Consider the following 116,390-nt stretch of genomic DNA (forward strand, 5'->3'; position numbering starts at 1 on the left):
TGAGAAACAATTGATGACAGTTTGCTGTGCCGCGCGGCTGCCCTACCTCGGATCCAAATATCTTCTAACAAAATCAATACGCATGGACCATACAGAAATGCTGGCATCGTGGACCTCCTAGCTATAACTGCAGTATACTGCCGTCATTACAGAAATCTCCATGGTGATCTTGCTTACTGCCATGCAGACGTCGGCTTCCATCTTACAAGTAGCTTCCTTTCCAAATCTAAATTGACATGCATAGCGGAATGCGAATCGCTGTCTTTCCCTGACTAGTAACAAGGTTTATTAAGCCGGTTGCAATTGCCTCTCTAAATCTCTTGCATTCATAAAACACGCTACATCACGTTCTATCCCATCCCTGTAGGTAATTATGATGCCATATACATTTAAGGCACGAAAAGTCAATTACATAAAACACTAGGACTACAAATAATAACTGACATACTTTGAATTGAAACAATCTTTAACAGTTCTCAGCTAAGAGGGGCACTGCTTCATGAAATTACCCGGGACAGCTGTTGTGGACAAGACTCACGCGAACTTACTGCCACCAGCATACGTATTTGTTTCCATGGCGTTAGCCTACCAAGTGCAAGGAATGATAATGGGTTCACATCAAGATCGATAGTTTATGAACATGTTTTTGTCACTTGTTATTTCCCATTCAAACAAACCCACACGTGATGGTAATATGATTAAACAGTTGTAGGCAGAAAGCGGCGTAAACCATATGCATATAGAGTGCGAACAATCACACCTGTTTATCATTGTTCTCGTTGGGATCTCTGTACTTTCAGGTCAACCCTAGGTGCATTCTCGGTGCTCTACCGGCGCCATTGACAGGTCCGTTGTACTTTACTTGTCTGAAATGACGAAAACCCGTCTTGAGACGTAGATAATAAAAAGGAGGCCCAAAGGTTCCCATAGTGGTAGTATCGTGGTTATAGTATAATGGTATATTCTTGGTGTGCCCCATCGGGTCATGGTTGGAATAGTCATAAAAGCTGAGTACAAAACTATTCACAAAGGTCTACTATCACTAACTGCAAGGATCTAAAAGACAATTCGAGATATCAGAGGTTCGAGATATGAAGAGATTGTGTTAAACGTGTGCTTAGACTAGTCAGTTCCTGGTAAACGTCCTGTCATCGTATCCTAATTGCGTGGATCAATGCTCATGGTGTTCATCACTGGATTGTCTGGTCACGACTCGATTATGTACAGACCACCGTCATATAGCTGGAATATTGCTGAGTGCAGCGTTAAACAACAAACAAACAAACAAATATCAAATACATCCGACTTCGGCATTCGAGATAAACATGTTCACAGATGTGATACGTTCAGGGAAACTGTCTAGCCAACGTCTAGAAGAAGGAACGGAAATACTGGACGCAAAAAAGCGCCTCAGTATACTGTTAATGACACGACACAATGGTACAAGTCAACATAAGGAATTGCATGGGACTTTAGTCTGGTCATTGAGGGTCAAAACGTTTTCAAAACTTTGCTAACGCCTTGAATGCCGTTACCCTGATAAAAAGGTTTTGAGCATGAATCGTATGGCGCTCTTTGAAATCTTCGGAGCTGTTCGGTTGCACGTCAAAAGTTGCGAAAAGTTAAGACATATAAACAGGTCTTGTGTCATCGATAAATATTTACGATGGATGTTAACACTATTTATATTAATAAATGAAACGTGCATTAATTGAAAATGAAACTGGCTGGCTCGGAGTCATGGTATATCAGTGGGCTGTAATATACAACCGGCATAATTCCGGAATAGCATTTCAGCTCACACATAAAAAAACAACAACTAACTAACAAATAATCAAAACATTTTAATTTTATGTTGTCTGTTTTCATCAGTAAAGGCTTACATTAACAGCGGTTGCCATATTCACGTATTCAGGTATTCCGGAAATGACGTCATCACCAGAATGGAGTTACCTCCCTTTGTTAATGGACCCTTCCTTTCGCTGCCACCATGTCAGACGATTATGGTTTTGTGCCGCCTCCCGCCCCAAACCAAACATGAGACAAATCATAAAAATGAAACGGTTAACTAATTCTAAACAGCACCTGTTGTATACGAAACTATTACAATTCGATAGGGACATGCATATTCATCATAAGCTATCAACACGAATTACTGATTGTGTCGGGAATACAAAAAACACACACCGTAAAGAAATATCCAATAATGAACGAAAGCTGCATACATCTATATAAAATGAGCTCTGCTTCTATTTCAAATCTTCATTGCAGTGTAAGGCATGAAAGTTATAAATATTTTCGTTCTTAGTCGAAGACGTTTATTTCACATTACACTTAATATATGGCATGTGACGTTAAATGAAGTTCTTTGATGTTAGATGAAAGAAAGACGTCTTCAGATTGGGTGATATAAAGCCCAGTTAAGACACAGTCAAGCAGGCACAAGACACATTTAAGCAGACACAAGTCATTCTGGCGGTTTTGCAAGACACTTAGTATGATTATCCTTGTTATGTTCGACATATCTTTGACACGTTAAAGATAAAAACATACTTCTTATTGTTATAATTATGCCGTCCATCTTCAAGATTCTGAAGTCTATTCTATTTAAAATATGATAAATCTAAAAACACCGGTTTGTCAAAATTAAGACGTTTCTGTGTTTAAATGTTTCAAAATGAAACGAAAAAGATATATTAAAAATTTTTTTTAAAAAAGAAACATTCTTCACACATGTTTTATTAATGCATGTTAGATAGGATTAGGGCAGGAAAACGCTCTTTAAATTAGATACGACATTGTATCATGTATATGTGAAATGAGTGAATGAGTGAGTGGATGTTGTTTGTTGCCGCTGTCAGATATCACGGATTGTAAATGATGGATCAGGCAAACCATAACTGAAAACATGAACAACTATCCACGTCATCGGCGCAGGGGGCACCGAACCTGACCACCCGATCCCCTATATATGTCTCTTGTGACAAGGTCGGTCGGGTAGCCTAGTGGTTAAAGCGTTCGCTCGTCACGCCGAAGACCCGGGTTCGATTCCCGATATGGGTACAATGTGTGAAGCCCATTTCTGGTGTCCCCCTATCGTGATATTGCTGGAATATTGCTAAAAGCGGCGTAAAACCATACTCACTCACACACTCACTCTTGTGACAAGCATCGGGGACTGTGGGCCTATTCGTTCCCGGACTTCCCATGCGGTTGTAAAATATAAACTGTTTGTTTTATGGGTACCCGTACATTTCTCAACATGTTAAGAGGGTAAGATATTAACGTGACTGATTTATGAACGCCCGGCTACAGAATGGACAAAAAAATATCAAATATCCTGGTAAGGTGAGCTTTCAAATATTTTCGTTGGTGTCTGATAAGGGTAAAAGGACAGATCCTATTATCGGCAACCTAACTACCCTCGAAAGATAACCCTATTTATTGTACAAATCTGCACACAAAGAAATAAACGTTGTTGCTTGATAATTTCTGTTTTATCAACCAGGTGCTGGAATGACTCAGGGTTCCGTGTGATGGAGAATACGCGTGTTATCCGAAAGTAAACAGTTGCCATGGTAACCAGACTGTGTTTCGGAAGCAATTCATCTCCTCCCGGGACACGAGAGTAGCCAGCGACGTCGGCACAATCGCCCGCTCCATCTGGCGGTCAACAAACACACTACAAGCTTTGGTTTCTGAATTATAAGGGTAGTTGAGATGCCGGTTTGGTAACATGTAGTACTTAAAGGGCAGTGGCTCTTTGAACTGATTGTGTATGGTCCTCAATAGTATATTTTTAGTGTTTAGATATGATGCAGAATAGACTCTGTTTCCGAAGTACAATCTCTGCTTTGATTTAGATTATATATATAGCTATATCCTTGTCGTATTTATCGACCACCCTTAAACTCCACCTTCCTCTCAATACTCACTGTAAAAGATATTTTGTAGAAAGTTATGACGCTCAAATGTATAACTATATCAGATATGTCAGAAGCATTTATTGCGAAAACACATCAATCCGGACATTTTCGAACCTTTCAAGTTTGGAACGATATATTCATTTACCCTCTTAAAACGGACGCACTGTGGAATGTGAGGTGTTTGGTTTAACGGGGTTCCATCTGACATCCGTGTGAAGAAAGCTGTTGTTAGGGGTTGATTGTAAAACATCGTTACATGAAATTTAAAAGTTACAAAAATGAAATGAAAGTTTTTTTCGTCACATATCGCATGAAATTGGGTGACACAACACGATAACATATGGTACCCGTGCAGATCCGGGTTGGAATAGGTCTTCAGCATCCCATGCTTGTCGTAAGAGGAGACTAACGGGTGGTCATGCTCCCTGACTAGGTAAATGCATGTCATCGCATCCCAATTGCGTGGATTAATGTTGATGAGGCTAATCACTGGATTGTCTGGTCCACACTTATTTACAGACCGCCGTCACATAGCTGGAATATTGTTGAGTACGGCTTTAAACAACGAACAAACAAACAAACAAACAAAAATATATGAAAGTTTTCAATGAGGACTTTGCAGTGTGACTGAGCAAAATATTAACAACGGTTCAGGAAATACTCACTACTTTGAAAAAGGGTTTAAAATTATGAAAATTTGATGTTGAGCTTGACAACAGATTTGCAAGTGCTTTTAAACATTGTAAACAAACCCCTAGACCTAAGTGTTACAAAGAGCGTGAGAGGAAAGGTGTAAGGATAAGGTAACTGCTATTAACGTAAACCGTTACGGAGGCAAACAGGTGAGATACAGGTGAGATACAGGTGAGATACAATGGAAACTGTTTTGATTAATTTATTGTTTGTGTTTTGTAGGTGCGGGGTGAAATGATATTCCGGAATTATGCCGGTTGTATGTCACAGCCAGCTGAGATACCATGCCGTAGTTTACTGACTCCGAGCCAATCAGTCCTTGTTTCATTTTCAATTAATGCACTTTTCATTTCACAGTGAAAATAGTGTTTACATGTATAGTAATCCATCGTCCATATTTGACAGATTAATTTTACTGGATAATGCATGACCTGGTTATATGGCAGACAGAAGGTACTCGGAATCAGACACCTGTGGCCCACCCACTATCGCCTTGTCAAGAGTGAGTGAGTGGGTGAGTATGGTTTTACGCCGCTTTTAGCAATATTCCAGCAATATAACGGCGGGGGACACCTGAAATGGGCTTCACGCATTGTACCCATGTCGGGATTCGAACCCGGGTCTTCGGCGTGACGAGTGAACGCTTTAACCACTAGGCTACCCGGCCGCCCCCTCCTTGTCAGGAGGTGATACAACAGTATGTAAGTCAACCTGTTGTAAATATGTGTGGGCACGGCCGGCTCCGTTGTCTGAGACGCATCGATTCGCTGTGCAGAGTTACGTCCCTTTGGGCGTATCAGGAACCTATGATCGAGGTTTTCATTCTGATTATGTTTCATGTTTATAAGCACCACACCCTGTTCTTAGGTGTCACTAAAGTGAATACGTCTACGATTTGCACACATCAGGCTTTCATCCAACATTAAACCAAATATAATAAATAACCAAATACATAACCAAAATACTGCTTAAAGCTGCTTCAAACGAACTCCTGAAGGATTGAATAAACCAAATCACAGACATTGCTAATTTAGAAAATAACTTTCATCCTAAAGAAAATCACATTCAGTAAAGCCATTCATAAATCGTTGTAGTGGGTGTCTTTCCGAACCTCTGGAGACGGTTTGACCTTTCAGTACCAGAAATCACATGGCGTCTGGAGGCGTCAGTGTGTCGGTCAGTCGCCTCTAACCTCAATGGAGGTCGGGGGAATACGGCAGGTTGAGCATAATCTGAAGAGTTACATGAGGCTTTGAGATTCAAGTCTTGCTGTTTGCCTATTTGTTGTCATGGCTACATTGTATGAATGGTATAGATAAGAATGAATAATAAGTTCAACTTGAGACGACGGGAAGACGCTAGAAGTGTCAGAGTGTGATATCAACAATGCTACCGAGAAAGTATCAATGTGGGCAAGGATCTCATGCTGTCATGTTGGCTACTTGAGGTCAGAGAATCATTTTTAAATCATGACTTACTTCCACGTGACCACGGTGTCCCGAAAAGTTGGATTTTATATTTTGTATTTTTGCAGACAGGCGATTCGCGGTGCATTTTGATGTCTTATGTTGTATTCAATAAAAACATATCCAGTAATCTAAGACGACCATGTGATGACACAGGACTACTGATTGTTAGCTGTGTTAATTCTGTGAAAAAGTGTCCGTTCAGAGAAACGATCGTGTATACGTTAATATCATATTTTAGTGTCAAATAACTAGAATTGTTGTCTCATTTAGTATTTGACTTCACTGTCATCATCTTTTTCTAAAACTTATTTTGACGACAGCCATCTCATCTTGTCACTTGGCCTTCAACAAACGACCAGCTCTACAGAACTAAATTGATACATTGTGAACAAATGGACCTGGATTTTAACACACACACTTTTAGCATTTCGACCTCGTCTGGAAGCTGTGTCGTACATTTAACCCTGTAAAGACAATGCGACACCTCCGTGCATGTCGGGTTGTCACTGTAGGTGTATGTGTTAGTTAGAGTGCTTCTGTATGTGCGTCTGTATGTATCTGTGTTTGTGTGTGTGTGTGTGTGTGTGTGTGTGTGTGGAGAGAGAGAGAGAGAGAGAGAGAGAGAGAGAGAGAGAGAGAGAGAGAGAGAGAGAGAGAGTCTTTCAGTTAAATCGTGGCATGTCAGGCTGAAGATAACCATGACGAATATGGGATTCGAACCCACGATCATGTAATGCACTGCACTATTTTAATACTAGGCCACAATCGTGTGACAATAGCATCCCAAAATAGAAGTATACAGAAAGCTTAGGTATGCTTTTATCCAAGAGTGAAATGTGTATGAAACGCGTTGACCATGTTCAGAGGAAACAGGGCATTTTGTATGTAATTGATTTGCGTAAGGTCCCTGGTTACCCGGTGTCCAAGTGTAGTTACATTCACTGACAATGTAACTTACTTTTGATCATATACTCGCTATTGCATTTAGAAATAACAACCTTCTCATTATAATTCATATGTAAAGTAACTTGTTATATATACCAAAGGAGAAAAAAAGGATTTACATGTTTTGTGGACACTGTAACTTACGCAAGTTTACAATATATCGGCCTGTCCAGCTCATAAACCAAAAGGGTAAGAAATGTTATTCCTTTCTGTTTAAAGTTATTTTGTAGAAAAGCAGTTATTAAAACTAAAGATATGGCAAGAGTGATAAGGTGCACATACTTTTTTGGTGTAAGTGTGTAAGTTATATGGAAACTATGGCCCAGTATTGAAACACCCCACTCAGGTTACCCGGCTCGCCTAAGGGACGCAACTCTGTTCATCGTCCCTTAGACGACGGACTGACGTCTCCCCTTACTTGAATGCATACAGCTACACTTAACACTCTCTTTGTGTAAAAAATAAATATTACCTCAACGGAAACGAGTACAATTTCCGGGGTTCTTTTTGCTCATTTATCCACCCGTTTTGACAATCGCGCTCTTAATCTTCCAATAAGAACCTAATCTATTGCTATATCTCATATCAAAGACATCCCACAAATCTTTTACCCCCACACGTAGTCGGTTATTGAATGGTTGTTAGCGCTACAATACTTTTACATTAAACATTTCATGCTTTTTTATGTTATCAGTGTTGTTTCCGGGTGTGTTACATGCTTATCTCGACTTACATATTTCACTGATGCACTTTCATACATAGAAGGAAATTCCCTTGCGGGTAGTAAACTATTGTCATTATTGTCAAACGACCAAGGGGCCTTTTCTCCGAGCACGTCAACGTTTAAAAATATATTTTTGTAAACAACACTTCAAAACTCGTTTCGGCTTTCTTCTTGAATATTATAAGTTAATTGGGGAGCACGGGTGGTCCAGCTGTCTATGGTGTGTCCTTAAGCACCCCGTGAGTCTATGGTTTAAGGTTCGAATACAAGATTCGTCCTCATTGTGATGACTGGTTTGTCAGTACTATACCTATCCTCATGGGTTCCACTGAAGGACATAGAGGTTATTCCATGTGTCTCGTAATAAAATCATGTTTCTCTCATCGAGTGACGGTGGCCACTCGTGAAAGTATCTCTTTTTCCCCCGTCACGAGTAGTTTGTGTACGGGCCAGTTACGATAAAGGGAGACCATTTGCGGGGAGGTAACTCTTGTATGACAATAGTTCCGTCGAAGTGTTATGTTCACTGCAGTGATATGTCAAGTGTTATGTTCACTGCAGTGGTATATCAAGTGTTATGTTCACTGCAGTGAAAAATCAAGTGTTATGTTCACTGCAGTGACACATCAAGTGTTATGTTCACTGCAGTGAAATATCAAGTGTTATGTTCACTGCAGTGAAATATCAAGTGTTATGTTCACTGCAGTGAAATATCAAATGCCATGTTCACTGCGATGAAAATATAACTTTTCTTAACTTCAGAAAACTCATTCTTTCACACTGAAGTATATTATAAATACATTACTCCGGCCAGCCTAATAGTTACTTGTCATACTGAAGTTACTAAAGCGCTGCTTAAAGCGGCGTAAACATAACTCACTCACTCACTTGTTATTTGATTAAAACAAAGAATACGGTTTTACTTGGCTGAAACAACACAATAATCATTTCGCGTGCCAGCATGATTGTAAGCTCACATTAAATACATTCATGCTTTACAATGCCATACATTCACTGCCAGTCTACCGTTCACTGTTTTGCAATGTTGGTGGGAAGTAGAAATCACACACGTCTCAGTATTGATTTCTGTCGTCCTCGATCCAACATGAACTATCCCACGTTACTTAATTACTGTACCTTTGTCAATTACAGAAGCATGCCGGTGGCTAACTATTTATCATTTATACAACAGATGTGATGCGCCTCGGTCATAATTACATTTAATAGGAGACGTATATCTCCCGGCCGCCATTGGGCTGACTTTGAAGGCTGGAGATATGATAGTCTCCGACTACAACTCTGCAAATACATTCTGGAAAACGCAGCCATCATTGTTTAATCTGGGGTATTTTTAGCCGACAGGGCCAATTTTAGGATTTAGATTTTCGATTTTGGGATTACAATTTCTGAAATCAAGAAGCGTCAGTTTCCCTGCACCTGTTATAATAATTAGGTTTCTGCAGTAATGTCGAGTTTTATGTTGAAAATATGCAAAGAGAACAATAAGTGTTCGGATTCAGATGTTTCTGTTAGGTGTTTTGATTTATGTTAAGTATATAAGGTGATAATTTTCCTTCGTATACAGTGAAATCTCGTTAGTCTGGATGCAAGAATAGGAGCGTGCTTGCCGTAAAAGGCGTCTATGATTGTCGTAAGTGGCGACTAACGGGTTCGGTGGCCAGGCTGTGTGTCTGTACATTGGAACTAGACAAGCTATTAAGTAGACAGGTTGATTAGTGTGTATGCATGTTGAATAGAAGACAAGCTATTCACTAGACAGGTTGATTAGTGTGTATGCATGTTGAATAGTAGATAAGCTATTCACCAGATAGGTTGATTAGTGTGTATGCATGTTGAATAGTAGATAAGCTAATCAATATACGGGTTGATTAGTGTGTATGCATGTTGAATAGAAGACAAGCTATTCACTAGACAGGGTTATTGGTGTGTGTGCATGTTGAGTAGTAGACAAGCTATTAAGTAGACAGGTTGATTAGTGTGTATGCATGTTGAATAGAAGACAAGCTATTAAGTAGACAGGTTGATTAGTGTGTATGCATGTTGAATAGTAGACAAGCTATTCACTAGACAGGTTGCTTAATGTGTATGTATGTTGAACAGTAGACAAGCTATTAATGAGAGACAGGTTGAATGGTGTGTAGGCATATTTAATAGTAGACAAGTTATTCAGTAGAAGGTTGATTAGTGTGTATGTATGTTGAATAGTAGTAGACACGCAATTCAGTAGACAGGTTGAATGGTGTATACGCATGTTGAATAGCAGACAAGTTATTCAATAGACAGGTTGATTAGTGTGTATGTTGAATAGTAGTAGACACGCTATTCAGTAGACAGGTTGATAAATGTGTATGTATGTTGAATAGTAGTAGACACGCTATTCAGTAGACAGGTTGATTATAGTGTACGCATGTTGAATAGAAGACAAGATATTCAGTAGACAGGTTTATTGGTGTGTCTGTATGATGAATAGTAGGCCAACTAATTAATAGACAGGTTTATTGGTGTTTCTGTATGTAGAATAGCAGACAAGTTATTCAATAGACAGGTTGAATGGTGTGTACGCAAGTTGAATAGTAGACAAGCTTTTCAGTAGACAAGTTTATTGGTGTGTATGTATGTTGAAACTTATACTACAAAAATAATGCGTCTTGTTTCTCTAACGGTAGCAAGGTATTCTATAATTGTAGTAAGTTATAATAGTTTTATAAAAGAGTCGTTACATATAGTCGTTATAATGCGTTATGTATATAGATATCAAGTTGTTTGTGTGTACCCACAGCCTTCTCCATGGTCTTGACGTTAATATAATTTATATTTTTTTTATTTCCCCCCTTTATTCACCTCAGCAGGTACAGCATTTATATATACATGTCATGTCAATACAATTGTAGTACATGGTTTTCAAATCATGTACATCTTTCCATAAAATAAGTTCTTGCCTGTAAAGTCCACGTACTGTATCAGTGTATCACTGTTTGGTGTTTAACAAAGTGTGGAAGGAAGAGCAAAAACTAACAAAAGCTTGCATAGTTACAATTTGTGAATGATATTACCTTTGTAGCATTGTAATAAGTTTTTATCTCATGATGTATGTGTTCAAAATGTGGCCTTAATCCTTTCCTACATTGTCTGTATATTACTTGTTTTGGTATTAAAAATGCAATATTCAATGGGTTGTTGTGTTTGCCTTGAAATCCAAATAAATCATTTTCTCTGTTTAAATCAATGGTTCCTTCCACAACGGATTGTAACCAGATATACAGTCTCTCCCAAATCTGTCTTACATGTTCACAATCATACAACACATGGATTATAGTTTCAGGTTGATTTGTACAGAAAGTACACATAGGAGAATCAACATATCCAATTTTATATAAATACATGTATTTGTTAGTTGTAAGAATGTAGTGAATAATCTTAAACACAAACCATCTAATAAAAGTTATAATAGTTTTATATAGTCGTAATAATGCAGTATGGGACCTTTAATCGCCAAGTGTATATAAATATCAAGTTGTTTGTGTGTACCGACAGCCTTCTCCATGGTCTTGACATCAATATAATGCTGGAAGTATGGTTGGGAGAGAGTTAGCGCCGCTCCATTACATTCAACAGATGCTAGCAGATCAACATCATCGGGTGAATGGTTTCTGTGAAGTTTGAAAGCTCGACTTGGTTTAATGTCCGCGAGATGAAGGGCTGATAAAGCCATCGTTAAAGTTTACGCAATATGGCCATTAACACGGACCAGAGAGGCGACTAGGGGTGGGCACTGAAGGGGAATCCGTATCCTTGGCAAGCGAGGATAAAGCTTTTTGGAAAAAAGTGAGTGAGTGAGTTGGGTTTAACGCCGCTTTTAACAGTATTCCTGTTATATAATGGCATGTCAGCTTAATGTGGGAGGAAAGCCCGAAGTGATGCAGGTTTCAGACGTTTACCACTTCTGTGAAACCCACGAGCACGGGTATGGTGCTGACAAACCTACAAACATAATCGGGGCGAACCGGGATTCGAACCCACAATCATAGGTTTCTTGCGTGCCCAAGGGACGCAACTCTGCACAGCGAATCGCGGCGCCTTAGACGACTGGGCCACCCCTGCCCCGTTTTGGAAAAAAAGGTTTGTCTCAAGCTTTGGCCAATGGCCTAGTCCTTCTGGTCTTCGTAGGTTACGGTTTCAAATAAACTGGCCTAAACTGTTGACCCGACATTCGACAGTCGCAGAAACGATGCAAAGTTAAGGTCCAAAACACAAGAATGGTACCACTACCCAAATACATCACCATCGAATAACCATTTGTTTCAGTTTTATAATGAGCCACTACCAAACATGGATGTATACTTTGTTTTGCCCGGCTGGTTAAAGCTTTCGCTCTTCACGCCGAAGGCCCGGGTTCGATTCCCCACATGGGTATAACGTGTGAAGCCCATTTTTGGTGTCCCCCGCCGGGATATTCCTGGAATAATGCTAAAAGCGGCGTAAAAACATACTCAATCCATCAATTATTTTGCCCGGCAGTTAAGTTGTACTGGTATCTACCCTTACCTTAAGTTTGTAAAGACATCTCATTCTTTGTATACAAGAAGATGGCGGTGGTGATGATACATACATAAATGCCGTCTGCACATAATCTATATTCTTTAAAATGGGGACTTTCATGAGGATTGAGAATGATATTGTGTTGACGAGAGCTGGTTATAAAACAACGATATTGCTGCATAGACAAATGTTCTTTGGCCAAAGATTATGCTCGTAAACCTCTGCTGGATAAGGGGTCTTTGATCGGAGGGAGTTGTCGTTCCCTGCTGGGTTGATTCAAAGATACACCCATGAAGATCCAGTGTAGAATAGGTCTTCAGCATCCAATGTTTGCCGTAGAAGGGGACTATGCTTGTCGTAAGAGGCAACTAACGGGATCGGTTGGTTGGGCTGAACTTGTTGATGCATATCATCGTATCCCAATTGCGCTGATCGACAAGTCCAGTGATGTGAGCTACACAATATAAATAAAAGATACAAAACCCTTTCAATATTCATAAGAAATCTCTGCCAAACACAGAGTCGATTGTACGATTCAAGCTTTACCATGAGTATTTGTTTATGAATCACTATCGAACAGTGATAAGACCGGGTGTTCACGAAAAGATGAGCGTATCCTGCTCCACCGGTTGCACCTGTCACAAACACATGCAAAGGCAACAACCACAGCTGTTTATCAACGACTTGAAAGTTCCAGAATTTCCACTAGCGCGGGTTTCCTATGTCATCTCAGGTCTAAATGAGGCGTGTGCGATCTGGGACAGCCCCAAGCACCATATGCTGGATGTAAGACAAACACAAATGAGGATCGGGTGGTCAGGTTCTGTTGGCTGATTGCGTGTCATTATGACCCTATTATTAATCGTTGCTCACGATTTCAAACACTGGTTTGCCAGACACAGACTCAACTATGTACAGGCCGTCAGGAAATAGATGGAATATTGATGACTGTGGCGTTAAGCAACATTCACCCTGGCTGATGTGTCCTCAGCTCAAACGGTGAACTGCTCTATAATCGCTGATAAGTTAGCGGAAAGTGTGATGTTGCTGTCTGCGGAGTAAAACAACATTCTTTCATCAGGAGTCCACATGTTCACGATGCAGGTGTACCCAACGTACAATAGGATCCATTGTGTGAGGCCCATGCAAGATTGCTTGGGAGCATATATCCCGCCAAAAACAACAAAAGCCTTTTGTTACGTTTATGCCCAGACAAACGTCCAGACAATTAACTTCAATGACACCAGGCTGTCTGGTGGAAATACGGCATGTCCACAAGAAACGATTCCACAACACGCGGCCATCATTAGACTAGGTAACCTGAGACCCGGGCCAAGCCGGATAGAGAGCATCGACGACCTCTCGTGTGTAATGCACAGCAATTGCTTTGAAGGCCAATTAAAACGTATTTATTTTCTTCTTTATTTGTGTATCTGGGCAAAATAGAACCGATGACGAGACTAAACATGTTTTGATGAACATCGTTTATAAAATGCATAACTTCCGCTTGTCATGAAAAATACATGTCGACATGCTATTTAATGGAAAGAAAAGACTTACAAATTGGTGTTTTCAATCTGGGTTCTGATTAAATTGGGTACACATATCACGATACGATACACATATCAAGATATGGGGTCTATCATATAACACCCAACTCATAAAGGCAACGCATCTCAAAGGCTGTTTTGAACCAGTCTAACTGAATAACGCTCCATTGCAGTGCTGTGCAGAGCTCTAGAAAGCCTGGTTAAACGTCAAGTAATGCCATAAGGTAAGAGCCTAAGTGATAATATCAAACTGAATTTTCAGGAAGACGGGAGATTTTAGGATGAACAGCGTGTACCAGAATGAATAGCGAAATACGTTCAGCAAGCGTATAACCTCTATTATCAAGTCCTTACATTTCGACCAAACTGTCCGGATTAAAGAGGTTTTCCTTAAACCCAACCCTCACAATACTTTCTTTTCGAAATGCAGTTGATGAAAAACTCTTTGATCGGAACATACATGTATCAAAAGCACCTAAAATGTACATTTATAAAAATGCAAAATCATTATATGTTTTCAAATAAGAGATGATACTAATTCGATTGTCGAATATGTTAAAGGGCAGCATCTTTGATTTTTTTTTACAACGATTTAGTGTTCTACAGGTCATTGATGAGGCTGCAAGGTGGCCACGCTTATACACAATCCGGGGTAAGCCTGGCAGAGCCTTGTTACCGGGTTTTGACAAAAACTTGATAGTCTATGGCTGACGTCCAGACGTGCAGTGCGTATGAGATACCTTCCATTCGATTTTTATGAGACAAAAAAACAAATTAAATGAGTGTTTTTTAAAGAAAACAATCGCATTCTTACTGCATGCACTATGCGAAGATTTGCATTTGATCGATCGGAAATAATTAAGGTCTAGAAAATAGATTTCAAAGATAACAAACTCATACGGATTTAGAGCAGAAGGTGTATAAACTCTATTATCAAGTCATTAGATGTCGATTAACTGACCAGATTAACGAGTTGAACACACACCGCCTCCTTGTTGATGCGCGTAGAGATTCTGTCCGGAGAGGGAAGGTCGGTGGTTCGAATCCCCTGTCGCTTAATACCATAAGACGTAAGAGGTGCTTGTTGTTACCCTGTCTGGCGCTCGGCATTAAGGGGCTAAAACAAGGACTGACCGCCTCAGAGTCAATATACTGTGTCTGCGTGGGGTATTCACGTTAAACTGCGGCACAGTTTCTCAGTGAGCTAGCACAATAAATCTGCATCAGTCGGACTAGTACAAGCAGTCACACACACACTCGTGCATACTCACTATGTAAGTAAAACAACCTTGAACACGACGTTAAACCCTATTTCACCCCACCTCCTTTAAACACATGCTTCACAACAATGCATACGAACTAAACGCAGAACCTCCTTATTCCGGACATGCATTTAAATCCAAAACCATTTATGGTCTGTTTAGATCAACTGTCCGGATAAACGAGGTTCTCCTGAAACACAGTTGCCAATCACAAAAGAAAGACGCAGAGTGATAACACTTTATAGTCACTTGGAAGTGGGCGGTACGAGACTTAAGATCGTCAGGCCCAGACATCTTTGTATTCGATCTGGTGTTATAGACGTCCAATAAATTCAGCCAGTAAAGCCTTATAATAAAGCATAATAGACCGTAGAAATAAATTCGCCCTGCATAATCTAATTAGGCCATCGCTGTATATTTCCGATAAGAGCTGTAACTGTAGTCGTGCTGATGCACTCCCATCGTTATTTAGTTTACTCTGGGACTCTTGTGAGATACAATTGAAAATGACTCTGTTTTTATTCCACAGCGGAACAGCCAATATCAATTCTAATCACGTGATCTCGTTTCGTATAATTTCCGGGTAGAACATCGACCGTTCAACCGGACGGGTCCAGTAAACGGGTTTTGTGTTCAAAGAATGGGAGTTTGAGAAACAGAGCGCGAACAAAGGGAGGTAATATAATAAACTGGTTTTGATTATATGGTCTTCATAAATAAAATAGCAAATAATCACTATTACGTTTTGCGTGGAAACGAATATAACTGATCCAATCATACGTTAATCCCTTTCTCTGAGTTATTATACCCGCCCGGTTCCTGGTTTCTGTGGCAGGCATGAGTGCAGATTATATAAGGCAGTAAGCCAAGTAATTCGTTTCTAAGTTAAAACGTCCTGCCATTTGTGTTTGTGCTAAACAATCCGGTCATTTTGTTTTCTGAGTGTGGTATGGGTACGAGACGGTGAAGGGTGACAAGTTTTGAGAGGTGATGTTTAAAATGCTCAATTATCACTTTACGTATAGAACGTGCGCGTTTGTGTAAACGAATGTTGATATGTACACGCATTTACATTTACTTAACACTTACATTACATTTACTTAACACTCACATTACATTTACATTTACTTAACACTCACATTACATTTACATTTAATTAACACTCACATTACAATTACCTAACACTCACATTACATTTACTTAACACTTACATTACATTTACTTAACACTTACATTACATTTACTTAACACTTACATTACATTTACTTAACACTCACATTACATTTACTTAACACTCACATTACATTTACTTAACACTCACATTACATTTACTTAACACTTACATTACATTTACTTAACACTCACATTACATTTACATTTAATTAACACTCACATTACAATTACCTAACACTCACATTACATTTACTTAACACTTACATTACATTTACTTAACACTTACATTACATTTACTTAACACTCACATTACATTTACTTAACACTTACATTACATTTACATTTACTTAACACTTACATTACATTTACTTAACACTCACATTACATTTACTTAACACTTACATTACATTTACATTTACTTAACACTCACATTACATTACAATTACCTAACACTTACATTACATTTACTTAACACTTACATTACATTTACAATTACCTAACACTCACATTACATTTACTTAACACTTACATTACATTTACATTTACTTAACACTCACATTACATTACAATTACCTAACACTCACATTACATTTACTTAACACTTACATTACATTTATATTTACTTAACACTCACATTACATTTACTTAACACTTACATTACATTTACATTTACTTAACACTCACATTACATTACATTTACCTAACACTCACATTACATTTACTTAACACTTACATTACATTTACATTTACTTAACACTTACATTACATTTACATTTACTTAACACTCACATTACATTTTCATTTACTTAACACTTACATTACATTACAATTACCTAACACTCACATTACATTTACTTAACACTTACATTACATTTACTTAACACTTACATTTACATTTACTTAACACTCACATTACATTTACATTTACTTAACACTCACATTACATTTACATTTACTTAACACCCACATAGCATTTACATGTACTTAACACTCACATGACATTTACATTTACTTAACACCTAATTATATTTACATTTACTTAACACCCACATAACATTTACATTTACTTAACACTCACTTTACACTTACATTTACTTAACACTCACATTATATTTACATTTACTTAACACCCATATTACATTTACATTTACTTAACACTCACTTTACACTTACATTTACCTAACACTCACATTACATTTACTTAACACTCATATTACATTTACTTAACACCCACATTACATTTACTTAACACCCACATTACATTTACATTTCCTTAACACTCACGGTGCAATTAAATATACTTAACATTTACATTACATTCACTTAACACTCACATTACATTTACATTTACTTAACACTCACGTTACATTTACCTAACACTCACATTACATTTACATTTACTTAACACTCACATTACATTCACGTAACACTCACAGTACATTTATATTTACTTAACACTCATAGTACATTTACATTTACTTAACACTCACATTACATTTAGTTAACAATCACATTGATTTACATTCCCCATGCATCTGCATTCACACAATCTAACATTCTTTGTATTTACAGAAATTTTACATTCACACTTCATTTGACTACTTTACCCTTTAAACTAACTCTATATATACCTACTTTAACATTCACACGTTTGACACGTGTACACACATCCACTATTACCAGGGTGGGGGGTGGGGGGTGGGGGGTGGAGGGTGTATTTTCTTTCCCTATTGCTTTTTTATAACGAGTCGTTAACATAATTATTTCAAATGGAAACATTATTTTTGTGTGCTTCATATGATTAAGGCGACTGCGAGTATATTTGTATATTGGTACCGTTGTAACGTTCAGTCCATAGATGTATCTTCCAAATTGATTCATAAACCACCACTCCCTTATTGAGAAAATACATTATTTTTTCTGACTTAAGTCTACAATACACTGCCTCTTAAAACTTAAAGTTATAATCCTTCAAAACTGCCCCACACACTTTAATATTTATTTTAATTGTACGCACGTGTGTTTTAGTTCAATCAGAAAAGGCGTGACAGTCTCGTGGTTAAAGTGTTCGACCCTTCCGCCTAACACCTGTTTTTGATTCTCCACAGAGGTACAATGTGTGAGTTCCCCGTCATGGAATACCTGATATATGGGCAACTATTTGAACAAGTATCACTTTTCCCCAACTTGATTCAAATAAAACTGTTTTCTATAAATAAAAAATCTAGGGAAAAAATACCCCAACCCCCCTCCGGCTGACCAGTGTTTACAAAGGATCACACAGCGCAGTACCAGTATATAAAACGCATGAAATGCAACCTTTTATATACATTCGAACCTCGTTATCTCAAATGTACCGATATCTCAAACCTATTCTCCGGTCCCAACTGCCTCACTTTATAAATTTCCCCGGTTATCTCGAATTCGAGATAACAAAATAGGTAGCCCAATCTCGAACCTTGAACTTGGTCCCAACTGTGACTTTACTGTGGAAATTTGTACCTTTATCTTGAAGTTGTCATTTGTCCACATATCTAAAAAAGTACAGTGCAATATGAACCATTTTTAAACCAACCATGTATTTAATATTTAATCCAACTGAAATGATAATCCTTATTGACAAATAAATCATCGTGAGTAGATTGGATAAAAAAAACATGGCGGCACATCCTGGTTTCATCAAAATGTGCAAATCAAAGTCGGACTGAAGGCATCAAAGCCGCGTGACACAATATCCAAGCTATGAATTAACAAACTTGAGATGAGAATGGCACTTTGTTGTGTAAAATAGTGAAATGCTGATGTGCCTAAGATAAACGGTACATAATCTGTCAGAATTGTTATTGATTATTGACAACGAAATACACTTCCCTAATTCCTTGTGTATGCAATCTTATTGCTATGTATCTATAATACTGTTACTTGGTCGAATGTCCGGATATCTCGAAGTTACAACACGGTCCCGTTGGGTTAGAGATACGGGGTTCGAATGTAATACAAAATGGCTATAGGAGAAAGCAAAAAAGCTACGTGTATGGCTAAGACACACAACTATGAAAGGTTAAAATGAGATTCACTGCTTGTCATCAAACAGACGTAAAACATATAAGTTGCATTATTGATTCTAAAATATTTATATCAACAATCGATATTGCATTTCCTTGCCGCATGTCATCATACGTATACACTATCATTCCCTACTTAATTATATTCATTAAAATGTTTTTATTAAAGATTGAATCAATAAATGAAACTAACTACAGAAGTTTTAACGATGACGTCACCTTGAGGCTTCTTATCTGAATGCTGCATACAGAGGTTTCGCTACGTGCGTCCGATTAACATACTTTGTATGACCCGAGACAACCGAGGTGTCCACATTTCTGCCAGCCAGGGTGAGCTGGATTCAACCTGTGTTAACCAGTGGTAATGAAGGATAACTAAGTGCAGTATCCATAACAAAACGCATAAAATGCAACCCAAGATATAAAGATGGCTGCCAGGAGACGGAGATACATATGAGCCATTTATAACACACAACTATGAGATGTTTTCATTCTTTGACAAAGTTACCATTGTACCTTTTCTATTTAATGCATGTAACATGACAAGAAACTTCAAAATAACGCCAAAAGCATCAAACGACATGCGATTTAATCAAATTTGCATATTAATTTTGAAATATTTTTTTCAACGATCTATAGTTAATTTTCCCTGACACAGATGAGAATAAACATATACTATCAATACCTAGTTTATTATATTCATTACAACACTTGTATTCATAATTGAATCAATCAACTAAAATAAGTATCTGACCAGAGTACCTCACCCCCGGGGTTCAGTAGGTATGGGCAACTTGGGTCAACCAAAGTGTGACGTAAATGGGCTGACTTGTGCTAACATTGGTCAACCAGGGTTAATTTGGGTTATACCCAGATCAACACGGGTCACCTGGGACATCCGAGGTTTTGAAATCTTTAATAGTTCCAAATTTAATAGTAGTAGTAATAGTTTTTTTCGATAATAGCAGAGCATTGCCTGACCCGTTAGTCGCCTCTTACGACAAGCATAGTCGCCTCTTACTGCAAGCATGAGTTGCTGAAGACCTATTCTACCCCGGATCTTCACGGGTCAGTGGTAGTAGTAGTAGTAGTAGTAGTAGTAGTAGTAGTAGTAGTAGTAGTAGTAGTAGTAGTAATGGCAGCAGCAACAGTAGTAGCAGCAGTAGACGTAGTAGACGACGACGTAGTAGACGTAGTAGTAATAGGCGTAGTAGTAGTAGTAGTAGTAGTAGTAGTAGTAGTAGTAGTAGTAGTAGTAGTAGTAGTAGGAATAATAATAACAGCGATAGATGAAAATTCACCTATGACCGATGTGATATATAAAATGATAATCTGGTGACCAAAAACAGCGTCCATGTTTAAGAGAATCGTTCTTTGTCTAATCTGACACCTTGGTATTTGCGTCATACACTCAACATTGACATCTCGCGATTCCTCGCAACACACAACGCTGCTCGAGTTATCTCCCTTTAATAGGTTTGCTGGTATTATACGTACGCATGTGGTAATACGTTTGTTATGTACATGGTCGTATTTTCCCTCTGAAAACACTGCCAGACTCAGGTAAACACGAAAGATGTATTTCTCCGCTTCTGTATCGTATGTATTAACTCTCAGATAAACGTTGAGATTCATAATGTATTTATTAAGCTTGGACAATAACATTAATTTGCAAGCGATCGTCGGTAAAAATATACTTTAAAAAGACTTACCAAATAGAACATCTTAAAATCCTACAACTATTCTAATTGTTTCTGTTAACCTTTGTATAATTTAAAGTGCAAACTTAATTAGCCCAAACCCGTTATTTCCAATAACTTGCCGTCCTTTGAGGTAAGTGAAAGACACGTCAAGTAGAAATATTATTGATAATATTAATTGTTATCATTCAATTCAAATATAAAAGTGTGTCTACATATACACTATCACCACAAGGCTACCGCTCTGTCCCTATCAGATCGAACTATTACGCACGTGAGTCAACATCGACCAAACTTCAAAGAGTTCAAAACTGTGCTGCCAGGCTTGTTACTAAATCCAAAAAGTTTGACCATATCACACCGATTCTACGGACACCTCCACTGGCTCAAAATCAATGAGAGAATCCAGTATAAAGTGATGCTGATTGTGTTCAATGCGAGACACAATAAAAACATCAACTTATATCAGCGAGCTTCTTGAAGAGTACGTGCCTGGGAGATCTCCCAGATCAAGTTGCCAGTCCCTACTCTCTGTGCCTGGTGTTAGAACGGCGACTCTTGGAGGTCGGAGTTTCGCCAAAGTTACCCCTGAGCTATGGAATAGGCTGCCATTGGATATCAGGAACATTGACAGTCCTACTTTGTTCCGATCAAGACTCAAAACCTATCTTTTCACCAAATCTTTCTTGGAGTATTGAGGCTTTGTGTTTTCCTAGCTGTGCAATGTCTCTTTTTTGTGTAGACTCAAATGAAGCGCTTTTGAGCAGTTCTTCGAACTGGATACCAGCGCTATATAAATCTGTAGTTATTATTATTAAATTTGAAAAATACATATATCGTTAGACACTTTCCTGTGACATTCTTTCGAATATGTATTTACTTGCAGTGTCCTAAATTGGACAAGCACAACGCAGAACGTTTCCATTTGAAATATTTGTGTTAACGGCTCTTATAACAAAAGAAGGATACCAGACGATCGGTGCCCAACGAGGTTCCCTCCCATCAGTCAGTCTGGCCATTACTTACTTATATTGGAGATTTTACGTGCGCTTTCCGACTGCAAGCGTATGTCGCACACGGGCCCGGCTAGGTCATTTAATGTTTTTCCGAAAAGGGGAAAAGTGAGTTTGTGCAACTCAGGAGGGGGGCTTAAGGGGTTGCTTATAAAGTAATTTTGAAATTTTGAGATTTGGAATGAATGCCAAGAGTGGGTGGAGGACGAACTAAGTCAGGCCATTTGTCATACACCTTGTTATTGCCAATCGTCATACAGTTGAGTAGGGGGGTAATTAGAGCACTCGCCTTAAGCTGTAATGGTATGACCCCACTCTCTCAGTTAAGGCCTTTGTTACAACAACAATGTTAAATTCATAAAGGCTGAGTTGTTGTGAGCTGGTTATCTTGTGAGAAGAGGGTATTAAAATGATCAAAGTCACTGTAAGTTCTTTTACTAACAAATATTTAATATGTTGTTTTAATAAATACTTTGCCCTTGGAGCTTAATAAATGTAATTCATGTAATCCTATGAAAGGAGACTAGAGATTTTTGAGATGAGAAACTGTTTAACTGATGAGATGTATTTTGTGATCACACACATATGTATAAATACTGTATCAATTGCAAGAAAATAGCAATCTGAATCCAAATCTATTCAACCCAATGAGGTCGAAAAAACCCAAGCGACTACTGATCATTCTACTGAGCAAACAATCGAATCTGTGAGCACTGAGCAAACAATCGAATCTGTGAGCACTGATCCGCCTGCTCACAGGCACAAAGCCACTGCTAAACGAAAGGGGAAAAAGACCCAAGCTCCCCAATCAAACCCCATGCCTTCTAATACTCAAACTGAGGAACACAGCAAACGAATCGGTCAGGCAAAGAAAACACCAGCTCATGGTAAACAAAAGGCTCAGAACACAAACAAAGTTGTAGAGTTCATTGCAACGGCATTGATCCAAATTACAAGCAGAAAAATGAGTGTCAAAGCCAAAGCCACCTGCATCCTCAAACTGGCTTCCAAAATAATGAAATACAAAGGAACAAAGAAACAGTTCCTAAATAGGGTATGCCCTAAAACTCAATAAGCGCTCATCTATAAATTATCATGGACTTGCTTTTACTAAAGCTAACTCATATAGACCAATATCCCTAACTTCAAACTTATGTAAAGTAATGGAATCAATGGCTAAAAATAGATTACAACATTACTTAACCCAAAATAACATCATAAACCCAGATCAAAGCGGTTTCACTCCTGGCCGCTCAACCCTAGATAACCTCACCCGACTAGAACAAGATATTAAGACAGGACAACTAAATAAACAATATACCACAGGCATCTTCTTAGACTTCTCTAAAGCTTTCGACATGGTATGGCACGATGGGCTAATACAAAAACTTAAAAAAATAGGACTCAAAGGTCAGATAATAAACTACATCCAGGACTTCCTAAACAATCGTAAAATAACCGTGGGTATAGACCAAACTCTATCGGACCAATGTCCCCTAGAAAATGGTACTCCACAGGGCAGTATCCTCAGCCCCACCCTCTTCAATATAATGATAAACGATCTATTCGAGGGCCTATCCCCTAAAGTAAACACATCAAAATTCGCGGATGATGGAGCCATCTGGATCCGCACTAAAAGCATGAACATGGTCCAAAATTTACTCCAAAAATCTCTTAATAAAATACAACAATGGGCTGACAAATGGGGCTTCTCCCTTAACTCAGAAAAAACAACAGGAATAGTATTCAAACATAAAAACATGAAACCCGCCTCCCCAATCCTCCAGCTAAACAATCAAACAATCAAATTTCAAAAACAAACCAAATTCTTAGGACTTATTTTCGATGAACATCTCACCTGGGATGCTCACATTCAAAACCTAACAACTAAATGCAGTAAAGACCTAAACACCCTAAGATGCCTAACTGGCTCTAACTGGGGAGCATCCAAAGATACCCTCCTCTCTCTCTACATATCACTAATTAGATCAAAACTAGACTACGGCTGCGCCATATACAACACCCTAAACAACTCTCTATCTAAAAAACTTGACTCAATACAATATCAGGCTCTCAAACTAATTACACGCACCCAACATGGCACCTCCTACACCTCACTTCAGGCCTTAACAGGAGAAATGCCACTAAGTCTACGCAGGGAACAGCTAAGCTTAAATTTCTGGGCCGCGTCCCAATCAAACCCTCTCATCCAAAACTTAATAAACCAAAACATCAGCCCCAAAAACCAAGCTCTAGCTCGTAAACACCCCTTACTTACCCCAATATCCCAAAGAATAACAAACTACCTAAATGAACACCAAATTAAAAATCTTAAACAAAACTGCAAACAATCAAATATCTTCACCCCTAAACTTAAAATACCCAAAATAGACACAACACTAGCTAGCCAAATAAATAAACAAACCGACCCAAACATAGCTAAAACTACCACACTAGCATACATACACGAAAATTGGCCAAATTGGTGTCACATTTACACGGACGGATCCTCAAATCCGACCTCCAAACACACAGGTTTCGGAGTCCATACCACACAACCAACTAAAACCACACAATCCTTCCGACTCCCAAACAACCAATCAATATTCACGGCAGAACTAATGGGCATGGCCTCAGCCCTCCATAATCAAGAATCCAAAAAACACAAAAAAATCCTAATACTTACCGACTCCCTAAGTGGACTGCAAGCCCTCCAAAACAAAAATACCAAAAACCGACCTAAATTAATAAATCAAATACTTAAAAGCTCCAACGACCTAACTAAGGCAGGCAAACAAATAACCTTCTTGTGGATACCCGCCCACGTAGGAATATACGGTAATGAAAACGCCGATAAAGCAGCTAAACTATCCCTCAAAATCCCAGAAATAAGCTTAAACTTACCCATCTCAAAATCAGAAATTAAAAGTGTAAACAAGCAAAAAATCACAAAAAAATGGCATAACCTATATCTAAACTCAAATAGCCAAATCAAAAAAGTGCTCAGCAAACCACTAACCAAACCAAAAATTCTCCATCCATCCAAAAAAATCGACAGAGTAATCACTAAACTCCAAACAGGACACACCAACCTAAATAACCACCTAAAAAAATTTAAAAAACACACTACAGGTAACTGCCCACACTGCAAACAACCAGAAACCCCAGAACACGCACTCATCCACTGCACACACTACCTAACACATCGAACCGCATTACAAACCACCCTTAATCTAAACAAGGCTCTAACTCTAGAAGAAATACTAAACCCACAAAATAAACTAGAAAACTTCAAGGCCTTAGGCGTATTCTTAATAAAAACGGAACTAATAAAACGCATCTAAAAACACAATAACCTACCAAATCAAAATCACATAAACAAACAAACATCCACCATACCCAGCTCCCTTAGTTCTCCTCCCCAATCCCATCGGCATCTATTCCAAATCTCAAAATTCCCAAATTCTATATAAGCAACCCCTAAAACCCCCCTCTTGGGTTGCACAGACCACCTTCGCCCCTTTCGGAAACACATTAAATGGCCTGGCCGGGCCCGTGTGCGAAATACGCATCAGTCGGAAAGCGCACGTTAAATCTCCAAAGTAAGTAAGTAAGTTTTACTACAGTGGAACGCAAATGGCCTTAAGAGCCACGGCAATGAACTGACTGCACTCGTCAAAAAAAAGGTGATCAAGCCTCATGTCATTTTAATACAGGAGACTAAACTCAGTGAAAAAGCCAAATTCACACTACCTGGGTACACCCAACATAGAAAAGACAGAAAAAGACTTATGCCTGGCAACAAGGGAGGAGGACTAATCACCCTTGTCCACGACAGCTGTACCTCCAAGAATATTGAAGCAAACGTAGGAAACCTTGAAACCCAAGTAATCTCCCTAAAACTGGCAAATGGCAACGAATTACGCATAGCTAACATATATCACAGGGTTACCCATGAAACGAACATGGAAGAGCTAACAAGACTAGCTCAAATAGTAGGCAAAAATGGGATAATCCTTGGTGACTTTAATGCCCACAGCCCTCTTTGGGAAGACAGGAATGATTCATGCAAATACGGCAAAATGGTAGAGAAATGGGTTGAGGACGACAATCTCATAACTCTGAACAACGGCAGTCACACACGTTATGACCAAGTCCACAACACGTGGAGTTCAATTGATCTTACAATTACCACCAAACACCTCGCCTCACATTGCCAATGGCAAGTCCATGACGACACTTGGGGAAGCGATCACCTTCCTATACTCACCTACATAGGTAGCCCACCACAATTAGAGGAACAGCCCGATCCTCAGCCCACATGGGACTATGCAAAGGCTGACTGGCCTTAATTCAGGAAGGAATGTATATCATTCAAGTCCTCAGAAATTGCCTCGGATGATCCTGATCTTTTTTGCCAAAATCTCACCTCAGCAATTATTGCCGCAGCTGAAAAATCAATTCCAAAAAAAAGACCACAAAACTGGCAAAACGCCGGTACCATGGTGGAACAGGGAAATAGCAAAAGCTAGGAGAGTGAGAAAGAAAGCCCTAAATAGGTCAAAAAGGGATAAATCAGCCTTTGCCCAAGTCCGAGCAGCCAGGACGAAAGTAAGACAACTCATAGACGATTCTAAAAAAGAGTCATGGCAGACCTTCTGCAAATCCCTTAATGAGAAAACAAATGCTAAAACAGTCTGGAGCAAAATACACGCAATCAGGGGTAAGCGGAAACCTACAAAAATTCACTTCTCATCTGTCAGCAGCAACACAAATTGCAGCAAAGAATTCAAACAGGAAAAAATGCTTATGCCTAAGATCTCAAAACGGCCGCAAAGCAAGCATCTGGTATACAATATACCATTTACTGTGACAGAGTTTGATGATGCGATACAACATAGAAAAGGCACAGCACCTGGTCTTGACACAACCAGTTACGAGATATTGAAAAACCTACCTGATCAAACCAAAGGCTTACTCACTGAGTTGTATAACACGATATGGTCCAAAGGAGAAGTCCCAAAAGCATGGAAACATGCTGCGGTTATCCCGCTGCTCAAGCAAGGGAAAAAAGAAGCCCTACCAAACTCTTATCGACCGATCTCACTCACCTCAAACATGTGCAAAGCCATGGAAGCCATGGTTACAAAAAGGCTCATGCATCATCTTGAAACTGGCAATCACATAAAACCTGACCAAAGTGGCTTCAGGAAGGGACACTCGTGTCTAGATCATATTCTAAGACTGAAAAATGAAATTAAAAAAGCCCAATTAAACAGACAATACTTAGCCGCAGTATTTCTGGACTTCAGCAAAGCCTTCGATATGGTATGGCATGACGGACTCCTCTCAAAACTATCACAAAATGGAGTTGAAGGGAACATGGCAAACTTCATAGACAGCTTCCTGCAAGACAGGTCGCTATCAGTTAAACTAGGGAACAATCGATCGGATCCTATGGCACTGGACAATGGCACGCCACAAGGCAGCATCATAAGCCCAACCCTGTTTAATATCATGATCAATGATCTTTTTGACCATGTCAGCTCTCCTACCCAAACTTCTAAGTTCGCTGATGACGGAGCAATATGGGTAAAGCACAGAGATATCTCACAGATCAGAAAAAAACTCCAGTCAGCCCTGGACGGAGTAGATCAATGGTGCAATAAATGGGGATTCACCCTTTCAAGTGAAAAAACGGTTGGAGTTCTATTCAAACGCCGGGGGAAAGATGCTATGATACCCCGTGTCTCCATAAAAGGCAAACCTATCAAATTCGAAAAATCTGCAATATTTCTTGGAGTTATCCTTGATCAACACCTCACTTGGCGCAAGCATATAGAATATGTGGATAACAGATGTCAAAAAGACCTGAACGTATTACGGGCAATCTCAGGCACATCTTGGGGCACATCGAGGGACACTCAGCTGGACCTCTACAAAGCTCTTATCAGATCAAAAATTGACTATGGTTGTGAGGCTTTTCACTCAGCATCAAATACTGTCTTGAGGCGCCTAGACAGAATACAATACAAAGCCCTAATGCTGGCCACAGGCGCAGCGACAGGCACCTCACTAGAAGCACTACAAGTAGAAACGGGAGAACTCCCATTGAAACTAAGAAGAGAGCAGGCAATATTATCGTTCTGGGGACGAACATCAAACCCTTTGGTTAAAAAGATATGGCAAGACAAAAACGCTCGAGATGAAGCCCTAGCTCGAAAAAATCCCTCACTAAAGCCATCTGGGATATTAGTACGTGAACTCATTCGAAGTCACAATTGCGATGACATTCAGCCTCCAGAAAGTCACTACAAAGGGTTACACCCTCCCTGGACTTTACAAACTCCCAAAGTTGACACTGCTTTAACATCAGAAGTCACTAAAAGAGAAAACCCAACCCTACTACGATCAGTAGCTATCACTAAAATTCAAACTACCTGGGACAGCTGGGCCCATATATACACTGATGGATCCAAGAATCCTATCAACAACAGTGCTGGTTACGGGATCCATATCCACAGCTCCAAACCCCAAGCACATTCAGTTTGCTTGCCTGATGGTCAGTCAGTATTCACGGCTGAATTGGAGGCAATTCATCATGCACTCAAACTCATACCGGAACTCCCGGAAGCAAAGGCAGTCGTCCTATCAGACTCGCTAAGTGCACTTCAGGCCATCAGTGGGAGAAACTCAAACTCCAGGCCAAACACAGTCAACAATATTCTATACGAATATACAAAACTATCGGACCAAGGGCAACAGGTGGAGCTGTGTTGGATCCCCTCTCACATAGATATTCATGGAAATGAAAAAGCAGACTCACTGGCGAAGCTAGCTCTAGACAAAGCGGATATACAGCCTATTCCCTTTAGTAAACTAGAGATAAAAAGCAAAATCAAAGCCTCCATAGCAAAAAGATGGCAAGCCCAATGGGACGCAAGTAAGATCGGCAGATGGCTATACAAAATTCAACCCAAGGTCCAACAAAAGCCAAACTCATACTCAAATGAAAGGAAAATTGAAACTGCTATCTCACGCCTCAGACTTGGTCACAAAAAGCACTATGACAAGGTTTGTTCATCTTGCAATCAGGCTGAAACCATTGACCACCTGTTACTAGAATGTCAAGACCATGCCCCAGCCCGGGCTAGGTTAAAACAAGAATTGCAGTTAGATCCGCTATCTGTCATAGATCTCCTAAAGCCAAGAGATGCAATAGCGAAGGCCAAACTAACTCTATTTCTGAGAGATGGACAGCTGCTCGAACGTATATAAACAGAGCAGCCAAGGATAAAAATGAAATCATATCAATATAAGAAAATAGAAATCATATCAATGCAAAAACAGAAATTATGTGAACACCGAAATCACAATAGATATGTGAACCCTTCTCACACACAGGAGTCCCAAAGAGGGACAGGTCAGCCGAAATTGCCTAGGCAGAAGGCGACCTCTTAAACACCTAATGCAACAACAAAGAAAATAGAAATCATATCAATGCAAAAACAGAAATTATGTGAACACCGAACTCACAATAGATATGTGAACCCTTCTCACACACTGGAGTCCCAAAGAGGGACAGGTCAGCCGAAATTGCCTAGGCAGAAGGCGACCTCTTAAACACCTAATGCAACAACAACAACAACAACAACAACAACAACAACAACAACAAGAATTACAGTTAGATCCGCTATCTGTCATAGATCTCCTAAAGCCAAGAGATGCAATAGCGATGGTCAAACTAACTTTATTTCTTAGAGATGGACAGCTGCTCGAACGTATATAAACAGAGCAAGTGCACTACTGTTGGTGATTTTGTGAGGAATGTGTCAGAGCACAACCACCCCCCGGGGAATTCAAACCGTTTTGTCAGCAACATGAGGAAGAGAGCAAGAGAGGAAACAACCCCAATACAGCAGCTCTACAACCAACAGATCGCTGAAGAAGATGATGACCAAGCCCAAGCCCTCCCTGCCTTCCCCAGCATGAGCAGTGCCCTTTGCCGCCACAGAAGGAAGACCATACCCGTCCTGCCCCAAACCAGAGCCCAAGTGGACCTAGATGATGCCTGGAGCCATACATCAGATGGGAACCGCTTCCTCCTGTTCAGCGACGGAGAAGAAAAATAAGATCCTTGCCTTTGCCACAGGTGAGCAGCTACAGATCCTACAAGGTGCTGAGACGATATACATGGGTGGTACCTTTACCCCCTGCCCTGACCTTTGGGATCGAGTGTACATAGTTCACGTCAGAAGTGGGTCTGCCAGCCGTCCTGTAGTTTCTGCTTTGCTACCCGACCACCAGATGACAACGTACAGAAGACTGTTCAGCCTTTTGAAGACCCATGTAGCAGACACCCTGAACAGAACTTGCCCCCACTCGCCTGCAGACAGATTTTGAACAAGCAGCAATCCGTGCCATCCAGTTGGAGTTCCCCAACGCTGAAGTCAAGGGCTGCTTCTTCCACTACAGCCAAGCCATATGGAGGAAGACACAAGACCTAGGGTTGGCTGTAGTCTATAAAGAAGATCCAGCAGTGCAACAGTGGATTAGACGGGCAGCAGGTCTAGCGCTTCTCCCTGCAGATCATGTCCAAGACGCCTGGCTAGAAGCGATGCAGCACACACCTGATCTACCCAGAGCTGACACCTTCAACGACTACGTGGTATTGACTTGGGTAGATTATGATGCTCGCTTTCCGATTCTCCTATGGAATCACCATGACACCACTGGCCCGAGGACCAACAACAACCTGGAAGGCTTCCACAACAAGCTGAATAGAAGTCTTCCTCACCAACACCCCAACATCTACCGTCTGATAGAAGTCTATGATATGATGCAATATGTTATGTGTATTATAGAAATTGTGTAAATACTGTTTTTTTAGTGTACATATTATATGGCTTGCGGTCTTCCAGTGTTGAATAAATATTGATTGATTGATATGAAATAAATTGGCATGGAATGACATGGCATTATATGGTATGATATGATAAGATAAGATGGGACAAGCTATGACATTGCTAATGTGTTTTGTGATATGACATGTTGAAATGTGATACAATATAGTTGTGATATATGGTACGATGGTATGTATAGTATGTTATGATAATGTTATATGAAATAATACTATATAATATGATCTTATAATAATGATACAATATGATATGATGTTATAGAATATGTTGTATGATATAACAAGATGTGATATGGTAATATAGAAATTATGAAATTACAGGGCATGGTATTGTACTGAATGTGCGAAATTATGTGACTGCGTTGAAATGCGAGGTGGAATGACGTGAGGTGATCTGGTGAGATATGTACATAAATTGTATAAAACTGTATATTCTTCAACTTGTACTATAGGCCTGTGGCCTCTTCAGTATGTGAAATAAAGAAATTCGATATACAATTAGAAGTCTTCCGATTGACTGAGAAAGCTGACAAGGGGAAATTGGCGCAGATCAACCTCGGTGCACCTGAACCAAGTAGAAAGCGGGTCTACCGTGAGGTTGACAATAGACTCCAGAGACTGAAAGATCAACTGACCCAAGGAAGGAAAGTCCAGTCCAGTTTCTTGATGCTGCAGGTCACCTATTGAAGCTTGGATAGCCATTATCCGCCATTTAGATGCTTTGAATATTGAATTATGTTATTAATTCTTTGGTTCATATTTATGATATTATGTTGAATAAACCATACTTATTTATTAATTACTTTTCTGCTTTACAAGTTGTTTTCTTACAATCTGCAAATGAATTAGCACAAGATCATTCATGATTATAATCCTGGTGTTCCCTATAATTCAAACTTAAACATAAACACAGTTAATGATCTGTGTGGAACAGTACATATTGATAGGTACGCATATCCTATGTTGTTATAAGCTGTATGACAAATGGCCTGTATGACTGATGGGAGGATACCCCCAACGATTATGGCTGACCCGTAACATTCTCGTCAAACTGGTACCCGTACCCAGATTTGGATGACTCGTATCCATTATTTTGTAAATAGTTTGCAAGATGTCAGAAACGGGAATGCCTTAACCGGTACAGACCGGGATAACGAAAAAAATATAGGTTTCTAATAATTTATTCAGCCCTAAATTCTCATATATTTTGACCTGCACTTTCATAGCAATTTATTCATGGCACTGTTACATTTCCAAAATTTCATTCAATTCACATTTCCAACATTTGTTCATTAGACATTTCCATAATTCATTCAATTCGTATTTCAAACATTCATTCATTATTTGGTGAATGAACAATTTATCAATCAACTCATGAATGCGAAGTGACTGAATGGGTGATTACTATAAGAAGTCATTTATATTTTCATTGGGTATTTTCATTCGCGTTTTGGGGGTATGTGTATTCCAGTTGATTAGGTACAAGTGGGTACCGGTTATCCAAACTTTGGGTAGGAGTGCGCTAAATTCGTTTGGGTAATGATCTCCGTGGGTAGGGATTGTTGTTTAGTTCACCCAATGAACCCCCATTTATCGTCACATGATCATGAGTTTATCACATGACACGTGGTCATGTGACATTTGACAAGATGGCGGAACAACACCACACTGAATCTCATTTCCACTGTCCGATATGTAAAAACGTTTTCGAACGTCCGAAAGCCATACCATGTCTCCACACGTTCTGTCAAGAATGCCTCGAAAGCCACGTTACCAGGAACGGCAACGGCGGGCGTTTTCCCTGTCCAGTTTGTCGACAGACCATATATGTTCCATCAGGGGGCGTGTGGAGCTTCCCCGATAATTATCTTATTCTTCATCTTCGAGAAGTAACGTCTGTGTCTGAGAGTACTGGAGAGATGGCAACACTTCCCGTCGACCAACCCCCGACATACCAGACTCTGTACGGAGACAAGGCATTTGACTGGGAGAACAGTGACGTGTTTGTTGTCAACAATCAACACTCGATGGCAGTATTTATCAACAAATTCGCTGGGCACGGCACCGGTGAAGGGGATTTTACGCACGTTTCAGGACTCGCCGTGAATCCGTTGAACGACAACATCATCGTCACCGATTGTAGCTTGAATAAGGTTGCAATATTCAGCGTCAGGGGCGATTTCCTGTCAAGTTTCTATACTGACTGCTCAATTCGGGACGTGTGTGTGACAAGTTTTAACACTGTGCTGTTATCAGTGAGTCGTTCTGGAGCGGCTTTACTTAGGGAGTATGCTATGGATGGTCACCTAATAGCAGCATTTGGGAGTTTCTACAAGTACGATAATCCATGTGGAATTTCACTGGACAACACTCAGAAGGTTGTAGTGACCAGTCTTGAAAAGAACACAGTGCATGTGTTGACCGATCAAAAGAAGCCATGCACCAACTTCGGCTCCAAAGGTTCCGGCCACAATCATTTCATTCAACCCTCGTATGTCACAGTTAACAACAGAAATGAAATTGTTGTGTCTGACACTGGCAACCACAGAATCAAGATTCATGAAATGAATGGTCAGTTTATTCGTCAGATGGGGTCACAGGGCCATGTGTACGGACAGTTGTTCTATCCCATGGGGCTCTGTGTTGACCAATGTGACAACATCTATGTCGCAGATGCCAACAACTACAGAGTTCAAGTCTTTACAGCGGAGGGTGATTTTCTCGCATGTCCGGTTCGTCGCACTTTTGAAGTTGGAGTCGATGTGAAACCAACCAATGTGGTTATCTCACGAAATCGACTTGTGGTTGCATTGAGAGGCTCCAGGCAGTCAGAGGTTCGCTTGTATAAGTGGGATGTTCCTCTACTCAATGTGAAACCGTCTAGCTACCGATTGGGATCTGCATGTTGTCTTATCACATGCTGTGTTAAGTCTGATTATGAAGAAATATGAGGACCAGTTTGCAACTTAAATTGCAGAATCTATTGAAGTATTTGTTAAAAAATTTTGTTGCCAAATCAAAATATTTTATGACTGCTTAGCTGTGGATTTAATGCCAAAATATTGTACTTGCTGCGGAATTATGATTCTAGGACATAGTTCACTTGTAATAGTTAGCTTGTTTGGAAAACTGGACTTTTCCTGGGAAATTAGATAGTGATAAAAGGTGAGGGAACACAGTTAGAAGGTAAAGGATACAGAGTTACACACAGGTAGCATGATTAATTAAGCTTTCTATTGTCTATAGCATGTATAGAGTGGTGTTTTTAACAACTGGTGTGTGAGTGAGTTGTGTTTAACGCCGCTTTTAACAGTATTCCAGTTATATCATGGCATGTCAGCTTAATGTGGGAGGAAAGCCCGGAGTGATGCAGGTCTCAGACGTTTACCAGTTCGTTGAAACCCATGAGCACGGGTATGATGCTGACAAACCTAGAAACATAATCGGGTCGAACCGGGATTCGAACCCACAATCATAGGTTTCTGGCGTGCCCAAGGGACGCAACAGCGAATCGCTGCGCCTTAGACGACTGGGCCACCTTTCAATTGTCTATAGCATGTATAGAGTGGTGCTTTTAACAACTGGTCTGAAATGAATGGTATACAAGATGAGTTTAGCTCACTGTTTCTGTGTATGCAGCACATACACTATCCTGTAAACATAGCAGCACATACACTATCCTGTAAACATAGCTGGTCATTGCTAGTAAATGATGTACAGGGACAATTTGTTGTAAAAATGCTATTGGTCACTGGTTTAGTGACAATAATTTGCAAATTATTATGTACTCAACATTCTGAACATATGAAAATTGAGTGAAGAGATGAAACACTATGTGGAGAAATATAAATTTGGCATATGGAACAGATTACTGTACATGTAGAAGTTCTGTTTGACATTTGTAATAATGTAATTGCTAATTTTCCTGTGCTACATGCAAAACCCTCTGTAAACTAACTTAAAGCAAAGTGTTTGATTAACTGATTATGATTATTTTTTTCTCAACTGTATTATTTCTTTTGAACAATACAGCATGTACAAACAGGGATTTGTCTGCATAATGTCTGCCATCTTCCTGAGGCAAGGGAGTTAACTGACTATAAAAGTCCAGTTTCAACCCTTGCCAAACTAGACTGGAATTATGGAGTTATATATTCTCTGGACTAACGAGTATATGCATAGTGTAATCAAATTGCGTAGCAAAATAGGCATCCAGTTCTAAAACTGCCATGCAGATTTCGGTCGATTGTAGGATTTGCTAAGTATGTGTACTGTATCTGTCAACAGATATTTTCCAAATCTTTTCATGTTTGTAAACAAGGTACTAACATTATTTGATGCATTATGCAAAGTAAGACCCGTTTTTTTACAGTATAGATCTTGATTATCGATCAGATCGTCTTGACTGGTCGACACCATTTTATTTGAAGCAGATGCAAGTGATATGAGAGGTGGAATCTGATTGGTCAATAGGAGGGACATATCTCGTAATATGGCGCTCCGAGCGAGCCCAAATATTGTGCGTATCATCAAAATATTGTGAAGTAACCCTGCGTATTCGATTAGCAAATCAGCAACTTATTTTGAAATTATAAACGGGCATTCCATGACAGTTACATCATGATCATTTGCCATCACACTTTCTTGTGGAAGTACCTGGTATTTTTTAGTCCTATAAAGCTCTCAAACCCACATGACACCAGTTTGCAGGGACTAGATGTTTTTATTTAGAATAGTGTTTTTAAATATTTAACTTAAATACCCACATGTGTAAAAATTAGTGGGTAACAGAAATTTGAATACCCAGATAGAATTACTGATACCCAATGATTTTAAAATGCATGGGTAAAATACCCACAACACCAAAAGCTTATCTGGAGCTCTGATGATGTGATGGTCCTGATGACAAGATGTTGAGACGAGGAGGCTCATTCAGATGGACAATATTGTTTTGTATATATTCCCCTCTGAGCTCAGATAGAATTATGTGATAGATTGGTACACAACATGGATTGTTTACTGTGGAGCACTATGACATTGTTATTGTTGCAACTTGCTCAGAGATTATGACTATTAAGCACTTGTATATAACAAGGTGTATATTGTATAGCATTGTATAGTATTTTATCTGGAAAAGCAGTGAACTATTTTCCCTGTTATTTGTGTATGGTACTTATTGAACATTCTTGTTAATGATTGTGTAAATATTGCTTAATGCCAAATCAGCACATGCTATGAATAAGGCTTCAGTTTACTTCAAGATATGCATTGATGTAGAGAACTTTATGCCTTGAAATATAGGACTCAGATCTTATGGTACCTTTAGCTTTAATGATGAAAACATTCTCAGATGCCTTAATGTCCTGAATATCGTCACGGATACATAATGACATCCTAAATCTGATCTGAATATAATTAGAGCAAGGGCAGATCCAGCATTTTTAAAAGGGAGGGTCCAAAATGTCAAAAGTCTCTCTCGGATCTGGACCCCCTGGACCGCCCCCTCTGGATTTGCCTATGAATAGAAAGAACCTACTTTTGCTGTGTGGGTGAGCTAGTGAGTAGTTTTCTACAACTGGTAAATAATCCAATCTACACTCTATAAACATGATAAACCAGTCAATAGCATAAGCAGACTATCAATGTATCACAATAATCCAGTGACCACACTCCTCACTTCCGTCGTGCTGGGGACCTAATTGGCCTCCTAATCCCCACATCGTCCATACTTCCTGCGTTTGTATACACTGTGAGCCTCCATCACCTGTGCATGCCATCGCTATATATATGCAATAATCTTGGACGGGACCTTAAACCCCAATTCACCTTGCCTCCTTCCCCTGTAAATATCTGGAACTGCAGTTCAGGGTGACAGTGAGGTGTGTCTATTCTTTATTAGGCAATGAAATGAGGCTGTGTATCACAGCAGTCAAAGCAGCCCTACTCCAAGCATGGTTTTTGTGCAAACCCTACCACTGGCTGATACTGAAGCAGTGTGCAGAGGGCACAAGGTCATAGCTCGTCAAACGAGACATTGGTCTGATCTCTCAGATCTGATCTTCTTCAGGCAAGGAGTTTACTGACTATAAAAGTCCAGTTTCCAAGCTTGCTAATCTAACCTGGAATATGGAGTTATATTTTGGCTGGACTAATGAGTCTCTGCGTAGTCCAATCAAAATTGTGTAACAAAATCTACATCCGTTCGTAAACTGCTGTGCAGATTTCGGTCGATAGCAGGATTTCCAGAGCATGTGTACGGCCAACTTGGCGTCAACAGATATTTTTCAATTCCTTTCATGTTTTTAATCAAGGTGTTCACGTGATTTGATGCACTTCCGAAGTAAGACCAGTTTTTCTAAAATATAGATCTTGATTATTGATCAGATCGTCTTGACTTGCTGCCACCATTTTGTTTGAAGCAAATGCAAGTGATATGAGAGGTGGAATCTGATTGGTCAATAGGAGGAATAAAGATGGAACATAACTCATAGCCACTGGTGGGCTATGATCGAGCCCAGAAATTCCAGTCAAGTTCAGCAAGGGTGGAAACTGGATTTTTATAGTCAGTTAACTCCCTTGCTTCAGGAAGATGGATCACTCACTGGTTTCCCTCTTACTGGAGTGAGACCCTGACTTGATTCATTGGTTAAAGAGACTACATTGCAAAGCATCTGAATGTAGAAACATAGCGTACAAACCTTTGAAGTTTTGACTCGCCTTCTCTGCTATGATAGATCTGATCACTGTCATGATCGCCTTCTTATAGGATGAGTTTTGAGTTTATTCACTGATGGCCTACAACATGTATAGTCTTGCCAAGTCTGGTGTTAACAGCTTCCATGTCTTGTCTTCCTTGATATACTTGAGCTTAATGTACTTTCACCACGTACAAACCCACATGTGATACTGTATATACACAGATCTGTGACATGTCTCTGTCATTATACCTTGACATTCTTCTTTTACTGGGGGCACATTTTTGTCCCCTCAGTTTATTTACTGTACATCGTGTATTTATAAATAAATTCCATTGAAATCTTCAGCTTGTGTTTTTTATGAGCTTTTTGTTACCTTCTATTCTGGCCTGTTTGTCCGGCGTCCAGCACAAATCATAAATTATGCATTTATCTGAGTATCCTGTATTGGGAATAAAAATTATGTATTAATCTGGCAAATACATTTAGTTTATTCCTAATACAATCGGTACCTTAACCCTGCCAGTTTCTTGGATTTGTTATGTCAAAAGGTCAATGCTAGAGGCAGTATACATGCAGGTCCAACTGAAACCTGTTTTTAAGACACTGATTTTGGTACCTGGACTAGTATTTGAATATTGATATGAAAGACATGGAATGACATAAGAGATGCGTTGATGATCATTTGAAAAATAAATACCAAGGTATTTTTTGTTCAGATTTCTGCATGTGATCTTTACGGGTTATCCGTTCGGTGTCGACACGTCCCCGGTCACAAGTTTCCTGGTTACTGCATGTGAAAGTTCCTTGCAGCTGTTGGTACTTTCACAGTGGTGAGCTTCCTGCTCGGGAATATGTTCACAGTAATGTTTACCCCATGACCCCCGAACACAGTGACTTGATTGTAGACAGACAAGGGTAAACACTGAAAGTTGTACCCACCGGATCCTTTTATTATCCCCCGTCATGAAGTAGGGCAGGGGCTATATGAAGGGAGTCGTCCATCCCTTCATCCATCCGCTTCTCAAAGGGGACATATTTTCTCAAAACTATTTCAGTCAGAGAAATTAAATCTTTTACACTTGTGCTACTGGTCATGATCACAAATGAGTTTGAAATTAGTATCGTAAATTCATTTTTTTCAGAGTTACTGCTCTTGATGAGTTGATCCATGTCATGTGACTTAGTACAGTGTGTGTGCAATGGGAACACGTTTTCTCAGAAACTACTGAAGCTACTTGAATGAAAGTTAGCATGCTTATCTAAGAGGTACTGGTCAAGACTGAGTTCCAATATTGGTTCTGTAAATGATTTTTCACAGAGTTACGGCCCTTGATCCATTAACGTTACCTTGTGCATAGTGAGCAATGGGGGCAAGTTTTTTCAGAAACTACTGAAGGAAGATTATCAAAAAATACTTATCAAGACTGATTTACTTTTTCAGAGAGGGGCCTTTATTTGATTAATTTCACATCTAATCATTTTTTTTCTGATGACATGAAGCGTCCCGAGTGCCTATCTCTTCTGAAGGCTTTACAGGACACTTTTTTATAGTTTATATTCACAACTATATGAACAAACAAAATTCTATGCCCCATGGCGGCGGATAGTGATAACACTGGTTTCCTTTTTGCGCATTTATCTGTAAAAATCACCTGAACACATGACATTTACTTCAATTGGCTTTATCCTTCCCGAGAACCCTACCCATTTTTGTATGATAAAATTTGGTACACATTTATTTCATAGTGTAGCACCTCACTGATAGGCTTCTGGGGAAGTATTCAAATCCTCATGGTAGAAACCCACATCATAGTAATTGTGATGACGGACAAAGGAACGTAATGGGGTAAATAAACACATGATCCTGGCATAGTCAAGTAACACAACCTTGCTTGGTAAGGCACCTGAGCTTGCCTTCTTTCATAAAGTCATAAAGACAGTCAATCGGTAAATATTTCTGACATCTAAATATAACCTGTTAAGATATGAATTGGTGTTCTTTGGTGAAGAAATCACATTACAGTATGATAAATTATTTATTATTTCATCAAAAATACAAAAATCATAACATACACTGTTTATATGGAATAATAAAAAAGACAATATAAAAACTTGATAACAACAAAAGGTTTATCATCTATGAGCCATAGCCAAGTGTAAACAACGTAAATGCCACTAGGTACAATGTATCTAGGATATATAACATGCGTACAAATATAAGAATAGATTATTCACAACAAATGGGATTTAAAAACAATAAAATTCCTCCAAAGTAAAACTAACAGTAATGTTATTAGGAAATGTAAATGCACTAACTTATATTCTTTAAGTATTGCACAATACCTGTGTAACATTGTAGGGCTAAAAAGACCAAATTCCTTACCAGGTACACCACAACTATCTACCTGCTCAGGTACATTTGCAATCATACCACTAGCAACCCTCTTAAAACATCCTACTGGATCTCAGTGACCTTAAAATACCATTGTATTATGGAAATACACATGTATGTTCAAACTTCAAGCATTCTAAAACAGACAACCATAGAAGAAACTCTTAAATAAACCCTGGCTTGTGTCTGCTACAACTGATATCAACAGCTAACAAGGAAGTTAAGGATGAAAGTCATGGTGTCCTTGACTATTACAACATTACAAACCTGGGGCCCCTGATTTACATACTACTGCAGCATAACACAAGGACCTCCCCCCCCCCCCCCCCCCACCAGCTCCCTAAATTCAAACCCTCAAAGTTACATGGCCAGGGGAAAAGGGTAGCAGCAAGATCGTAGCAATGTACAGCTTTGTTTTTACTATCCAATATCCGCTGTTGCTAATACATACTGGTTGCTATGCATAGCTAATTCTTGCCTTAACACCTTTCTACTAACGTCTGATGCTGACTTTGGATTGGTCTTCACATGATCCATCAGAGTGCAGATTACAGAATATTGTGGGGACAAATTTACTTCCTCCAATGCTGTAGCTATTTAGACACTACGTCCGAGGCAGTGAACTTGACCAACAATGTTTCTTAACTCAACTCTCACAATAATACATTTCTGAAGGAAATTTGGCTGTATTTATTTTGGTAAATGGTTTGGGAACAAGGGGGAATAAAATGTTCATGATATTTGGTAACGTGCAACACATCAGACAGAACTTGTGATGACCAGTGCAAAATCAGCATCAGATTTGAGTAGATTGTTATGAGTGAGTGAGTGAGTGAGTTGGGTTTACCGCCGCTTTTAACAATATTCCAGTTATATCACGACGTGTCAGCTTACTGTGGGAGGAAAGCACGAAGTGATGCAGGTCTCAGACGTTTACCACTTCGGTGAAACCCACGAGCACGGGTATGGTGCTGACAAACCTAGAAACATAATCGGGGCGAACCGGGATTCGAACCAAAAATCATAGGTTTCTGGCGATCTCAAGGGACGCAACTCTGCACAGCGAATCACGGCGCCTTAGACGACTGAGCCACCCGTGCCCCCAGATTGTTATGAAGGTGTGAATCGTTACTGTGTATTAGTGACCAGTGGAGGATGGAGAGTGACAGCAGAGCAGTACATACAATGTCCATCTACAAAATGTTGCTTACTGGACGAGAAAACTCAGGTACACAATCCTTGGTGTCCTCAGAACCAAACTTGTCTAAACAGATCTCAAGAATGAAAAGATTGGTAAATTACAGACAAACAAAGAATTCAAATAACCTGCATATTAAAAAATAATTTTGGCTTCTACATATGAAATGTTGAAAGGTAGTGGTAGTATTAAGTCCTAGTCCTGAGTCCTATACTATAGACAATCACAATCTTAAATCCTGTGTATGTAAACTGTGTGGAATGGAATAAGTATTCTTTGGCATGGCCTGCTTAAAACTAGAAAAAGTTAATACATCTGAATGGAACTGTTTCAACATAAAATATAATTTTGGTATCAGAAAATATCAAATTGTAAAAATATGTTAAAAATATAATTTAAACTAAGTTTGATTTAATGTGTTAGATATTAAACATCTGACTGACATAAATGAGCTCAAGAGCTATTTCATTGCTGGAAATGTATGACATCCCTTATATAACTACTTGCCAATAATCAATGCAAACTACAACTTAATTTTCAGTTTAAACATTTAAACAAATGTATTGACACTTTAAAAATATTTAAAAAAATGCAGCTTAACTAACTTAACACAAGCAGAATTGGTAGTTCTGAATAACTGCCCCTCCCGTGACCCTCAATATGTGCCCTTGACCTTTATCATGTTGAATATAGAATGATAAATACAATACATGCTCCATGTATACACTTGAGGCAATGACACGGCACAAACAGCCGGAGATATAATACGGACCAGTACAATATAACAATACAACAATATAACACAAAAACAGCAACATGTCCTTGTAACCATGGTAACAGGACTCCGATTATAATCAGAACAAGCAATTTCCAGCTTAAGTATAATAATGTAAGGCCATACTATAATTGGGTAAAAATCTCAAAACCGACAAATTTTCTGATTATTAACTTGCAAAAATAAAAGTGTCCCTAATATAATTTTTCTCTTGATATTAGAGACTATGATACTTGAGAAGTACTTTCTAGTTCAATGCAGTGCAGTGATGTGTTTAATTAATTAGAAAATAATTAATGAATTAGCCTAATCTGCTAGGACATTCAACTCCGTTACGGATCACAAATGGAAAGTAATTTTAATAGCGCTAGGTTGCTTTGAAATATAAAATCATATTCAGCAATTAACATTAAGTGTGAATACAATTCAGTGTTAAAGAAATGGAAACTGGCTAAATAAAATGTATGATTGGACATTTGTAAGTGCTCGCTCCATATTTCAAAAGTTTGCCTAGACAACAAAGTCATTTACATGAAAGACGGTATCCAAAATATAGTATTTTTCATCTTTTGTCACAACATATATTATCATTAATCCTAATCTAAAGTTAAAACTCATAAAAACAACAAAGTTTTTCGTCAGTTGTCAAAAGAAGTCATCTATTAAAAAAATTCTGACGTAACAGAGTTGAGTTTGTTGTAACGGAGTTGTAACTCATATATTTTGTTATTGCTCTCTAGCATAAAATAACAACCTTTTCATCCCTTTTGAGATAAAATGTGAAAATACATGCACTGTGTTGTGTTACTTGTCAGGACTTTGGTACTCATGGTTTATGAGCCAGTTTCTGCAGTAATGGCATACAAAAGTGGGTCTACTAAATAACTAATGTTCAACCCTTTGTATAGACGTTGAAATAAATAAGCACAAAGTTGCTTAAAATGCTATTTTAGATCACTATAATATAGTTACAAAACTTCAAGATCAAATCTCAGATCAATCATATCATCAACACTGTCAGAAAATATGTTGTTTATACATGCATAATGAAATTGGTTTCTGCAGCCAAAAGACAATAGCCAGGCACTCCCATCAATGTAAAAGACAACAGTTCTGTCTTCAAAAATTAGTTCACTGTCTGAAAGAATTATCAATAGTATCAAATCCACATTTTGCACAGGTCCTAACATCTTGTTCATCCGAAACATCAGAGCAGTCTGAGTGACTATTTTAAAAAAAAGTTCTTACTACAGACTGTGGGAAATTATTTGTCAGGTATAGGGTTAAAATTAAATAAAATATTCTTGAAGAACAAAGCTATGTACAGACAATAACTATCGAAATTGTGCAGATGCACAAATTTTTCCTCTCCGTTACGCTGTACAGCATTACAGAGTTGAGTATAACGGGGTTGAGAAACCTTACTATAAATGGCTCATATCCCAGCATGCTTTGCTTTTTATGGAAATTAAAATACTCTTGCTAACCAATTTCTCTTGGAAAAGTGAAGGAAATAAGAATGAGATATAGATCTATAGACAGTGTAACAGAGTTGAGGCTCAGAAAACATACTGTACTTAACAGACATATCTTGATGTCATTGGCTTGAACATTGTACATAAATGTGGCATCTATCTATCACCAGCAGATGAACTTCATACACATGTTGCCAAAAGAGGAAGCGTATGAGAGTTATCTCCCATAGCACAGTTATTTTTTTAGTATTGGTACGTTGTAACGGAGTTGAGTGCCTTTTGAGGGACATCTTTTTTTTCCTAATTTATTTTTTTTCAATTAGGTTTTAGATAATAATGATAGGATACGTGTAATTAATGTTCATTTGAGAGTGTGAAAAACAAAATTTGCTACATTTTTAGAATATTTAGATACAGATAAGGTATTATTTTTTATTCTGGTCCAGCTGAGGGACAGCCATGTTTTTAGTAAATCCAGAAAATATTTGCTTATAAACAAACAAATATTAACTTGAAAGTACATTTTTTTAGCATTTTACATTTGAAGAAAGGTAATCTACTTGTGAATAGTCTTGAAAAGGAAATCAAATATTTTAAAATACATTTCTGCAAACAAACTACTGATGTACAGGTCAAGTGGGAAATTGTTACGGTGTTGAGATTTTCACCCAATTATCATATTTTCATGCCTGACTGTTTCCCTAACAACCAACCTGCTGCACATCACTGTACTGTTGTTCTCAAGTACCTATAGACAAAATCACTGTGTCTTGTGTTTTATCTTCATTGATGAAATACACCATTTTCAAAGGCCAACCAGACAGATATGCTTCGTGTGGATAACATCAGTTGACGCATGTACACAGAACAGTTTGTTTATAGATGCCTTGAACAGTTTGTTTATAGAATACCTTGAACAGTTTGTTTATAGATGCCTTGAACAGTTTGTTTATAGAATACCTTGAACAGTTTGTTTATAGATGCCTTGAACAGTTTGTTTATAGATGCATTGAACAGTTTGTTTATAGATGCCTTGAACAGTTTGTTTATAGAATACCTTGAACAGTTTGTTTATAGATGCCTTGAACAGTTTGTTTATAGATGCCTTGAACAGTTTGTTTATAAAATACCTTGAGCAGTTTGTTTATAGATGCCTTGAACAGTTTGTTTATAGATGCCTTGAACAGTTTGTTTATAGATGCCTTGAACAGTTTGTTTATAAAATACCTTGAACAGTTTGTTTATAGATGCCTAGAACAGTTTGTTTATAGATGCCTTGAACAGTTTGTTTATAGAATACCTTGAACAGTTTGTTTATAGATGCCTTGAACAGTTTGTTTATAGAATACCTTGAACAGTTTGTTTATGAGGCCTTGAACAGTTTGTTTATAGATGCCTTGAACAGATTGTTTATATAAAATCAGTTTTTGACAAAATTGGATGACAATCTACTAATGAGTCAATTGTGGGTCATGAATGCTTCCACATGGTCAATGTTTTTTGCAGTACTTGCAAGTAAACATAACATGTCAGGAAGAGTGTCTATTCTCCATTAGAACTGTCTAATCAACAGTATCATATACCGAGGTATCTCCGAGATATCTCTTCAGCACCCTCAATGGAATAAAATTGTAATGTGAACATAACAGTTTTACATACTATCAGTAATATATTTGTAGTTATCACAAAATCTTCTCAAGACACAGGGACTTAACAGAATCTCATTTATCGTGGAAGAAAGTATCAGGCTGCAAGAACAAACTAAATAGTTCTAAACTTAAATCTAATTTTTCTTTAAGCAACACAGTTTCCATAGTTACAGAATGGATGTGAATCACCATGGTTACGCTATGCATGCAGTTGGCACTGGTGTGATAGGCTAGGCGTCAGAATGTGTTCCCCTCAGAAGAGGCAGGCTTCAGTGAGTAGGTTGTCTCTGGAGAGATGTTTGGAACATTCTGAAATTCAGGAATACATATTAAAGTGCATACTCATACAAATAATATCATGTTTGCTGTAATATGTGCCCCAGACACTTAGAAGATTGACAAAAGGAGGCGCTTATTAAAACTGTTCATGAGTTATATTTGTTTTCAGACATCCATTGGTAGGGAATAAACTTTGTTCAAACGGCGATTAAACTAAAGAATTTTTGATGATAGATATGCTGCTGTTTTCTGCACGAAACCTGTACAATATACAAAAAATATGGAAATGTGGGTTTCCCCACTAACATGGTCAGGATAAATCATGTAACCTTAGTAGGGCGTCTTAAAGACTTACAGATTGGTCCATAAGTTTGTCAGGGGTGCATTTTGGAGCAGGGTGCTTGATATGGAAAATTTGGTACATACATTTGTTACTGTTAATAATGAAGAAACTAATCTATTAAAATCTGAAAATGTCAATATTTCAAATCTTATAAGCTTAAAATTAAATAAATTTATCATATAATGGGTTGTTTACAAACAAACATGGCATCGCCCTTGTCATTGGGCGATTGAGTCAGAGTCAAGCACAATGTTTATCCCTAATACAGGATATATACAATCATCAAAAACACTCAAATTATAACCTCGATTGATTTAATAGTTCCTTTTTATTTACAACAATTCAAAATTGACCTAAAAAAGGATGGGTTATGTCCCTTTGAATGTGATGTTGTTAGACCCTACCAGTCGGAAAGACATTGCTATGTGTCAAAAGTATTCTTCATATTTGACTAATGACACTATCAATACATTGACAACTAATATCACTTCACTTTAGTCATAACTAAACACTATGCAAATTGACAATCATCTCAATGTTCCAAGTCTCGTCATTTCTGGGGGACAATCTCATTAAAATCAGACCTCAGTTCTCGATACAGCTAAACAAAGCTGTGAGGACATCCCATTAGGGGTCACATCAGAGCGACCTTTCATCCGACCAATCAGAGCATTGCTTACCAGATTATGAAAGTGACAGTCGGAATTTGATTTCTAATCATACAACCTCGAAAACTTTAACTCCGAAAGATAGTTACGGGTTTAACGACTGAATCCATACAATCTAGACAATCTATGAGCCATTCCAGAATGTTCTTTTGTTCATGTTTCAAATTTGTAATCAAGAATTTGGCAAAATATATTTCGAAGTGTAGTCGCCAATTTGAAATTAGTGCCACAAAGTATGAGAAAGCTGCCTTCTGATTGGTTATTCTATTGGTCAGTCAAAGATCGTGCAAGGTTGGTCTGACGTGACCCATAATGGGATGTCCTCAGATCTTTGTTTAGCGATAGCGAGAACTAAGATATGATTTTAATGAGATTGTTCTGGGGGACAGATTTCAAATTTATTTTCAAACAACAATGTCAGTCCATCATGGTTAGTTTGACTATGTGACTGACCCCATTTATAATACCCAACTCAAATAATGAAATATGAAACGACCTGTTCATGCCAAAGTTGTTCATAACGGATGTGGTTGACATATGATGGGGAACATGCAATAGCCTACAATGCTGAAGTATACTCAGAGTATAGCACAGTTATAGTCTTTATCAAATTTTCAGAAGCAGCCTGATGATGGTATATCAACTACCAGGTAATAGCAGATGCTGATCATCTTGTCGCCCATCAAGCATAAATTGATCAGTCAAAAACTTAAGTTACTTCTGCCTAGTCACTCTGTCTTGATATATTGTTGGAATATTGCTAACCATACTCACTCATTCATTCTTACTTTTGAACACTTCCTTGTTAGTTGTCATCTATAGAGACAACTCTATACTCATGTGTACAGAGACCACTTGTTTGTATATCTGTCAATAATGGTTTCCTCTCTAACAGGGTGAGGACCAATAGGGTTTCCTCTCTAACAGAGTGAGGACCAATGGGGTTTCCTTTCTAACAGGGTGAGGACCAATAGGGTTTCTCTACTAACAGGGTGGGGACTAATGGGGTTTCCCCTATAACAGGGTGGGGACTAATGTGGTTTCCCCTCTAACAGGGTGGGGACTAATGGGGTTTCTTCTATCACAGGGTGGGGACTAATGGGGTTTCCCCACTGACAGGGTTGGGACTAATGGGGTTTCCCCTCTAACAGGGTGGGGACTAATGGGGTTTCCCCTTGACAGGGTGAGGACCAATAGGGTTTCCCCACTGACAGTGTCAGGACCAACAGGGTTTCCTTTCTAACAGGGTCAGGACCAACAGGGTTTCCTCTCTAACAGGGTGAGGACCAATATGGTTTCCTTTCTAACAGGGTGAGGACCAACAGGGTTTCCTCTCTAACAGGGTGAGGACCAATAGGGTTTCCTCTCTAACAGGGTGGGGACCAATAGGGTTTCCTTTCTAACAGGGTGAGGACCAATAGGGTTTCTCTACTAACAGGGTGAGGACTAATGGTGTTTCCTCTCTAACAGGGTGGGGACCAATAGGGTTTCCTCTCTAACAGGGTGAGGACCAATAGGGTTTCCTTTCTAACAGGGTGAGGACAAATAGGGTTTCTCTACTAACAGGGTGAGGACTAATGGGGTTTCTCTACTAACAGGGTGAGGACCAACAGGGTTTCCTCTCTAACAGGGTGAGGACCAATAGGGTTTCTCTACTAACAGGGTGAGGACCTATAGGGTTTCCTCTCTAACAGGGTGAGGACTAATGGAGTTTCCTCTCTAACAGGGTGAGGACCAATAGGGTTTCTTTTCTAACAGGGTGAGGACCAATAGGGTTTCCTTTCTAACAGGGTCACACCAACAGTGTTTCCTCTCTAACAGGGTGAGGACCAATAGGGTTTCCTTTCTAACAGGGTCAGGACCAACAGGGTTTCCTCTCTAACAGGGTGAGGACCAATAGGGTTTCCTCTCTAACAGGGTGAGGACCAATAGGGTTTCCTCTCTAACAGGGTGAGGACCAATAGGGTTTCCTCTCTAACAGGGTGAGGACCAATAGGGTTTCCTCTCTAACATGGTTGGACTAATGGAGTTTTACTAAGGATGCCTATGTGAGGTCAGATACTCACTGTGTTCACATCGGTGTCCATAGAAGCCTGTACCATGGCAGTCACACTTGTAGCCACGCTGGCGCTGGTTGTCACTATCCATGCTTTGCACCTGGAGACACTCTCCATCATTTTCACAGGGCTGCAGGTTTTCACAGATGTTCAAACGACCTGGGAACATGAGTATTAATCAAAAAATAATATAACAGTTTAAAAAAACTACTTTTGGGTTATTTTTAAGGGTGAAACATTGTTTTGATTATCGAGAAGATTGTTTTGACTGGGTGCCACCATTTTGTTTGAAGCAAATGCAAGTGATATGAGAGGTTGAATATGATTTGTCAATAGGAAGGACATAGAAGAGACAAAATAGCCATCCAGTTCATAAACTGCCATGCAGATTTCGGTCGATTGTAGGATTTTCAAAGCATGTGTACTGACAACTTAGTGTCAACAGATATTTTCCAAATCTTTTCATGTTTGTAAACAAGGTACTAACATGATTTGATGCACTATGCAAAGTAAGACCCGTTTCTTTAACAGTATAGATCTTGAGTATTGATCAGATCTTCTTGACAGTTCGACACTATTTTGTTTGAAGCAAATGCAAGTGATATGAGAGGTCGAATATGATTTGTCAATAGGAAGGACATAGAAGAGTCATAACTCTAAATAACTACTGCATGGTGGCACTACGATCAAGCCAAGGAATTCTAGCCTAGCACAGCAGCAACCGATTCTTGATCCTTGTTAAATCTTTGACCATTCTAGAGTGTTTTCTTCAAATTTGAAAACGGATAGTAGTCAAAAGGGGTTGGTAGTCACTAGGGGCTGGTTGTCACGAGGGGTGGTCATTACAAGGGGTTGGTAGTCACTAGGGGTTGGTCGTCACTAGGGGTTGGTCATCACTAGGGGCTGGTCGTTACGAGGGGTTGGTAGTCACTAGGGGCTGGTCATCACTAGGGGGTGGTCGTCACTAGGGGATGGTCATCACTAGGGGGTGGTCATCACTAGGGGCTGGTCATCACTAGGGGCTGGTCGTCACTAGGGGCTGGTCGTCAAGAGGGACTGGTCATCACTAGGGGCTGGTCGTTACGAGTGGTTGGAAATCACTAGGGGCTGGTCGTCACTACGGGTTGGTCGTCACTAGGGGCTGGTCATCACTAGAGGCTGGTAGTCACTAGGGGCTGGTTGTCACTAGGGGCTGGTTGTCACTAGGGGCTGGTCGTCACTAGGGGTTGGTGGTCACTAGGGGCTGGTCGTTACGAGGGGCTGATCGTCACTAGGGGCAAGTTGTTATGAGGGGTTGGTAGTCACTAGGGGCTGGTCGTTACGAGGGGTTGGTAGTCACTAGGGGCTGGTCGTCACTAGGGGCTGGTCGTCACTAGGGGCTGGTCGTCAAGAGGGACTGGTCATCACTAGGGGCTGGTCGTTACGAGTGGTTGGAAATCACTAGGGGCTGGTCGTCACTACGGGTTGGTCGTCACTAGGGGCTGGTCGTCACTAGGGGCTGGTCGTCAAGAGGGGTTGGTCGTCAATAGGGGCTGGTAGTCACGAGGGACTGGTCATCACTAGGGGCTGGTCGTTACGAGTGGTTGGAAGTCACTAGGGGCTGGTCGTCACTAGGGCCTGGTCGTCACTAGGGGTTGGTCGTCACTAGGGGCTGGTCATAGCTAGAGGCTGGTGGTCAAGAGGGGTTGGTCGTCAATAGGGGCTGGTAGTCACGAGGGACTGGTCATCACTAGGGGCTGGTCGTTACGAGTGGTTGGAAGTCACTAGGGGCTGGTCGTCACTTGGGGTTGGTCGTCACTAGGGGCTGGTCATCACTAGAGGCTGGTAGTCACTAGGGGTTGGAAGTCACTAGGGGCTGGTTGTCACTAGGGGCTGGTCGTCACGAGGGGCTGGTTGTCACTAGGGGCTGGTCGTCACTAGGGGCTGGTCGTTACGAGGGGTTGGTAGTCACTAGGGGCTGGTCGTCACTTGGGGTTGGTCGTCACTAGGGGCAGGTCGTCACGAGGGGCTGGTTGTCACTAGGGGCTGGTCATCATGAGGGGCTGGTTGTCACGAGGGGCTAGTTGTCATGAGGGGCCAGATCTGGTGAATAAGGTGGATGAGGCAAAAGCATGTATCTACATTCCTGTACAGCAGCCATGGCAACATGACAGGTGTGAACTAGAGCATTGTCTTGAAGGGGGAGAACACCACGATGAAGTTTGCTTCTTTGCAGTCTTTTCAAGAAGTAGGCATAATATTCACAATTCATAGTTGTTTTCTGTGGTAAATAAATTATCTGTGTTTTGCCCTCTTTGTTGTGAAAGAATGTGGCCATTCTTCAGCCTTCCCATAGACAACATGCAGCCATTCTTCATTACTCTTTGGTGATTGACCCTCGAGGGACAAAAATGCTCTACACCTAATTTTTTTCCATTTCAGTGATAGGGAGCAGGGTACCCCTGAGTCGAAGTCAGTCATCACCAAGTCACTGGACTGAAGCATGCCAACTTGTGACAGTTGACTTAGCAAACACACATCAATACTAACACATGTCACACGTCTGGATACCAAGAACCGAGATATACCAGGCTCAAACGTTTCTGATATCCCCTCGTAGTCCTAATGACATTAAACATATTCATTATCTGCAAAGTGCCAGAGGTACAGAAGCTAACCTTGTATTAATAATGGAAATCTAGAGGTGAAAAAGCTGCAAAGTGTCACGACAAAAGTCATTAAGTCTGATTCTGTGGTGGCCTGTTTGAAATGTTCAAAGATGAAAACCTTACCATATCAAAAATAGAAATGTCAGGAACATGTGATGTAGATATACAGTCTCATGACAGTTGAGTGGAAAGGAGATTTAAGTGTAAAGTTTACAAATGGATAAATAGATGGTTATATGGAAGGAAACCCAGAAATCAACTTTTGTTTGTTTGTTGCTAAAACATTACATGGCATAATGTTAACACGAGGCATTCAAGTTTGGCTGAAACAAACCAGTGGTTGATATCAAGAGCAAATATCCCAACTAGGCTATGACAACACACAAACCTGCAGCTCGTTCACCTTGACAACACTGCAGGAAAACAGCAAACATGGCTGCCTACAATAAGATACACCATCCACCGTTTTAACATGTTCAACTCTCTCACAGGGACTGACCATTGAAGTCCTTCTGACACTCCTCCAGGGTGCTGTAGGGGAAGGGGTTCTTGCAGCCCACTGCCTCCCCGCTCAGGCACTCCCTCTGGCTGTAGTCGATCTTACACCCCCGGAACTTCTGGTTGCAGTCCTTGCCCAGGGACACACACACCAACACTGTTACACAAAGTAGAGGTCAATAGGAAATATACATGTTCATGAGGATGTCAGACAATGATGGTGAAGTCAGATAATGTTGGGTAATGATGATGATGATGATGATGATGATGATGATACAACCCAAGCTACCTGTTTGAAGGACATCTTCCCTAGGCAAGGGAGTTAACTGACCATAAAAGTCCAGTTTCCATCTTTGTCGAACTAGGCTGGAATAATGGAGTTATATTTGGCTGGTCTAACAAGTCTATGCATAGTCCAATCAGTCAAAATTGCATAATGAAATCGACATCCGTTAAGTAAAATGCCGTAATGTATTCGGTCGATTGCAGGATATACAAAGTATGTGTACTGCCAAATAGGCATCAACAAATATTTTCCAAATATTTTCATGTCTTAAATCAAGGTGCTTGCGTGATTTCATGCACTTCACGAAGTGAGACCCGTTTTATCACAATATAGATTCTGATTATCGATCAGATCATTTTGACTGACCGCCGCCACTTTTTTATAAGCCAATGCAAGTGATATGAGAGGTCTGATTGGTCAATCGGAGGGACATAGAAGAGACTTAACTTGAATAGCCACTGATGGCGCTACGACCGAGCCCAGAAATTCCAGCCTAGTTCGGCAAGGGTGGAAACTGGACTTTTAAAGTGAGTTAACTCCCTTGCCTCAGGAGGATGTTTGAAGGATTGCATCCACAATACAATTATATGCATAAAATAATAATTAACACAGGTTTATCCCACAAGACAAGAAAAAACATTACTTCCCATAAGTGAATTCCTTTTAAATCAGAACATCATCGCATACAAATATTTCACTAGGACATCAAAAAGGAAACAAAGTTAAACACATGCTTATATATATATATATATATATATATATATATATATATATATATATATATATATATATATATATAGAAGTAACAACAAACAAAACATTACAATTTAACATTTAGGAGCCACCATAGAATATGTTCATGTTTCATTCAAGGATCCAAGGGCTAAAGTTTTTGTTTGTTTTGTTTGTTTGTTTGTTTAACGCTGCACTCAGAAATGTTCCAGCTATATGATGGCGGTCTGTAAATAATCGAGTCTGGACCACACAACCCATTGATTGATGTCATGAGCATCAATCCACTCAATTGGGGACCCCAAGTCAGCGAGCCTGACCACCCATCCTGTTAGTCACCTCTTACGACAAGCATAGTTGCCTTTTATGGCAAGCATGGGTTGCGGAAGACCTATTCTAACCCGGATCTTCACGGGTCCCAAGGGCTAAGGATAGAGTTTGGGGTAACTTACCCTATCCCTAACGCAACTCACCCCATTGGGTTTTAAGAGGCACATGCAAATATCTATTTTCTGGTACCAAATTACTTTTCGTGAGATATATCTCATTTTAATGATACTATTGGGTGGTGAATAGATTATATAATTGCACCACCATTTTTTTTAAATAGTTATACTTTGTAGGATTTACTGGATTAAAAGTGGTCTCATATCTTTTTAAATTGACATTTCGGACAAGGTATCTTTTCCTGGTAGCAGAACAGAGGAAAATGGGTATAAAACATGGGAAGAGTCTTCTAAAATTTTAGAATAATCCCAAGTTTATCAGATTATCAGATTATATGGTCATCTGGGGCTTCACCGCTGGATTAACACAAACACAATTAAAACAAAGTTCTTTGCCTTAGGAGACACAGTATGTTTCATAGTGAGTGAGTGGGTTGGGATAAGCACCACTTTGAAAAGCATTTCTGTCATATCACAACGTGTCAGGTAAATGTGGGAGGAATGCAGGTCTTTGATGTTTTTGACTTTGGAGAAACCCAGGAGCAAGGGTATGGTGCTGACAAACCTAGAAACAATCAAGGTGTAGCTAGGATTTGAACCCAGGACAACAGGTTTGAGTCATACATAAGGATAGTTACAAACTGTGACTCAGTGAGGAACAAAACACCAAAATCTATAAAACTACTTAAAGTTAAAATTAGACATAAGAAATTAATTAATCTAAAAAACTTATATAAACTAATTACGGTAACAATTCTGAACCCCATTTGTATTAAGTTTCGGGCTTGATCGTAACCACAGAATGCTATATGTGGTTCTTGATATCTGCCGGTAAGGTATGCGTAAATATTTATATATTATAATGAGTGTAGACTCCAGTCTATGCGTAAGGGAGGTAATCTGGTATCCGTCTGGCAATCGGAATACTTTACTCTTACACCATAAAGTGAGGTGACGTTGTTGTGATGATCAAAGCATACTTACGAAATAAGGAAATGACAGTAGCTTGATACATTGCAGTGATGCAGATTGAAGAAGAAAATCGAAAAAAGTCGAGCGACAGATAAACTTTTCTGAGATGCTTGAACTTTTCTCTGACCCAGCCCACGGAAATGGAATATGTGCAACTTATAGTGGTTACCTCCCCTTTAATTTTATTCGTTAGCCCGTCAACAGGGACGAGATTTTTCAGGTTTGTCCCGAGTGGCCGGATCGTTTTACGGAGATTGTCGATGTCTACCGAGTAATGAGGCATTGGAAGTCATGTGATCTGGTGATTGTCACATGAGTAAATCGAAACGAAAGGTATTACTTTATCTTTGGGGAGTGCAACGACAGATAGCGCTACACACATGTAAGTATTGTAACAGACTAATGTTATGAATCAAGCTGGCGTCATAGAAACAGATCTATACCCCTAGATTTAATTATTTATTTCAATTTCCACTGAGGGCATGGAACGCCGGTCGATTTAGACTGTACGTATTTACCTGTCTGTGCTTGCTACCCTATGAAAGATACAGCCGAGAGACGCGATGGGATCCTACTGTCAAGACATGACCCTACATCACGATGCGGTCCTACAGTCAAGACAGTGATGTAGGGTTTCGTCTTGACCGTAGCACACAATCGTGATGTAGGGTATGAATGTCTTACAGCACGGACGTATATACATCTTTGCTTACAGTTACACCCCACCGCGGCTCTCGGCTATGAAAGATAATGACGTTCTATTGTCAGTCGTTTCTCACTCAAGATGTCAAAAGCAGATATATATATATATATTTATATATATATATATATATATATATATATATATATATATATATATGCCTAGTTTGTGCACTGAGCTGACATTTAGAATTGAATGCCACCCTCCATATAATTCTCTTCGCTTTACTTCGCTGAGCACAGCCGAAGCATGTCTTTTGGCGCTAACATAAACCAGAGACCATATACCGATCTCTGCATAAACAGACCCTTACGTGTCAGTGATCAGGTGTTCAATTTATGATGATACATTCAAAACAATATTTTTTTATCCTTGATGTTAGAATTCCGCCCATAACACCCCTCAATTATAGATAGACAGGTGGAAGAAACAATCTATATGTAATATATTTAACTGTTGGAAGGGGGATACAGCCGAAGTCTTTCCGGGAAATCTTCAGAATCAAAACTCCTCCTGTCCCATCTATACCCCATGGACATATATGGCCTCTATATTTGCAAATCCTGGGGACTCTCAGTACAAGTTGTGCAGTAAATGGATGACGAATGTACGACCCGTGAAGATTCCGGGGTAGAATAGGTCTTCAGCAACCCATGCTTGCCGTAAAAGGTGACCATGCTTGTCGTAAAAGGCGACTAACGGGATCGGATGGTCAGGCTCGCTGATTTGGTTGATGCATGTCATCGATCTCAATTGCGTGGATCGATGCTCATGATGTAAATCACTGAATTGTCCGGTCCAGACTCAATTATTTACAGACCGCCGTCATATAGCTGGAATATTGCTGAGTGCGGCGTTAAACAACAAACTAACCAACCAACAGCAAATGAGATACACAAACATGTATGTGTGATGCATTATCCTGACTTATGCAGTTTAGATGGTAATTTCCTTGCTTGAATTGAAACTGAGTGTGAAGAAGCTGACATTGATTATATTTTTTATAACAGAATATCAGATAATTCATACTTACTTGCTTTAGTTTAATCAATCCTGCTCATTTCCAGACTTATATTTGCATTAAGTGAGACTTGCAGTGGATATTATTTGCATCCTTTCTTAATTTTCATGAGTATTTGGATGCGCTATTTTGTATCCAGTAAAACCCTGATAGCCTTTTTACAGTGTATAAGTATATTAGGTGTTCTTGGATTCTTGTGGTCAGATGCTGTGATGAAGCCTACATGTTCTGCTTTGTCACAGTGTTTATTATAGATTTCCTTGTCAGCTGATTTGCACAGCTGGTAACCTTAGTTGTAAAGTGTTGCCTCTCAGTTAGTCCTGATGCTTACTCACCGTCTTCAACTTTGTAATTATTGTGGAAACTGTTGAAGTGAGTTTTCCAGTTTTTGTAGTGAAAGGTAGAAACTTGGCCTGCCAGGTGCCTCAATCTGACGGTGTGGGTTCCAATCCCGGATGAGAATCAACCCCCCAAATGTTCTAGAAATCTGTACTTTACTGAGAAAGTGTTGTCCAAAATATAACATTTGTTATATTTGACCACTTTCTAAATGGCATTGTGTGCATTTACTAGGAAAATTGGTTACAGTTTGATTCAAATTCTTAACCAGTTCATTAAAGCAGATACAGAATCTTGAAAAATGGGGATGCACATAGTACCTAAGTAACAGATCTAGAGTGCACAGTTATCATGTCAGGCTTCTGAATTGAGGGGGGACCTGCACCCCCCTCCGGATCTGCCAGTGTCAAAAATGTTTTTGGTATTCATTATACCATGTATACCAGTGTAGTATTATTACCGGGTAATAATCATTTGCAGTTATGTTTATGAAGCTTATCAATATTGCAGCAGCCAATCAATGGTGTAATCTGCATGCACTGTATGACAGAGAATCTATGCATGGTCATGGCTGTCAACCATTGTGGAACATAATTCAGTATTGCTCTGTAGATGTTTGTAATATTTTGATAAAGCTACATTTGGGGTCCAAATAATTGATGAGCGTTATAGATGATCAGCGGTTTAAGGAAGGTCGAGTGGCAGGTGGTAGATGACCAACAAAACAGTATACCGGGTACATGCCCTGCCTACCTAACACGATCTACATTGCATGTTTCAGAGTTTAAAAAAAAATTAGAATAGAAGTTGTTTATGATTCATAGTGTAAAATAAGATTTATCAAGTATTAATATGCGCTTTAAAAAAACACATTGTATCCCTTCAGCAAATTCAGGTGAATAAACAGGCATAACAAACTTGGTCATTAAAGTATGAAATTTGATATAGAACATCACTAGACATTATGTTTTACCATTTAAGATGTATTTCCTGCTCTCCAAGGCATTGTTTTATCATGAACACAGATAATTGGATGCAATACAGTTTCATTAAGGCAAGTAGTGGGTTCAAGATTTTGCCATGATGCCCTCAGTAAAAGCTTAATATATTGTTTGGGAATAGAAGTTTCAAGTAACAGCTTTTCATACCAATAATAAGACCATGACTCGGCAAGGATAAAAGCCTGTTACCATGGATGCAGTGAGTAACTTAATCATGTTAATCACAACAAACCATTTTGAAAGTTGATGGTTATTGCATGTCATACATTGTTAATTTCCAATGCTGATCTTGGTCATGTTTGGTAGCAGTCAAAGACAGTGTCAGTTAATAACCATATTCAAACTCTTGAAGAATGACCTTATCAAACTCATTCATAGAAAATGGTCTATTTGTACTGTGAGATAAAAGTTTATATCCTCCTGATCACATGTGCACAATCAGTATTACCATGTTTCTAACCTGTCATTGCTGATACAGTGTTGAATATGGAAAAGTTTCATTGTCTCTATCATGGCTTATATTTACATAGTTCATTGAATGTTGCAAATTGTTGATGGAATGTTACACATCATAAATGGAATGTTAAACATTTTGAATCATCGTTGATTTGTTCATAGTTTTGTTATTTTTAAGCAATGTTAACATGGTTCAAGAAATGTCTAGGATTCCAAACTTGGTAAGAAAAATCAGTATTTTGGTTAACGGGTTCAAACAAGATTTGAGATTTATTTTAGTTTGAATTTTAACTGACACTACTGCAGACTTGGGGCCATGGCATCAGCTAAATTTTGTTTTGTTTGTTTGTTGTTTAACGCCGCACTCAGCAATATTCCAGCTCTGTGACGGTGGTCTGTAAATAATCCAGTCTGGTCCAGACAATCCTGTGGTTGACATCATGAACATCAATCCACACAATTGGGATCGATGACATGCATCTACCAAGTCAGCGGGCCTGATCACCCATCCCGTTAGTCACCTCTTATGACAAGCACAGTTGCCTTTTATGGGAAGCATGGGTTGCTGAAGACCTATTCTACCCTGAATCTTTAGGCATCAGCAAACTACTTCATGTACTTCTTAACATATTAACAGTGCTTACAATGGAACAAATATAAGTAGTAGTAGTACTAGTAGTACAATATAAGTAGTAGTAGTAGTAGTAGTAGTGGTAGTATTGATATTGATATAAAATCCACTCAAATAGCCAATAAAACCATGGTGTTTCCCCGTTTCCAGCTGACATCGACCATGGAAATGTACCTGTGCCTGCTACTGCTGTGTGGGGTCGTGCATGGACTTAACAATGGCCTCGCCCGCACACCACCCATGGGATTCTTGTCCTGGGAGCGATTCCGGTGTAACTTGGATTGCAAGAACGACCCTGAGAACTGTGTCAGGTAATGCCAGTCGTCTGTTTGAGTATATCTGTCCCCAGTGTTCAATGCTGGTAAGGACCACTTCCAAGGTTGAGTGGATAGTGCATGTCTGATGTCTGTCTGTACTGCTCATTGCTTGATCTGATTGACCCACAGTTACTAAGATGTTATTTGTGATCAGCAAACTTTGTATGTAATATGTATGATAATCTGTTATAAATTGTCTATCCCTCAGGAATTCATTCATGTATAGGTCTTTGCCAAGTCTTGACCTGAACAAATTAATTCACTAGGACAGATATCATCATGGCTATGTAATGCCTCATAGCTCTGAATAATCCACCTTGGCTGCTTAGGGAACTCCATGCAGTTGTTTTGAAATGGGTGTAATCAACATGGTAGATAACTGTGTGGTCAACAGTAACAGTCTTGACAGTTTCAACATGTCAGACAACAGTCATATCGCGTGCATGCATAGCTCATAATAAGGTGTAGTTGTTCACAGTTCCACCACTGACCTTAGTTCAGGTATTAGGCTAAGTTGTGACAGTGTTGCATTGCAGGGAGTCCTGCAGGGAGTTATCTAGGCCTGCTCAGAGGCCAATAATCAGACCAAAGTCTGTTGGGTTAATGTTGCTTTTGTTTAAAATTGAATTTGGAAACTCTCCACCACTTTGTTCTTTTTATGTTAATTCATTGTTGATTAGAATGATTAGGATACTGTCCCAGATGCTTCGTGCTCGACCATGTTGATTAGCAAAGGTGTGCTGGAAACCAGTGATTGTGGGTTCGAGACCCGTGAAGATCCGAATTAGAATAGGTCTTCAGCAACCCATGTTTGCCGTAAAGGGTGACAAAACTTGTGGTAAGAGGTGACTAATGGGACCAGGTGGTCAGACTCACTGACTTGGTTAATGCATGTCAACGTATTGGGTTGATCGATGCTCTTGTTGCCAATCACTGGATTGTCTGGTCCAGGCTCGATTATTTAGAAATCACTGTTGTATAGCTGGAATATTGCTAAATGCAACAACAAACAATCTAATTTCAGATGGCACAGTTGGCACTCCCATTAATGTTGTAAAGTAGGCCAATTTTCAATCAGCATCTGACCTTTCTGCCGCATATCACACACCACAGAGATTGTGGGTTCAAATCCCAGATTTACACCAATTGTTTCTAATTTTGTCAGCACCTTACCTGGCTTGTGAGTTTCACCAAAGTGGTATGTTTATATCTAAGACCTGCATAAATTCTGACTTTCCTCCCAAATCAAACTATTCAAAGTGACTTACAGTTACACTCAACATGCTAACTAGCTTCATCATTAGTGTGCAATACTCTTATTATGCCTATAACTGATAAGGGGGAGGTCGAGTAGCCTAGTGGTTAAAGCGTTCGCTCATCACGCCAAAGACCCGGGTTCGATTCCCGACATGGGTACAATGTGTGAAGCCCATTTCTGGTGTCCCCTGCTGTGATATTGCTGGAATATTGCTAAAAGCAGTGTAAAACCATACTCACTCACACACTATAACTGATAAAAACTTTTCATCACACAGTTTTCTCATGTTCATTTATTTATCTCCTACCTGTCCCCAGTGAACATCTCTACAAGTCCATTGCTGACGTGATTGTGGCTGAAGGTTACCGCGACCTGGGGTATGAGTATGTGAACATTGATGACTGTTGGCCCGCCAAGACCCGTGATGCTGCTGGCCGTCTCCAGCCCGACCCCGACCGGTTCCCAAGCGGCATGCATAACCTGTCTCAGTATGTAAGTACTACATGTAGGGAACCTCAGAAGAAGGGGCAGTAGGGTAGCCTTGTGGCTAAAGCAATTGCTCATCACACTGACCACTGAGTTTGATTCTCCACATGGGTAAAATGTTTGAAGCCCATTTTTTTGCCTACCCGCCATGACATTTCTGGAATATTACAAACAATGGCATAAAACAGGACTCACTCACTCAAAACACCAAACTGAATTTTTGTGAGAGTAGATAGCAGAACAATTTAAGGGTATGTTTGTTCCAAGTGAGGGGTGTTTGCTACTAGTAATAACTAATGGCTCATTGCTTTTTTCAAAGTAGTGAACATCTTAATTTTGGACTTTCCACCCACATCAAGCTGACACTCATACAAATGACTCATATTCAGTGGTTTACTAACACAGATATGACCATGATGACATACTGACAGTTACAACTAACTACGTCAAGAGTCCTGACTGTTACTATATATTACAACATAAATTGTATGCATGTAGTATCTCTTATTTTCTTATGTGAGTTACGAAGTGGTCTGATTCAGAATCAGCAACCATACCCGGTGAATCTAACCATGTATTCGTTCCGTCATCACTACTCTACCCTCACAATGTTCCGGTCGGGTAGCCTAATGGTTAAAGCATTCGCTCATTATGCCGAAGACCTGGGTTAGATTCCGACATGGGTACAATGTGTGAAGCCCATTTCTGGTGTGTCCCCCGCCGTGATATTGTTGGAATATTGCTTAAAGCGGCATAAAACCATACTCACTCACTCACTACACTCACAAACAAGGTGAACCTATATCAGTGCCAATCAACACTTCAGTGTCAAATTATTTCATCTACATCAATGAGGAGACCTCAGAAATATGCAGGTGAACTGCAGAGCCAAGGCTATTCCCATCTTATGTCATGTGATGATTCCAGGACCCACTTGCACAAAGTCAACTTAGAGCTAAGATGATCATAACTCCCATACTTTAACATAGGCTTACAATAGTCTTAGCACTAAGACGGTTTTGTGCAAGTGGGCCGAGGTCAGAGTCTATCTGTCCCCAGCAAAGTATACTGGTCATTAAGGGTGAAACGATACACCGATATTCCGATGCATCGCGATACTTGACCCACGATACGATATACGATACACGTGGGCCCATTTATCGATACGCCACGATACGGAACGCAAATCTCAAGTAAAGCGTTTCCTCGCTATTGTGCCTTTCAATAAACCGCTAACTTGGTTATAGCGCGTGGTAACGCATGGCTCCCAAAACGTACTTACATTTTTAATAAGCTCAGGTTTTACACCGACATATGTTTTTCCCCATCTCAAAAAAACATTATCAGCTGATACCCGCAAGCACATAACACCGGAAATACCTGTCAGCAAATCCGAACTGAAGTACGCAATTAAATACCATTACTATACTATCTTGTTATTAAAACGTGTTCATTATATATCTGGACTTGTGTTTGTAATATATTTTATTAATTTTATTCAAAATTTCATTTAATATTGTTTTCATTAAGTTATGTGAAATCGTGTGTGAAGAGATACTGCAACCACGGTCAGATTACCGCTTTTGACGTATTGAAACGAACTTTAGTTGCTAGAGAATGGATACAAATATTAAAAATGCCATACTTTGACTCGTTAAAAGTCATGTGTGTGGCAATTTGGCGAATATATGTCAACATAACGTTTTCGCAATCGAAATACATGTAGCACGGGAAGTCCCTGGGGTAACTGATCAAATTGTTCCATACGTAAAAATATCCTGCAACAGCAATCACCAGTACCAAAATGCTACACTTGTGGTTCTTATAATTTGAAATATATATATAGTAAAAGCTGCAACTAAGGTAACACGATATTGGAATATATTATTCCTGATAAAAGTCTTTGAAGTTGTATCACCGGTGGAGTACATTAATTATTTTCTGGTGTTTGAACTTTGAATTGTTTTTAAAGGAAAGTTAGAGAAAGTTCCAACTTCAGTAGTCTTGTTATTATAAAATAATTTTGACTGTTCCAAAATCATGAAAGGTTCAATCTTGACATGCTTTAAGTCTTGTTTTATTTATCATTGCGTATCGAGATACGTATCGTATCGTGACCAGAATATCGAGATGCGTATCGTATCGTGACCTTCCTGTATCGTTGCAGCCCTACTGGTCATAAGAGGCAACCAAATGGATCGGATGGTCAGATTGATGGTCATCTACTGCGTGTATCATTGCTCATATTATCATGCTCTTGTCCAGGCTGGGTTATATACATGCCGCTGTCATATAGCTGGATATTGCCGAGGGTGGTGTTGAACAACACCAACAAACGTAATGCGAGACATTGTCACTGTTGTCTGTTTAGATGCACGCCAGAGGACTGAAGCTGGGCATTTATGAAGACTTTGGCAAGAGAACATGTGCGGGCTACCCTGGGAGTGAATTCTTCCTTCGCATGGATGCAAACACGTTTGCGGAGTGGGAAATAGATCTTCTCAAGTTTGATGGATGTAATTCTGATCCGAAAGATATGGACGTAGGTAGGTTCAACATGATCATGATAATTGGAGAAGGTTTAAGCCCGTGGTATGGTCAGTATGATCCAGTAAATGTTTCAAGTTGATAGGTAATTTGAACATTCATTATATTGTGTGTCAGCTCATTCAGTGTCAAATGTGATATTTAATGGGCTAAGACATAGTTAATCAAAATTATCTTGTTAATTCTAAAAACAAATTGTAAAAAAAACCCTCAGAAACACTGCGTTTGCAAAATGGGTCCCATGGCCCCATATCATGTATTTTTTCTAAAACCTGGCCCATCGTTTTCATAGAGACCAACTGACATATTTTGATCCTTCTGAAGCTCTGGGTTTTTTTTTCATACATGCCAGCAATCCTCCCTTGCCTGTTCCTGTAACCTGTAGCATGCTACAAGGAGTATGGATGTGTTCTGTCAACCACTGGTTGTCTTGTCAGGACTCCTTTACGAGGTTGCAGCTGCGTCCTCGATTATCCAGGGTATTTTAATCTCTATTCTGTTAAGATATGAACCCTAGACCCATTGTCAGCCATAGCTTTGTTTTGGAAGTGAAATCACACTCTCCAGATCTCTTAGCACTTAACTTAATGCAGAAATTCTCACACTAGACATTAACACCAATCAAAATGAGTCTTCTGGCATACATCCATATTCAAAATTGCTGCCTTTTACAAACATGTCCTTGGTCATTAAGGTATATTTAATGAAAAAAGAGACTTTTAAATCAACTTTTAGCTGGAATGATGTTTTCATGAGTATTGTCGTATTCGACAGGGTGCTCAGGGCGCTCTCAAAATTAGAAATAGGGGGCTCTTATTAGAATATTATTTTGGTGAAAAGAAAGAGTTGTAAGATAAATTTCATAGTTTATGCTGACAGCCTGAAATGTTTATATATGACAGATATATTTTTCAAGAATTTAATTGCCCATAATTAAGGGTGCATATAACACACGAATGTGTATTATACATGAATAAATAAGTCTTGTGTATATTGATGAATCGGAAGGGGTGCTAATTGGGATTGTTCACTAGCCAATATATTAGCAACTATTGCCATGGGCACTTATTAGAGCAGGGGCGCTTAATGTTGAATACGGTAACAGTGAGAGTGAAGTAATTATGCTGCAAGACATTACCAGATGTATTTGAGAAGAAACACAAGGCCAGGGAAGTACTGCTGATATGGCTCCTTGTTTCAATCAGGAGAGAACGGTGTAATATGATTGGTTGGCTGTTTTAGACATTGTGTCATAACATACTCAATAAGAAGCTATGGGTCCAGTGTTTTTATCAAAATAGAATATGTAAATATATTACTGGTACAATGGATCATTCAGGATGAGCTACCTGTGGCTGGAATATTGCTGATCAATCAAGCCATTTTGTGACTTGGTGGTCAAGTCAAAGGGACTGAAAGGACCCTCGTCAAACCTTGGGCCATCTAATAAATCTCTCGTTTTGGAGAACGTGAACAGTGATGTGAATTTGAGGAAGTAAGGTAAGTAGGTCAGGATTAAGGGGATGACTAGTTTATATTATGAGGGGTTTCTGGGATTTATTTAAGAAAACATTTCCCCAAAATGCTGGAAATAAATAATTTGTCATCAGGCTTTACAAAAAGTTGGAAAGGAAGCCTTCACTGGACATCCTGAGCTTTCTGACAAATAATGTTTAGCGGATGAGTAATTAGTTTAAGGCTCCTCCATTCAGAAAAAAAGAATTCTATGTTTTTGATTGCTGACAAAACTATTTTGTCTCAAAGAAAAATCCCAAGCCCAGAGTCATCTTCCCAAGGCGAGGGAGTTAATTTGGCTACAAAAGTCCAGTTTCCACCCTTGCCGAACTAGAATACAATTTTAGAGTAATGTTTTGGCAGGACTAACGAGTCTATGGACAGTCTCATCAAAATTACGTAACAAAATCAACATTCTTTTTTCGTAAACTGCTGTGAGATTTCGTTCGGTTGAAAATCGTCAACTGGGTGTTGACAGATATTTTCCAAATCTGTTTTATGTTTTTGGTCAAGGTGCTCAAGGAATTTGATGCACTTCTTGAGGTAAGACCTGTTTCATTACAATCTAGAACTTGATTATTGATCAGATCGTCTAGACTATGTGGAATCCATTTTCTCAGAATCAAATGTAAGTCATATCATAGGTGGAATCTGATAAGTCATTAGGAGGAACGTAGAACGGACATAACTCATAATAGCTACTGGTAGCTCTGTGATGGAGCCATAAAATTCCAGCCTAGTTGGACAAGGGTGGAAATTGGACTTTAACTCCCTTGACTCAGGAAGCTGACTGCGGGGCTTTTGATTTTTCTTTGAGACAAAATAGTTTTCAGTCAGCAATCAAAAACATAAAATTTCTTTGTCTGAAAGGAGGAGAGCCTTTGCCTCAGGAAGAAGTAATGGAGAATAAAATGGTCAGTACCTAACCCCACTGACAGACAAATGCTGATTTGGAGTGGGCATATTTGTTTGTTCAAGCAAATTAAAAATTAAAGCTGGCCACACACATTTTTTCAGCCAGCTAGTTGGAGGTCAGGTGGGGCCCCCGAAACAAATGCTTTTTTTATTGGTGCCTTTGAAATAACCCAATGTTTATCCTGCTTATGTTTGGCCACCACAGGGTATCCGTTGATGAGTATGTTCCTGAACATGACCAACCGACCCATGCTCTTCTCCTGCGAGTGGCCGCTCTATAGTAACCAGGTTGGAATTGCCTCCCATGCTACATCCCTAATCAAGCTCCTTCCCAGCGCGTGACACCTTCGTTACACCCTCGGTCACATCGCTGCCACCAGTGTGGGCACAGCCGTTACAAGACTCTTGAAATTTGCCCTCTAACCCCAAATGTTGTAACATTACAAATTTCATTTATGACTTTGGGAATGTCATCCTGGTTAATTTTGAAAAGGTTTACTGACCATATTTCCCAGATAAATTTACCATTTTGATTGTTTAAACATTTTGGTTCGAGATTACAGACAAGGGATAATCAATGAACCCTTACATCATGTACATTCTTACATTCTAAAACCAATTACATGATAGTTGTAATGAAACAGAAACCCAAATTGACAAACAATGAAAATAATTTAGCAGATGTTAGAGTATTCTTTGTCACGGCAATCTTCACTCGTTTGTAAACATAATGATCAGTCGGTTGCGAGTTCAACTCCAAGCATGGTTGTTGCCACTTATCACAGTGGGGAGCTTTGTCTGGTGGCAGCGATAGTATAGAGAGCTCTGCGAACGGGATATCGCTGTGAGGAGCTTGATCTCTAATGACACTCTCTTTCAGAAAACAGCCACATATGGAGATGTTGTGAAAGGTGCTGTAACCTTGTACATGTGTCTGACTTAGACACAGACATGTGTTGTCCAAAGATGAAGGAATGTTTGCAGCAGATATTCAGAAGCATCAGGTTGACAGCATAGAGTTATAGGTCACATATGGTCATGTATAGTACATGCCTTTATATTGAAGAATAGAAAAAGAAACAACAACCGTAATGTCTTGACATTCTAGGTTAAGCTATCAATACATGCACTATGTGAAATGTGGAAACACGTTTAAAAACAATAGTTTTGTACACCAAGAAGAGGTGAACATAGTCTCCCTCGTGTGTCTTCAATATTTGCATGCATTCCTCTTGTTTTCCTCTTGTCTTTGGACAAAATGTGTTTCTGTTCTTGTTGGTGTACAGACAGGCGCATGTGATAACTGCTGCAGTAGCAACTATAGTTAAACCCAACTGGGATCCACTGACATTACCTCATGCCTCAGGTTACTCCACGATGAGCAAGTTCCTGAATCTGACCACACGACCAATGCTGTTCTCTTGTGAGTGGCCCGGGTACCAGAGAGCTGTAGGAATCAAGGTGGGCCTGGTTGAGGCTTGGCTGGGTGCTGATGCTTGTTGCATGATCTGCATGGGATGTTGTCTACTACTGCTCCTTGTTCATGAGTTATGTGGTCAAGAGGTTATGTGTTTCTTTAAGGCGTTGCATTTGCTAATGTGATGTCTTCAGGGTTTGTGGTGAAAGGGTCCTGCATTTAGGAGGTTTGTGGTCAAGGGGTCCTGTATTTAGGAGGTTTGTGGTCAAGGGGTCCTGTATTTAGGTTTATGGTCAAGGGATCCTGTATTTAGGAGGTTTGTGGTCAAGGGGTCCTGTATTTAGGTTTGTGGTCAAGGAGTCCTGTATTCAGGAGATTTGTGGTCAAGGAGTCCTGTATTCAGGTTTGTGGTCAAGGGGTCCTGTATTTAGGTTTGTGGTCAAGGGGTCCTGTATTTAGGAGGCTGAGGTGAAGGAGTCCTGTATTTAGGAGGTTTGTGGTCAAGGGGTCCTGTATTTAGGTTTGTGGTCAAGGGGTCCTGTATTTAGGTTTGTGGTCAAGGGGTCCTGTATTTAGGTTTGTGGTCAAGGGGTCCTGTATTTAGGTTTGTGGTCAAGGAGTCCTGTATTCGGGAGATTTGTGGTCAAGGAGTCCTGTATTCAGGTTTGTGGTCAAGGGGTCCTGTATTTAGGAGATTTGTGGTCAAGGGGTCCTGTATTCAGGTTTGTGGTCAAGGAGTCCTGTATTTAGGTTTGTGGTCAAGGAGTCCTGTATTTAGGTTTGTGGTCAAGGGGTCCTGTAATTAGGTTTGTGGTCAAGGGGCCCTGTATTTAGGTTTGTGGTCAAGGAGTCCTGTATTTAGGTTTGTGGTCAAGGAGTCCTGTATTTAGGTTTGTGGTCAAGGGGTCCTGTATTTAGGTTTGTGGTCAAGGAGTCCTGTATTTAGGTTTGTGGTCAAGAGGTCCTGTATTTAGGTTTGTGGTCAAGGGGTCCAGTATTTAGGAGGTTTGTGGTCAAGGGGTCCTGTATTTAGGTTTGTGGTCAAGGGGTCCTGTATTGAGGAGGTTTGTGGTCAATGGGTTAACACTACTGGCTGTTAGGAAAGGTAAGGGTATGAACTTGTCAGAACTTACTTTGCCACAGAAAGGAAACTGATGAATAATGATTTATCACATATGTTGTTGGCAAGTAACATGATGGATCAGTGCCCCATCCTTCCCTTCTTGGGAAGAGAGTCATGATGTTATCATCATGTATTGTGTCCATGACTTATTGACACTGGGTTTCTGGTGTTATGTGTAGCCGTTGTTTAGTTTGTAGGTAGGTTTTATTGATGTTGTTTTGAAGTCTGTTGGATACTGTATTGATGTTTTGAAGTCTGATGGATAGTGTATATCTTGAGAAAAAGTTTGGCTTCTGTCCAGTCTGAACCATGAAGAGTGAACAAGTCTGTGAGTGAGTGAGTGGGTGTGGTTCTACACACTTTATCAATATTCAATCCGTATCACACAAAGGTTCCAAAGAAAAGGTTTGATACTCTGTACCAGTGTTGGATAAAACCTGACTGAGGTACCAACACCACAACATGAAACCTATACTCAAAGGCCTTGTTTCACTTCATTAATGATGGATATCATTCTTTTCTATTGTTGAGCATTAATTCATGCAGGATTTCTGAATTTTTCTTTGTACGAAACTCATGGCTTATTTCTCAGTATTTAGTGTACACGTTTCCAGTGAGCTGTCTTACCGTAAAAAAACCTAGATAGCTTTATCAAATTATTTTCAAGGTGTGTCTCAGGGGAGTACACTCCCAATCCATGTCCTGATAAGCTGAATCTGTGAAGAAAAACTCCTTCTAATCACCGTTTGTTTTATGTTTTCAGTCACAGAATATTAACTGTTTTGAAGATTCAAACTGCAAAACCATTGTTCTTTAATACCCTGATTGGATGAACACTCTTGCACTTATAATGACAGTGTTGCACTGAGGGAGTTCGTTTGAAACTGCTCAGTTACTGTGAAAACTGTTCATTCCTGTAGTTAAGGGTATTGTTTCCTGTCTGTTCTATAGGCTATCCTTTGATGGAGTTTTTTCTCAACAAGACCGGACGACCTTTTCTGTTCTCCTGTAGTTGGCCTGCTTACATTATTGGCACTCTCAAAAAAGTGGTTAGTAGCCGTGCATTTGGCAACCTCTCACCTTTTCCTCTTGTGTGCACCCTGTGGGGATTCTGGGCAAGAGTTAGTAGCTGCTACTCCTGGATCCGATCCTCAGCTTATTGTGAGAGCTGCCATAGCTTTCTAATGGGCATCAATGCTTGACCTGGCTGCTTGTGTGTCATCATGCCTTGATGACATTGTGGTTACATTGGTCCACAACTGCTTTTACCTGACCAAGACATGCCTGTTTAACATGGCCGCTGTAGTGGGTAGAATAATGTTGCATAATCAATATTCATTTATGAAGTCATGGAACTTTTATGGGTACCAACTTCAATATTATTTGAAACAATGTTCAGGCTACTTCATCAGGTGATCAAGGGGCAATAAGTAGTCCTGAAATATTACAAACAACAATTTAAAGAAGTTAAAAGTAGTTAAATTGTTATCCATAAATGTCCCATGACTTCATCTTTCAACTTGTAGAGCCTATCAAAGACTTACTATTCTTTTGTGTGGCAACTAACAGGCTAATTGTGCTAATACAGTTGTGGTTGGATTTTCCCAGGCTTGATTGTCTTCTTGCGATATTCTGGTGACCGTGTTAGAATTCCAGGGCATTATTATGTGTTTGATTGTCTTCATGCTATACTAAGCTACAGTGCTAGAATTCCAGGGCATTATTATGGGTTTGATTGTCTTTGTGCTATATTCTGGTGACCGTGTTAGAATTCCAGGGCATTATTATGTGTTTGATTGTCTTCATGCTATATGTGGCTACAGTGTTAGAATTCCAGGGCATTATTATGTGTTTGATTGTCTTCTTGTGTTAGTCTGGTGACCGTGTTAGAATTCCAGGGCATTATTATGTGTTTGATTGTCTTCTTGCGATATTCTGGTCACCGTGTTAGGATTCCAGGGCATTATTATGGGTTTGAATGTCTCCATGCTATATTTGGCTACAGTGTTAGAATTCCAGGGCATTATCATGTGTTTGATTGTCTTCATGCTATATTTGGTACAGTGTTAGGATTCCAGGGCATTATCATGTGTTTGATTGTCTTCGTGCTATATTCTGGTTACCGTGTTAGGATTCCAGGGCATTATTATGTGTTTGATTGTCTTCATGCTATATGTGGCTACAGTGTTAGAATTCCAGGGCATTATTATGTGTTCGATTGTCTTCTTGTGTTAGTCTGGTGACCGTGTTAGAATTCCAGGGCATTATTATGTGTTTGATTGTCTTCTTGCGATATTCTGGTCACCGTGTTAGGATTCCAGGGCATTATTATGGGTTTGAATGTCTTCATGCTATATTTGGCTACAGTGTTAGAATTCCAGGGCATTATCATGTGTTTGATTGTCTTTGTGCTATATTTGGTACAGTGTTAGGATTCCAGGGCATTATTATGGGTTTGATTGTCTTCATGCTATATTTGGTACAGTGTTAGGATTCCAGGGCATTATTATGTGTTTGATTGTCTTCATGCTATATTTGGTACAGTGTTAGGATTCCAGGGCATTATTATGGGTTTGATTGTCTTCATGCTATATTTGGCTACAGTGTTAGAATTCCAGGGCATTATCATGTGTTTGATTGTCTTCATGCTATATTTGGTACAGTGTTAGGATTCCAGGGCATTATCATGTGTTTGATTGTCTTCGTGCTATATTCTGGTTACCGTGTTAGGATTCCAGGGCATTATTATGTGTTTGATTGTCTTCATGCTATATGTGGCTACAGTGTTAGAATTCCAGGGCATTATTATGTGTTCGATTGTCTTCTTGTGTTAGTCTGGTGACCGTGTTAGAATTCCAGGGCATTATTATGTGTTTGATTGTCTTCTTGCGATATTCTGGTCACCGTGTTAGGATTCCAGGGCATTATTATGGGTTTGTTTGTCTTTACACACTTTGGACACTTGGAACCTTCCAATCTTTGTTGGTGAACTGACCTATTTCATTTGAATAGGCCTTATTTGAAACTACATGCTTTGGATTTCATGGAAGTTGGATCACATGTTGGAGAAATTGATGTTGTGAAGAAGGCCAACAATACTGTTCATTCAAACTCCATCACTCCATACTGTATCAGTGATTTCTAAGTCTTGGTGGGGCGGTCGGGTAGCCCAGTGGTTAAAGCGTTTGCCCGTCACGCCGAAGACCGGGGTTCGAATCCCGACATGGGTACAATGTGTGAAGCCCATTTCTGGTGTCCCCGCCGTGATATTGCTGGAATATTGCTAAGAGCGGCGTAAAACCATACTCACTCACTCACTCTTAAGTCTTATGCACTGATTGGTTCAGATATGGGCTACTTGCCTTAAATTTCATTATGCTTATTAGGTCAACACTTGCAGAATATCTGCAGACGTTGCAATATTGTAACAATAATGTCTGCTTAGAAGGCAGACATCAGCTTTATGTTATCAAAATACATGTACTGTACTTTCCATGTATGTGCTTGATATGACTGTGTAAACAAAATATCATTGTGCGTCATCAATACTTGGAGTGGAGGAAGTTACATTTAGATTCAACCAATCTATAAGATATCTATATATCTCACTCAGCTTATATCATGTATATAGGGACCTATGTGCCTGTGTGTCTACATACCAATTGGCAATATCTCTCTTCATAAGCTTTTGATAATTCAACATTTAGCTAAGTACTTGAGCACTAGTTTGCTTTTTCTGCTTCTGCTTTAGCTAAAGTTACTGATATTTAATCCTTCTGCTAACAGTCACTATATGGCTGAAATAATGTAGGTGCAACGATAAATTTCTTTTCTTCTGCTTATCCACTGACCATGCTGTAGGTGTCCAGAGTGTAGACAGCACTTGGAGGACAAGATATAGTCAGTATACTCCATGCTGGGTCTGTGCTCACACTATTGACCACTGGTTCACTTGCTCCAGGAATAAAAGTTGTCGTTCTGTCATGTCTGTATTTAATGTTCGCAATTCTCTCTGACAATACACACATTCCATTGACTTGTATATGTTTGAGTAAAGATAAAACTTCAGTCAACTTCAGTGTACACATCATCTGATCGTTTGATACATGTATCTAAATAGTTTTTGTGGTAAAAAATTCCCAACTCTTGAGACCTTCAGTGGGTACCCAGGTAGGGTTTGGTAATAGGGGGAGGGGACCCGGGTCGTAGATTTGGACTTGTCCCAGCCCTAGTAGTAACCCTGTCTGGTGCTTTGCATTAAGGGTTTAAAAACAAGGACAGATCTAGTTGGAGTCAGTATGCAGTGCCTGAGTGGGGTATTTACGTTAAACTGCGACATGGTATCTCAGTGGGCTAGGACTATAAAATAGGCATTATTCCGGAGTAGTACAAGCAGCCACACACACATGCATGCACGTTGCTATAAAAGTGCAATAATCTTCGACGCGACATTAAACCCCATTTCACCTCAGCTCTGATACAATACCTCTTTGCATGAAGACAGTAGGATGCCTCCATAGGTGGTGGCATCAGGTGTGCTTTCGGATCAGGTCATCAGTGTCGAGTCTTGGTACAAGTGAGCAATGCATTCAGACCAGCATATCTGATTTCTGTATCTTGAAAACTAAAATGACTATTTCTGAATGTAGATTATTAAGGCCATGCTATTATATTATTGTGGATATTTACTACATAATGTAGCTTCTGAACACCGCTGCGTCTGAACCTGAAAGGTTTGAAGTACGTGTTCTCAATGGATTTTCTTTTGTAAAAGCTTTTCTCCCACATGAAGCTGACACACCGTAATATAACTGGAATACTGTTAAAAGCGGCGTTAAACCCAACTCACTCACTCACGTTTTTGTAAAAAATCCAAATTTCCGAATCGAGGTTGTAAGTAAATGAAGCTGGGACATTTTAGAAAGCTGAAATCTGATAGCCTCATGTATCCATACAACCTTCATATAGATCAGGGGCGGTGGGGTAGCCTAGTGGTTAAAGTGTTCGCTCGTCATGCCGAAGACACGGGTTTGATTCCCATATGGGTGCAATATATGAAATTCTGGTGTCGGATGATATTACTGGAATATTACTAAAAGCGGTGTAAATCCATATTCACTCAATCATTTAGATCAGGAGGTCAAAGTTCATCTAGGATTCATCTGACGAGATCTTCTATGAACATGTCTTTTGATCATCACACACACCGAGATATCATATTGGAGTAAAAGATCTGGTTTTAATGAGACTGGAACCGTCTGAGACCACTTTGTGCCTTCCTACCACATTAAGCTGACAGGCCGTGACATAAATGGTATAAAATGGTAGTGATCCAAACTCACTCACTCACTCACTATGTTACTGAGGTCTGGGTAGATGGCCTCAAGAGACAATGACACAGTATCAGTAGTATTGTCCTGTCAGGTACTTTGTGGAGCACCATTAACAGGGTTCATAGCCTGGTGTTATCTAGGTGTTATCAAGGTGTTATCTAGATCATGAGTGAACAACCGTTGAGTGTTGTTCTTGAAGTCAAGTCAAGCCTGTGTGGTTTCTTGGTGTTTGATAACTCCTATAACTTGCCTGATAACATATCAGTGACTTCAGTGACCAAGATGTTATATCTAGTCACACTCTTCTTGAGAGGGGAGTACGGCTGTCCCAGTCATCTAAGGCCAATTACCTGTGATTGTGGGCTTGAGTGAGAGAGTATGGTTTTACCCCGCTTTTTGCAATATTCTAGCAATATCAAAGCGGGGACACCAGAAATGGACTTCACACGTTGTACCCATGTCGGGAATCAAACCCAGGTCCTTGGCATGACGAGCAAACGCTTTAAGCACTAGGCTTATGTTTCTAGGTTTGTCAGTTTGATACCTGTGCCCGTGGGTTTCACCAAAATGGTAAACATCTGAAACCTGCAGGCTTTCCTCCCACATTAAGCTGACATGCCGCGATATAACTGGAATACTGTTAAAAGCGGCGTTAAACCCAACTCACTCACTCTTGCTTAGACAAGAACATGCTATTGATGAATTTCATGACGTCAGTAGGCTATCCTAGAGGTTAATGATGTCTTCTGGCATATTCATGGGTCAGCGTACAATGTGAAATGTGTGTCTGAAAGCTCTCAAGGCATATTTCCAGTTAATAACCCACTTGTCTTCAGCTAAGATGCTAAGAATACTAGCTTAACGTCATATCATAAAACATACAGCATTTTATTTCATAAAAAAAGTTAATAAACCGCTTTGTTATGACAGGGCATTGCTCTTAAGGTTTAGCTATGAGGGGACATGGGTGGTCAGTGGCATTTATGATATATTAATCCATTCTCCGGCAACTAAAGTTTGTTTCAAGGCATCAATAGCGGTAATCTGACTGTGGTTGCTATAAATAACAGTGAATTGTGCGATCTACGGAACACTTCACACGATTTCACCAAAATTATTGTAAGCAATATTGAATGAAATTTTGAATAAAATTGATAAAATATCTCACAAACATAAGTCCAGATATACAATGAACACGATTTAATAACCAGATAGTATAATAATGGGATTGCGTATTTCAGTTTTGGTTTGTTGACTACTATTTCCGGTGTTACGTGTTTGTGGCGATCAGCTGATAATGTTTTTTAAGAGGGGGATATACATCGTGTCAGTGTAAACCTTGAGTTCATTAAAAATGTAAGAACATTTTGGGAGCCAATTGTTACCGCACACTCTAACCAAAGGGCGGAATAGCGAGGGAACACTAGGTATGTTATGAAAGTGACACTTGAGTTTATTCTTTTTGTTCATACATCCAGCACCTCATATATGAGGTGGGTGTGACCAAAATACATATGTCCGATTGGCCAAAAAATATTTCTGGATCTCTGAATGGAACTTTTACTGAGGTATTGAAGGGCGTAATAGCGAGGGAACAGTATGTATGTTATGAAAGTGATACTTGAGTTTATTCTTTTTGTTCATACTTCCAGCCACCCGTGAAGATTCTGGGGTAGAATAGGTCTGCAGCAACCCATGCTTGCCGTAAAAGGTGACTACGCTTGTCGTAAAAGGCGACTAACGGGATCGGGGTGTCAGGCTCGCTGACTTGGTTGATGCATGTCATCGATCCCAATTGCACGGACCGATGCTCATGTTGTCAATCACTGGATTGTCTGGTCCAGACTCGATTATATACAGACCGCCGTCATATAGCTGGAATATTGCTGAGTGTGGCGTTAAACAACAAACCAACCAATCAAATCATACTTCCAGCACCTCAGATATGAGGTGGGCGTGACCAAAATGCAAATGTCCAATTGACAAAAAAATATTTCTGGATCCCTGGTGCCCACTGTGTAGCATCTCCCAGGAGAATCATAATGTCATTGGTTCAGATCATAGATTTGCCCTGATTCTGTTTCTTGATTTGTCAGCATGATACCTGTACTTTTGGGTTTCACCAAATGGTTAATAGCAGATGCATGCATTCCTTGGGTCTGTCACAATGTGACCACTATATTGCCGTGCGCCATTTAATTTTAACTCACTCACATGCTTTCCAGAAATACTGGCAGGGTTAACATGGTTAAGGCCAACTCACTCACTGTCATTTTAACTTTTAATAATTTTTAATGAAGCTATTTAAAGGAAATTGACCAGTTTCATTTTCACTATGCTCACTATGATCCTAATTTGAAATAGGTAACTCCACATGTACACACTTCACCTGTGATCTTGCTGCATGACACCAAACTACTATTGTGATAAGAGGTGAGGTGAGGTGAAATGGGGTCTAATAGATTATTGCACCTATATAGCGATATGTGTGTGTGTGGCTGCTTGTACTAGTCTGGAATGATGCTGATTTATAGTGCTAGCACCCTGAGATACCATGCCTCAGTTTAACATGAATACCCCACTCAGACACAGTATACTGACTCCAAGCCGACCAGTCCTTGTTTCAGCCCCTTAATGCCGGGTGCAAGACAGGGTAACAACAAGTACCTTCTTTTAACGTCCTTTGGTATGACGCAGCCAGGGATCAAACCCCGGACCTTTCACTCTCCAGGGTGATGCTCTTCCACTAGACCACCATGTTAATTCTTGCAATAATATTGAGATGGTGACCTTTCAAGCTGTTGTTGTGATATATATTTCTTCTTTGAAATTCTTGATTTATAGGTTTTGAAAAACTTACTATGATAATGGATCTCCCCTCCCCTCCCCAACTAGTGCTTTTTGGCACCCATCCTTCACAAACAATGTCAGAGTGCAAATTTTTTAATGTCTTGGAAGTATTATATCATCTTTTTGCCAAACCATTTACCTTTGAGTATGTCCAAGCCTTTACTTTGGAATAAAATCTCATTAGAATTAACACCATTAAGGTTCTAAAAAAAGGACTGATCTGCTCAGTCAGTATACTGTGTCCGAATGGGGTATTCATGTTAAACTGTGGCATACTATCTCAGTTGGCTAGCACAAGAAAATCGGATTAGTTCAGACTAGTATAATAAGACACACACAAATGCACACACATGCTTGCACATCGCTGTATTAGTGCAATAATTTTGAAGCAAGGTTAAACCCCATTCCACCTCACCTCTAACAGCATGTAGGGGTCGAGTTTCCTACCTCGGCCACTGTGTTTAAAAATCCCTAAGATATAGATAACGATTTTGCAACTACCAACATATTTAGATACATATTAATTCTGTAGAAAAATAAGTGTCATATGTAATATATTGCAATATGATATTTGTAGTGTTTGTAGTACTCAATATTGTCAGTGATTGTTGCTGTCCAATATATATATCAAAGTCATTGGTGTTGCACTAGTTATAGGACTACAATTGCTATGGTTACAGAACAATTTGAAATCCATTTTGTCTCCTATCTGTGCAGCCCAACTACACTGCCATCAAAGAACACTGCAACATCTGGCGCAACTACGATGACATCCAGGACTCCTGGGACAGTGCCCTCAAAATCATCAACTACTACGGCGAAAACAAAGGCAACTTTGCCGGTATCGCAGGCCCTGGTGGATTTAATGACCCTGATGAGGTACTGCTGCTACCTGCAGGGCATAACACCTTCAATACAATGTGTAGTGTGGCTTGGTTGGGGGGTCATTGTTCTTTCAGGACAAGGGGAAGATGGGGATGCTTCCATATTTAATGCAAACCAGGCCTTTCTAGTTGGACAACTGAACATCCTCATCTGACTTCTGCCAAGAATTAATCAATCTGTATAAAAAATTAATTCTGTGTTCGTGTTGTCATGCCGATAAACATGTTTTGGGTATATGGGACCGAGATGAAAACAAAATTATCGTGTGTGCATACACTTTATCATGTTTACAGTTCCACCAGAAGATTTCTTTATGTTTTTGTGTTCTAAATTTCACCCTATCAAACTTAGGAGCAAACTCGCATTTGTTTTTCAATGCCTAACTAATAACATTGTCTTATTGATTCTGTGTAAAATATTGAGGAAGGCACTACTCTCTGAGTCCCGACTGTAAACAATGAGTGAATGCTTGTCTTCTCTGTACCAACTTGCTGATGTGAAGTACATTATGACTGGTGTTTTCTTCCAGCTCCTCGTTGGAGATTTCGGCTTGAGTTACGACCAGCAGAAGGTGCAGTTTGGAATGTGGGCCATGATGGCGTCGCCGCTGTTCATCTCGACTGACCTTCGCAAAATTAAACCAGAGTTCAAGGCCATCTTGCAGAACAAGAGAGTCATTGCCATCAACCAGGACCCTCTGGGTGCCCAGGCAACCCAACTGTACAAGGTGAGACTTGAGGAGGTGCTGGTCATGGGGTGTTTGCTTGTATGATGTGGCCGAAAGATTGAACATTGTGTGTATTAGTGTTCCCTTACAAAACAGGGGGCAGGTGTGTCTCACTCATCTAAGGCGCCACGATTCACTGTGCAGAATTGCGTCCCTTGGGCATGCCAGAAACCTACGATTGTGGGTTCGAATTCCGGTTCACACCGATTATGTTTCTCGGTTTGTCAGCACCATGCCCGTGCTCGTAGGTTTCGACAAGTGGTAAACGTCTGAGACCTGCATCACTTTGGGCTTTCCTCCCATATTAAGCTGACATGCTGCGATATAACTGTAATACTGTTAAAAGCGGTGTTAAACCCAACTCACTCCCTCACTCTTACAAAGCACTGCTGTAATGTTGCTAACCACATGCTAACACCCCTCCTTCGCTCCCCTCTCTCCCTACCTCTCTTCCCCCCCCTCACTCTCTCTCTACCTCTCTACTTGCACTTTTGTACATTGTGTGTATTAGTGGTCATTGTGGAAATATTGCTAACTGAGTCATAACACCTCACTCACTCCCTGTTTCTGTTTCAGGCTAGTACGATTCAGGTATGGCTGAAACCTCTGGCAGTAAATGGAACATTGGCCGTTGCCATTCTCAACACAGACAACCAGGGAGAGCCAGCAAAGATAACTCTGAACCCAAAACAGATAGGTGCGCTCAGCCCTAATGGTGTCAACATCACCGAGACCTTCGATAACATCCATGTAGGGGCGTTTAAACCCACCGAAACCTTTACTCTGACCATCAACCCCACGGGGATCTTCCTGGCTACGGTCGTACCGCTGGCATAATGGGAGGTGAATCAACCACACCATAAGTGCAATTGTGTATGAGGCTGTAACTTGCTCAGGTGTTGATATATTCATGACAGTAAAACAATAAATGTGACTAACCAGGAGAAAAGTAACCTCATGGGTGCTAGGATACAATTATGCAGTGACGACATAAAGAAAGACGTTTGACGTCAGCTTACTTCCGTAAAAAGCACCATGTGTGCAGACTAAAACAATATCGTATTTTTCTCTTGTGTCTTCGTAATGTAATTAAAACATGATTTCAAAGCATTCCAGCATATATGTCTACTTTCAACTAATCAGACATCATATCTAAGACCTGAAATTATTCCATAAACAGTCATAAGTCTGAAAATGGGACTTTGCAGAAAATGAGTCCATATATTTGATGATATGTATTTCTGTAATAAATATGAATTGAAGCTTATGAATTTTATTTTTGTGGACCTCAGATACTGTAGTTTTAAAGTGAAATAAGAAGTTAAAATGGGATTATTTACCCATAAGGTCCCTTGTCTCATGGTTGGTCACAAACAATGCTCCACCATTTCTTTACATTCACAACTCATAGTTTGTTTGAAGGAAAAATGTGATGAACCCAAATTAAACGCTGACTGGCTTGAGTTTCTTTATTAGACACCATAGGCCTGTGAGAGAGTTGTAATTGGTTCTTACTCTCCCTTTGATAAACATATTCATGTCTCAATTTCACAACCAAAATGTATATCTACATTGCAAAATAATACTTAAAGACCGAGAACGGTGGAATTTGCTTCAAGTTGTTGCTAATAGTTTATCAAAATGTAAGTGACAGGGGCACATGAGATTTGGAATCTACTGAGTAGGGCAAGGGGACTATGATGGCTGGAATGACCTCTTTGTTTATACACAGTGGGAACTTGCTTCTGCTGCCTGTCTCCCAATCTCAAGCATCTCCCCACTGTTAGTCCTGCACCATGACTGTGGAATATATTTATTTTATGAAAAAAATGATAATCTAGAAACGCATACAAAAGCAAGTGAGCCAGCTCCAGCTAGCTCTATTCCACAGCATAGGGATTTTTTATTTTATTTCAAGAGTTGTACATTTTCCACGTGTGTTACATGTTTTTTAACACATCTTTGTCTTACAGAGTTTGTTACTGTGTGTATATTTTATTATATATTGTAATATAATGATGTTCATAAAATTTGCTGACAATAGATTCTTTACTTTCATGAGTAATGATTTCATGTTAATTGTCCTTAATTCACATCATCATCCAGTGTCTTAGTATGTCTTGATGTGAATCAATTACACACTGGTAGAATTTAAGACACAGACTGATCTTAAATCCAGGAGAAGTTTACACAATGTCAGTATTTTAATCATTCTCCATTAATATTTGCAACTAAATTATTCTTTATTGAGTGGCATGAAATCCATCTCATTTGCCTACTCACATGTCAATATTCAATCATTAGACAAGACTTTGAGAACATGCAGGTGAGAATATCATGTGACAATAACAGGTCTGTCCAAAACATTTGTTGGGTGTCCCAAAATCCTATTTGACAATTGTAAATCATTGATTTAAATGCCAGTACTTCATGTTTGAATGTTAGAATAAAATCACCTCATATGCTTGTTGTTAAAGGCGACTATGTTTGTCGAAAGAGGCGACTACCGGGATCAGGTGGTCAGCCGCTGACTTGGTTGATGCATGTCATCATATCCCAGTTGCGTGGATCGATGCTCATGATGTCAATCACTGGATTGTCTTGTCCATACTCAATTATTTACAGACCGCCATCATATAGCTGGAATATTGCTGAGTGTGATGTTAAAGAAACAAACAAACTAAACATATGAAGTCACAATGTGATGCCTCACAGCAAGATGTTTATACTACGGTCACTTATTGCCATGGAGTGGACAAACTAAACATTCCATGAATCACATGTCCATCCTTAATCAACCCATGTTCATGCATCAGTCAACTTCCTTTGAACATAACATTAATTTAGAGTTTTCAAATCACATTATGCAACTGCTTTGAAATTAATTCAAATAGATCACATATTAAGTATATATTTATTTACTTTCTTTGGGTATTGACATGTTTGAGGATACAACTTTAACAATTTCTCAACAAAGTTGGCATTTTTTGCAGGAAGTGTTTTTCCTGTCAAAAGCAGCTGAGTGTGTTTTAAGGTGTATGTATTGTCAAGCTCATTATATTGAGATCTTTTACTCAGATATGATACCCCTCAGCATGAAGATCGGATGACACCTCCTTCTGACATATCCAACTGTCTGATCAGCCAATCAGTGTTGATTGTGAGCAAAGCGTTCAGACCAACATATAAGATTTCTGTATCTCACATGTAAGCTTTAATGACCTTTCAGAGTGGTGGGGTAGCCTTGTGGTTAAAGCATTCGCTCACCATGCCGAAGACCTAGGTTTGATTCCCCTCATGGGTAACATGTATGAGGCCCATTTCTGGTGTCCCTGCAATGATATTGCTGGAATAATGCTAAAAGCAGCATAAAAACACATTCACTCACTCACTTAATGACCTTTCCTGAATGAACACAATGCTGGCTCAACCAGTACATTATAATTTCTGAATGGAAGAGTAGAGAATTGAAGCCAAATTGTTTAAGAAAGCTGAGATCTGATTGGCTCAAGAACCAGTGCATCATTCATTTAGATTGGGCAGTCAAAGGTCGCTCAGGCTTCACCTGATGTGATCTCCTATGGCAGTGTCTTCAGATCTTAATGCAGAGTGGTATCATATGGGAATAAAAGATCTGAATTTAATGAGATTTTATGTGTTGAAGACATTGTAATGACACTGTGTGTAAATGTCCTTTCGTCATTGTCCTTCTTTTAAGAAATATGGTGTGCTTTTTATTTTATTAAAAATCATATTTCGTGTATTCATGGAATGTTTTATTTTGCTGACAATGTCCTAAGTGAGAGTAAGGTGTTAACTGCACACTAAGCTGTGTGGTCTGTCTTGAGCAAAGTTTGTTTGTTTGTTGTTTAACGCCGCACTCAGCAATATTCCAGCTATATGGTGGTGGTCTGTAAATAATCAAGTCTGGGCCAGACAATCCAGTGACTGACATCATGAGCATCGTTCCACGCAAATGGGATACAATGACATGCATCAACCAAGTAAGTGAGTCTGACCACCCGATCCCGTTAGTCGCCTTTTACGATAAGTAAAGTTGCCTTTTATGGCAAGCATGGGTTGCTGAAGACCTATTCTACCCCTTGAGCTAAGTACATGTCTGGTAGTGGAACACTGTTTTAATTAAGTGGAAATTAAACATGTACTTTTTGAACCCTGTTGAATATTACTACCACAGACAATTGATACTGTTTATTAAAATAACATCTACCACAGACATTTGACACTGTTAATTAAAATAACATCTACCACAGACATTTGATACTGTTAATTAACATGACATCTACCACAGACATTTGATACTGTTGATTAACATAACATCTAACACGGACATTTGATACTGTTAATTAACATAACATCTAACACAGACATTTGATACTGTTGATTAACATAACATCTACCATGGACATTTGATACTGTTAATTAACATGACATCTACCATGGACATTTGATACTGTTAATTAACATAACATCTAACACAGACATTTGATACTGTTAATTAACATAACATCTAACACAGACATTTGATACTGTTGATTAACATAACATCTAACAGACATTTGATACTGTTAATTAACATGACATCTAACACAGACATTTGATACTGTTAATTAACATGCCATCTAACACAGACATTTGATACTGTTAATTAACATAACATCAAACACAGACACAATCTCTGTTGATCACAGTTGTGTGACGGCGGATTTCTAGAGCTTCTGAAAGTTTTCTTTTGGTGAAGTCCTGATTTGTCTGATATGCATTCACTGTTCACCGCACTCACGACTGATCTATCCATTTGGCACTCTCGGTATCAAAAGCAGAATCTCTCGATTTATGAATTCGGCACTCCCTGGACTAGCTGGAATTCAGATTTGGCGTTCCGGCCCTTAACCAGTTCTATACCATAACCTTTTCTGTAAATGTGATGAACAGCAGCTAAATACATCCTGCTGAGCATTCCTCATTCCTTCCATGGTTAGAATATTGCAGTATGCTAGAGTTTGTTTCCGTGAGAAGAGAGGCCTTCGGGTAACCTGTTGGTTAAAGCGCTACCACACTCACTCGCTCACTCCTTGAGAAGATATACTACTGAAAACAAGTTTGAACACTTGGAAGGATGTGTGTTGCAATATCCACCAGCCATGACAGATTAACTATAGTCGAATGAAAAGATCGGGCTTTCTTTAACTTCTTTTGAGTAGTATAGATGCTTTCCCCAAACAAAGTCCATCGTGGTTGTCATGGAAACAAATTACAATTGGTGCCCTGCATGATAATCTCTGTGTTGTTTGGCCCAAGTGTTCGGCTTAAGCTGAAAAGACAATTCGAAAACAAGGTAAAATTCACTTTTTTCTTTTGACAATTTAGGACCTGCTAGAAAAGAAGAACAAAACCTATTTCATAAGGAAAAAAGTCAATATGTGAGATTATACAGACTAAAAGTTAATGATAGCACAAGATGTCATTGTTGACCTAATGTTAAACTGTAACCTTCAGGATATGGTTTTAGACATAAAAGACACCTTCACTGCAACAGCCTTATTAAATAATTATCTCAGAAGTGATCTATTAATACAAAAGTTTGGACACTCATTTCATGAAAAAATGGAGCTTCCTGGTTAGAATAGATCGCCAGGAAAATTTGCTGGTTGTGAGACGCGACCAAATGGATTGGATGGCCAGGCTCGGTGACCTGGTTGGCAGCCTGGACTGGCCCAGACTCGATTATTGTTGGAATATTGCCAAGCAAGGTCTTTGACAGCAGCAGTAGCAAAATTCGTACAATAGACTCACTTCAGTAACAACTTCTCTGGTTTGATATTATGAAAGTGTACAGATATGGGGAGTGTATGCACATAATTCCATTACAATCACAGGTTTCTGGCACGCCAGGCCATATAGTTTTAGGTTCCCCAATACCCATAAATTGGCAAGACTATTTTCCAACAACAGCAGGAAACACAATTTATGTAATTTTATCTCTATAATCATGAATGAGTTTTAAGAACCCTTCATCCTGATGTTAATTTAAACATGCATTGTATGTATGCACTGAGATTGTTCTATGTATATTTATCAAATGTTAATTATATATTGTACTCTTGTACCCCCGTGGGTGGTTTGGAGTGAATAAATAAATCTAAATCTGAATCTGCACCGCGAACAGCGGCACCTTACATGACGGGACACTGATGGTCACTGAATATTATCATGAAGCTAATGTGTATATCCCCTCTTTTCTAAGATTGGTTAACATTTGATCAAGTTGCATTCTCAATCGCTACAGTGATCGACAGTTGAGATCAAAATCGATTCATTGAGGTATGAATCGAAAAACCGATGTGCAAACTGTATGAATCCGCCGAGCGTATAAGGATTCCCGGACATTCCGCTTCGGTGGGCGTGGCTTAATTTTTTACATTCATTGGGAAATGAATGCAATAACACGTGACCAATTCAGCTAATCAGAATGCAGGAATTTCAATGAACACAAGGAAAATTTATCTATTCATTCTTCATATCTGGAAGAAAGTGAAACCTCAAAAAATAAGATTATAGCTGCTTCGTGGAGCACCAGTGGCAACTCACATTAGTGCATGTTTACAAAACACAGTATGATGATATATAGAGATTACTACACGAGTGTCTGTCAGATACCATTGATCTTACAACGAGTTGTAAGATCAATGGTATCTGACAGGCGCGAGTGCAGTAATCTGTTTCGTACGAACCATAAAATCGCAACTTTTCAGCATCGAACCTACGAATTTTGTCTATTCTCATGATTGCAGTAGCGCATTAATACATAACACCAATGTCATAAGTGACGTCATCCTATGTGCTGCTTACTACTCATAAATAATGTCACCCAACACAAAAAGGTTTCCGTCCTATCTGTGGATTATCAAGGCGATGATGAAAATGCAAACTAGACAAAAACCAAGAACACTCTGGATGCCAAGTTGAAAGTTTACACCTCAAAGAAATAACCAAATATGTAAAACAATGTTTACTTCCGTATGACATCACTACCGGTGACCAACTTTTACAAAATGGCGTGTTCACTGACAACAGTACGCGGGATTTCCAGAGGAGGTTTTCGTTGATTGAGGGATCGTATATACATAAATGTGTCACGTAGGTAATCAGAAACATTCTGACAATCTGCGTACTGTTATTTGTTTACCATGTTTTCAAATGTAACAAAGAGAATTTGTCAGAAATGCAGATAACTACCGTCATCGTTGTGCGTGATTTAGCGTCAGTCATGGCGTCACACAGGACGGAAACTTTTACGGATTCTGTTGAATTTACCACATCGTTGTAATGTATATATGTGTAATTCCATAATTAGTGAAACGACACTCTTCCCATGAATATTCTCAAACGCGTGATCGAGCCAATGTATGCAACAATTAGACGAAAGTACCTCTAAAAATGCTACACATCATACCCAATTTATTTTGCATGATTTCATCTAGATAATTTGCATTGGTGACAAAGACCATTTATCCATTGTTTCGAAAATTTATGAGGAATTCTGGGATGCATGTATAGCAACTGAGTTTGAAATATAGCTGATCGCATAGGCGTCTCTCATAACCGGCATTTTGTAAACACAATCCAATATGGCGGAACGTACACTTCGGCGTTCGTGTATGCGTATTTTCCAAAATATTCTAAACGATTCTTGGCTTATCAGCCACGTTTCAGAATTATCATTAGTAAATTGATACCCGTGATCGCTAATATGCTATTTTTCTACTTTGATTATTCGAGTAAATATCCGATATTTATATTTCTAAATACACAGTAAATATTTATATAACGCCGTGAATTGTGATTTGGCGAGATTTACAATGTACTTTCAGTCACTTTCAGTAATTTGAATTGCCTGAAATGATAGTAAATGATAAACAGAAGGGGGAATTCAAAACGGTGAAGTGTATTAGTCTGCGTGATATATTTTGAATTTTATTCGATTTCGAAGTGAGGGTTGAAGAGGAGGGACATATGTTTCGATGTGGCATCCAGGGGGTTTACACTCTGAAAAAACGATAATGTTGACATAACAACAGATAATGTAACTGATAATAATAACAAACAAAATCGCAGACGAGGACGAGTTTGTTTATTTTTATTATTAATTGCACGGCCCTGTTCACTCTCCTACCCAGAGTTCCATGCGACCGGCAGCCAGCTAGCATAGTACCTCTGCCACAGGCCAGCGCCATGTGACGATTCGTCACATCTTTCACACTCCATTCAAGATATTGCATATGCTTTTCATCCGTTTCATGTTTGACAAGTCTACACATTTTCATAAACAAATGTCAAAGAATGGTTAACTTTCATTGAAAAAGTATGCAAATACGTAAAAATCTACTTGTATTTGCGTAGTTATCCTATGTTTACATTGGTTGTACGGCTCAACGTGCTGTCATCGAAGCCCAACGGAGAGCTAGCGACACGGTCACTTTGAAGCATAAATATATATTGTCATGCAACTCACTGTCGCAGTTGTAGTAGCATATCTACATAGTTATGCAAAACAATATGTAAAACAATATTAGTCCGTTCTACACTGATTTCTGAAAAAGCGCGTTTGTTTACAAACAAGAGAAAAGTCCGCTCACGTGATATGCAAATTAGCCTGTGGCAGTGGTTTTATGCTGAGTCACCACTGCGACGGAGTGTGGGCCCTGTTGTTCAATACAGACTTAGGTGAACATTCGACTGAAGCACGAGCAACTTATGAATGACTTACACTCATCAGGAAAGTAGTCCGTCATCATCTGACCCCAGGTCATCACCATGGAGTAGCCAATCACGGGCCTGGAATTCGATCTCACACATATGTTTGATACCAGTTATCTCAAATGGGTTTCTCACCCACAGGTGTGTAAGAAATAGTGAATCTCACCGAGTGTCTTTTGATATCAAATATATCAACACGAATTGATAAAAGTGGAAAAACACCTAGGCTTGCCGAGGAGTTTTTCCACTTTAATCAACGAGTGTTGATATCTTTGGTATCAAAAGACACAAGGGTGAGATTCTATTTATCATCCATCATTCTTCCAACTTTTTCAGTTTGTAGACAGTAATAAGCAGTTTCTTAGTGTAGTAGCGGTAGTTGTCGGGGTGGTAAACACAACAAACGGCTACAGGGTGTGAGCTGATGGCTGTTTATTCTCTTAGAAGAGAATGGTGAATAAATACGACCTGCAACAATGTATAAATAATAAGACATACTGCATACAAGACATAGAACATTGACATTGTTATAATATACATAATGGCCTTACATCTAATGGACATTCAATTAGCAAGAAACCAATGTTACTCATGTAGGAAGTAACCTGCACAATGATATATATATTATATATGCTTATGACCCTATAATCAGTTTAAACTAAACATAAACCATGTCTACTGTCATAACACTAGACAAGTATAATACTACATGATAATTACAAAGATATTCGTCGTCAGCATATATATAGATACATACATTTATACATTCATGAATAACACATAGACAATACATACCAGACTGGTGAAACCTGTGCCGTGTCACCTAGGCTTCTAAGATAGTGCCAGTTACATCTGCATTGACAAAGTATAAACTAATGCAGATACTATTTACACTATAATTATACACAACACACAAGTAAAATAGGTATTTAAAATAAGGATTGATCAAATTACTTAAATAATGCACTTTCACAAATACGCATACATTCTTGTACACAATTGACACAATTACCTTAATGAGGTATAGAATTACTACAGTTTATTTAGGGTTTAGTTTTATTTAGTTATTGTTCAAGTTAAGATGATAATAGCCTAGGATAAATTAGCTATTTATCAATTAAAGAAACTGCTTTATAATACTTTATCATATAAAATAATCATGATCAGAATACACTAAACTGTGGATTCAATACACAAATACATATAAAGTATCACACAAGAAATATACTATGACTAACCTTCAAATCCATGAAATATTCACATCCATTAGCATGATTAGATCCATGAATACAAGATCCATTCACAATATATACAACATGACTATGATGTACATACATCAAGTGTAATCTGGCAACTGCCTCAGATCACAAGCAAACAAAGGTATACCTGTGGTCAGCTGTGAGTGACCACAGAGAACAATAGAGTGCTCTATGCGCGGGGTGGGATACTAAGTGCTGTGGGTGAAAAGCATGCAGTGGTATGGTTAGTCAAGGTTGGATAAATAATAGACTGAATGAAACAGATAAGCTATGGTATTAATGTTTAAGTTGAAATACAATTATATGGCAAAAGGTAAGACAGGTAAATAAACTATGTACTTAATTCAAATCTGAAAAAGAATGTGTATAAAACTATAGCTAAAATAGAATTAAAACCTAACTTGTATGTACAAAATATTACTCTGCCACATTAGTGTAAAAAGTACTGCTAACAGTTTCAGTAGCAGAGCCATTAGTGATGTCATTTGATTGTGACGTCATGTAACAATGACGTCACAATGGTCTGCAAGGCATTGTGATGCAATTTCATTGCAGCCATATCTACAGTTTAGATATCGCTTGATCTCACCCAAGCGATATCTTCTGTGGGAGCCAGTTTTGGATGATAAATGACTTTTGATGAAGAGATGACTTTTTTACTTTTCATGTAACTACGTATATTGCACTCACGTATTAAATAAATAAAGTATACTACACTCATTCTCGTCAGATACCATTTTTACGAAATGAGTGTACTTTCTATGGTATCTGACCGAGCGAGAGTTCACGAGTTTCTTAAAAATGGTATCTAACGAGAATGAGTGTGGTATTTTATTTATTACCCACATCAAAAATATATATTTAAGTGTAAATACATATAACAACTTTCTGTGGTTGATAGACCAAACTGAACCCGGTTGCAAAATCTGGTTGCGCATGATTAATGATATATGCCCAAATATGGCCATTGTTGACATTTCTATGCATATGCATTAACAACATGCGCGTACAGTTGTGTTTGCAAACAAAACGGCCCCGACGCTCAAGATCCATTTGGAAGAAATTCTTCAACTTATGGTAATTCAAGCGCCATGTTGTTAGTACGAAGGACACCTATAAGAAAATTTGAAAAGTCACATTTAGCTTGCCCTAAAAAGCGACTATGCTTGTCGTAAGAGACGACAAACGGGATCGGATGGTCAGGCTCGCTGACTTGGTTTATGCACGTCATCGTATCCAAATTGCGTGGGTCTTGGCTCATGATGTCAATCACTGTATTATCTTGTCAAGACTAAATTATTTACAGACCGCCGTCATATAGCTGGAATAATGCTGAGTGCGGCTTTAAACAAAAACAAGCATAATGCACATTGGTTCTAGTTCAATTATTTTAAATCATGCCTTTGTTTCCAATTTAGACATGTCACTTATTTAACTCATAAATATTGGCACCATATTTCACCTTTAAATGTTTATGGTACCATGGTGACAACATCCCGATTTCACATGACATGCACGCGATAATCGTTATGCAGTCATCAGCTGGTAATTGTTTGTTTATTTGATGATCACGTGAAGCTTTTGTTTACAACATGCCCTCCACTCACGTGACTTCCTGAACACAAAAGCTGGCGGCCCGGATGTCCACAAAGCATCTGTCACGGGACCCATTCGCTGTCAATACCGCGTCGCGTGATTCACCAGTCATGTGCTGTTCTCGATACACTTTAATGGTTGTATATGGCAATAAATATTGATGCGTTTCTCTGTTAGAAAATGCCACTCGCAATATCCAAGTACACATCAGTGTTCACTTAGGCAGAGGGACTAGCACGTGGTTAAAGCGTTCGCTCGTCACGCGGAAGGCACGGGTTCGATTCTCTACGTTCCGGCTATGTATGGAGCCCATTCTGTGATAAAGCTGCAATATTGATAAAACCTGCGTAAAACCACCCCAACTCTCTCAGCCTACATTACAAAGTTGTCGAGTTAAATATTTCATTTGTGATCAATATGGGACGACATTTCCGTGGGTCTAACTTAAAGCATACGAAAACTATCTGGAACATCTGATAATTCGATCTAGTGTCACTAGTTTTTTAAATGGAAAAATAGCATGCAAATGGACATGTATGTAATTGATCATTTTCATCAGTATAGATGTACATATAAGGACAGCCATTGGTATTGTTTTGTATTTTGAGTTCATTTTTCTTATGTAAATAATGACCTTTTATTCGTAACATTCATTCTTCATTTGTAGCATTATTGCGTACTTTTGTCCTCTATTTCAACTTTGCAATTTTTGACCGAATAGCTGCCCATATACCCCCCCTCCCTCTTTGAAAACTGAAACTTCAGAGTTGATGTAACAATGTCGCTACAGAAACAGCATGTCCTAAACTTTCTAAGTTTTGCCGGTTTTCTCGTTTTCTGTAGCGTGACCAGGGAATTTATCGAGCTCTTTTTGTTAAAGGAGTACACTGTCCTCATCACCTATTGCTACAGCAGACGCGACAGCTGAGATCATGTACTACTACTAGGCCTACTACTAACATCTGGGGGCATGGGTGGCCCAGTCGTCTGAGGGCCGCGATTCGCTGTGCAGAGTTGCGTCCCTTGGGCACGCCAGAAACCTATGACTGTGGGTTCGAATCCCGGTTCGCCCCGATTATGTTTCTAGGGTTTCACCAAAGTGGGAAACGGGGGACCTGCATCACTTCGGGCTTTCCCACATTAAGCTGACACGTCGTGATATAGCTGGAATACTCTTAAAAGCGGCGTTAAACCCAACTCACTCATTAACATCACTTCTTTTACGACAACTACGACTACGACTACGACTACTACTGCTACTGCTCCTTCAACCTCTGTCACGTCCGTGGCCTAGTGGATAGTGGTCGGTGGTTCAATCCTCGGCCACGTCATACCATAATACGTTAAAAGATGACACTATAGTGGCTCGGCATTAACGGGATAAACAAAGGAAGTATAAAACAAGTCAGTTTACTGTGTCTGAGTGGAGTACATTATCTTGAAAGCCACGCTAAGCGTCATGTCACCTCACCTCACAATTGTCACTATACTGCCACAACTACTACTACTACTACTACTACTACTACTACAACCACTACTACTTCTATCAACAGAATACACCTCAAGTTACCATAAAAACAACATTTGCCAAACTACCACTACCACTAAGTACGGGTAAGAATGTATGGATGAACAACTTCTTTAATACAATTAGGAACAACTCTTTTTTATTACAATTAGGAACAACTTCCTTATTGCTTGATGACCGTGTTAGAACATACACCGAAACGTTGCTCCTAATGTAATATAGAAGTTGTTCATCCATAAAGTCTTATCCTTACTAAGTTCCCCAACTTCTAAATGCCTCTCAAAGAAGTTACTACCACAACTACTACTACTACTACTACTACTACTACTTCTACTACTACTACTACTACTACTACTACTACTACTTCTTCTACTACTACTACTACTACTACTACTACTACTAAATATATATAACAACGATTTCTTAAAACACTTAATTATTCAAGGTACGATGAAAAAAAGCATTTGTCAAACTCCCGGGAGGATGAGCGCATGACCAGCTTTGAGTGACAATAACGTGTCACGTGACCCGCTCCCACACGTGACCTGTTTTGACGGGCTACTTGAAGAAAGGTCCGGAGAAGCACGCCTCTCAAGCTGATTGACAATAACGACGGTAGGTCGATCTTTTAATTGCAGAATCTCAACTTTAACCAGTGTTCTTATCAGTGACACAATGTTGTGGTGGACACTGGCAAGTGTCAGCTTGTGTGTTCATTCAATTTTGATCTAGAAATCTATATTACCCACTGCAGGTTGAATCGTGAACTGGTGATGGATCGATCATTGCTACATAGTGTTCGGTTGTGACTCTTTTGTCAATGTGCTATTACACGATATGTGCAAGTGATGCCCGCAAACGTCTACGAGATTACATTCGTATTGTTTTGTAAGTCATGTGATACGGCTTGAAAGTGTGTTATTAATAGTACGAGTGCCGGCAGGCTTGATCTGATGTCACATGATGTGAGGTCAAAGGTTAGGCAAATCTCGCAGACGCCTTCGTCGAGTCTTCTAGGCCCGCTCTTACACGTAAAACAACACGTCTGATTCTAAATATAGACGGCGAATAAATACAATTTACTTCATTTACAATGCATATGATAACAAAAGCAAATTATTTTATTTACAGTTTGGTTCTGACAGATTTTTATGAACTGAACATTGGAACTTGTTTTTATTTAAACACTCCAGATAGATCTAGACGGATATAACCTGGGCAGATAATGTACTGTCGGGTGCACAATATCGACCGGAAGGTTATTCAAATTAACCTGCCTGGCTATCGATCTAAGGGAGATAACTCCATTTCATACTTATCGCGTGTATATTTTTGACATGTACCCAGTGTTATATCAGATCACACTAGATAAATCATTCATTGTAACACGCAAACCCTCCAACTCACAAGCTTCTAGTGAAGATTCAGGTTAGAATTGGTCTTCATCAACCCATGTTTGCCGTAAGAGACGACTATGCTTGTCGTAAGAGTCGACTGAGGATATCGGGTGGTCAGGCTCGCTGACTTAGCTGATGCATGTCATCGTATCCCAATTGCGTGGATCGATGCTCATGATGTCAGTCACTGGAGTGTCTTGTCCTGACTCGATGTTTTACAGACCGCCGTTATATAGCTGACACATTGCTGAGTGCGGCGTTGAACAACATTCGCTCACTCATATCTAGTGTGTGAGTTAAAGCTTTACGTCACATCGGCAATATTTCAGCCATATCGGGACGAGCACTCATATCTAAACATACTTTGGCAATTTGACGAAAATGTATTAAATCGCCACCAGCTCAGGAGGCACAGGAACTCGTTATTGGTCAGTAAATAAACATATATACCCCCAATATGTAACTTACATATAGAGGTACATCATTTTATTTACTCTCCGGGGTGGTCGGGTAGCCTAGTGGTTAAAGCGTTCGCTCGTCACGCCGAAGACCCGGGTTCGATTCCCGACATGGGTACAATGTGTCAAGCCCATTTCTGGTGTCCCCTGCCGTGATATTGCTGGAATATTGCTAAAAGCGGCGTAAAACCATACTCACTCACTATTTACTGACCAATAACGAGTTCCTGTGTCAGGAGGGTAGCACAACGGTTTAGGATCGAGATACACTTAGGGAGAGGTCGGGGTGGAAGGTGGAATTGTTTTTTAATTAACCAACGACATGACTCTTCGATATTGTGTTGTAGTGATTTAGTGTTTGCATAAAGATCACGGTTTACCACTCACAGTTTCAGCATGTATGTCGTATTCGTCGTCGCATTGACGTGTCTTGGCGTATGGGTGGACGCTGTGAACAACGGCCTCGCAAGGACGCCGCCGATGGGATGGATGTCATGGCAACGTTACCGGTGTATTACTGACTGCGTTCAACAGCCCGACAACTGCATCAGGTGAGCTAACTTGCTGGGGTAAAGTGGATTATTCCAATCAGGTGAGCTGCATATTTGGTCAAAGCATATAGGTCAAACCTGCACTAGTTGAGGGTGAAAATACATCAAACCATATAATATAGATAACAGTAGATTCTAGTTGTAAGAATATTAATTGGGTAGTCGGGAGGTAGAGGCAGGTGCAGAATATAGCAAGAAAGTGTACAATATAATCGTGGCAATAATATAGGAACCTGCCAGATTTCGAGAAAGTTTATTCATTCTCTATTTAGTAAACTCTTCAATGATCATATTCACAAACAATACACATGGAGGGAATGTGGTGTGGCACGACATACCATTCGTCACCACTCGCCTCTTTCCGTAACCTGCAAGAAGACTCGTCTCCCAATCGATGAATGTTATGTACGAAAATACGACAAACCAATCAGAATGCGCGTATGATTTCAAGTTCTTCGTCAAAGAATCCCTCAGAAATAATTTTTGATTTTACGTATGTCTTGCATCTAAAAATATACCTTAGATACCGTTAAATGTGTTCATCACACTGTATAATTCCGCGTGTCCCGATGTGATTTATATTGCATCTGAAATATATATAATATATAGGGAAATACATGTGAATCATTACGCCAAGAGTTGACAATTGTTTTAGGTATGCCCGTTTGCGCTAAGACGGAACCCGGTCGCAAAAATGGCCATGAGTCGCTATATATTCGGCTTGTCCCGGAATAACACGAGTTGGTCACAAATGATGACATACAAGTTTTGTCATCTCACAGTACCTATACGAAACTGAGGGGTGAAAGTAACTATACCTCTCAGTTGATTATATGTGTTTGGACCGCCTCCATGGTCTAATGGTAGAGCGGAAGGCCCGGGGTTCGATCCCTAGCCGCGTCATACCAAAAGTCGTTAAAAGATGGTACTTGTTTTTACCCTGTCTGGCGCTCGGCATTTAGGGGCTAAAACAAGGACTGGTCGGCTCGGAGTCAGTATACTGCGTCTGAGTGGGGTATTCATGTTAAACTGCGGCATGGTATCTCAGTGATCAATCACTGATCAATCGGAAGGGGTGCTAATTGGTATTGTTGACTAGCCAATATATTAGCAAATATCGCCGTGGGCGCTTATTAGAGCGGGGCGCTTATTACGTCGAATACGGTAATAATAAATACATTTAGACTATATAGAAACTTATTAACGAAGGACAGCACAACTAGACTCTCACGGACGTATTTTTAAAACTAGCATGTAACAATGATACATATCAGTATACATAACAATACAGTATAAAAAAGTGTTGTATATCAACTAATATATATATATAACAGTCTATGCCGATAATCACTGTACCAATGCATACGGTGACACCATAGCAAACTTACTGTTTTGATAAACAAATGTCTACTTTTAGCGAGAGTCTCTTCAAGCGTATGGCTGACAGGCTTGTTAGTGACGGCTACAAAGATGTGGGCTACGAATACATCAACATCGACGACTGCTGGCCTTTGAAAGACCGCGATGCCGAGGGCAAGATCGTCCCCGACCCAGCCAGGTTCCCCAGCGGAATGGCCGACCTGGCCAAATACGTAAGACATCAGGGTAGTTGATCTTCAGCAACCCATGCTTGTCGTAAAAGGCGACTAGGGTGATCAGGCTCGCTGACTTGGTTGATGCATGCCATCGTATCCTAATTGGGCAGATCAATACGGTGTCAGTCACTGGATTGTCTCCTCCAGATTCGATTATTTACAGACTGCCGTCTGGAATAATGCTTTCTGTGGCGTTAAACAACAAGCAACAATACTGAGAGTTGGTGAGTGAGTTTGATTCAGCGTTGTTTTGTTCCGAGTTAGACAGGAATGTCAGAACCATACACCTGTTCATGGATTTCACCGAAGTATTAAGCTTCTAAGATCTGCTTCACCTTAGCTTTATTCTCGTTGTTCTCAAGCTGATGCTCTTCTCCAGATGCACTCTAAAGGCCTTAAGCTCGGCATCTACGGCGACTTCGGCACGCTGACATGCGGCGGCTACCCTGGCAGCAAGTTCTACATGGACGTCGACGCTCAGACGTTTGCAGACTGGGGCATCGACTCCCTCAAACTTGATGGCTGCTACACCAACCCGGATGATTACGCCACGGGTAATTTCTGTATTATGACTCCAGGGCTCTGATTGGGACTCCGGTAACACATACTAATAGCGCAAGTGAGAAAGTGGGGAGTTGTTCCTCACAATGCAACAGGGTGGCTTCATGTTATCGCTATGGTGGGTCAGCTCATGTAGAAGCGAACAAAATGATTGTGTTTCTCATCGTATAGAGACTGTATTTGTCACTGCTCCTTCGAGAACTGCCAGTTTATCTGGTCCAGATTTGCAGTAGCGTTAACAAAAGTGTAAGGTGTCAAGCATCGCCACCTCTTCGCAGACGCATATTTCAAATAGTCTCCCCTTGAGAAATGTAACTTCTTCGCTAGCATTTTTATAGTAACATGGAGTCGGTGAAAACTGTATCCATGGCAGTAGCATCCTAGAGCAAGTGAGTTGGGTGTAACGCCGCTTGGAACAGTATTTCATCAACATGATGAGGTGTCTGCTTGATGTGTGAGGCAAGCCGGAAGTAATGCAAGTTTTAGACCTTTACTTCTTTGATGAAAGCAACAAGCAGGAGTACGTTACAGACAAGCAAAGATTCATAGTCGGAGCAAATCAGGAATTCCAATAGACACATAAGAGGATATGTTTAGAGGTGATAGTCGATTGTGAATACGCTTAAATGCGATTGTATTCAACATGTAAACATCGAAGTTGTATGTCAGTAGACTAATGAAAATTGCTGTTCCTCATTCCAGGCTACCCGCTGATGGAGTTCTTCTTGAACAAGACGGGCAGACCAATCCTGTACTCATGCAGTTGGCCTGCATACGTAAAAGATGTACGTCATTTCCCATTTATTGGAATTATTTTTATGATTCATATTTGACTCCGGAACCGCCGATTTTATGCCAATTACACATACGTAATATGTACGGTCAAGGGTAAATGAGGATGAACACTATCACTCGTTTGTTAAAGTATAGGAATAGGGATAAATTATTATGCAGACACTACGTTGTGGAAAAAGATACAGACTGTAGGTCCATACTGGAAGTCTCTGATCTACAGGCACGCTGGGAGAATTTCTTTCTAAAAAAAACCATGTGTGTAAGAGCCGATAAAGTGAGGATCGGGTGGTGACATGTGACTTGGCTGTGTGTCATCGTACACCGTTCCTCATGTAATCAGCGACTGAGATCAGTTGTAGGTCGCCGTGACAACAGTCTTCGCATGTTCATCCTACATATTCCCTCCCAGGGGTTTCCCGGTTAGAATAGGTTCCCAGCAACTTACATTGGTCGCAAGAGGCGACTTAATGGATCTGGTGGACAGGCTTGGTAACTTGGTTTATTGAGTGTCATTGTACACCGATGTCGTGCCGAAGACACCCCCACCGCCCCTTCCCCCCCCATCCCCTCTCCCCCCTATGTAGCTGGACTAATGCAATGGTAGTAGTGCCGTGTTGAACAACACTGACAGACACACACACAGATAATAGTGATCTGTACTGTCTGTTCACACACTCGTATGTTTTCTTCACCAGCCTGACTACAAGACTATTGCCGACAACTGCAACATCTGGAGGAACTATGGCGACATCCAAGATTCTTGGGACAGCGTTAAGAGCATCATCGGTTTCTATGGGGACGACACAGATAACTTCACCAAGTTCGCAGGCCCAGGCAACTTCAATGACCCAGACATGGTGAGCATGCTTGTTTTATTTGGGTAACCCACTTTTAAAAAGTAAAAATATGAAATTCTATCTTCGATATATTTAATAGGAGATAAGCCTTGTGAACTGAACTGTAAGAAATTTATGAGTTATCATTTTCAGACTGAATTTACTTAAGTTGTGGCTGTGAAGATGCAGGTTCTTGCCCTTTTAATAATGTTAGGTGTATTGTTTTGAAGAAAACGGAAAATTATCATGAACAAATTAAATAGTTTTTCGCGCTTCTTTTCAATTATGGTGTGACATTTTAAAATGGGCACTGTGATATATAACAACCTATTTGGACCAATCAAAAGTTCAAGTGGCGGTAAGGGACATTTTACCTCTGCAAGTGTTTGTTCTGTACAGATTATTCTGGGCAACTTCGGTCTGAGTTACGACCAGCAGCGGGTGCAGATGGCGATGTGGGCAGTCATGGCGTCCCCACTCCTCATGTCCAACAACCTGGATGATATACGACCTGAGACAAAGGACCTCCTCCTCAACAAGAACCTCATAGCCATCAACCAGGACCCGCTGGGGATCCAGGGGACCAGGAAATCTCAGGTATGGTGGCAGATGGAGCGCTAGGGCTATATGCAAACCAGCTTCACAAATCAAGTCAGCTCGCACCCACAGTGCAAAGAATTATATTTCGTTTAATATTTTACATTACTACTTTTATTTTATTTCAATCGATTTCCCTGTAAAAACAGATTTCTATTCTAAAGAAAGCACAGCCTGCAGGTTAATCATGACAACACGTGATTGGAAAAGGTGCACACAAGGGGGGTTACTCCCCTCAGTAAAGGGGTGTGGAAGAGAGAAGGGGCGGGATATATGGGACTAGGGCATGGGAACTTGGGGTTTTAAATCTGACAAGGACGGCGAGTTATAATGATAAATTTCCGCAACAGCAAAGAAGTCTAAAAAGATGTTGGTCAGGTTATGTGCATTGGCAGATTGGATCAGCATGCCCGTGGTCATGGATCACTTGCTATTTTCAAGGGTTTGCCACGTCCAGACTCAATTATTTATGGCCTTATTATTTACTCAAGGTATTGCTTTCTGGCGTTGAAAATAATTCACTTTGAGTATTAACTCATACACATGTACGTGTTATTTTTGCAGACTGGTAACATTGAAATATGGTCGAGGCCTTTATCACCGGTGGGGAAATTCGCCATCGCCATCCTGAACCTGGGAGAGGCAGGATGCGCAGCTATTGTGAATACCACCCTGTCCTACATCGGCCTCACTAACCAGGGAGGCTACAAGGTCACCGAAGGGTTCACAGGTGCAGCGGTGGGGACATTCTCACTCTCCGACCACTTTGTGAGCAACGTGAATCCATCCGGTATACAGTTATACGTGGCTAGTCCTAACTAGTTTGGTTAATATTTTATTAGCATTAACAATGTCATGACGTATATGCCAACAATTTACTCGTGCGGTATTTTTCCCAAGACTATTTTTATATTTTCAGTATTCATGTGTAAGTTCGATCCCAGGTAGGGAGACCTTATATGAATTATTTTAAAGCTGTTTCCATTCATTTGTGTTAAGGTATGTTGCATTAAACGGCCGTTATAGCCTATTCTTCATGCAACGAACTGACACGGATTTGAAAACTCACATCGTTAAACCACATTTACTACACCCTTCTGCAGCCAATGTACATATGATTGCTTTGTCTCTGTGCCAATGAGATTGTATACTTATGAATTATTAAATACTATCTACCCCGATGATTTGTTCTTTGTGAGTGTGGCGAGGTTATATTGGATCTGGGGTCAGGTTCAAAATTACTAAACTCATACATTGTGCGTGCGTGCGCGTCCGTGCGCGTCCGAAAGGGCTTATTTAGGTTTTGTATTGCTAGCTCACTGAGATACCATGCCGCAGTTTAACATGGAAACCACACTGACGCCACTCAAACACATTTTATTATCCTTATCTTCCCCTGAAGGCCCCGTACCATCAATTAACGTCTTTGGTATGATGTGGCCAGGGGATCGAACAAGTGACCAGCTCTCCGATCAGACGCTCTATCCACAACACCACGGACGTGGTCTCGGCGACTATGTGAGTTCAGTTGATGTCGCCTTAATTCAGTATTGCAGTTACAAAACGGCATGTCAGCTAAGTGTGGAAATATCACAGGTCGTAGACAGCTTTGATGAAACCCACGTCCACAGGTATGGTACAGACAGACCAAGGATCATACTCTGGGTAAAAGTGAGATTCAAGCCAGCGATGAGCGGATCACTGAAGTGAGTTGCCACATGTCATGTGTGGGAATATGACTGTTCACAGAATTGGCTATTTTTCTGCAATTCAAGACGATGTCATAGCTGTTCATAATTGGCTTATAACAGCGCTGAACCTTCAGCAGGGGTGACGCCGGTCTTTGATGTTTGCCACATTGATTAAATACATTCTTGAACGAAAGAATACGGGTATGGTGGTGACACAGCGATCTACTGTAAGATTATTGCTACTTTTAGCAGTGTTTCAGTTTATCCCGGCATGTCAGCTCATTGTGTGAGGCAAACCCTAAGTGTTGCATGACGTAGACGTTTACCACCTTGTGAGACCCACACGCACGGGTATGGCGGCAAGACCAACAAGCATCAATAGCGGAGCTAATCTTCATCTACAATGGCAATGAATAATGCTTGATTCTGACGGGAACGTTGGTCAGGCTCGCTTAATTGAAGCATATGATCGTATCCGAATTGCGTAGATCGACGCTCATAATGACAATCACTGGATTGTCTGGTCCAGGCTCGACTATTTACAGAACGCTGTCACAAAGCTGGAATAATGCTGAGTGCGGCGTTAAACAACGAAACAAAACAAACAAAAAGCATCGATTCATATCACAATGACTGCCGATAACCCAGTAGAATATTGTATCAGAACAGCCCATCAAACATGATGAAATCTATTTCAGAACACAGTTACATAAAACACACTAACCACTGTGTCAGGGCCACATTATCATCATTATCTCTGAGCAGTCTCTCTCATGTCATCTGCAGCTACAAACGGCGGTAATCGTTGTGCTTTCCGTTGTCAGTGGCTGCACCAAAGGTTGTGCCAATGGTTGTGCGCATGTCCACCAATATGCCAATGGTTGTGCGCATGTCCACCAGTATGCCCATGGTTGTGCGCATGTCTACCAGTATGTCATCAGGTTCATGTTGAACATAACTACAGATCAAAATTGTCCTCTGGGTTCATGTAAATGGTAAATACCACTGTCACATTCAACAGCTAAATATTATGGCAGCCATGGACAGCGGCGAGTTACGGAAGTCAGTCAGTTTCAGCCAGGTTTAAGTTCAGGGTGGAGAGATAGTCATTCGTAATACGTATTACTGTTTGGAAAATATTTCAAATCAAATGCTATACAAGTGCAAATTCAAACTAACTAAAATTCATTTACATGTTCGTGACCTAATTGGTATCTGAGTTGAGCAAAAATAAAGAGTATGTAAAGAAATACATGATTTTTGTGTGTGCTGTGTGAGTGAGTGAGTGAGTGAGTGAGTGAGTGAGTTGTTTTATTTAGAATGGTTTTTAAATTTTAATAGTTATTTCAAAGTTATGTTTGAATCGCTCAAACGATGAAGTCATGTAACATTAAAAACAAACACATTAAATAAGTATCTGCTTGAATGAGAAACGATTAAGTTTAGCGATTACAAAATTGTTTTTGATAAAAAAGAAATTATGCATTTCTAAATCAACTAAATCAATCAAATAATATCAGTTTAATGTTTAAAGTTTGTCTGCACCATATCCGTGCTCGTGGGTTCGTTTGTTTGTTTGCTTGTTGTTAAACGCCGCACTCATGATTTCGGTCTGTAAATAATCGAGTATGGACCAGACAATCCAGTGATTGACGTTATGATTTGTTTGTTTGTTGTTTAACGCCGCACTCAGCAATATTCCTGTTATATGACGGCGGTCTGTAAATAATCGAGTCTGGACCAGACAATCCAGTGATGGACATCATGAGCATCGATCCAAGCAATTGGCATATCATAACATGCATACACCAAGTCAGCGCGCCTGACCACCCGATCCCGTTAGAAAAATCCCATTGGAGGTGAGAGCTCGTCACATTCCAGGCGTTTCCAACATTCTCACCGACTTCCTATCTCGCCCCAGGCAATCAGCCCCCACGGAGTGACAGTTACAGTTACACCCCGATGTTTTCCAGGCGATTTGCCAGATCTTCGGCCACCCAAACGCCAACTTGTTCGCCACACGTTACAACCCCAGCTTCCGACGTTTGTATCACCGATACCGGAAGCTCTGGCTTGGGACCACAACGCACTCGCGAATTGAGTGGAACGCCTTACACGCGTATGCGTTTCCACTTCCGGCGCTCCTTTCCCTTGGTCTCTAGAAACTAGCATCTACAGCGAACATCCAGATTCTTTTCTTATTGGCCAAGTTGGACGTGGTTTCCGCATTTTCTCTGACTCACCAGAGAGCCAGGCTTTATCTCCCCGTACTTCACGGTCTGCTCAGAAATCCACATACTCATCAACCACACCCGTGCCCTGAGTCGTGGGATCTACGCGTGTGGTCCACTTGCAGGACGCATTGACGGCCAGGGGTTTCTCTACGGCGGAAGGTCATGCTACGTGTCAGACACACCGCCCTTCTATGGCCTTCTTGAATGACAAGATTTGTTATCTTTTGAGGCTTATTCTGGTCAACATGACATGGATCCTACCGTGGCTTCTACTCCATTCATAGCTGATTTCTTAGTCCACTTACGTGAGACAAAACATTTGTCAGGCGGTACCATTGCCACTTATGTCTCGGCCTTTTTAACTCAGTCCTCGGTGCCTCCCGTTCCACCCATATCAGCGCAGCTCTCCTATGCGAAAGTGATGCCTCTAACGCAGTATCCAAAATCCCCTGAACTACCGGAATCCATATGGACACTTGGCTAGGTGGCTGAAAGAGTTGAACCATTATGACATAGTGAATCACCTATACTCTGCAGACCCGTGAAGTCTGAAATACTGAACAAATCAATGACGTAATACATTTAGGCAAAAAGGGAGATGTGGCACATCTTTACACAAATGTATCCTTGGGAGCGTATAATTACGATTATACAAGGACTGAAGAGGGACCTTCCTTCAAGAATTTGTTTATATTTATGTTCGTTTGCCGTTTAACTCGACGGGGATCCGTAAAATAACTGTCTGAACCACACAATACAGTGATTAATATCATGAGCAGAGATCCAAGTTTTCTTTTTTTGTTTAACGCCGCACTCAGCAATATTACAGCTATATTTCGGCGGTCTGTAAATAATCGCGTCATGACTAGACAATCCAGTGATTGATATCACGCGCATCGAGCCACTAAATTGGGATACCATGATATGCATCAACCAAGTCAGCGAGCCTGACCACCCGATCCCGTTATTTGACTCTTACGACAGGCATAGTCGCCTGTTAGGTCAAGCATGGGTTTTTGAAGACCTATCCTACCCCGGGTCTTGGGAAAGGTAGACAATCAATGCACACATTTACAAGTGTCTTTTTTCATTTCAGCGATTGCTTTCCAACGTCTTGATCAATGATAGCACACAATACATGTATTGAGTAGTATTCACTGATTGTCTGCAAGGGCGTAATTATGGATTTTGATCTTGTTGTTGACATGGCTTTGCCATGTTAACATCAATAGCTTAAATTTTCAGAACTTTGCCATTGCCTGCCTCCTAGCTACGGCCCTGGACGGGTGGCCCTGTAATTCTAAGGGAAGCTTTTCGATGTGCAGATATTCGACCGATCAGATCGTGGGTTAGAACCATGCCTGATTCATCCAGATTATGATTCATAGCTTTTCGGAATCGTGCCTGATTCATCCAGATTATGATTCATAGCTTTTCGGAATCATGCCTGAACTCGTTGAATCAGTGACAGGTGTTTAAGATCTGCATCACCTCGAGCATCACAGCGTTTAAGTTACAGTCACATCCAAATGGTCACTTCAACATGTAAAACGATTAAAGCATATAAGGATCTGTCTTGAAAAGACAGGTTTTGTTTGTTTGTTGTTTAACGCCGCACTCAGCAATATCCCAGCTATATGACGGCGGTCTGTAAAATATTCGAGTCTGGACAAGACAATCCAGTGATTGACATCATGAGCATCGATCCACGCAATTGGGATCGATGACATGTATCAACCAAGTCAGCGAGCCTGACTACCCGATCCCGTTAGTCGCCAATAATTGGCAATATACCACATTTCTATTTAAAAAAGGTAATTGGACAAATATTTAAAGGAGGAAATTATTCGACACAAAGGATCTACAGATCGCATGTAACCTAATGTAGGCCACCAGCCTTCTTATTTGTGGGTGTTTTCGTATCTCTGCTCCCTGCATGTCCCCAGAAGGATTTACGTCATCCCTTCACCTGCAGGGGATTGTTGGCAGTTTTAGTCGGCAAATATAATTATCAAGTATACTACGATGACTACTGTGGGTATGCAATTCCTTAGGTGATATGTTGTATACCTTCACGGGTGTGTGGATGCTGGATGTCGGTTGTTTAACGCCGCTCTCAGCAATATTACAGCTATATGGCGGCGGTCTGTAAATAACAGTGATTGAGATCATGAACATCGATCCACGCAATTGGGATACAAGTCAGCGTGCCTGACCACCCAATCCCGTTATATTTAGTCGCCCCTTACAAGCATAGTCGCCTTTAACGGCAAGCATGGTCTGCTGAAGACATATTCTTTCTCCGGATCTTCACGGGCCCCTTCACGGCTGGACAATCATTTTACACTACTTTAAACCCGCAGCCACAAACTATCTCGGGTAATAATTATATACAAGATAGATGCCCGTGATGTCAGTCACTGGATTGTCAGGTCAAGATTCGATTTTTTTTAACAGACCGCCGTCAGCTGAAATATTACGGAGTGTGACGTTAAACAACAATCAAACAAGGCAAAAAGTGAGAGGGGGCTCATTAATACCCCGAATTCGACCCCAACTCATTGGAATAAAATAAACCCAATATTTTCTCTGAAAATCCACTTAATGAAATGAAACGTTGCACTGCACATCACCTATTGGAATGAAAACTGTTCCCCCAATTGGAAAAGAATCCATGAAGCAGGGCTCAATAATACCCCAAAATTCGACTTCATATTGCTAAGTTTAAAACATGTAAACAAATAACATTTTTCAGAAAATTCACATTCACATATGAAACTTTGCACTTGTCCTGTCCTTTTAGTATAGAGGGTATTCTTTAAAATTTGGAAAGAATCTTCTATATTAGAAGTTATAGGTCGCACAAATGTTGAAGTAAAAAAAGAAAACATTCTAAGTTCATAACATGTATTTTGTTTTTCAGAAATATCCAACTATTGAAATCAAACTTCGCACTGCAACTCTCCCATTGGTATAGAAAGTGTTCACCAAGTTTGAAATAAATCTATAAAATAGTTTTATATACACATGCACAAAAGTTAAGCGCCACCATATTCATAGTCTCTTGGTGTCACGTGTCGGAATCAGAAATACGAAATATGATGATGTATGACTAAATTAGGCTTCCATAGTTTCATGAACCCAAATTTGTCCAGATACCACAAGAAAAGCGTGCTTTAGGTGTTGCTGCAGTTCCCTACCCTATGAATAGTGAAATTCAAGTTTCAGACACGTGGTTGCATTTTGCTCCTGTGTGAGATTGCCCTTCCAACAGAGGTCGAAAATCAGCCATGGTGAGGAGAAAGTTAACGAACGCTGAAAGATGGCAAGTGATAGGTATGAAAAATGCTGGCATGTCATGCAGGGCCATTGCAAGACAAATGGGTCGCCATCACAGTGTTATCACTCGTTTGATTGTCAAACATGGCCACACCACACCACATGTATTTGTTGTTATGTGGAAATGAAGCGGTTGTCTGGTAATCCTGATTCGTTTAGGATCCAATGAAAATGGCGCTATCAACGGCTTCACCATCTTTGGATCTATTAGTAAATATAGATTTGTAAGTGTCGCATGTGCTTCGTTACTGGTTATGTTCTTGTTGATATTGTAATTGATCTGAGTTCTTAAAATTTTGCTAATATCCGGTCTACGTGTCTTCACCAAAGGCCACAGAGGAGACGATAGAGGCGGAAAGGAGATATATTGTTATGTTCAATATTGAAGGCAAATATGAAGGTCTTGACGTCATATTGTAAATGTCCCCATAAAAAGGTTAAAGATCGCAGTTGTATGTAGATTGTACTTATTGAATCTTAGTCATAGACTGGAAAGGGTGTGATGCGGCGTTGTTTAAAGAGGCAGCGCTAAGTCTCAATGTACAGTTGGTTGGTTTGTTTGTTGTTTAACGCCGCACTCAGCAATATTCCAGCTATATGACGGCGGTCTGTAAAATAATCGAGTCTGGATCTGACAATCCAGTGACTGATATCATGAGCATCGATCCATTGGGATCGATGGCATGCATCAACCAATCGATCCAGTTAGTCGCCTTTTACGACAAGCATAGTCACCTTTTACGGCAAGCATTGGTTGCTGAAGACCTATTCTACCCCGGAATCTTCACGGGTCTCTCAATGTACAGAGTGTTAATAGAAGTTCTGAAGGATCCAGGACATAGTACTAGACCATGATGGTCAAAAGAATACAGTAGTTAATTGTTGCATTTGCAAACTCCAACATAGATGATGGAGACATGGTCCAGCGTAGAAGGAACACAATTTGCTTTAGGGTGTTTGATATGGTGCAGAAAGGTCAAAAGCTGATTGAAAATTGGCCTATTTTACAACATAAATAGGAGGGATAACTGTGCCATCTGAAATTAGTTTGTCTGTTGTTTAACGCCGCACTCAGCAGTATTCCAGCTATATGACGGCGGTCTGTAAATAATCGAGTCTGGACCAGACAATCCAGTGACTAATATCATGAGCATCGATCCAGCAATTGGGATTGATGACATACATCAACCAAGTCAGCGAGCCTGACCACCCGATCCCGTTAGTCGCCTTTAACGACAAGCATACGCAAGTCAGCGAGCCTGACCACCCGATCCCGTTGGTCGCTTCTTACGACAAGAATAGTCACGGCAAGCATGGGTTGCTGAAGACCTTTTCTACCTCGAATCCTCACGGTTCTGAAATTAGTTTTCCGGCTAAAATGAATACTTTGTCTCAGCTTATGACAATATAAATCCATTTTCTCAAGACCATTTATGGATTTTAAATTTCAAACTGCAATTGCCATAACATAAGCTGACAAATTTTATCACAGGAAATAAAAAGAATCAACCACAAAAAGTGACAACTGAATAATTTATAACATGTGAGAAAACTATTAATCTTCATGCTAAATACAAAATACTGCCTTGTAGACCGCCCTGATGCTGATTATTATTATTATTATCAGTCAGGTTCGCAATCCAAATTCATGTGAATCGTTAAAATACGGTGCCTCAATGTGGTATCATTGGCTTACTCAAGATCGAAAGAGACCGATACTATGAGTTGTTTGTTTACAATAGCACTTGTAACAAAAGAAACTAATCGTACATTATCAATGCTTCATCGATTTTGTCCGGAAAGCACATTGAATATTTGTAATTAGACTCGGTTTCTAAATATCAAACTAATCTATTATTTACCATTCTTTCCATGGTTTAACAAGCACAGTAAAAGAAATTAAGCCCGCCTCCGTGATCTTGTGGATTGAGCGTATGCCAGGAGAGCGGAAAGCTTGGGGTTCGATTATCGTTACCCTGCCTGGCGCTCTGCATGAATAATTCAATGACTTTTCGGTACGGAGTCAGTATACTGTGTTTGAGGGGAGTATCAAAAGCATGTTTTGTTGTTTGTTGTTTAACGCACGCAGCAGTATGACGGCGATCTTTAAATAATCAAGTCAATTTGCGATACAATGACATGCTTCAACCAATTCAGAAAGCCTGACCACCCAATCCCGTTAGTCGCCTGTCATGGCAAGCAAGGGTTGGTGAAGACCTTTACTAACCCGGATCTTCAGGGGTCGGTGGCATGGTATCTCAGAAGGCTAGTACTATAAAATCGGCATCAGTCTGGACGCGACGTTGAACCCCCATTTCACCTCACACCTTGGGGTGCCGGAGACGCAATTTATCAAGGGTCCCCTCCCCCACGGGGCGCCGTGATACATCTGAAATGCTGTTGAAAGCGGAGTTAAACCCAGCTCACTCACTCACTATATCAAGAGCTTACATGTACATGTAACTTGCCTTTAGGTTCAGCCCCGGCTTAGAATTGGCCCCTAGCATCCTATGCTTTAAGGTGCCTTTATTTTCGACAGTGCTATGATTGTCGTGTGATGCGACTAAATGGATCGGCTGGTCGGGTTCGGTAAAATACTAAAAATCTGTGGTCTCGGTGAAATATTTGACAACCTGTTTATGTGTTCATCTCCATGGCTAGCTTTAAAAGTTGAAGAAATATTGAAAGACCAGTTCCTGCAGAATTGGCACAGTAACATTACTGAGAGTTCTAAAGGTATGTATTACAAAATGTTTAATGAAAATATAACCTTTGAAAAATATCTTTATCTGCCTAAAAAAGGTTTATCACCCAATCTTACAATTTAGAACCACAAACCATAACTTACCAATTGAAACTAGACGCTGGTCTGATATCCCAAGAGTGGAACATTTGTGTAACTTATGTAGTTCCCCCGCGGTTGGTGACGAGTTTCATAACCTGTTTAGATGTGAAGCTCTTCTCCAGAGGCGGTCTATGTACATACTTAAAGATCTCTCTGAATGGCCCAATATGGTTGAAACATGTCATCGATCCCAATTGCGGGGATCGATGTTCATGATATTTATCACTGGATTGTCTGGTTCAGACTCGATTATTTACAGACCGCTGTCATATAGCTGGAATATTGCTGAGTGCGGCGTTAAACAACAAACCAACCAACCAACAAACCAACCAACTAACAGGCAAATCGTATTGCAATAGTTGTGACATGCTTTAACAGACTGCTTGGGTGAATGACAATATGTTATGATTATCGAGGTAATGTGTTTTCACTGTAGTTTTACCACGTCACTGGGTGTATGTTGATAAAAAAATTGAGATTCATTGGTAAAACGATTGGTTTAAACGTTTGGCATTGTAAACAGTAAGTAGGTTTATTTAGACCCTGAAAACTTTCGTTCCATTCTATTGACCAATCTATTTTCTATAACACGCACTCCTATTAACTGGTTATGTGCCGTGTCGGCTAGCTCGTGTGGAATAACTGCAGAGAATAGAACTCTCTGTGTGTTTTCTGTTTAAATGAAAACAAAAAGTATAGTGAATAAAAACCATTTTTTCGTGTTTCTTAACTACTTGAAACAGTCGGTTCATTAACCACATTTAATGTGTTCCTTGTAAAATTCGGATCCATACAGCAAAAATAACTATGTGAATCAATTCTCGTCTTTCACATTTCTCACAATGGATTTTTTTGGTTGTTGGCATAACGCCGCACTCGGCTATGTGACGGCGGTCGGTAAATAATCGAGTCTGAACCAGACAATCCACTGATTGACATGCGCATCGATCCAAGCAATTTGTATCCGATGAAATGCAGCAACCAAGTCAGCAAGCCTGACAACCCGATCCCGTTAGTCACCTTTCACGACAAAATCCGGAGTAGAACAGGTATTCAGCAACCCATGCCGGTGTCCCGGTATAAACTCTCCCCCGTACAAATTCTCCCCCCGGAGATTTTATAGCGGTACAGATTCTCCCCCGGCGAATCTGTTCTGAAATAAAATCTCCCCCGGGCGGATATATTTCGCGCCCCCCTCAGTATAAAGTCTCCCCCCTGATTATTCGGTTTGTTGCAATGTCTTTAAGTACTATATTCTTTAAATATTTATCTTTAATGTAAGGACGGTTACTTTAAAAAAATGATTATGAAATATGGTCATAATGATGGGAGACACGAGACTCTACAGAGTTTGTTTTTTTCTAATACAGTTGTTGTTGTTGTCTGTATACATTTTTTAAATATACCAGTTTGAGTCTACATGTGAACACAATCGATGGTTGAAATGTTAGTCAAAGAACAAAACATGAACTAATTCTCAAGAACTCTGATGTACCTTCATCTTTGATTGACTGATGTATTTTCAATCTTTATTCATCACTGAAGAGGCCACAGGCCTATAGTACGAAGCATTAAGTTTATGAATAAACTGTTATAAAGTTTTCATAAAGTATCAGGGGCCATTTCAACTTGCAAAATGATTGACATAGTCCTTTATAGAGCGAGGATTAGGCTGTTTTCCCATCCGATTGACTGATATTACAACATTCACATGGTTTAGAATGGTACAATGAATGGTAAAACATGCAAATTACACTAATACGCGATATTTCATAAGAACATATCATATCTCCGTTGAAACATAAAATCAATATTTATGAGTCTACATATTGATATATAGTGGTTATCACGCGAGTGTGTTTGGGGATGGTAAATATCCTGCAGTAGGAATAAACATTGTATTTAGCGAGCCTTGGCGAGCTAAATACATAGTGTTTATTCCTACTGCAGGATATTTACCATCCCCAAACACACAAGCGTGATAACCTGTTTATCATATAATGTCATTCTTTAATTCTGTGTTTCAAAATCGCTTTCCCTCTCTCACAAACATTACTGAAACATTGCGAGTTTTCCTGTAATGCGCGCATTAATATTTATTACGTCACAGGGTAAGTGATGTGTCAGTCGGACAGTGACAGTAGCCAGTATAGTTCCAACTAAAATCTGTTTCTTATACAGTGGCGAAGCAACATATACGCAAAACAACAGTTGTTTTAAATTGCCTTTCGCGGCAATCCATCGGTCTATTCGCTAGAGTAACTTCCCTTTGTCAAAGGGAAACTACTCTAAACCTAGTCTATGAGACGTCACGGCCACAGTCAGATGTTGTTGACAGTCGGTCTGTTCTGTCATAACGTTAAGAAGTGTAGTCAGATGTACACACGGCGACAAAACGAAACAAGGTAACAATTCAAACACATTTCGGCCAAATACAACTATTTTAATTTGGGGAGAAGGTTTCAAGCCGCAGAGGTCTACAAGCACAGATATGGCTACTGATCCCGCTTGGCTCGTCCTCGTGCCCTCGCAAAATTGTTTCGAAATTTATATCTCCAAAGTTGTCCAAACTTATAAAATGCCTTAGCTACGTCACAGTTAGACACTGATTTTCAGTATGTTAGACTGTTTTTTTTATAATGATAGCAATTATCCCTGTAGTTTATCCAGATTCCCGATGGTTAATTCTGACTCGATCGCCGAATGACGAGGGCGACCCCATGTCTGTTTATAAACAGTGAAAGTAGTCCTACTTGACCTTTGATATTTGCATCTCTATCCGCATATGACCCCAACGGATATCGTTTTTATCCGTTGGCCTTATCCTGTCGAGAAACCTACCCATTATATGATAAAAGATTTTATCACTGTATCCAATTCCAACATTTTAGATATAAACTTTCGGACAGTTCAGTTCAAAATTCTTCAACCTTGAATACATCACAGGGATTTGTAGCTAGACGACGAGAATCTGCAGTCTTGACTGTGTGTGTTTTTTATGAGAATGTTTCTCACCGACCTTAGCGTGTAGGGGTGTGATGTCCTGGGCAGGAAATGACAGTGTTTTGACTACTCGTCTTTCATTAATTAACGTTATGGACATCCCTAATTAACATTTACTAATTCATGTTAAACCAAGTTAACACAGGATGTTTTCTGGAAGTGGACAATCGCGAATGTCATAGGGCTGACACGACATGTGTTAATAACTGTCCTAGAACTTCTTAAGTTACTAAACATTCTTTATATCTAACGACTAATATTATATCTACCTATATACCACTTTATTGTTTAATATTGCGGTAGTTAAAGAAAACACAGTTTCTCAAAGTGAAGCCCTTTTCATTCCACATTCTCAACATCGTCTCAATCAGAGGTGTTTGGCAACGTTTGAACTGCATGGCAAGTATTTATAAAACGACCGGGGGAGGAAATATTCTGGGGGGAGATTTTATTTCGTAGGGTGGGGGAGAGTTTATTTCGAGAGGGGCGGAACTGTACCGGTATAAATTCGCCGGGGGGAGATTTTATTCTGGGCGCGAATATATTTCGTGACACCGGCTGTAAAAGGCGGCTAACGGGATCGGGTGCATGGTCAGGCTTGTTGACTTGGTTGATGCATATCATCGATCCCAATTACATGGATCGATGCTCATGATATCAATCACTGGATTGTTTGATGTGAAGACGCGGGTTAGAATTGGTCTTCAGCAACCCATGCTTGTCGTAAGAGGCGACTAACGGGATCGGGTGGTTGATACATGTTTTATCGTTTCCCAAGTGCGTGGATCGATGCTCATGATGTCAATCACTGGATTGTCTGGTCCAGATGTTAAGTGCAATGTCATCCATTTAAAAACTACACATCGCCCGTAGGTATACTTGAACACCTGTTAGTGTTTACCATTTGATTGGTGTTGGTATACTTGAACACCTGCTAGTGTTTACCATTTGATTGGTGTTGGTATACTTGAACACCTGCTATTGTTTACAATTTGATTGGTGTTTTTTTCCATTCTATGAATTAACAACAAAAAGTTTCATAAGTTTTAGAACCGTAACGATTAATAACTCCTTACCCCCTCGACGATTGTCACTTTGAATGTGTAGTGTTTTATTGACAACACAAACGATGCTAATATTGGAAGAGAGCTAAAATTGATTGCGTTTATTATCATCCAGAGGTGCCATCGTACCATGTCCGCGCTTTATTGATTTTGATCCATAATGATTTTGGAAGTTGTGCATTTAGGTAAATACACCGGGGCAAGGGAACATAATTTAGCAATTATTAGGCATTTATTTGGCGAATATTGAATTAAACTCATCAGACCCATGGTAGAATAGGCCGATCTTCAGCAACCCATTATTGCCGACTAACGGGATCGGGTGGTCATACTCACTGACTTGGTTGATGCATGTCGTCGTATCCCAATTGCGTGGATCGATGCTCATGATATTAATCACTGAATTTTCTGGTCCAGACTCGATTATTTACAGACCGCCATCATATAGCTGGAATATTGCTGAGTTAAACAACAAACCTAATTAGTATGTATATTAATATAAATTTTGATGATATAGGAGATAGGGGTAAATAAAAAGTTTGTTACGTCACGGAGACGATTGGCTAGCCACCTGTTCAGCTTCGATCTGCTCTTTTCCACCTTACGTGGGTCACGTGCGTTGTGCCAGTAACGGCGTTGAAGAATGCCAGAAAACGAACATGGGTAACCGGAGGTGTGCCAAGATGCGCACGATAGATGTCTCCATATTGATCAGGAGCTGGCTTGTCTTAATGGAGCCCAGGTCGTTCGAGCCCAGGTGTATGACCACAGCCACCTACGGGCTCGCGTGTGGAGATGGTCATGAATATGCATGAGGGCGTCTATTTTTAGATACGGACTCCTGTGCCACAGCTGAAGGGCTACGCCGCATTGCCTCTTTCTGAGCATCTATGACCCTGTCCACATCGTTCCACCGCAGACCGCACCAGCTCTGGATGCTGAGGGGACAGCTGTTGACTTGCCCTTGCCATGAAGCTTGAGTCCACCATTCAGACTGGAGCATATGTACTGTAGTACCATTTGGCAGTTATTAGTTGTTTTAGTTTTGTTGTTGTTAACGCCGCACTAAGCAATATTCCAGCTATATGACGGCGCTCTGTAAATAATCGAGTCTGGACCAGACAATCCAGTGATTAATATCATGAGCATCGATCCACGCAATTGGGATTGATGACATGTACAACCAAGTCAGCGAGCCTGACCATCCGATCCCGTTAGTCGCCTTTTACAACAAGCAGAGTCACCTTTTACGGCAAGCATAGGTTGCTGAAGACCTTATTCTACCCCGGAATCTTCACGGGTCTTGTTTTAGTTACTGTAAACTAACGTGAATAAGTATTTCGCAGGTAGACGTATATAAGACTGGTAGCATTCTGACTTCCACCTAGATGAGATGTGGTGGTTACCCATCGATAGCTGCTGTAGTTGCTGCTCCGATTCGGAAAGAATAACTATTGAGCTGAGGGCCAGGAGTTTTTGAGAACAGCTTGGAACTGATACCTGGTCAGCGGTGTATGGACAGGACCAGATGGGCGCACAAGTATGCCTTAAGGGCCGCCACTGGGCAGATTGATTTACCTCGTGCCGCCTCTACAACCACTGAATTGCCGTACCCGCGCTGGTCGCCTTTGGAGTGTGGGAGGTGGATAGTAGCTTTCTCCGGTTCACCAGAGTCGTGTTCAGGAGGGCGGGCGCTCGCAATATTACGCGAGCGCGCGCGTGTACTCGCGATCGAGCCCGAGAGGTAGTTCGCCTCGTAATCCAAGATGGCGTCGCACATTGAACAAATGATTGCCGTGGACGAGAATGGAACCGATGTCAAAAGATTAATCTTTTAGACTAGATCTACCATCAAAAAGTTATTTTTCATTTTCAATATTTTGACCCGTGAAGATCTGGGAAGACAATAGGTCTTCCGCAACCCATATGTTTGCCGTAAGGATCGAGTGATAAGACTCGCTGACTTGGGTGATGCATGTCATCGTATCCCCATTGCACAGACCGATGCTCATGTCGATTGCTGGATTGTCTTGTCCAGCACAGAGACATGTAACTAATAATAAAAATAAACGCTTTGTTATCATGATTATCAAAATATGAACCCATCAAACTTGTGATGAAATTAAATGTGTGAACCTATGACACTTGTGGACATGGCTGTTTTGATCCCCGTCGACGCCATTTTGGATGCTGTGCCGCGAGAGCCAGTACGCGCCTCCCGTTCAGAAAGCCGTGATATTGCCTCACTGTACTCTCGCGCGGTCGCTCGCCCTCCTGAACACGCCTCAGCTGATATACTTATATTATGGATGGAGCAACCTGGCCGTTACGTCTTAGTTTGAACTAGTTCACTTACCCCAAAGAAGCAAAATAAAAAAAAGCTATACAATACAGCTCTGAAGAAGCATTCCTCATATGGCGAGGAACAAACCTGCGTGAGATTGTTGATGACCACATTTAACAGGTCCATAGTTATAGGTTTCCTTGTGTCCTGGCGCCCTCTTGACTTGTACGTACCTGTTATTAGTTTAGTAATCAGGAAATGATTGGTATAGTCTTCGATGCCCTTAAATTTATGGTTGGTAGATATACCCGCGATATATCTTTTTACTGTTTTGGGAGAATGATTAGTGACTGACAAGTGAGCAATAAAGTTTTCGACCTGATCAAGGGGGAGTCGCCATGTTTCCGGAAGCTGATGCACATATCTGAACCGCTACAGCGCGTTGATGCCTGTCTTGTAGGTCGACCAGGTATTTTCAGATAGGGACTGCCGTAGTAGCCTGTCTACTTATTTTAAATCTGCCATATGTTGTCTGGGACCGGCGTTGGCGCAGGCTCTGCTTCTGGTGTCCGGAAGCGATTAAGCTGACATCCTGAGACTACATCGGCTATAACATTGGAATTGGTTGCAATACGTTTAGACCTAAACAAGATGTTATGGTTAAGACAAAGGAGGACAAGGCGGCGGAGAAGATTCATCCCCCGAGGGGCTTTGGTTGATTGCTTGTTAATGATTGCCACCACTGCCTGGATGTCGCAGTAGAAAAATTAAAGTATTTTCTTGTTCATCAGCTGTGTTCTCCATAGCTGAATGGCCAAGACGATGGAAAACAGGTCCAGAAAGGTCATGTCAGGTGTTGTCCCATCCTTAACCAACTGGTCAGGCCATCTACCGCAGAACCACCTGCCCTGAAGGTAGGCCCCAAAACCTATACCTATAACCTATGCATCTGTGTAAAGCTGAAGGTGAGAGTTGTCTACCCACATCTTATCCTGATATACTGATACACCGATAAAGTTCATGGGAAAAGTGAGCCACATTAGAAGATGCTCTTTTACCCATTCTGTGATTCGAATATGATGGAAAGGTTGCTTACCTTGACAGAGGAGGTCAATGTGTATGCGGCAGAATGCTCTACCCATTGGGATGGCCCTACACACAAAATTGAGCTGATCTATGAGCGACTGTAACTCTTTCTTTGATGCCTTTGAGTTGGATGTGCCGAATTTGAGCTGTGATTTCCCTCACCTGCATAGCTAGCGGGTTCATTTCAAGGTCCGGGAACGTAAGTTGAGACACTGGGCCGACTGTTTTGTCTTGGGCGATTGGAATACCTAGATGAGTTAGCATTTCTCATGAAGACTGCAAATAGGATTGGCATTGTGTTGTGCCCTGCTGTCCCCCGGTCAGAAAGTCGTCAAGGTAGTGCATGATCGGTATTGCTGGGAGACGCTGCCTTATGCACCATTGTAGGAAAGAGCTGAAAGTCTCAAAGATAACACATGATATTGAGCAGCCAAATGGTAAGCATTTGTCAAAAAAAATTTACCATCAAATTGGATACCCAGCTGTTCGAAATCATCTGGTGGTACTGGTATAAGCGATAATGCGATGTAAGACGCGATGAAAGGCTGTGCGAAAGTGATGTGTATAGACAGTGACGTAATTAAAGCAGTGATGACGTCATCAAGAGATGATTACGTAACCTCAGTGGAAACGCGCGTGCAATAACGGAACGGAAGTAGATGAAATTGTAAACAAAAGATGATATACCTGCAATAAAAAAACATTTAGTCGCTAGTCCTAAATGTAATTCTAGTACTGAACCACAGCTTGTATCATTGGGAAAGAAATCCAAGGCAAGAAGAACTTATTTTGTTGCAGATAGAAACACGTCTATAGCCATAAAGCAGCTGTTGAAAGACTGTGAATGTGACTGTTTTCTATTTGGTAATGTGAATGACCTCACAATGCCACCGAACAGTGATAATTTGAAACTGCACATCATAAGAGCCAATTACCAAGACACCCGTGAAGATCCGGAGTAGAATTGGTCTTCAGCAACCCATGCTTGCGTGAAAAGCAACTATGCTTGCCGTAAGAGGCAACTAACGGGACCGGGTGGTCAGGCTCGCTGACTTGAAATGTTGCTGCAGGAAATGTTGATGCACCCACTCTACCAAATGCATATGCACTGAATGCACAGATGCTCCGAATACGAGAATCGCATGATTGTCTTTAATAGGAGCGATAATAAGTGTTGATTGATACAAATGAACGTAATTCACCGACTCACTCACCTGGAACAAATGGCAGTATATAAACTGCTCTCATATGTG

The 116,390-nt window shown here is 40.0% G+C and overlaps 4 protein-coding genes across 6 annotated transcripts; 3 read left to right on the plus strand and 1 right to left on the minus strand.

The window, feature by feature from the left end:
* Nucleotides 1-32,649: 32,649 nt before the first annotated feature.
* Nucleotides 32,650-36,813, plus strand: LOC139449719 (tripartite motif-containing protein 3-like). The gene has a single exon (XM_071231232.1). It carries the CDS (start codon nucleotides 32,650-32,652, stop codon nucleotides 33,949-33,951), a length of 1,302 nt encoding a protein of 433 aa, XP_071087333.1. The 3' UTR covers nucleotides 33,952-36,813.
* Nucleotides 36,814-40,413: 3,600 nt separating this feature from the next.
* LOC139449638 (uncharacterized) lies at nucleotides 40,414-54,257 on the minus strand. Its single transcript, XM_071231114.1, has 4 exons — nucleotides 54,129-54,257; nucleotides 51,682-51,837; nucleotides 48,544-48,693; nucleotides 40,414-45,496 (listed from the first exon to the last, which is right to left on the minus strand). The coding sequence occupies exons 1-4, from the start codon at nucleotides 54,157-54,159 to the stop codon at nucleotides 45,441-45,443; spliced, it is 393 nt and encodes a 130-aa protein (XP_071087215.1). The 5' UTR covers nucleotides 54,160-54,257; the 3' UTR covers nucleotides 40,414-45,440.
* A 150-nt stretch (nucleotides 54,258-54,407) lies between these two features.
* On the plus strand, nucleotides 54,408-81,400 carry LOC139449344 (alpha-N-acetylgalactosaminidase-like). Of its 3 annotated transcripts, none has more exons than XM_071230666.1 (8): nucleotides 54,408-54,498; nucleotides 58,415-58,575; nucleotides 60,157-60,331; nucleotides 62,697-62,871; nucleotides 65,508-65,590; nucleotides 76,743-76,904; nucleotides 77,440-77,637; nucleotides 78,214-81,400. In XM_071230666.1, exons 2-8 carry the CDS (start codon nucleotides 58,427-58,429, stop codon nucleotides 78,472-78,474), a joined length of 1,203 nt encoding a protein of 400 aa, XP_071086767.1. In that variant the 5' UTR covers nucleotides 54,408-54,498; nucleotides 58,415-58,426; the 3' UTR covers nucleotides 78,475-81,400. The 3 variants fall into 3 exon arrangements, with proteins under 3 accessions (XP_071086767.1, XP_071086766.1, XP_071086765.1); XM_071230665.1 differs by lacking the exon at nucleotides 65,508-65,590 and adding an exon at nucleotides 66,669-66,763; XM_071230664.1 differs by lacking the exon at nucleotides 65,508-65,590 and adding an exon at nucleotides 68,794-68,891.
* A 9,934-nt stretch (nucleotides 81,401-91,334) lies between these two features.
* LOC139449587 (alpha-N-acetylgalactosaminidase-like) lies at nucleotides 91,335-98,772 on the plus strand. Its single transcript, XM_071231049.1, has 8 exons — nucleotides 91,335-91,416; nucleotides 93,046-93,207; nucleotides 94,625-94,799; nucleotides 95,182-95,356; nucleotides 96,066-96,148; nucleotides 96,854-97,015; nucleotides 97,394-97,591; nucleotides 98,156-98,772. Exons 2-8 carry the CDS (start codon nucleotides 93,053-93,055, stop codon nucleotides 98,411-98,413), a joined length of 1,206 nt encoding a protein of 401 aa, XP_071087150.1. The 5' UTR covers nucleotides 91,335-91,416; nucleotides 93,046-93,052; the 3' UTR covers nucleotides 98,414-98,772.
* The last annotated feature ends 17,618 nt before the right edge of the window (nucleotides 98,773-116,390 follow it).

The sequence above is a fragment of the Haliotis cracherodii genome, unplaced genomic scaffold, assembly GCF_022045235.1.
Source record: "Haliotis cracherodii isolate W230 unplaced genomic scaffold, xgHalCrac1.p SCAF_8, whole genome shotgun sequence".
NCBI classification, from domain to species: Eukaryota; Metazoa; Mollusca; class Gastropoda; order Lepetellida; family Haliotidae; genus Haliotis; species Haliotis cracherodii.

Coding starts and splice junctions, on each gene's coding strand:
- LOC139449719 (XM_071231232.1), top strand. CDS start 32,650: ATGGCGGAACAACACCACACTGAATCTCATTTCCACTGTCCGATATGT.
- LOC139449638 (XM_071231114.1), bottom strand. CDS start 54,159: ATGTATCAAGCTACTGTCATTTCCTTATTTC. Junction 51,838..54,128: donor TACTGTCATTTCCTTATTTC/GTAAGTATGCTT, acceptor TTTGTGTAACAG/TGTTGGTGTGTGTGTCCCTG. Junction 45,497..48,543: donor TGGACACCGATGTGAACACA/GTGAGTATCTGA, acceptor CCTGAATTTCAG/AATGTTCCAAACATCTCTCC.
- LOC139449587 (XM_071231049.1), top strand. CDS start 93,053: ATGTATGTCGTATTCGTCGTCGCATTGACGTGTCTTGGCGTATGGGTG. Junction 95,357..96,065: donor CCCGGATGATTACGCCACGG/GTAATTTCTGTA, acceptor TCCTCATTCCAG/GCTACCCGCTGATGGAGTTC. Junction 97,592..98,155: donor AGGGGACCAGGAAATCTCAG/GTATGGTGGCAG, acceptor TTATTTTTGCAG/ACTGGTAACATTGAAATATG.
- LOC139449344 (XM_071230664.1), top strand. CDS start 58,427: ATGGAAATGTACCTGTGCCTGCTACTGCTGTGTGGGGTCGTGCATGGA. Junction 60,332..62,696: donor TGCATAACCTGTCTCAGTAT/GTAAGTACTACA, acceptor TTGTCTGTTTAG/ATGCACGCCAGAGGACTGAA. Junction 68,892..76,742: donor TTGGCACTCTCAAAAAAGTG/GTTAGTAGCCGT, acceptor CTATCTGTGCAG/CCCAACTACACTGCCATCAA.